Source organism: Tachypleus tridentatus, chromosome 6, assembly GCF_004210375.1.
Source record: "Tachypleus tridentatus isolate NWPU-2018 chromosome 6, ASM421037v1, whole genome shotgun sequence".
Classification (NCBI taxonomy): domain Eukaryota; kingdom Metazoa; phylum Arthropoda; class Merostomata; order Xiphosura; family Limulidae; genus Tachypleus; species Tachypleus tridentatus.
The window spans coordinates 5,561,695-5,705,873 of NC_134830.1; the positions used below are offsets into that span (position 1 = coordinate 5,561,695).

The following is a 144,179-nucleotide window of genomic DNA, read 5'->3' on the forward strand; positions in this document are numbered from 1 at the left end:
ATGTTATTTTGTATCAATTTTAGTTAGGATAGAGACGTTATTTGGTATCAGTTTAAATTAGGATACAGACGTTATTTGGTATCAGTTTAAGTTAGGATACAGATGTTATTTGGTAGCAGTTTAAGTTAGGATACAAACGTTATTTGGTGTCAGTTTAAGTTAGGATAGAGACGTTACTTGGTATCAGTTTAAGTTAGGATACAGACGTTATTTGATAGCAGTTTAAGTGAAGATACAGACGTTATTTGGTATCACTTTAAGTTAGGATACAGACGTTATTTGGTATCAGTTTAAGTTGGGATACAGACGTTATTTGGAATCAGTTTGAGTTAGGATACAGACGTTATTTGGTATCAGTTTAAGTTAGGATACAGATGTTATTTGGTATGAATTTACGTTAGGATACACTTTATTTAGACACTTACTTCGTGTACACTTCATAATGGTATTTATGATTTTATGTTCCTGTACCTAGACAAACTGAGAATTCGTTTATGAAATACGAAGAGAGATAAAACACTTAAATTACTTTGGTATATGTAAATATACTTAGTGTCTGTACTTTTTTTACAATAACAATGTCTATACGACAAGCAATGAATGTGCATCAACATCGTGAATGATCCATGATCAAATATAGCAAAATCGAGGCTAGAGACATCTGGTGAGATGTGGATTAACATTCCTTATTCTATTCTCAATGGCCATAGGTTGAGCCAATTACATTACTAAGAAACAGCTAAGGTTGATGTGTTCCAATTGTAGTGATAGAGACCATAGTCAAGCGATGGAGTAATGTAGAGACCATTTTGGAGTGATGGAATACCATTTCTAAAGAGAATATACATCACATTAGTTGATATCAAGGTCTCTAGAGACCATGGTGGAGTGATGGTACACCATTCCTAAAGGAATATACATCACATTAGTTGATATCAAGGTCTCTAGAGACCATGGTGGAGTGATGGTACACCATTCCTAAAGGGAATATACCGTACTTCATGGTATTGATACCCTTAAACTACTAATACCGTAGTTCATCGTATTGATACCCTTAAACTACTAAAACCGTACTTCATGGTATTGATACCCTTAACCTTCTAATACCGTACTTCATAGCATTGATACCCTTTAAATACTTACACCGTACTTCATGGTATTGATACCGTGAAACTAAGACTACCGTACTTTATGGTATTGATACCCTTAAACTACTAATACCGTCCTTCATGGTATTGATACCCTTAAACTACTAATACCGTACTTCATGGTATTGATACACTTAAACTACTAATGCCGAACTTCATGGTATTGATATTCTTAAACCACTAACACCGTACTTCATGGTATTGATATCCTCAAGCTACTAATACCCTACTTCATGGTATTGATACCCTTAAACTACTAATACCGTACTTCATGGTATTGATACCTTTAAACTACTAATACCGTGCTTCGTTGTATTGATACCCTAAATTACTAATACTGTTCTTCATGGTATTGATACCCTTAACCTACTAATACCGTACTTCATGGTATTAATACACTTAAACTACTAATACTGTACTTTATGGTATTGATACAATTAAACTACTAATACTGTACTTCATGGTATTGATACCCTTAAACTACTAATACCGTACTTCATGGTATTGATTCCGTTAAACTACTAACACCGAAGTTCATGGTATTGATACCCTTAAACTACTAACACCGTTTTTCATGGTATTGATACCCTTAAACTACTAATAGCGTACTTTATGGTATTGATACCCTTAAACTACTAATACCGTAGTTCATGGTATTGATACCCTTAAACTAGTAATACCGTAGTTAATGGTATTGATACCTTTAAACTACTAACACCGTTATTCATGGTATTGATACCTTTAAACTACTAACACCGTACTTAATGGTATTGATATCCTTAAACTACTAACACCGTACTTCATGGTATTGATACCCTTAAACTACTAATACCGTAGTTCATGTTATAGATACCCTTTAACTACTAACACCGTAGTTCATGGTATTGATACCCTTAAACTAGTAATACTGTACTTCATGGTATTGATACCCTTAAAGTACTAATACCGTACTTCATGGAATTGATACCCTTAAACTACTAATACAGTACTTCATGGTATTGATATTTTTAAACTACTAACACCGTTTTTGATGGTGTTGGTACCCTTAAACTACTAATACCGTACTTCATGGTGTTGATACCCTTAAACTACTAATACCGTACTTCATGGTGTTGATACCCTTAAACTACTAATACCGTACTTCATTGTATTGATACTACTAACACCGTTTTTCATGGTGTTGATACCCTTAAACTACTAATACCGTACTTTATGGTATTGATACTCTTAAACTACTAATACCGTACTTTATGGTATTGATACCCTTAAACTACTAATACCGTAGTTCATGATATTGATACCCTTAAACTAGTAACACTGTACTTCATGGTATTGATACCCTTAAAGTACTAATACCGTACTTCATGGAATTGATACCCTTAAACTACTAATACCGTACTTCATGGTATTGATATTTTTAAACTACTAACACCGTTTTTGATGGTGTTGGTACCCTTAAACTACTAATACCGTACTTCATGGTGTTGATACCCTTAAACTACTAATACCGTACTTCATGGTGTTGATACCCTTAAACTACTAATACCGTACTTCATTGTATTGATACTACTAACACCGTTTTTCATGGTGTTGATACCCTTAAACTACTAATACCGTACTTTATGGTATTGATACCCTTAAACTACTAATACCGTACTTTATGGTATTGATACCCTTAAACTACTAATACCGTAGTTCATGATATTGATACCCTTAAACTAGTAACACCGTACTTCATGGTATTGATACCCTTAAACCACTAATACCGTACTTCTTGGTATTGATTCCGTTAAACTACTAACACTGAAGTTCATGGTATTGATACTTTTAAACTACTAATACCGTAATTCATGGTATTGATACCCTGAACTAGTAATACTGTACTTCATGGTATTGATACCCATAAACTACTAACACCGTACTTTATGGTATTGATACCCTTAAAGTTCTAAAACCGTACTTCATGGTTTTGATACCCTTAAACTACTAATGCCGTGCTTCATGGTATTGATACCCTTAAACTACTGATACCGAACATCATGGTATTGATTCGATTAAACTACTACTATCGTACTTTATGGTATTGATACCCTTAAACTACTAACACCGTACTTCATGGTATTGATACCCATAAACTACTAACACCGAACTTAATGGTATTGATACTCTCAAACTACTAATACCCTACTTCATGGTATTGATACCCTTAAACTACTAATACCGTACTTCATGGTATTGATACCTTTAAACTACTAATACCGTGCTCCATGGTATTGATACCCTTAATCTACTAATACCGTAGTTCTTGGTATTGATACACTTAAAGTACTAATACCGTACTTCATGGTATTGATACAATTAAACTACTAATACCGTAGTTCATGGTATTGATACCCTTAAACTACTAAAACCGTACTTCATGGTATTGATACCCTTAACCTTCTAATACCGTACTTCATGGCATTGATACCCTTAAACTACTAACACCGTACTTTATGGTATTGATACCCTTAAACTACTAACACCGTTCTTCATGGTATTTATACCCTAAAATTACTTTTACCATATTTTATGGTATTTGTGCAACAAAATTGCACCACACAAACATGTCCTTGGTATCAGTTTAAGTTACGATACAAATGTTATTTGGTATCAGTTTAAGTCAGGATACAGATGTTATTTTGTATCAGTTTAAGTAAGGACACAAATGTTATTTTGTATCAGTTTAAGTTAGGATACAGAAGTTTTTTGGTATCAGTGTAAGTTAAGATTCATACGTTATTTGGTATCGGTTTAAGTTAGAAAACAGATGTTATTTGGTATCGGTTTAAGTTAGGACAGACGTTATTTGGTATCGGTTTAAGTTAGGAAACAGACGTTATCTGGTATCAGCTTAAGTTAGGATACAGACGTTATTTGGTATCAGGTTACGTTAGGATACAGACGTTATTTGGTATCAGTTTATGTTAGGATACAAACGTTATTTGGTATCAGTTTAAGTTAGGGTGTAGACGTTATTTGGTATCAGTTTAAGTTAGGATAGAGATGTTATTTTGTATCTATTTAAGTTAGGATAGAGACGCTATTTGGTATCAGTTTAAGTTAGGAAACAGACGTTATTTGATATCAGATTAAGTTAGGATACAGACGTTATTTAGTATCAGTTTACGTTAGGATACAGACGTTATTTGGTATCAGTTTATGTTAGGATACAAACGTTATTTGGTATCAGTTTAAGTTAGGGTGTAGACGTCATTTGGTATCAGTTTACGTTAGGATACAGATGTTATTTTGTATCAATTTTAGTTAGGATAGAGACGTTATTTGGTATCAGTTTAAGTTAGGATACAGACGTTATTTGGTATCAGTTTAAGTTAGGATACAGATGTTATTTGGTAGCAGTTTAAGTTAGGATACAAACGTTATTTGGTGTCAGTTTAAGTTAGAATAGAGACGTTATTTGGTATCAGTTTAGGTTAGGATACAGACGTTATTTGATAGCAGTTCATGTGAAGATACAGACGTTATTTGGTATCAGTTTAACTTGGGATACAGACGTTATTTGGAATCAGTTTGAGTTAGGATACAGACGTTATTTGGTATCAGTTTAAGTTAGGATACAGATGTTATTTGGTATGAATTTACGTTAGGATACACTTTATTTAGACACTTACTTCGTGTACACTTCATAATGGTATTTATGATTTTATGTTCCTGTACCTAGACAAACTGAGAATTCGTTTATGAAATACGAAGAGAGATAAAACACTTAAATTACTTTGGTATATGTAAATATACTTAGTGTCTGTATTTTTTTTACAATAACAATGTCTATACGACAAGCAATGAATGTGCATCAACATCGTGAATGATCCATGATCAAATATAGCAAAATCGAGGCTAGAGACATCTGGTGAGATGTGGATTAATATTCCTTATTCTATTCTCAATGGACATAGGTTGAGCCAATTACATTACTAAGAAACAGCTAAGGTTGATGTGTTCCAATTGTAGTGATAGAGACCATAGTCAAGCGATGGTGTAATGTAGAGACCATTTTGGAGTGATGGAATACCATTTCTAAAGAGAATATACATCACATTAGTTGATATCAAGGTCTCTAGAGACCATGGTGGAGTGATGGTACACCATTCCTAAAGGGAATATACATCACATTAGTTGATATCAAGGTCTCTAGAGACCATGGTGGAGTGATGGTACACCATTCCTAAAGGGAATATACCGTACTTCATGGTATTGATACCCTTAAACTACTAATACCGTAGTTCATCGTATTGATACCCTTAAACTACTAAAACCGTACTTCATAGCATTGATACCCTTTAAATACTTACACCGTATTTCATGGTATTGATACCGTGAAACTAAGACTACCGTACTTTATGGTATTGATACCCTTAAACTACTAATACCGTCCTTCATGGTATTGATACCCTTAAACTACTAATACCGTACTTCATGGTATTGATACACTTAAACTACTAATGCCGAACTTCATGGTATTGATATTCTTAAACCACTAACACCGTACTTCATGGTATTGATATCCTCAAGCTACTAATACCCTACTTCATGGTATTGATACCCTTAAACTACTAATACCGTAGTTCATGGTATTGATACCCTTAAACTAGTAATACCGTACTTCATGGTATTTATACCACTAAACTACTAATATCGTACTTCATGGAACTGATACCTTTAAACTACTAATACTCTACATCGTGGTATTGATACCATTAAACTAGTAATACCGTGCTTCATGGTATTGATACCCAATAAATTACTAACACCGTAGTTCATGGTATTGATACCCTTAAACTACTAACACCGTTTTACCATGGTATTGATACCCTTAAACTACTAACACCGTACTTCATGGTATTGATAACCTTAAACTACTAACACCGTACTTCATGGTATTTATAGCCTAAAATTACTTTTACCATATTTTATGGTATTTGTGCAACAAAATTGCACCACACAAACATGTCCTTGGTATCAGTTTAAGTTACGATACAAATGTTATTTGGTATCAGTTTAGGTCAGGATACAGATGTTATTTTGTATCAGTTTAAGTAAGGACACAAATGTTATTTTGTATCAGTTTAAGTTAGGATACAGAAGTTTTTTGGTATCAGTGTAAGTTAAGATACATACGTTATTTGGTATCGGTTTAAGTTAGGAAACAGACGTTATTTGGTATCGGTTTAAGTTAGGACACAGACGTTATTTGGTATCGGTTTAAGTTAGGACACAGACGTTATTTGGTATCGGATTAAGTTAGGAAACAGACGTTATTTGGTATCGGTTTAAGTTAGGAAACAGACGTTATTTGGTATCAGCTTAAGTTAGGATACAGACGTTATTTGGTATCAGTTTACGTTAGGATACAGACGTTATTTGGTATCAGTTTACGTTAGGATACAGACGTTATTTGGTATCAGTTTATGTTAGGATACAAACGTTATTTGGTATCAGTTTAAGTTAGGGTGTAGACGTTATTTGGTATCAGTTTAAGTTAGGATACAGATGTTATTTTGTATCTATTTAAGTTAGGATAGAGACGCTATTTGGTATCAGTTTAAGTTAGGAAACAGACGTTATTTGATATCAGATTAAGTTAGGATACAGACGTTATTTGGTGTCAGTTTACGTTAGGATACAGACGTTACTTGGTATCAGTTTATGTTAGGATACAAACGTTATTTGGTATCAGTTTAAGTTAGGGTGTAGACGTTATTTGGTATCAGTTTAAGTTAGGATACATATGTGATTTTGTATCTATTTAAGTTAGGATAGAGACGTTATTTGGTATCAGTTTAAGTTAGGAAACAGACGTTATTTGATATCAGATTAAGTTAGGATACAGACGTTATTTGGTGTCAGTTTACGTAAGGATACAGACGTTATTTGGTATCAGTTTATGTTAGGATACAAACGTTATTTGGTATCAGTTTAAGTTAGGGTGTAGACGTTATTTGGTATCAGTTTAAGTTAGGATACAGATGTTATTTTGTATCAATTTTAGTTAGGATAGAGACGTTATTTGGTATCAGTTTAAGTTAGGATACAGATGTTATTTGGTAGCAGTTTAAGTTAGGATACAAACGTTATTTGGTGTCAGTTTAATTTAGAATAGAGACGTTATTTGGTATCAGTTTAAGTTAGGATACAGACGTTATTTGGTATCAGTTTGAGTTGGGATACAGACGTTATTTGGAATCAGTTTGAGTTAGGATACAGACGTTATTTGGTATCAGTTTAAGTTAGGATACAGATGTTATTTGGTATCAATTTACGTTAGGATACACTTTATTTAGACACTTACTTCGTGTACACTTCATAATGGTATTTATGATTTTATGTTCCTGTACCTAGACAAACTGAGAATTCGTTTATGAAATACGAAGAGAGATAAAACACTTAAATTACTTTGGTAGATGTAAATATACTTAGTGTCTGTACTTTTTTTACAATAACAATGTCTATACGACAAGCAATGAATGTGCATCAACATCGTGAATGATCCATGATCAAATATAGCAAAATCGAGGCTAGAGACATCTGGTGAGATGTGGATTAAGATTCCTTAATTCATTCTCAATGGCCATAGGTTGAGCCAATTACATTACTAAGAAACAGCTAAGGTTGATGTGTTCCAATTGTAGTGATAGAGACCATAGTCAAGCGATGGAGTAATGTAGAGACCATTTTGGAGTGATGGAATACCATTTCTAAAGAGAATATACATCACATTATTTGATATCAAGGTCTCTAGAGACCATGGTGGAGTGATGGTACACCATTCCTAAAGGGAATATACATCACATTAGTTGATATCAAGGTCTGTAGAGGCCATAGTAATGTGATGGTACACCATTCCTAAAGGGAATATACATCACATTATTTGATATCATGGTCTCTAGAGACCATGGTAAAGTGTTGGTACACCATTCATAAAGGGTATATTCATCACATATGTTGTTATCAAGGTCTCTAGAGACCATGGTAAAGTGATGGTACACCATTCATAAAGGGAATATACATCACATTAGTTGATATCAAGGTCTCTAGAGACCATGGTGGAGTGATGGTACATCATTTCTAAAGAGAATATACATCACAATAGTTGATATCAAGGTCTCTAGAGACCATGGTGGAATGATGGTACACCATTCCTAAAGGGAATATACATCACATTAGTTGATATCAAGGTCTCTAGAGACCATCGTGAAGTGATGGTACACCATTCCTAAAGGGAATATACATCACATTAGTTGATATCAAGGTCTCTAGAGACCATGGTAAAGTGATGTTACACCATTCATCAAGGGAATATACATCACATTAGTTGATATCAAGATCTCTAGATACCATGGTGGAGTGATGGTACATCATTCCTAAAGGGAATATACATCATTTTAGTTGATATCAAGGTCTCTAGAGACCATGGTAAAGTGATGTTACACCATTCATCAAGGGAATATACATCACATTAGTTGATATCAAGGTCTCTAGAGACCATGGTGGAGTGATGGTACATCATTTCTAAAGAGAATATACATCACAATAGTTGATATCAAGGTCTCTAGAGACCATGGTGGAATGATGGTACACCATTCCTAAAGAGAATATACATCACATTAGTTGATATCAAGATCTCCACAGATAACAGACATCATAGAAAACAGTGCCGTATTCTATAAGGTGATGGTAAAGTGATGTAACAACATTCCAGAAAGAGAGAACAGACATTGCAGTTGACGAAACCACGTTGTATAAAAGCAGTTATAAAGTGGATAAACATCCACGTGTGGAAGTGATATCACATTCTTAGACCGACTGTGACTTTAAGCCAATGCAAAGCTGATACGTTAACGGAATGTGAAACCGCAACTGTGGTAAAACAGAAATTCTTAGAAAAAGCTCAGAGAATTGGTGTTCATCAGTGAAATGATATTCTGATTGAAACCGAAGCTATCAGAACATTGTAGGTCAGCCACTGGACCAGACCCCTCACGCTACCTAATGAACCAAATCACAATATTGATGGTCCAATAACACTATGTAACACAAATTTTGTTCCTGGATAGTGTGTTATTTCTTAATTGCTTATGTTGTAAAAGTACAGACAGTGGCCATTATTCCCTTCAAACTTTGCTTTTGTGACTTGGATAATAAAATTTAGATATTAACCTATTTTCTATATAAAAACGGGCAAATTTGCACATTTTTATTTACATCAGGTCTGAATAAAACAACATATGAATCAAGATTTACATGTATTTATACTAAAGTTATACAAAAATGTTTAGAAGTGAGTAGTTTTTCAAGATTTGCGACTGTAATGTAAATCACTATCACTTATTAGCCCCCAAATATAGTCTCCCATCATGTTTTTGTTATAGGCTCCCAGATCACGAAAGGAAAGTTTGAAGACAAAAATAGGTCTTTTCCATTTACTTTAGGCATAAGCAATTTGGAAATAACACTTTTTGCCCTAATACATACATGTTACAGTTAAATACATCTCTACCTAATACATACATGTCACAGTTAAATACATCTCTATCTAATACATACATGTTACAGTTAAATGCATCTCTACCTAATACATACATGTCACAGTTAAATAGATCTTTACCTAATACATACATGTTACAGTTAAATACATCTTTACTTAATACATACATGTCACAGTTAAATACATCTCTATCTAATACATACATGTTACAGTTAAATACATCTCTACCTAATACATACATGTTACAGTTAAATGCATCTCTACCTAATACATACATGTTACAGTTAAATGCATCTCTACCTAATACATACATGTTACAGTTAAATGCATCTCTACCTAATACATACATGTTACAGTTAAATACATCTCTACCTAATACATCCATGTTACAGTTAAATACGTATATTTTATTAATATTTTACAACTGTTATATGTTATGAAATAGACTAAAGGTAAGATTCTGTGTTCGAGAGCAGTAACAAATAGGCCACGAATTGGCCAATGAACAGAACGATAGTTCGAATCTCGTAATTTAAATAAACAAACGTTCTCATCAAGTGTAGACGTTTCCTCGGTTTTAGTGTCGGTTTTGATTTAAAATATTTAACAGATTTTCCGAAGTCTCATGACTGTGGTTGAAATAGCTAAGTTGTACTCATTACAGTAGTGTATGAATGCGCAGCTAAACCGCTTCACTAGTCAGGACTTCTTACTAAATATATCAAGGCTAACGGTTTTTGTGTGGTATTTTAGTGTGGCTACCGAAAGATTCACATTCTGTCAGGTATGCCGAGATGATTTATATTTAATAGTGAGCGCTTAAAGTTAATTATAGCAGAACTCAGAAGTGCCAAAACTCACAGGATGTGTATCACCGAATACACCCTTTACATCAGCTAAGTTATCAGACCTGTCACATCTAATGTCTCTCAGTGACAGAACGTAAACGTTTGTTTAGAGGACTTGAAACAATAAAGAAAACAGGTGGACTACATTCTTCCTAACATTCAGAGACAAATTATTTATTTTCTTTCTTCAATCGTCAACAGAAACAAATTCCCTCTGAGAATTATTAGTGAAACAGGGCGTGGCTTTTTTAGAGTCTCAAGTCATCTGTTAAAGTAATAATTAATGTGACAAAGTGCGTGATATTTAATACTAGAGGGAGCAGCACGCAAAAACTTTAAATGGCAGCTTTAGGAAAGATAACTTTAACTTAGGACAAAATTAACGCTACAGGAGTATTGGGGTAACGCCTTAATTAGCGATTTTTTATGGTTTCATTTCCAGAAGTACAAGTGGGAACTATACTGTGACGCGGAAGGATTCTTGCTAACAAATATTCATCAGATTTTAATGTTATAATATAATTTTCTCTTCAACATAGGAGACTAGGGTCCAGCTGTGTAGGAAGAAAGATCTGAAATAATTCAGGTCGTTGACCGCTACGTGAGGCTTGACAAGACATTCTGGTTACGTTATAATGGTTGTGTCAGATAGCTCTTTCTATATATCTCTTAGTAGGTCCGAAAAAGGACAATAAATAGATATTTTTCACATGGCTAGACCTGTTTTTAACCAACTAGTTACTCATGGCTATAACTCGAAACTGGTCTTCTATTGTGTAGCAAGCCACAAGACTATAATCTAAACAGACGACGTCTGTACAATCTCCTAGGTATAACTGTTGATACTTCATGAGTGAACCATGAAGCAAATCTACATGTGAATCAGTAAGTGTTTACTAAGCAGAGAGATGGGTTTTTATCAACGTATTCTTCACCATATAAAGTGAAGTTTAAATCATCTACTGTTTTTATTAAAGGTTTTCAAAATAAAGGATGTTATCACGTGAGGTGATGACGTCCATCTACATAAGAAACGTTTTCTATTTTCCTACAACTAAAGTAGACGAATACAGAATCAAGAAATAAAGGAAGGTTTATATTCTATCAAAATACTTATAAGTTCATTAAACTTCATTAGAAACTTGTTAAAAATATATCAGCACAGCAGACTAAACCAACCAACACAGCTTGTTACATTCATCTAGAAACTTGTCAAAAAATATATCAGCACAGCAGACTAAACCAACCAACACAGCTTGTTACATTCATCTAGAAACTTGTTTAAAAAATATATCAGCACAGTAGACTAAACCAACCAACATAGCTTGTTAGATTCATCTAGAAACTTGTTTAAAATATATCAGCACAGCAGACTAAACCAACCAACATAGCTTGTTAGATTCATCTAGAAACTTGTTTAAAAATATATCAGCACAGCAGACTAAACCAACCAACATAGCTTGTTAGATTCATCTAGAAACTTGTTTAAAAATATATCAGCACAATAGACTAAACCAACCAACATAGCTTGTTAGATTCATCTAGAAACTTGTTAAAAATATATCAGCACAGCAGACTAAACCAATCAACATAGCTTGTCAGATTCATCTAGAAACTTGTTTAAAAATATACTCTTCAAAAAAAGAAACGCAAAAGGCAAAATTTGAGACAAATTGTTAACAAGTTTATTCCGGGTAGTTCTGTATGACATGTGTGAAACTTTGCACATTCACTGCTGAGCATCCAAAGTCTGCAAAGGCGAAGTCCACGCTCACTAGGTGAAGTTTAACGTCACTCAACGTCAATAACGAGTATGTCCCCCGTGAGCATCAATAACTGCTTGGCATCTCCTGCCCATGGAAGCGATGAGATGACGAATCACATCCTGTGAAATGGCTGTCCACTCGGCCTGCAAAGCTGCTGCAAGCTGAGGTAGAGTCTGCGGTTGAGGTTGTCGCCGTCGCAGACGTCGGTCCAACTCGTCCCAAAGATGTTCGATGGGGTTTAAATCTGGTGATCTGGGGGGATAGGGATGAACGTTGATGTTGTGGTGTCTCAAGAAGACAGTGGTGAGTCGGGCTGTGTGAGGACGGATGTTGTCATGTTGAAAAACGTCGTTGACGTTCCACATGATGGGTTGCACATGGGGCCTAAGAATCTCGTCGACGTATCGTTGAGCCGTAAGATTCCCTCGAATGTACAAAAGATCTGTTCTGGCATTTTTGGCGATGGCAGCCCACATCATGACGCTGCCACCACCATATCTGTCAACATCCTGCACACAGTTCGCTGCAAAACGTTCACCTCGGCGACGGTAAACACGAGTCCTTCCATCCTGCCTACGAAGCATAAAACGTGATTCATCGCTGAACAAAACATGCCTCCATCGTCGATGAGGCCATACCCGATGTGCCCGAGTCCACTGCAGCCGTGCTTGAAGATGTTGCTGGGTGAGGATGACGCCTCTGACTGGACGTCGAGGTCGGATTCTTGCATCTCGTAGACGGTTGCGTACGGTCTGATCGGAAATCCTAGGCAGCCCTGGTATGGTTGAGGCAGTAGACGTCGCAGTGGTGGTTTTATCCCGAAGGTGACGTAACCAGATGTAGTGATCTTGTGCGGGCGTGGTCACACGAGGTCTGCCAGATCGTGGACGGTCACGAGTTAATCCATGTTGTTGGTGACGATTCCATAACCTTGTAATGGCGCTTGGGTGGACATTCACAGCTCTGGCAACATCTGATCGAGATTCGCCTGCTTCCAAGCGACCAATGGCGTTGTTGCGTTGTACTTCGGTCAGTCTTGGCGTAACTGTATTGCGTGTCGGTGGCTTGACACTGAGCTATGGAAACCGAGAACCCGTCACTTTTATAGGGATTTTGCACATGTTGCACTTGCAGAACATGCAGATTTCTCAAACAAATTTATTGGACACGCATGCGTTTTGGCGAAAAATCCGATGTTTTCGTCCATTTTCAAAGTGCACAACTTTTATTGTCATTTTGGTCTGACAATCAGTGCCTTAACACGTGTAACATCACATACTTTGAACTTGTAACGTTATAACATATATTTCTCTTTAAAATAAACAAAATATCCCTTTTGCGTTTCTTTTTTTGAAGAGTATATATATCAGCACAACAGACTAAACTAAGCTTATTAAATTGAAATTAAAATTTGTTAAACAGAAATAAATGAAAACTATAAATTGAACCAATCACCTAGGGTGTTACAAAACTAAAGAAACGTTCAAACTAAATTTGTTCAATTAACTTAGATTTAAGTTAAAGTAGTCTTATATTTTTCACATCACCTTTTACGCTTCACATTATGAATAACTGGTATTACACAGGACACGTTGTCTAAAAGTTAACTATTACACGGAACACGGAGTAAATATTACACTCTGTGCTATTGTTAAGAAACATATTACTTGAATGCTTTTAGTCTTTGAAGAAGACAGTATATTTTAAGTTATGAGTGAGATGTTTGTTGTCGGAGTAAATATTAGTTAATTTTTGCTTTAGTTACATACCGAGCAAGAGAATGTAAGAACATTTTTGATGTTGTAACAAACCAGACAGAACTGTTTTACACCAATTCCGGTTAAATGATCTTACACTTTGTATGCAGCTAAACGGAGTTCTGTAATTTGTGTTAATAATTTCTGCAATAAAATGGCTTAATAAGGGATAACAAAGTGAGAGACAATTCTGGAGTTCAATCCTATGACTCTGACTGAAACTGTAAAAAACTGAAGGTTCACTTCGAGTGTAGGAATATTAGGGTGCGATTAAACAGTATTGAAAGGTGTTCCATAAAGTTAAAAACATGAACAAGGAATGTAATTTGTTTTTCGTGAAGCCGAGTTAAGCCTCCTAAAGGTTAACTGTCCCTAATTAAATGTTTCTGGTTTAAAACTGATAAACTAAATGGAAGGATAGTATTCAGTAGAATCATCGCCAAATCTTGGGTAACTCTGATCTGAAATAACACTTTGATTTAATAATCTACATAATAACGGCTACTCTGATCTGAACTAACAGTATGATTTGATTATCTACATAATAACGGCTACTTATGTGAATTAATCGTGATATTTGTTTATATATAAAATTACGGGCTACTCTGATCTCAACTAATCGTGAGATTTGTTTATCTATAAAATAACGGCTACTTATTTGAAATAATCGTGAGGTTTGTTTATCTATATAATTACGGGCTACTCTGATCTGAACTAATAGTGTGATTTGATTATCTATATAATAACAGGTTACTCTCATCTGAACTAATCGTGAGATTTGATTATCTATATAATAACAGGTTACTCTGATCTGAACTAATAGTGTGATTTGATTATCTATATAATAACAGGTTACTCTGATCTGAACTAATAGTGTGATTTGATTATCTATATAATAACAGGTTACTCTGATCTGAACTAATCGTGAGATTTGATTATCTATATAATAACAGATTACTCTGATCTGAACTAATAGTATGATTTGATTATCTATATAATAACTGGCTACTCTGATATGAACTAATTCTGCTAGATGATTGTCTATATAATAACTGGCTACTCTGATCTGAACTAATTCTGCTAGGTGATTGTCTATATAATAACTGGCTACTCTGATCTGAACTAGTTCTGCGAGGTGATTGTCTATATAATAACTGGCTACTCTGATCTGAACTAGTTCTGCTAGGTGATTGTCTATATAATAACTGGCTACTCTGATCTGAACTAGTTCTGCTAGGTGATTGTCTATATAATAACTGGCTACTCTGATCTGAACTAATTCTGCTAGGTGATTGTCTATATAATAAGTGGCTACTCTGATCTGAACTAGTTCTGCGAGGTGATTGTCTATATAATAACTGGCTATTCTGATCTGAACTAGTTCTGCGAGGTGATTGTCTATGTAATAACCCACTCCAGGACCCCAGTGTGCGGAGCGTACTTTCTTTTCTTCAGTAACAGGACTTCAGTGTTGGTACATACAGCCATGGTCCAGCACGCTGACCTTTGTTCTACTCTCGGCCCATGTATTAGATAACTGACAGAAGAGGTGCTCTACAAGTGTGTGTGAGCAGTAATGATGGAAGAAGTGAAACGGTGACTCTATTTTTAGATATTTCACAAATTTATTGAGGACAACTGCCAGCTGGGAAACCCAATCCGGGCCTGAGGAAATATAGGAAAAGTATAATAGTTTGTTTCCAGAGGGAAAAATCTTCAACCCATGAACGACATTTCTAAACATCTAGACGGATCTTAGCTTCTGGGTCCGATGTCAAATAATAACTTATCAGAGACCTAATAACTTGATAAGTTTACCACAGATACTAAGAAGTGAGGTTACTGCCTTGATAGACACTGACTGTATTTGAGAAAACTTGTGCAGACAAATATTAATAGACTCTTTTATCAGACGTCACCACGGAGATAACTTCACATCAAAATAAATGACAGACGAGAAATCCGGAGACATCACATTAATAAAAACGTTATTATCTCATCAGGAGTTGGTTCCGTATCAGTAAGGTCACACAGTCACAGTTCTGATATGTGAATCTCGAGAGACTGAAATGGTTTTATAGAGGTTTTCCAAATTATCACATCCAAACGATATTTCACAACACCGCTCACAAGCTTCTGTCAACAGTTATTGTCTTAAATCTAAACTCATCCAGTAGGCCTAACTACCAATGTTTATTCTTGACAATTAAATGTTATTTATAATTAAATTAGTTACTACATTAATATAACTCAAAGTTAATAATTTCTTACATATGAACTAAAGAAGTTCGTGGACTTCTCTTTGTTTAAAGCCAATATTGATACTCTTAAATATGTTTGTTAGGGCTATTTTGTATTTATATTTCAAGTAATATTAGAATTATAGAAACTTAATAGTTTTAATAAGTATATTGATCTTGTGATATATATTTTAAAATACCCATGAGCATCACAGTTTCACATTGAACTGAAGTTTTGTTATTAATACGAAGTTGTGATGTTTGTGAACATAGTATTAAAAACAGAAATTTTATAAAGAAAGTACAATTACTACCCTTCAAATGTAGTATGGTATAGTGTAGTGTACTGTAGTATAGTATAACGTATGTGTTATTGTGTTGTGCACTGTAGTATAGTATAACGTATGTGTTATAGTGTAGTGTACTGCAGTATAGTATAACGTATATGTTATAGTGTAATATACTGTAGTATAGTATAACGTATGTGTTATAGAGTAGTGTACTGTAGTATAGTATAACGTACGTGTTATAGTGTAGTGTACTGTAGTATAGTATAACGTATGTGTTATAGTGTAGTGTACTGTAGTATAGTATAACGTACGTGTTATAGTGTAGTGTACTGTAGTATAGTATAACGTATGTGTTATAGTGTAGTGTACTGTAGTATAGTATAACGTATGTGTTATAGTGTAGTGTACTGTAGTATAAGTATAACGTATGTGTTATAGTGTAGTGTACTGTAGTATAATATAACGTATGTGTTATAGTGTAGTGTACTGCAGTATAGTATAACGTATGTGTTATAATGTAGTGTACTGCAGTATAGTATAACGTATATGTTATAGTGTAGTGTACTGTAGTATAGTATAACGTATGTGTTATAGTCTACTGTAGTATAGTATAACGTATGTGTTATAGTCTACTGTAGTATAGTATAACGTATATGTTATAGTGTAGTGTACTGTAGTATAGTATAACGTATGTGTTATAGAGTAGTGTACTGTAGTATAGTATAACGTACGTGTTATAGTGTAGTGTACTGTAGTATAGTATAACGTATGTGTTATAGTGTAATATACTGTAGTATAGTATAACGTATGTGTTATAGAGTAGTGTACTGTAGTATAGTATAACGTACGTGTTATAGTGTAGTGTACTGTAGTATAGTATAACGTACGTGTTATAGTGTAGTGTACTGTAGTATAGTATAACGTACGTGTTATAGTGTAGTGTACTGTAGTATAGTATAACGTACGTGTTACAGAGTAGTGTACTGTAGTATAGTATAACGTACGTGTTATAGTGTAGTGTACTGTAGTATAGTATAACGTACGTGTTATAGTGTAGTGTACTGTAGTATAGTATAACGTACGTGTTATAGTGTAGTGTACTGTAGTATAGTATAACGTACGTGTTATAGTGTAGTGTACTGTAGTATAGTATGACGTACGTGTTATAGTGTAGTGTACTGTAGTATAGTATAACGTATGTGTTATAGTGTAGTGTACTGTAGTATAGTATAACGTATGTGTTATAATGTAGTGTACTGTAGTATAGTATAACGTATGTGCTATAGTGTACTGTAGTATAGTATAACGTATGTGTTATATTGTAGTGTACTGTACTATAGTATAACATATGTGCTATAGTGTTGTGTACTGTAGTATAGTATAACGTATGTGTTGTAGTGTACTGTAGTATAGTATAACGCATGTGATATAGTGTAGTGTACTGTAGTATAGTATAACGTATGTGTTATAGTGTAGTGTACTGTAGTATAGTATAACGTATGTGTTATAGTGTAGTGTACTGTAGTATAGTATAACGTATGTGTTATAGTGTAGTGTACTGTAGTATAGTATAACGTATGTGTTATAGTGTAGTGTACTGTGTAGTATATAGTATAACGTATGTGTTATAGTGTAGTGTACTGTAGTATAGTATAACGTATGTGATATAGAGTAGTGTACTGTAGTATAGTATAACGTACGTGTTATAGTGTAGTCTACTGTAGTATAGTATAACGTATGTGTTATAGTCTACTGTAGTATAGTATAACGTACGTGCTATAGTGTAGTGTACTGTAGTATAGTATAACGTATATGTTATAGTGTAGTGTACTGTAGTATAGTATAACGTATGTGTTATAGAGTAGTGTACTGTAGTATAGTATAACGTACGTGTTATAGTGTAGTGTACTGTAGTATAGTATAACGTACGTGTTATAGTGTAGTGTACTGTAGTATAGTATAACGTACGTGTTACAGAGTAGTGTACTGTAGTATAGTATAACGTACGTGTTATAGTGTAGTGTACTGTAGTATAGTATAACGTACGTGTTAGTGTAGTGTACTGTAGTATAATTATAACGTACGTGTTATAGTGTGTAGTGTACTGTAGTATAGTATGACGTACGTGTTATAGTGTAGTGTACTGTAGTATAATTATAACGTATGTGTTATAGTGTAGTGTACTGTAGTATAATTATAACGTATGTGTGTTATAATGTAGTGTACCGTAGTATAATTATAACGTTATGTATTGCTATAGTGTACTGTAGTATAGGTATAACGTATGTGTTATATGTGTAGTGTACTGTACTATAGTATAACATATATGATGCTATAGTGTTGTGTACTGTAGTATAGGTATAACGTATTATGTGTTATAGTGTACTGTAGTATAAGTATAACGCATGTGATATAGTGTAGTGTACTGTAGTATAAGTATAATGTATGTGTTATAGTGCAGTGTACTGTGGTAGTATATTATAACGTATGTGGTATAGTGTAGTGTACTGTAGTATAGTATAACGTATGTGTTATAGTGTAGTGTACTGTAGTATAGTATAACGTATGTGTTATAGTGTAGTGTACTGTAGTATAGTATAACGTATGTGTTATAGTGTAGTGTACTGTAGTATAGTATAACGTATGTGTTATAGTGTAGTGTACTGTAGTATAGTATAACGTATGTGTTATAGTGTAGTGTACTGTAGTATAGTATAACGTATGTGATATAGAGTAGTGTACTGTAGTATAGTATAACGTACGTGTTATAGTGTAGTCTACTGTAGTATAGTATAACGTATGTGTTATAGTCTACTGTAGTATAGTATAACGTACGTGTTATAGTGTAGTGTACTGTAGTATAGTATAACGTATATGTTATAGTGTAGTGTACTGTAGTATAGTATAACGTATGTGTTATAGAGTAGTGTACTGTAGTAAAGTATAACGTACGTGTTATAGTGTAGTGTACTGTAGTATAGTATAACGTATGTGTTATAGTGTAGTGTACTGTAGTATAGTATAACGTACGTGTTATAGAGTAGTGTACTGTAGTATAGTATAACGTATATGTTATAGTGTAGTGTACTGTAGTATATTATAACGTATGTGATATAGTGTAGTGTACTGTAAATTGCGTATAATAACGTATGTGATATAGTGTAGTGTACTGTAGTACAGTTATAACGTATGTGTTATAGTGTAGTGTCCCTGTAGTATGGTATAACGTATGTGTTATAGTGAAGCTGTAATGTGTATATTATAACCGTATGTGTTATAGTGTAAGTGTACTGTAGTATAATTATAACGTATGTGTTATAGTGTAGTGTACTGTAGTATAGTATAACGTATGTGTTATAGTATACTGTAGTATAGTATAACGTATGTGTTATAGTGTACTGTAGTATAGTATAACGTATGTGTTATAGTGTAGTGTACTGTAGTATAGTATAACGTATGTGTTATTGTGTTGTGCACTGTAGTATAGTATAACGTATGTGCTGTAGTGTAGTGTACTGTAGTATAATATAACGTATGTGTTATAGTGTAGTGCAGTGTAGTATAGTATAACGTATGTGTTATAATGTAGTGTACCGTAGTATAGTATAACGTATGTGCTATAGTGTACTGTACTATAGTATAACGTATGTGCTATAGTGTTGTGTACTGTAGTATAGTATAACGTATGTGTTGTAGTGTACTGTAGTATAGTATAACGTATGTGCTATAGTGTAGTGTACTGTAGTATAGTATAACGTATGTGCTATAGTGTAGTGTACTGTAGTATAGTATAACGTATGTGCTATAGTGTAGTGTATGTTCAACAAGTATTGAAATCTGACACCCGGTTCAAATGGACTTTTTTCTGCACCTCCCTTTAACTGGCTCTAGTGCAGTGTGTGTATTATATTACAGTATAGGCACCCATGGGCAAAGCGACATGTCTGCAGATTTATAAAACTAGAAACACGGTTTAGATACTCGTGGTAGGCAAAGCACAGGTAACCCTTTCTGTTTAATAAGAAAGGACAACAATTTTAGTATAGTGTACGATGGCATATAGTATATAATATATTGTGAGGTATAAAGCAGTACAAATATGATTACAACAAAACATTAAACATTTGTAGAAATATACACAGTATTATTACTTCTACGTTAAAATACTGTTATTTTGAGCGTTCGGTCATACTAGAACTTTCGTTGGACAACAACGTACTGAATGATAAAATTGTATTTAACTGCTTTAAAATGTGTATGTAGCAACAATTGTAACAACGAGCGACAACTGATATTAAAGTTATTAACATAGTTTTATGATAAATTTAGAAGATAAATCGATTGCTTCAGCACAATAAGCATCAGGCAGATAAGGTGATAGTTATTATATAAAGAGATAAATACGTGAAATAAAATTTTATCTTCAACCAATCTTCAGACTTTATCATCTCAAAAATAATTCCATTTTATCAAAATGTGCTGATTACAGTTTTCTGGTAGGTGCTGTTATCTGTCAAAAGCTGTAACAACTGACGTTGGAAGTAACGTAACTAATTTCAACTTATGTCTGACTTTTGGCACACCTTCCTCAGTTTCATCTTTCTCTATTTTTCAATTCTCGTGACGTTTTGTTATTTCAGTATAACTTATTGATTCCCTGAAAGCTACATTTACTTTTACAAATATTGCATTGTTTTTATTTTTATCAGTTTAGGGGCTGGCATCGGTAATAGAAAAAACTGTGGTTTATTATTTTGCTTGTTTGTTTGAATTTTGCGCAAAGCTACATGAGAGCTATTTACGTTAGCCGTCCATAATTTAACATTGTAAGACTAGAGGGAAGGCAACTAGTTATCATCACCCACCGCCAACTCTTGGACTATTTCACCAACGAATAGAGGGATTGATCGTCACATTATAACATCTCCACTGCTGAAAACGCGGGTATGTTTGGTGTGACGGGGACTCGACCCCGGTACCCTCAAATTATTAGTAGAGCGCCATAACCCCCTGGCCATGCCGATGTCTTTATTATTTTGGATGGAAGTATCGATCAGAGCTCTTAAAGGATTCTAGTTTAGAGAAGGTACCTACTATTTATATATCATTACCATACTTTTATCTTAACCTTTTACCTGGTTAACATATCTCCATCATTACCCAAATCCACCAACCACTGTTGTTGTGTTTAACGTCAGGTTGATACATAGGTTTTGTGTTTGGTTTAACTTGTATTCATTCTACAGATCAAGATAATATGTCAAGTTTATATTTCTAGAGAGTTCTTGAAATTTGATATTGTATAACTTGCAAATAATTTTATCAACATTTTTGGAAACCCGACATCGGTTTTTATTTCATTTGAAAAAAAAAAGTGCTTTGAATTTCGCTAAAAGATACGCGAGGGCTATCTGTCATCGCCACCCACCGCCAATTCTTAGGATACTCTTTTAGACGATAGGGTGAGCATCGTTGGTGTTGGCGGGAATTGAACCCATGACTCTTAGATTACGAGTAGAGTGCCCTAACCACCTGGCCATGTTGAAACAATACTACCACCTCTAAAGTTTTATATTATTTACGTATTTCAAACTAAGATACTAAGAAAACCAGTTTCTTTAATCAAACTTTTAAAGTGCATATCACGCGATTTATTTCTAGCTTTTAACACGAGGTCAGTGAATGAAACCAGCATAAAATATTCAACCAGCAACAGTGTAGAGAAGAAATAAAAGTGACATTTATTTGCAGGAAACAAAGTAAGTGATAACTGGTTCTGGTTAGGATGTGAAACTCAAAAATACTTAAGTGATTTTTCTCTCTCTCTCAGAAATCAGAAAGGATTTGTTCCGAGACACTGCATTTGGATCAGTCTTAGGATCAGGCTTCACAATATTATTTCATCTTCTCCAAAATTGGAAGCACCATATTGAAAGTTGGACGCTTCCTTGGATCTTCGTTCATACAGATCTGGATCAGACGAGACATGTGTTGGGAAACTCCAGGGGGTATCGTTACCCGTAATCCTTCTAGAGAAATCTGGTGGAAGATATAAATATTTGATGTTTGAGTTATATAACAGTTTCATATATCTTGGTTATTTGAATAACAAACATAACAGAAACCGGAAAATTTATTGGTTCTTTCGTGGACAGAACTTAAGGAGCTGACCATGTTGTATTGGACGTGCTTACACATGAAAGGTACTTAAAATATGGTGGGAATGAAGACTGTTGTCTAAGCATAATATATTCAAAATTGTGATAAATATTTATTTAAAAGTATATTCACAGAACAACTGATTTATTCTAAATATGATTCGTCATTTAAACCATCAACACTTTGTGGAACGTAATAATTACAGAACTTAAGGAAAGAAAGCATCACCAGGTAATGGTGAAACCATGGACGTTAATAACTAAACTATTTATATGTTTGTTTTTTTAATTTCGCGCAAAGCTACACGATGGCTATCTACGTTAGCCGTCCATAATTTAGCAGTGTAAGACTAGAGGGAAGGCAGATAGTCATCACCACCCACCGCTAACTCTTGGGCTACTCTTTTACCAAGGAATAATGGGATTGATTATAGCATTATAACGCCCCTATGGCTGAAAGGGCGAGCATGTTAGGCGTGACGGGGATTCGAACCCGCGACTCTCGAATTACGAGTCGAACACCTTAACCACCTGGTCATACCGGTCCCAAACTATTTGTAAAACGTACAGTTGATTTTACCGTTTCACTTCTGTTATTGTACGTATTTTTCTTATTCGAGTACATATCTAATTAAAAACAAATCCCTCACTGTACACATATCACTCAGTTTTATCAGTAAATAAAGTTACCTTCATCTATTGGAATTATTAGTAAATAAAATTACAAATATATTAAAGATTTAATAACGTAATACATAGACTAGAAAATGTCCAAGGGGAGGCTAAAAGTTACCCAATTTTATTAAGAAACTATCTCATTTTAAAAGACATTGTGAATCTAAGAAATCCCTAAGGGCACTGCAAGGTTTAACCCAATGTAATGTAATTTAAAATATTTCCCGTGTATGAAAATTGTGTAATTAGGTGACCAGTTTTAGTTATTCAGTAAACATTTTAGGTGATCAAATATTACTCCGAAATTAAATGTTTCTACTTTTGAAAGAGAAAAAAAGTTACCAACTCTTCAATAGTTCTAACATTGATCCTTTTCTATTCTGCTTCAGATTTTCTTCTTATAACACAGTGTTCACTTTTGTATCTTAAATTAACTTTATATTTCAAATATGGTTCACATTTTTACTGCGTTTGTTTCTTATTTTGTACACAAAATAAAACAAAAACATATGTAACCAAGTTGAAGACAAACAGTACACAAATGGTCTCAAATCATCTCTCAAAGATGAAACTGTGGTTCGTAGAATTATCTACTTAAAAAGGCAAACAACTGGACTTGAAAGCAACATCTAACCTTTGTGCCAATCTCCATGGGTGGCTTATCAGAGAATGGAATCAATCTGGAAAACAGTTCCCACAGTAAAATCGCATAACTCCACATGTCAGCCAGTTTCACATTAATATCTTCCTGTCTTTTCTGCAGAGCTGTACATTATTGGTGGAAAATATTAAATTAAATTCAGCTATTATGACATCATAAAAATTGGGGTCCAATCTCTGTGCAGAACGAAAAGCTAATTGTGTTACTATTCGCTTAACACTAACTTGTTCTCAGAACAGTTGTTAATCTGTTAATGATGTTTTGTACACAAAGATACAGAATAATTCAAGAGTCAATAAGAAACTTAATTACAAATGTGTATAATAACACAAAGTAGATGCATAGACTAAACTTGAAACAACTTTAACCTCATATAATGTAAAAATTTAAAGCCACGGGAAAACGTTTTCCAGTTCAAGGCACATAAAAATGTAGTCACCACGGTTAAAAGAAACAAAATTATTGAAACTTAATAATAAAGGTGGATTTCTTCACGAACATTCATGCTCAAAACTGAAACAATGATATATTTAACAGTATTAGGGTTGGACAACTATCAGGAGTCAACATTTTAAACTTTCTGTAACAAAACAAATTTAGAATAAAGTGAATGTTAAAAATATAATTTCAATTAATTTTTATTTCTAAAGTTCTGACAAAGAAAAATATACGCATCATGAACAATGGTTCATAAAGGATTAGCGTTTTCAAAGAGCGGACCACAGTTCCTGATGAAAACAAAAGATTTAAGGCAAAGTTCAATTACCCATCTGGTTCTCTTGATAAGGTTCGTTTTTCCCATAGGATCTTCTGTACTTGTTCACATTCTTGTGAACAATTCCACATTGTTTTCCACACTGACTTTTCCACTGGCTTGTGATGACTTTTAAGGCCATTCCGTTTTATTCACTTTTGGTACGAACCCGTGTTTCTAATGCTCTTTGTGTGTTATCATTTAGAGTTTCGCTATCCTCTGGTCCTAATGCAACTAACGCTGTTTTTTTTTAAAGATATTTGTGTTCTGGTTGTTTAGTACTCATTACGAATTCATTATTTTTTGCGTATTGGTCACTAACAGAATGGTTGCTTTTATTTGTATAACAATTTACCTTAGCATTCTGTTTTGAATATTTTTATAGTTATAACCGCTTCACAACCACCAACATCTTCACCAAGGAGAGGACCTCAAGGATTACATTTAACAAATCACATGCATCTTCACCAAGGAGAGGACCTCAAGGATTACATTTAACAAATCACATGCATCTTCACCAAGGAGAGGACCTCAAGGATTACGTTTAACAAATCACATACTTCTTCACCAAGGAGCGGACCTCAAGGATTACGTTTAACAAATCACATACTTCTTCACCAAGAGGCCTCAAGGATTACATTGAACAAATCACCCACGTCTTCATCAAGGGGCCATGTGGATTACATTGAACAAATCACCAACGTCTTCATTAAGGGACCTTGTGGATTACATTGAACAAATCACCCACGTCTTCATCAAGGGACCCTGTGGATTACATTGAACAAATCAGCCACGTCTTCATCGAGGGACCTTGTGAATTACATTGAACAAATCACCCACGTCTTCATCAAGGGGCCATGTGGATTACATTGAACAAATCACCAACGTCTTCATTAAGGGACCTTGTGGATTACATTGAACAAATCACCCACGTCTTCATCAAGGGACCCTGTGGATTACATTGAACAAATCAGCCACGTCTTCATCAAGGGACCTTGTGAATTACATTGAACAAATCACCCACGTCTTCATCAAGGGGCCTTGTGGATTACATTGAACAAATCACCCACGTCTTCATCAAGGGACTTTGTGGATTACATTGAACAAATCACTCACGTCTTCATCAAGGGACCTTGTGGATTACATTGAACAAATCACCCACGTCTTCATCAAGGGGCCTTGTGGATTACATTGAACAAATCACCCACGTCTTCATCAAGGGGCCATGTGGATTACATTGAACAAATCACCAACGTCTTCATTAAGGGACCTTGTGGATTACATTGAACAAATCACCCACGTCTTCATCAAGGGACCCTGTGGATTACATTGAACAAATCACCCACGTCTTCATCAAGGGACCTTGTGAATTACATTGAACAAATCACCCACGTCTTCATCAAGGGGCCTTGTGGATTACATTGAACAAATCACCCACGTCTTCATCAAGGGACTTTGTGGATTACATTGAACAAATCACTCACGTCTTCATCAAGGGACCTTGTGGATTACATTGAACAAATCACCCACGTCTTCATCAAGGGGCCTTGTGGATTACATTGAACAAATCACCCACGTCTTCATCAAGGGGCCTTGTGGATTACATTGAACAAATCACCCACGTCTTCATCAAGGGGCCTTGTGGATTACATTGAACAAATCACCCACGTCTTCATCAAGGGGCCTTGTGGATTACATTGAACAAATCACCCACGTCTTCATCAAGGGGCCTTGTGGATTACATTGAACAAATCACCCACGTCTTCATCAAGGGATCTTGTGGATTACATTGAACAAATCACCCACGTCTTCATCAAGGGGCCATGTGGATTACATTGAACAAATCACCCACGTCTTCATCAAGGGACCTCAAGGATTACATTGAACAAATCACCCACGTCTTCATCATGGGACCTCAAGGATTACATTGAACAAATCACTCACGTCTTCATCAAGGGACCTCAAGGATTATTATGAATGTTGAGTTCTACCAGGTTTCCTCTTTTTGCTGTTTGTTCTAAGTTTGTGAAGATACACAGTATGACCTTATACAGAAACATTTTGTCTATACGATTGTTGCTAGCTAACCTACTGTTTACTCCGTTATAGAAAACCATAGTTAGTTCATCTCTATTCCATGGTTTGGTTTAAGAACTTTTGTGGTGTTCTTAACCATAATAGACCTACTTTTTATCACAGGTTAGGAGTTTGACTAAATCCAAGTTTACTAAAAATTTACCAGGTGAAATACGGGGTTATTGTTTTTGTTTCTGGTAAGTGCTCTGTATAATACATACTGTACAGACTAATTGCGCTCACACGTGTTATCTGTAGAACAGAGGGGAAAATATTTCTTTATAGTTTTGTCCTATTACTTTGGGGGCCATCCTTTAAGTTGTGTTTGTTTTACTCCCCGCTGGTCGCCCTTACTTTTTAAAGGATAGGCAACAGTACATCGATAACTTTTGGCTGACCAAATAGTGGGATTTGACCGTTTCCCTTATAACGCACCGACGTCCACAAAGTGTGAAGTGCGGTTTCTTTGCGGTAACGAGACGCGAAAGCTAAGCCTCACAGATCAACAGACTGTTTGTTTCTTTTGGAATTTCGCACAAAGCTACTCGAGAGCTATCTGTGCTAGCCGTCCCTAATTTAGTAGTGTAAGACTAGACGGAAGGCAGCTAGTCATCACCACTCACCGCCAACTCTTGGGTTACTCTTTTACCAACGAATAGTGAGATTGACCGTAATATTATAACGCCCCCACGGCTGGGAGGGCGAGCATGTTTGGCGCGACGGAAATGCAAACCCGCGACCCTCAGATTAGGAGTCGCACGCCTTAACACGCTTGGCCATGCCGGGCCCATCAACAGACTGCCTTATTAATCAATGTGCCATGCTTGATCAATAGACTGCCTTATTAATCAATGTGCCATGCTTGATCAATAGACTGCCTTATTAATCAATGAGCTATGCTTGATCAATAGACTGCCTTATTAATCAATGTGCCATGCTTGATCAATAGACTGCCTTATTAATCAATGTGCCATGCTTGATCAATAGACTGCCTTATTAATCAATGAGCTATGCTTGATCAATAGACTGCCTTATTAATCAATGTGCCATGCTTGATCAATAGACTGCCTTATTAATCAATGAGCTATGCTTGATCAATAGACTGCCTTATTAATCAATGTGCCATGCTTGATCAATAGACTGCCTTATTAATCAATGAGCTATGCTTGATCAATAGACTGCCTTATTAATCAATGTGCCATGCTTGATCAATAGACTGCCTTATTAATCAATGAGCCATGCTTGATCAATAGACTGCCTTATTAATCAATGAGCTATGCTTGATCAGTAGACTGCCTTATTAATCAATGTGCTATGCTTGATCAATAGACTGGCTTATTAATCAATGTGCCATGCTTGATCAATAGACTGCCTTATTAATCAATGAGCTATGCTTGATCCCGTCCTGTAAGCTTTGTTTGTTTTGCAAATTTGGCGCAAAGCTACACGAGGACTAAAGGTCATCACCACCCACCGCCAACTCTTGGGCTACTCCTTTACCAACGAATGGTGGGATTGACCATCACATTATAAATCCTCCACGGCTAAAAAGGTGCACATGTTTGGTGTGGCGGGGATGTGAACCAGCGACCCTTAGATTACGAGTCCAGTACCCTAATCACCTGGCCATGCCGAGGCCTCTTACTCTATGTACAGGATGAAATAAAAACAATATTCACTGTATCGCTTGCAATGAAAATCACAACTCTGTGTCAGGGCTAGAAAAACGGATCTTGTTTGTGGTATACCAACATTCGGAGCATACCGCCGTATATTCAATAAAAGATGGAAGCTATATATAGCTGTTGCTGCCAGCACAATAATTAGAAAGTCTGGAGAGACAGGAGGCGTTGTCAGAGATAAATATATTTGTTACCTTATACAGTGAAGCAACTGGAATTCTCCGATGATGTGGTAACCTAGCGATAGTGGTTTCTAAGGAGGAGTTGCTATGGCGACATCAGTCGAAAGTAATGACGATAATAGTGAACATTTATGATGATGACGCATGAAATACCATTTATACAATCTCATAAACACGAAATTTTCATTATATTACATAGTTCACTGTGTTCCGAACACCCAGAGGTCGCTTTGTAAACTCCAACCACCTATAAACTGTCAATACTTTAAATAATTATATCATACACCTTAACTATAATAAAAACATTAACATGCGTGATTATGTCGAACCAACCTTCTGGGGCCATCCACGCTGGTTGATATATTTTACCTCTTTCTTGAAAAGAAAACCTAGCATCGGCCATGTTTACACGCGCTGTTAGGTCTTCGTCAATCTGTTAAAAAACAACAACAAAAGTCAATTAAAATATTTTAATTATCAAAATAAAGTTCTTATCGAAACAGCGAGAAGAACTAGAAATTAAAAGTTAATTAAAAGTCAGATTTAAGTAGAATTTAAAGTGCACTTTATCTGCAATTAGGCTAAATGACCAGGTTAATAACCCCGAGATTCGTACGGGTATAAATGTTCCTAATTTTGAACTACTGACGAAAAAGTGAAGGCAAACGATCAGTAGCCCTCAACATCACAAGGGCCTTGTTCGTGTTATCCGGATTGAATAAAGAAAACTGATTGTAACTTTTATTACTTCGTTAGCTGAGAAATATCTTCAGACACATCACAGCTCGAGACTTGGGCCATCGATAATATTAGGCCACGCTCGGTCCATTGGTAAGAATGTACTAGGCTTAGGATACATTAACAACAAATTGTTTGAATTATAATAGAGTTTCGAAAAAAAACTTTTGTACGTTTAAGAAAAAATGATAAAGAACGGAACTTGTGTTATGGCCATTCAAACACAAGTTAAAAACAATGTCGTCGTTGTGGGCTAACAAAACGAAACACAGATGTCTTGGTTGATATACAACTGTGTTGTATCTTGTTCAACCTACATACATGTAATAAAATGTAAGTTACAACAAGCATAACGAATTCAATCGAAAACAGTTTCAACTGAGAGACGCGTTTCATGTTTGCACGTGTTTTCGAACAATGTATGCAAACTTCTGTCTTTACAACAATCACTGATATTACAGATACACACCTGATAAAACACCCAGCATAGAAGCCAGCAAAATGTATTTATTTCTTCTACACGAATTTTATTGTTGTGAAGTAATACAGCAAATGATTGAACTTCCTACACTTTGTATTTAGTCGCACCAAACATGCTTGCCCTTTCAGGCGTGAGAGCGTTATAATGTTACGGTCAATCTCCCTATTCGTTGGTAAGAGAGTAGCCCAGGAGTTGCCTGTGGGTGGTGACGACTAACTGCCTTCCCTCTAATCTTACACTAGTGAACTAGGGACGGCTAGCGCAGATAGCCCTCGTGTTGGTTTGCGCGAAATTCAAAACAAACAAACTCTTCTAATTTCCTCTTCACACATCAGCGGGAGGGGGTAGTGGACTAGAGCATGCGGGACTAGTCACCTGGGTACTCTAATAGAGGTTTGCCTAAAGAAAGAACCACAAAAAAGGGGACATTTTTAACCTAGAAATTGTTTTGAAAAGAAAATCTGAGGAAGCGAACATTTTTCTGCTGGAGTATTCCAATATTATTAATGTAAACAGGCGCTAGATTTGGTGACGTCAATTTTCTTACAATACTGGGAAAGTATTTCTTCCAAAACTTTGTTTGTTTTGAATTTCACATGAAGTCGTCCCTAATTTAGTTTGAATATGCTAGTCGTCCCTAATTTAGTAGTGATAGACTATAGGGAAGGCAGCTAGTCCACCCCACAATACGCCAACTAATGGGCTACTCTCTTACCAGTGAGTAGTGAAATTGACTGTTATATTTTAGCGTCCCCCGCGGCTGAAAGGACGAGCTTTTTCGCTGAAAGGGATTCGAGCCCACGAACAGAGCCCTCAAGATTTATATTGTGGTCTGACAACATGTTAGTTTATTTCTATTTCACGCTCGTACGTTATTAAAGATTTAAACAGTGGTACCCAAACAAAATGTTCTTTATTAATGCTAATATGATAAATTATTCTAACAATGTGTGATTTTTTTCTTCATAACTTGGGAAAATATTACTCTTGGGACATCAGTAGTTGATAGTTTAAGTTTAATAGAGTTAGTTTGCAGAATTATTATTAAAACCTATTAATTAGTATCATTTACACTATTTGATAAGACGTCAGGTTGGCTGGGGTACAACAGTTATGGTGTGAAACCGGATGAAGTTGGTTGAACGTAGTTTTCATTAGTGTTATTGGTGTCAGAGTGAAGGTAGGAGTTTAACACAATATTTTATTCTATCATAAATTAATATAACTAGCGAACCAACAATGTACTATTCTTGAATTAGATTGAACACAATTCAACATCAATATTTGGTTCTGATTTGTAAGCCACAAACAAAACACTTAAAATTACGTGTGGATTGATATGATTTTTATACTTGTTTCTGATTGAGACGTTTTGTTCAACATCAGAATACACGTAGGTTTACCAGGATACTCTTAACCCTCGTTAGGGTTAGGATTACACGAGAGAAACAACCTTCCCGAAATTTTAAATACATTTACAAAAATCAGAGAAAATTTTGAAGTACTCATTTACTGAACAAAAAAACAGAAACTGCACTGCAACCGTATGGTATTAGATGCTACATTTATAATTAGATGTAAATTTTTAAACATTGTTTAGACACAAACATACTGAAGAAATGTCTTGGAGTAAGAATGAACATATCAGATCCGAAACTTAGCGTTTGTGATATTATTCTGCCAAACATTGTTAAGTTACACGACACAATAGAACTTAAATAAAAAACAACAAATTTAAGCTTAGTTTTAAACAAGACATAATGTAGCTTAGTTTATGAACCTTGTTTACTCTTCGAAACTGTTGGTGTTAACCAGATGTTTGTATTTTGTATTTCGCACAAAGCTACTTGAGGGCTATCTGTGCTAGCCGTTCCTAATTTAGCAGTGTAAGACTAGAGGGTAAGGCAGCTAGTCATCATCACCCACCGCCAACTTTTGGGTTACTCTTTTACCAACGAATACTGAAATTGACCGTCACATCATAATGCCCCCACGGCTGAAAGGGCGAGCATGTTTGGCGCGACGGGGACGCGAACCCGCGACCCTCAGATTACGAGTCGCACGCCTTAACACGTTTGGCCATGCCGGGCCTAACCAGGTGTTACCACATTTTACACCGTGAAGTGATAGACGTGGGGTTTCTAGTTGTATATAATTGAAAAACGATCTCCAACTGTCCTACAACTAGCATGAAAGATAGTATAATCGACTAAAAATGAGACAGTTTCACAGGAAAAATAGATTGTTTCATTCCAGTAAGTACCGGAAGCTTTCTAAATCGTTAACTTAGAAACTGTCACAGTTTTCGATTCTATTACAAAACAAATCAACTTTGGCTTACCATAACATGTTTACTGTTCAGATAAAACCGTGGGATAAATGGTTCCAGTGTATGGAGAAACGCCATGCCTCGAGCCACGTCTGTAGCGAATTTCAGAGCTTGATCCGTATCGAAGACCTTTTCTAAAATAAAATTTAAAAAAAGTTAAATTATAACTAGTTGAAGCTAGTTTTAACTGGCTGCATCTAACTGAAAATAAGAAATTTATTTTTTAAAAACAAAAGCGGTTTTTGATTTTTGTTTGTTTTTAAATTTCGCCGTAAAGCTACACGAAGGCAATCTTCGCTAGTCGTCCATGATTTGGTGGTATAAGAATAGAAGAAAGGCAGCTAGTCATCACCACACACCGCCAACTATTAGGCTATTCTTTTACCAAAGAATAGAGAGATTAACCGTCACATTATAATGTTCTCACGGCAAAAGGATGAGCATGTTTGGTGTGACGGGGATTCGAACTCACGATCTTCAGATTACGAATTGTTAAAAATGTGACAAAGTCAGTTTCATTTCGAATAATGCGACATGCATCTATTTCCTTACGCCTAACATACTTCAGGCTGTAACGTTACACGCGAAGAAAGAAATTATTTCGCGAATTCTTAATATTCTCAATCTTCTGATTAAGTAGTTTAGTGGTTTTAAAAACGTAAGTAAAAGGTAAGTGTTATGTGTTAATTAAAACATTACATCTGTCGCAAATGACGCAGACGATATTCCCATAATATGAAGCCTCGTTAGGCCTAACAGGATACGACGATACTGTGGCGATCTAGACGTTATCTGTGACCAGTTGTCATGAAGAACGAGTGTTATAGCGTGAAACAGATTAAACAGGTAAGCTGTAATTATTAACTTATTTAAAGCTGTAATTATTAACTTATTTAAATAAATTAAAAATCAGTTTTGGGTGTACAAATTAACATTAATTAACGATATTATTCATTTTAACATCGGTAACGCAGACCTATTATGGTTTTTATTGTCCTTGCATGTTCTTCAGTAATTCTTTTAGGCTGAATCCGAAAACTATATCCAACGCCCCCTCCATCACGTAGGGGTTTTTCACAAAATTCGTACGTAATTTTATAAAGGTGAATCGTTTTTGTTGATACTGGGTCACATTTTGTTACGTTTAAAACGTTGACAACCATTGTGTACAGATTTCTCTGGACCAATTACAACGAGAGTTTTATCGATCGTTTTAGAACCCACGAGAAACACACCGCTAGTATGTAGAATGTTAACAGGTGGCATGACGTGTCATTTCTAAATAGCATTTGTTTGTGCGTACATTTTGTACATTTTTTCTTTTCAATATTAGTTATCGTTACTATGGTAACAAGAAGTTGGGGGAAGTGACCCAAACATATCCTGTTATGTTTGTGGTAAATTTGTTGTAAAGAAATAAAAGACAAAACATTACAACAAAAATGCCTATTACGCGTATTTTTAAATAAAACTTAGATACCAAGAGAGGTCATTGGTTCTGTACAAAGTTACGCCGTTTGTATCTAAAAGTTGAGACAAAGGACTAAGAGGTAAGAAGAAAGTATTTGTTTTTTTGAATTCCAAAGATCTCGCGTGAGTTTAGAAACCATGAAGATGACTGGTATATTTACTCATGTAACGTGTAAGGCTACAACACTCAAGAAGGAAATTTCTTATCTGAACCTTCAATCTGCTACAAGACCTGTTGCTCATGAACCTGACGTACCAGTACCTACTTCACCATAGACTTGATAAATCTATGTCAATAGAAATGATGACAGAGATTGTTGTCAAACTGAAACGTCTGGTGAACCACAATTTTTCACACAAGATGAACTTGATGATTTAGTGAGAGGTGTGGGCCTTCCAAATGATTCTTCAGACATTTTAGGGTCCATAATTCGGGCTAAGATTTTACTTTTTCCATGAACAACATATTACTGGTACAGAAATCGTGAGTTTATACCATACTTTTCACAAAAAAGTGTACTGGTTTATAACAATAACATTGCTAAATTAATACCAATGTTAGGAGCTGCAGTCTACGAACCAAGTGATTGTTCATTGAATCCTCCAGAGATGTATAAGATTTGTTCTGCTTCAAATATAGGAAAAAACAAAAAGTACGAACGTCTTGAACTTCTCAATAAGGTCATATGCAAGAAACACGATTGGCTACTTTGTTGTTATTGTTTGAGGTTTTGTAGCACAAAGAAACCAGGCTATCTGTGTCAAACAACCGATAAAAATAACAGAAGACGTTTTATAAAGCGTAAACTGAAATCAAATGAAAACAAACAGTGGCCAATGTCGGATAAAAACTTAAATATAATTAAAAATACCCTTAAATACAAACCATAGCAGAGCCCACAAAGTTACCCGATTTCTACCCATCCCTATAAATGGGGACAGAAAGATGGTTCGAAAGATGTTCGTCAAATATAATATGGTATTTCCAATTGAGAGTATCCGCCTTCTTCAGATGGTTCAAAGAAAGGTCACATTTAGGGATGATAATAAGCCATGGTAGAATGGTCTGACCTGTGGAGACAGCAACGTCATCCAAGGACAGAACCAATTCAGCCAGCTGAACCTGGATACAATGACTAGAAGGAACAATGGTAGACCATACACATGTAAAAACGACTCGTTTTTCTCAACCCAAACGAGCCGTTTTTACATATATATTTCTCTGCAAGTGGGTTTTCTCGACATCACTGATTAATGGTAGACCATCTATTCTCAAAAAGCATGGACCACTGAGGAAGGAAGACACAACCTCAGGAGGAGTGCTGTGGTAAGGGTAAAAGTTTTGACAGTTGCAGACAGTGGAGGCTTCATGAGACTCGGTGTACAAACTCTGGACTGGAGAAAGTCCTTGTGCAGAGCCAAAGACAAGAAACCCATAGGCCACTTTAGATCGAATGAGGGTACGATAGATCTTTAGCATAGAACATTGATCCACTCCAAGAGGTGGAAGAAAGGACATGGAGGATGCTCAGTGCCCTTGCACATTTGACGCACAGCTGCTTGATGTGTGTAATGGAAGTCAGCTTACAGTCAAATATAAGTCTCAAGAACTTGGCCACGGGGACTACAGGAAGCACTACGTCACCGAAAAGGAGCTCGGAATCGGGGTGAATACCCCGTTGCTGACAAAAGTGAAAGCAAACGGTTTCAAAAAGAGAAAGGAGGTAAAAATCATTTGCTGTGGTTCGCTTTAGTAAGCGACTGAGGGCAGTCCGTAGCTACTACTCAATAAACATCATGCTCAAAGCTTACACGAGGTGTGGAAGTCGTCAACATAGTGTCAATTTGCAACTTTGGGGAGTTGTCTAGTAGTGGCATTAATCTTTATAATGAAAAGTGTGACATTCAACTCACAACTCTCAGGCACTTCGATTTCACCTGGGAAAGTGTCGATCCCACAAGAACTTGGAATCGTCAGTCCAAGAACAAGTTTGTTACAAATCAGCAAACGGTCATGCAACCCATACAAGTGAAGGTCTTGCAGGATGTTGTGCTTCCACGTAGAATCATAAGCTTGCCATGCAACCCATACAAGTGAAGGTCTTACAGGATGTTGTGTTTCCACGTAGAATCATAAGCTTGCCATGCAACCCATACAAGTGAAGGTCTTACAGGATGTTGTGTTTCCACGTAGAATCATAAGCTTGTCATGCAACCCATACAAGTGAAAGTATTGCAGGATGTTGTGTTTCCACGTAGAATCATAAGCTTGCCATGTAACCCATACAGGTGAAGGTCTTGCAGGATTTTGTGTTTCCACGTAGAATCATAAGCTTGTCATGCAACCCATACAAGTGAAGGTCTTGCAGGATGTTATGTTTCCACGTAGAATCATAAGCTTGCCATGCAACCCATACAAGTGAAGGTCTTGCAGGATGTTGTGTTTCCACGTAGAATCATAAGCTTTCTCAAGGTAAAAAAAAACAGAAACAATATGTTGTTGCTTGATAAAGGCTTCCAGGATTTGAAAAAGGGAGGACAATAGCCCGTGGCCAAGCATTAGGAAAATATATTCTCTTGCTGGATCTGGTTAAAAACAATCAGAAGAATGGTATGAAGCAGGAGAGAGATGGTACAACATCTCGTAGTGTACATCATCAGGCCCTACTGAGGTACTGCCAGACTTATGAAGAGCAAGCTTGAATTCTACAAGTCATAGAGACGATTAGTTTGATAGGAAAGGTGATCGCAACACCAGAGTCTCCATGGTTAAGAAGGTGGGAGATGAAATAGAAGTGTTAGATGTAGGAGAAAAGCTTTCACTGAGAACACTGGTGACGTTCTGGGCATCAGCAACTTCCTGGCCATCAGAGAACACGACTGAAAGGGGCATGGAAGTGTACTGCCCACTGACCTCCCGAATCTTGTCCCATATGACTTTGGAACAAGTGGTAGAAGAGATGCTAGTTGTGAACTTAATCCAAGATTATTTCCGACTTTAACGCCTCACCTGCCGAGCATATGCACGGGACCGTTGAAAACCAATGTGGCTTAAAAGTGTGAAATATTTAAAAAACGTATTCCAGACCCATTTTTAAGCCTTCCGTGCCTTTTCGCAGGCAAGATTCCATCACGGACGAGGATACCATGAAAAATGTGTCGAGGTTTTAGGAATACATCGAGCAGCTGCATAGACAATATAGTCAGTCACTGCTGTCATGCAGTCGTCTATCGATGGTTTATAGACAATGGAAAGATCAAGTTCCATGAAAGAGGGACAGATGGCCCGGCACAGCTTCTATTGAGGCACACGGGTCGGGTGACAACGGCCATGGCCAGTCTCTCTAAAAATGATCACTGCCCCATGGGTCATTGTCAACCCTTCAAGAAAAGTAAGAGGATAGTGAAGGGGAGCAGATGGAGAGATCAAAAGTCAGACTGCGTGCATAAAAACATGTATAAGAACCAGTATTGAAGAGAGAGCGGTTGTGATCCGAGATCATACGATCTGGAGAACGATCCTCCCCATCAATATCTGCACCATCTTAGAGGGAATTACGTCCATTAAAATCCCCTAGGATTAAAATGGGAGATGGTAACTGTTTAATGAGGGCACCAAGATCTGACTCATCATAAGTAGAGAGAACAAACAATGATGGTACGACCCAAGGAAACATGGATGGCTATAGCCTCCAAGGGTGTATCGAGTGGCAGAGTGGTCGAGTACATGCAAGTCGATCAGCAGTGCCAACTCATCATGCACCAGTAATCATACAATCTGTCATTTCTGTAAAAGAAAACTGGCAAACGACGACTGCATGAGTTGGTTTCAGAAATATTTCTTGTAAAGAGATACACACTGGATGATAAAAATCAATAAAATATTTAATGCCATCTATATTCAACTAAAAACCCCACTGTGTCAAAGTGGCTATTTTTATTTATATGGAGGATAATTGTAAGGAACGTCCTTCTGTTTCTGACCACGTTTTTTTATGAATTAGACGGAGGTCTATCGACCTCTATGGATCCTGTCCTGGGTCGAGTTGACAGGTCTCTATCTGTGAACGAAGATTCCAGAGACAGAATTACGTCTTGGGGTTGGAGAAGAAGATGGACCCCAGGAAACGCCCAAATCCAGAGCCAAAGGAAATGGATGTGAGCAGCCACCAGAAGGAGTGGTAGGAACAGAGATGGGAGCATACGTAGAGTCATCAACTCCATTAGTCATGGAGAGCAAAAAATTCTTCAAATGGTTTGGAAAAGACTATTTTGGAGGCAAAAAGAGATCAATCTGCACTCCCACTGTTGCAGTAGAATGGAATGTATCAACACGCATCTAAGATGGAGTGGAGGACAATAACTTCCGTGCCTCTGAGTAGGAGATATTGTTCACAGTCTTCAAACGTTGCATCTATTTCTCCTCCTGCCCTCCAGTGGCACAGCAGCATGTCTGCATACTCGCACCATTAAAAACCGGGTTTCGATTCCTGTGGTGGGCTGAGCACAGATAGTCCATTGTGTAGTTCTGTACTTAATCTTCAAACAAACATAACTTCCTGCCTTATCAGGACAAGAACTAGAGTAAGAAAGGTGTGGACCACTACAGTTAACACAGTGTGGTTCCAGTTCAGACTAGTAAGCATCGTGGTCCACAACGACCTTCTTCGAGTGATCGAACAGCTGACACTAGAAGCATTTCGTTTGACATCAGTTTATTCTTTAGTTTGTTTGTATTTTTGTTAACAAACATAATAAAAAATGTTCATCGTAGAAAAAAAATAATTTGTTCTAAGTAACATGTTCTAAGTAAAAAATATTTACGTGATAGAAAAGACAACTAAATATTATTTTCGAAATCTGCGTACCTAAATTATGTAAACATATTTTATTAAAACCAAAATATCTTTTACGAAGTTTAAAATTCTTAGGCCTGTGTAGTTCATGATTTTATTTAATAATAAAATTATGAGTAAAGCATAACATAACTGTATTGTTTTCTATAAATGTTAAACTGTAGCTATGTCACGCCCTCTATTAGATTTCCAACAAAGTAAATTAAATTATCGTATAAAGTATATCATGCACAGATTTTCTTAACAGACGTTTATAAATAAAACGATTTTTAATGTCTGTAATAAATGAAAATATTCTTATATTACGTTGGAAATTATTTTTTTACAGAAATATAATAGGCAAGAGGAAATTCGAATGAAAGCACGTGTGCGGGACAGATTCGTAAGCTGAAGGATCAATTGTCACTGTAGTTTATAAACAACTCACAAATGAAACCCCCAGTGGCACAGCGGGATATTTACTAGACATAAACCGGATTTAGATACCTGTGGTAAACAGACCACAAATACCCTTCATGTAGCTTTGTGCAATATAAACAAATATAAAGGAAAACAAAGATTTTAACTCAATATTTAAGATATTGAACTAAATCCGTGCGCGTAATCTAATTCTTGTAAGTCTGTGAAGATTGAATTACAAAGAAAGCTGATACCAGTTTGTTCGTGTAAAACTGTATACAGAGATCCATACGGCATGTACTGGCTCACAACAATCAAATTCTTCGGGCTGGAACAGCAGCCGACAACAGGTAGTATATTTGGGTGAGAAAATATTCTCAAGCGAGGGTACTCTTCCTTGAAGTCTCGAAGAACACGTGCCGTGATCTCGTGCACTCGTAGAATTTTAGCCACAATGTCGTTGCTTTGCCAAGTTCCTCTCCACGTCTGTAAACACGCCGGTTATTTTATTAGAATATACAAAGACAGCTTAGAAGAAACAAACAAGAAACTCAAGAGAAATATATGACAAGGCAATATAAAAGGTGGAATACACCACGTGCCACGTGCACACAGCATGTTCTCCACATTAAATTATACACTAATGAATGAGTGAAAACTAGTTCTTCTCATGTACATTTGTCTATACTTTAAGGTAAATTTTCAACAAATTGAAAAGCACTTATTTTGTATAGGTTTTTCTTACCTCCCCAGACAAAGTGCTCGCAAGCTTTACTTTAAGATTCAGTTCATTGGCTCCAATACCAGAATGTCGAGACAACGTAGCGTCACCTAAACACAGAAACGTTTATTTTACTCTTGAACCCAAGAATCTTATTTTACTCTCGTCTCTACACTTGTAGGAGAAGCACACTTCCACGGCCAGTGAGTTAAGGCATTCTATTCGTAATCTGAGGGTCGCGGGTTCCACTCCCTGTCACACTTAACATGCTCGCCCTTTCCGCCGTGGGGGCGTTATAATGTTACGGTCAATCCAACTCTTCGTTGCTAAAAGAGTAGCCCAAGAGTTGGCGGTGGGTGGTGATTTCTAGCTGGTTTCCCTCTAGTCTTACACTGTTAAATTAGGGATGGCTAGCGCAGATAGCCCTCGAGTAACTTTACTAAAAATTTAAAAACAAACAAACACACTTCCATCGTTACGTTGAATTAAAATTGTATCCTCGTAAACAACAAAGAAAGCTTTAAGACTTTCTTTAAAAAGTATAATTAGAACTTGAACTCAGGCACTTATTACTAACTGTCTGGTGGATAGCAGGACAAAAACAAAACTATAGAACTTTGTCGTTACAAACACTGTATGGTTAGTTCTTGAAGATGTTTAGTTGTTAGAAACCTATACGTTTTATAACCACACATAATATCTAGAAATATTAAGCTTGAAATTCTGATAATCAGTTTGTTTTTAAACTTCTCTCAAAGCTACACCAGGACTGACCATCCCTAATTTGGTAATAAAAGATGAGAGGGAAGGTACTCAGTCATTACCACACACCGCCAACTCTTGGGCTACTCTGTTATCAACGAATAGTGGGATTGACTGTGACATTATAATTCTTCTTGGCTGAAAATGGGAGCATGTTTCGAACTCCTAACCCTAAGCCTACGAGTCGAACGGCCCAACCTGATTAAAAGAATTGATTATATCTTTGTAGGGTCCCATAGCTCCTATCACAAAGTTAACATTTGTTGGTTTATAATACATTATGCCTTTACCGTAATATTGTGAAGTACACATCTTCTACCCATATGTTAGGAAAACTGAAGATGAACATTTTTGTCTGTAGCTCCATCTGTTGGAAACTGTAGCGATTTTGTAGGATATTAAATAAAACAGTGAACTTTCGTGAATATTTCTAAAACTGACAGACAAGTCGATGCACTTTTAAAAGCAATTACTAGTGATTTATTGAAGGGATACAAAAAAAACGGTTACACAACATGAGCTTTCTGTCTTGCCAAGTCAAATCTCCCAAACAGGTATTCAAAATACCCATAATTCCAAACTGTCACTCCGCCTCAGTGGCTTATAGTACGATACACGTGAGTGATAAATACACAATAGTGTCTTCACCTGATGTATAATTTATTTAACCATATGTTCAAGTAGATTAAAAGTTATTAGAAAAAAAAAAAGTCATTTGCAACTCATATGGCGACACCTACTGGCCGAGCTTTTATTACTCCAACGGAAAATATCAACAAATATGGAAGTAAAAAAAATAATACACGTTCTAAAACATAATACTTTTCTATAGCATAAAAATTTATTTTATTTGAGTTTGAAATCAATGGCCATCCATAATAATCCATCTACATGCGGGTTAAATGAGGACCGAAAAAACAAAACTTGAGTTTTAGTGTCTTTTAAAATGTTTTCTTTTGATTGTTTAACAGTATTAAAACACTTCAACAAAGTAATAAACTTTTCTCCAAGACAGACTAAAACTATTGGTATATAACTAAAGAACTAGTTAATTAATTAATTAATTTAGCGTACCCAAATTTTGTTTCTAATTAATTAACCGAATTAATTGTTTTAAATTTAATTATTAACGTTTTTGTCGTTGTGAATTCCCTCCTATACACGTACAAACATCACCCAGTACAGTCTGTTGTTGAGCTTACTTACTGATTAAGAAAATATGTTTTTACACTGTTTCAGTGTTAATTTACATAAACACTTTTTTTACTGTTAAAAACTTGATTCATATTGATCGAACCAGTGGTCGAACCGTCGGACATGTTTTAAAAGTTAATTTTACTTACTCTAAATTTAAGCTGTAGCTTGTGCGTACATAAAGGTGGTACATCTGAGTTTTGTTTTTTGTTTGTTTGTTTTCTTTAATTTCGCGCAATTGATTGATTGATTTAGTGTTTTATGACACAAAGCAGCTAGGCTATCTGCGCCAAACGTCCAGTAAAAAGGTAAAAATAAATTAAATGGAGTAAAATACATAAAAGGAAATGAAGGTAAAACAAAACAGCATTGAAAAACAGAAAAAGCATAAAATCAATGTTGATACCTAGTTTACAATGTTAAGAGAGAAAGCAGAGTAAGAGAAGTTGTAAAGGACTTTCTCTAGCATAATGGTAATGATCATAACCCACCAGGAAGACTAACAGGTAAGTTCAAGAACTACCGTCAGTCACCTGAAGTTGGCCTTTCAGTCCTGGTTCCGGGATATGTGTCATAGCAACCAGTATCAAAATGTAAAATAATAGAAGTTTTAAAAGACATATAGCAAAATTGTAATAATGAGTAGTTAAATGTCCAGTAAAAAGGTAAAAGTAAAGTAAATGTAGTAAAATTTGTAAGAGTAAACGAAGGTAAAAACAAAACAGCAATTAAAAACAGAAAATGGCGTAAAACCAATGTTGACATCCAGTCTATAAAGTTGTAAAGGACTTCCTGTAACAGAATGTAATGATCATAACCAGCCAGAAAGACTAACAGGCAAGTACCAGAACCACCGTCACTCACCTAAAGTTGGTCTTTCAGTCCTGGTTCCGGGTTATGTGTCATTATGGCCAGTATTAAAAGGTAAAGTAGTAAAAGTATAAAAGACATGCAGCAAAATTGGAATAACAACTCGCCAGGACGACTAACAGATAGTTCAAACAGCAGCGTTAGTCACCTGAAGTTGGCCTTTCCAATCCTGGTGTCGAGTTATTTAATGTTCTGGCCATTTTTCAATGTCAACCAATGTCAATGTGCAACCACCGAACCGCAGCAAACCATAGCAGAGCCAAATGAATTACCTGATTTGGAACCATCTGTATAAATGTGAACGGAATGATTGTTTGAAAGATGCTCATTAAATAAAGATGGTACTTCCAATCTGGAGTATCTGCCTTTTTCAGATGACTGAAAGAAAAGTCAAATTTTGGGGCTGTAATAAGCCATGGTGGGATGGGCTGACCTTTGGAATCTGCAATGCTATCCAAGGACATACCCAAGTCATCCAATTGCGCCTGGATGCGAATGCCAAATGGAGCAATGGCAGATCATCTGTTCTAAAAAACTACTGCCAACTGAGGAAGGAAAACACATTTCCAGGTGGGATGCTTTGGAAAGGAACGAAGTTTCCAAGAATATAGTAAAGATAATTGCAAACGACGAAGGTGCAGAGAAGGTTCATGAGATTCAATGTATAAGCTTTGAACTGGAGAGGTGCGGAAAGCCCCAGTGCAGAGTCGAAGTCCTTGGTGATGAATGGGGTCCAGCATCTTTAAGGCCGAGGGTCTGGCAGAGCTATAGACCATTGATCCATAGTCGAGTTTTGATTGAATAAGAGCACGATATACCTTTAACATAGAACATCGATCTGCTCCCCAACTGGTAGTAGAGAGGACACGGAGGATGTTCAGTGCTCTTGTGCATTTGACCCGTAGCTGCTTTAAGTGTGGTATAAAGGTCAGCTTACGATCAAAGATAAGCCTCAAGAACTTGGTCTCAGGGACCACTGGCAGCGAAACTTCACCGATATGAAGTTCAGGATCAGGGTGAATACCCCGTTGAAGGCAAAAGTGCATGCAAACGGGTTTAGAGAGAGAGAAATTAAAGCCGTTCGCCGTAGTCCACTTCAGTACACGATTAAGGGCAGTTTGTAGTTGCCGCTCAATATATCTCATGTTCGACGACTGACATGTGATGTGAAAGTCGTCAACATACAGCCCATTCGCAACAGTGAGAAGGACAGCCTATTCGCAACAGTGAGAGGGAGTTGTTCAGTGATGGCATTTATCTTTATACTGAAAAGTGTGACACTCAAAACACAGCCCTGAGGGACTCCAAGTTCCTGTATAAAAGAACGGGAAAGTATCGAACCCACACGAACTTGGAATCTCCTGTTCATTAAAATTTTTTTAATAAACATGGGTAAATGGCCACGTAACCCATATGTATGGAGGTCTCGCAAAACGCCATACCTCCATGTTGTGTCATAAGCCTTCTCTATGTCAAAGAATATTGATACACAGAATTGTAGTGCCCACTGACCTTTCGAATCCTGTCCCATATGCTCCTGAAACTGGTGGTAGAAGATATGCTAGTTGTGAACTTAATCCAAGATTCCTTCTGGCTTTGACGTCTTACCCACCTAGCATGTGCACGGGCCCGTTGGAAAGCGACGCGGTTTGAAAGTGTTGGATATCTACGAAAAGTATCCCAGGTCCGTTTTAGAGCCTTCCGTGCTAAGTGGCAAGCAGGGTTCCACCACGGACGGGGATATCGTGGAAAACGTGTCAAAATTTTAGGAATACACTGAGCAACTGCTTGTATAATACAACCAGTTACCGCTGCCACACAGTCGTCTATTGATGGCTGATTAACGATGACAGGATCAAGTTCTGCGAGAGCAGTGAAAATGGACCAGTCTGCCTGATCCAGCTTCCACCGGGGCACGCAGGTAGGGTGGCATTGACCACGGCCAGTCTCTCTCAAAAGGATAGGAAAATTATCACTTCCTAGTGGATTATTGTCAACCCTCCATGAAAAATGGGAGAATAATGAAGGGGAGCAGACCGAGAGATCAATAATGGTAAAGGATTGACTAGGTGCGTGAAAATAAGTGGAAGAACCAGTATTGAAAAGAGAAAGATTGTGATCAGAGAGCATACGCTCTACAAAGCGACCCCTCCCACCAATATCAGCACTTCCCCAAAGGGGATGATGTCCATTAAAGTCCCCCAGGAGTAGAAAGGGAAAAACAGCAACTGTTCAACAAGAGCATCAAGGTCTGATTGATCATATGTCTCTCCAGGGGACAGGAAGAGAGAGCAAACAGTGATTGTATGACCCAAGGAAACACGGATGGCTACGGCCTCCAAGGGTGTGTTGAGTGACAAAGACAGGGTGGGTACATGCTAATCAACCAACAGTGCCACCCTTCCATGTACTAGTCCATCACACAGCCTGTCATTTCTGTACAGAGAATACTGCCGAATGGTGACTGTATCAGCAGGTTTTAGAAATGTTTCTTGTAAGGAAAGACATACAGGATGGTAGGAAGTAATCAGTGTTTTGATATCATCCAGATTAGAACGTAAACCTCGACAGTTCCATTGTATCAAGGTGGCCATTTTTTAATGACGGGTAGGCGAAGTGGCTGGAGAACTCTTCTGTTTATGACCACTTCTATTTTCCTTACTGTCCTTAGTCGGTGGAGGTCTATCAACCTCCATGGATCTTGCCCTGGGTCGATTGGGCAGGTCTTTGTTGTTGGAAGGGGATTCCAGTGACTGAGGACGTGAACGAATGATTGTTTTGCCTCTTGGGGTGGGAGAAAAAGATGTATCTTAAAAAATGCCTGTATTTGAAACTGAAGGATGTAGATCTTGAGGTTTGTTGGAATGTATGGGAGGAACAGAGATGGGTGTGGAAGTCGATTCATCAACCTTTTTAACCACGGAGGTCAAAAGGCTTTTCATTTGTTTTGAAAACGATTCTCTTGGAGGCACAGAGAGATCTGTCTGCACTCCCACTGTAGTTGTGGAATGATGTGCAGCAGCATATGTCCGAGATGGAGTTGTGGACAGCAATTTCCGAGCCTCAGGATAAGTAATGTTATGTATTGTTTTCAAACGCTGCACCTCTTTTTCCTCCAACCATTTTGGGCAAGAATGAAAGTAGGAGGGGTGAGAACCATTGCAGTTGACGCAATGTGGGTCCATGTCACATTCATAAACATCGTGGTCCTTGCCACCGTAACGAGCAAATTAGACAGGCAGCACACAGCCTGTGTTACCCATAACACACGTGCTATAGCACAATAGCGTCATGGAGAAAGAAAGAATTCTGGGACGTTTTAGTTTTGATTTATACTTTAAAAGACAACTTGAAGAACGCCAATGAAGAACATAGTTTTAAACCGAACTTACAAATTAACGTATCTACTAACGTAAAACAAACAAAGTAGACAATTCGTATTAAACCTTTAACTTATTACATTTGTTTTAATTAACGCACGTCGTTTTGCTGATAAAAATAACTTGGTTAACAAACAGACTGGCTGAACGGCTGTAAATAACCATTACTAATAATACTTAACTGTACGTTTATTCTAAAATAAAATTATAATACTTACGACTTCTGGTTTTTGTTCCAAGCCAAGACTGGTCCTTGAAACCTATTTTCCTGAAAGTCTTGGCCCATCTGTTCTGCCAGCTCTGGAATAAGATTTAAAATTTTTAACTCTAGAAAAATAAAGCTTTGCCTTTTAAGGACAAGTCGTTAGTATGCAGTACAGTTTGTATTAGATACAGGTCGATCTGTTTTTATAACAGTAATACTAAATGTTTCTTATAGCGATAAACGTTTTTCAAACAGAATTAAAAGTATTAGTAGAAAGTGTGGAACATATATGAAGGTATTAATAATAAATCTATTTCAAACTGTACCTTACCCCAAAACTTATGTTTATTTATTTCAAAATAATATTTACCGGTGAGAAATATTTATATACAGTTCTCCATCACAGGGGTTTACAGATAGCAGCGTATGATCCAATAGAAACATTTATATACAGTTTTCCATCACAGGGGTTTCCAAACAGCAGCGTATGATCCAATAGAAACATTTATACACAGTTTTCCATCACAGGGGTTTACAGATAGCAGCGTATGATCCAATAAAACATTTATACCAGTTTTCCATCACAGGGGTTTCCAAACAGCAGCGTATGATCCAATAGAAACATTTATATACAGTTTTCCATCACAGGGGTTTACAGACAGCAGCGTATGATCCAATAGAAACATTTATATACAGTTCTCCATCACAGGGGTTTACAGACAGCAGCGTATGATCCAATAGAAACATTTATATACAGTTTTCCATCACAGGGGTTAACAGGGAGCAGCGTATGATCCAATAGAAACATTTATACACAGTTTTCCATCACAGGGGTTTACAGATAGCAGCGTATGATCCAATAGAAACATTTATACACAGTTTTCCATCACAGGGTTTACAGATAGCAGCGTATGATCCAATAGAAACATTTATACACAGTTTTCCATCACAGGGGTTTACAGATAGCAGCGTATGATCCATTAGAAACATTTATACACAGTTCTCCATCACAGGGGTTTACAGATAGCAGCGTATGATCCAATAGAAACATTTATACACAGTTTTCCATCACAGGGGTTTACAGATAGCAGCGTATGATCCAATAGAAACATTTATATACAGTTTTCCATCACAGGGGTTTACAGATAGCAGCGTATGATCCAATAGAAACATTTATATACAGTTTTCCATCACAGGGTTTACAGATAGCAGCGTATGATCCAATAGAAACATTTATACACAGTTTTCCATCACAGGGGTTTACAGATAGCAGCGTATGATCCAATAGAAACATTTATACACAGTTTTCCATCACAGGGGTTTACAGATAGCAGCGTATGATCCAATAGAAACATTTATACACAGTTTTCCATCACAGGGGTTTACAGACAGCAGCGTATGATCCAATAGAAACATTTATACACAGTTTTCCATCACAGGGGTTTACAGATAGCAGCGTATGATCCAATAGAAACATTTATACACAGTTTTCCATCACAGAGGTTTACAGACAGCAGCGTATGATCCAATAGAAACATTTATACACAGTTTTCCATCACAGGGGTTTACAGATAGCAGCGTATGATCCAATAGAAACATTTATACACAGTTTTCCATCACAGGGGTTTACAGACAGCAGCGTATGATCCAATAGAAACATTTATACATAGTTCTCCATCACAGGGGTTAACAGGGAGCAGCGTATGATCCAATAGAAACATTTATACACAGTTTTCCATCACAGGGGTTTACAGATAGCAGCGTATGATCCAATAGAAACATTTATACACAGTTTTCCATCACAGGGGTTTACAGACAGCAGCGTATGATCCAATAGAAACATTTATACACAGTTCTCCATCACAGGGGTTAACAGGGAGCAGCGTATGATCCAATAGAAACATTTATACACAGTTTTCCATCACAGGGGTTTACAGATAGCAGCGTATGATCCAATAGAAACATTTATACACAGTTTTCCATCACAGGGGTTTACAGATAGCAGCGTATGATCCAATAGAAACATTTATACACAGTTCTCCATCACAGGGGTTTACAGATAGCAGCGTATGATCCAATAGAAACATTTATACACAGTTTTCCATCACAGGGGTTTACAGATAGCAGCGTATGATCCAATAGAAACATTTATATACAGTTTTCCATCACAGGGGTTTACAGATAGCAGCGTATGATCCAATAGAAACATTTATATACAGTTTTCCATCACAGGGGTTTACAGATAACAGCGTATGATCCAATATAAACATTGATACAGAGTTTTCCATCACAGGGGTTTACAGATAGCAGCGTATGATCCAATAGAAACATTTATATACAGTTTTCCATCACAGGGGTTAACATGGAGCAGCGTATGATCCAATAGAAACATTTATACACAGTTTTCCATCACAGGGGTTTACAGATAGCAGCGTATGATCCAATAGAAACATTTATACACAGTTTTCCATCACAGGGGTTTACAGATAGCAGCGTATGATCCAATAGAAACATTTATATACAGTTTTCCATCACAGGGGTTTACAGACAGCAGCGTATGATCCAATAGAAACATTTATACACAGTTCTCCATCACAGGGGTTTACAGATAGCAGCGTATGATCCAATAGAAACATTTATACACAGTTTTTCCATCACAGGGTTTACAGATAGCAGCGTATGATCCAATAGAAACATTTATATACAGTTTTCCATCACAGGGGTTTACAGACAGCAGCGTATGATCCAATAGAAACATTTATACACAGTTCTCCATCACAGGGGTTTACAGATAGCAGCGTATGATCCAATAGAAACATTTATACACAGTTTTCCATCACAGGGGTTTACAGATAGCAGCGTATGATCCAATAGAAACATTTATACACAGTTTTCCATCACAGGGGTTTACAGATAGCAGCGTATGATCCAATAGAAACATTTATACACAGTTTTCCATCACAGGGGTTTACAGATAGCAGCGTATGATCCAATAGAAACATTTATATACAGTTTTCCATCACAGGGGTTAACAGGGAGCAGCGTATGATCCAATAGAAACATTTATACACAGTTTTCCATCACAGGGGTTTACAGATAGCAGCGTATGATCCAATAGAAACATTTATACACAGTTCTCCATCACAGGGGTTTACAGGAGCAGCGTATGATCCAATAGAAACATTTATACACAGTTTTCCATCACAGGGGTTTACAGATAGCAGCGTATGATCCAATAGAAACATTTATACACAGTTTTCCATCACAAGGGTTTACAGATAGCAGCGTATGATCCAATAGAAACATTTATACACAGTTTTCCATCACAGGGGTTTACAGACAGCAGCGTATGATCCAATAGAAACATTTATACACAGTTTTCCATCACAAGGTTTACAGATAGCAGCGTATGATCCAATAGAAACATTTATACACAGTTTTCCATCACAGGGGTTTACAGATAGCAGCGTATGATCCAATAGAAACATTTATACACAGTTTTCCATCACAGGGGTTAACAGGGAGCAGCGTATGATCCAATAGAAACATTTATACACAGTTCTCCATCACAGGGGTTTACAGATAGCAGCGTATGATCCAATAGAAACATTTATACACAGTTTTCCATCACAGGGGTTTACAGATAGCAGCGTATGATCCAATAGAAACATTTATACACAGTTTTCCATCACAGGGGTTTACAGATAGCAGCGTATGATCCAATAGAAACATTTATACACAGTTTTCCATCACAGGGGTTTACAGATAGCAGCGTATGATCCAATAGAAACATTTATACACAGTTTTCCATCACAGGGGTTTACAGATAGCAGCGTATGATCCAATAGAAACATTTATACACAGTTTTCCATCACAGGGGTTTACAGATAGCAGCGTATGATCCAATAGAAACATTTATACACAGTTTTCCATCACAGGGGTTTACAGACAGCAGCGTATGATCCAATAGAAACATTTATACACAGTTTTCCATCACAGGGGTTTACAGACAGCAGCGTATGATCCAATAGAAACATTTATACACAGTTTTCCATCACAGGGGTTTACAGATAGCAGCGTATGATCCAATAGAAACATTTATACACAGTTTTCCATCACAGGGGTTTACAGATAGCAGCGTATGATCCAATAGAAACATTTATACACAGTTTTCCATCACAGGGGTTTACAGACAGCAGCGTATGATCCAATAGAAACATTTATACATAGTTCTCCATCACAGGGGTTAACAGGGAGCAGCGTATGATCCAATAGAAACATTTATACATAGTTCTCCATCACAGGGGTTAACAGGGAGCAGCGTATGATCCAATAGAAACATTTATACACAGTTCTCCATCACAGGGGTTAACAGGGAGCAGCGTATGATCCAATAGAAACATTTATACACAGTTTTCCATCACAGGGGTTTACAGATAGCAGCGTATGATCCAATAGAAACATTTATACACAGTTTTCCATCACAGGGGTTTACAGATAGCAGCGTATGATCCAATAGAAACATTTATACACAGTTTTCCATCACAGGGTTTACAGATAGCAGCGTATGATCCAATAGAAACATTTATACACAGTTTTCCATCACAGGGGTTTACAGATAGCAGCGTATGATCCAATAGAAACATTTATACACAGTTTTCCATCACAGGGGTTTACAGATAGCAGCGTATGATCCAATAGAAACATTTATACACAGTTTTCCATCACAGGGGTTTACAGATAGCAGCGTATGATCCAATAGAAACATTTATACACAGTTTTCCATCACAGGGGTTTACAGATAGCAGCGTATGATCCATTAGAAACATTTATACACAGTTTTCAATCACAGGGGTTTACAGGTTATGACAATAGAAACATTTAGCAGTTTTCCATCACGGGTTTGATAGCAGCGTATGATCCAATAGAAACATTTATACACAGTTTTCCATCACAGGGGTTAACAGATAGCAGCGTATGATCCAATAGAAACATTTATACACAGTTTTCCATCACAGGGGTTTACAGATAGCAGCGTATGATCCAATAGAAACATTTATACACAGTTCTCCATCACAGGGGTTTACAGAGCAGCAGCGTATGATCCAATAGAAACATTTATATACAGTTTTCCATCACAGGGGTTTACAGACAGCAGGTATGATCCAATAGAAACATTTATACACAGTTTTCCATCAGCGGAGCAGCGTATGATCCAATAGAAACATTTATACACAGTTTTCCATCACAGGGGTTTACAGATAGCAGCGTATGATCCAATAGAAACATTTATACACAGTTTTCCATCACAGGGGTTTACAGATAGCAGCGTATGATCCAATAGAAACATTTATACACAGTTTTCCATCACAGGGGTTTACAGATAGCAGCGTATGATCCAATAGAAACATTTATACACAGTTTTCCATCACAGGGGTTTACAGATAGCAGCGTATGATCCAATAGAAACATTTATACACAGTTTTCCATCACAGGGGTTTACAGATAGCAGCGTATGATCCAATAGAAACATTTATACACAGTTTTCCATCACAGGGGTTTACAGATAGCAGCGTATGATCCAATAGAAACATTTATACACAGTTTTCCATCACAGGGGTTTACAGATAGCAGCGTATGATCCAATAGAAACATTTATACACAGTTTTCCATCACAGCGGGTTTACAGATAGCAGCGTATGATCCAATAGAAACATTTATACACAGTTTTCCATCACAGGGGTTTACAGCAGCGTATGCAGCGTATGATCCAGGGGTTTATAGAAACATTTATAGAAACATTTATACACAGTTTTCCATCACAGGGGTTTACAGATAGCAGCGTATGATCCAATAGAAACATTTATACACAGTTTTCCATCACAGGGGTTTACAGATAGCAGCGTATGATCCAATAGAAACATTTATACACAGTTTTCCATCACAGGGGTTTACAGATAGCAGCGTATGATCCAATAGAAACATTTATACACAGTTTTCCATCACAGGGGTTTACAGATAGCAGCGTATGATCCAATAGAAACATTTATACACAGTTTTCCATCACAGGGGTTTACAGATAGCAGCGTATGATCCAATAGAAACATTTATACACAGTTTTCCATCACAGGGGTTTACAGATAGCAGCGTATGATCCAATAGAAACATTTATACACAGTTTTCCATCACAGGGGTTTACAGATAGCAGCGTATGATCCAATAGAAACATTTATACACAGTTTTCCATCACAGGGGTTTACAGATAGCAGCGTATGATCCAATAGAAACATTTATACACAGTTTTCCATCACAGGGGTTTACAGATAGCAGCGTATGATCCAATAGAAACATTTATACACAGTTTTCCATCACAGGGGTTTACAGATAGCAGCGTATGATCCAATAGAAACATTTATACACAGTTTTCCATCACAGGGGTTTACAGATAGCAGCGTATGATCCAATAGAAACATTTATACACAGTTTTCCATCACAGGGGTTTACAGATAGCAGCGTATGATCCAATAGAAACATTTATACACAGTTTTCCATCACAGGGGTTTACAGATAGCAGCGTATGATCCAATAGAAACATTTATACACAGTTTTCCATCACAGGGGTTTACAGATAGCAGCGTATGATCCAATAGAAACATTTATACACAGTTTCCATCCAGGGTTTACAGCAGCGTATGATCCAATAGAAACATTTATTACAGTTTTCCATCACAGGGTTTACAGACAGCAGCGTATGATCCAATAGAAACATTTATACACAGTTTTCCATCACAGGGGTTTACAGATAGCAGCGTATGATCCAATAGAAACATTTATACACAGTTTTCCATCACAGGGGTTTACAGGGATAGCAGCGTATGATCCAATAGAAACATTTATACACAGTTTTCCATCACAGGGGTTTACAGATAGCAGCGTATGATCCAATAGAAACATTTATACACAGTTTTCCATCACAGGGGTTTACAGATAGCAGCGTATGATCCAATAGAAACATTTATACACAGTTTTCCATCACAGGGGTTTACAGATAGCAGCGTATGATCCAATAGAAACATTTATACACAGTTTTCCATCACAGGGGTTTACAGATAGCAGCGTATGATCCAATAGAAACATTTATACACAGTTTTCCATCACAGGGGTTTACAGATAGCAGCGTATGATCCAATAGAAACATTTATACACAGTTTTCCATCACAGGGGTTTACAGATAGCAGCGTATGATCCAATAGAAACATTTATACACAGTTTTCCATCACAGGGGTTTACAGATAGCAGCGTATGATCCAATAGAAACATTTATACACAGTTTTCCATCACAGGGGTTTACAGATAGCAGCGTATGATCCAATAGAAACATTTATACACAGTTTTCCATCACAGGGGTTTACAGATAGCAGCGTATGATCCAATAGAAACATTTATACACAGTTTTCCATCACAGCAGGGTTTACAGATAGCAGCGTATGATCCAATAGAAACATTTATACACAGTTTTCCATCACAGGGGTTTACAGATAGCAGCGTATGATCCAATAGAAACATTTATACACAGTTTTCCATCACAGGGGTTTACAGATAGCAGCGTATGATCCAATAGAAACATTTATACACAGTTTTCCATCACAGGGGTTTACAGATAGCAGCGTATGATCCAATAGAAACATTTATACACAGTTTTCCATCACAGGGGTTTACAGATAGCAGCGTATGATCCAATAGAAACATTTATACACAGTTTTCCATCACAGGGGTTTACAGATAGCAGCGTATGATCCAATAGAAACATTTATACACAGTTTTCCATCACAGGGGTTTACAGATAGCAGCGTATGATCCAATAGAAACATTTATACACAGTTTTCCATCACAGGGGTTTACAGATAGCAGCGTATGATCCAATAGAAACATTTATATACAGTTTTCCATCACAGGGGTTTACAGATAGCAGCGTATGATCCAATAGAAACATTTATACACAGTTTTCCATCACAGGGGTTTACAGATAGCAGCGTATGATCCAATAGAAACATTTATACACAGTTTTCCATCACAGGGGTTTACAGATAGCAGCGTATGATCCAATAGAAACATTTATACACAGTTTTCCATCACAGGGGTTTACAGATAGCAGCGTATGATCCAATAGAAACATTTATACACAGTTTTCCATCACAGGGGTTTACAGATAGCAGCGTATGATCCAATAGAAACATTTCCATCACAGGGGTTTACAGCAGCGTATGATCCAATAGAAACATTTATACACAGTTTTCCATCACAGGGGTTTACAGATAGCAGCGTATGATCCAATAGAAACATTTATACACAGTTTTCCATCACAGGGGTTTTAGCAGCGTATGATCCAATAGAAACATTTATACACAGTTTTCCATCACAGGGGTTTACAGCAGCGTATGATCCAATAGAAACATTTATACACAGTTTTCCATCACAGGGGTTTACAGATAGCAGCGTATGATCCAATAGAAACATTTATACACAGTTTTCCATCACAGGGTTTACAGATAGCAGCGTATGATCCAATAGAAACATTTATACACAGTTTTCCATCACAGGGTTTACAGATAGCAGCGTATGATCCAATAGAAACATTTATACACAGTTTTCCATCACAGGGGTTTACAGATAGCAGCGTATGATCCAATAGAAACATTTATACACAGTTTTCCATCACAGGGGTTTACAGATAGCAGCGTATGATCCAATAGAAACATTTATACACAGTTTTCCATCACAGGGTTTACAGATAGCAGCGTATGATCCAATAGAAACATTTATACACAGTTTTCCATCACAGGGGTTTACAGATAGCAGCGTATGATCCAATAGAAACATTTATACACAGTTTTCCATCACAGGGGTTTACAGATAGCAGCGTATGATCCAATAGAAACATTTATACACAGTTTTCCATCACAGGGGTTTACAGATAGCAGCGTATGATCCAATAGAAACATTTATACACAGTTTTCCATCACAGGGGTTTACAGATAGCAGCGTATGATCCAATAGAAACATTTATACACAGTTTTCCATCACAGGGGTTTACAGATAGCAGCGTATGATCCAATAGAAACATTTATACACAGTTTTCCATCACAGGGGTTTACAGATAGCAGCGTATGATCCAATAGAAACATTTATACACAGTTTTCCATCACAGGGGTTTACAGATAGCAGCGTATGATCCAATAGAAACATTTATACACAGTTTTCCATCACAGGGGTTTACAGATAGCAGCGTATGATCCAATAGAAACATTTATACACAGTTTTCCATCACAGGGGTTTACAGATAGCAGCGTATGATCCAATAGAAACATTTATACACAGTTTTCCATCACAGAAACATTTATACACAGGGTTTACAGATAGCAGCGTATGATCCAATAGAAACATTTATACACAGTTTTCCATCACAGGGGTTTACAGATAGCAGCGTATGATCCAATAGAAACATTTATACACAGTTTTCCATCACAGGGGTTTACAGATAGCAGCGTATGATCCAATAGAAACATTTATACACAGTTTTCCATCACAGGGGTTTACAGATAGCAGCGTATGATCCAATAGAAACAAACATTTATACACAGATAGCAGCGTTGATCCATCACAGTTTTCCATCACAGGGGTTTACAGATAGCAGCGTATGATCCAATAGAAACATTTATACACAGTTTTCCATCACAGGGGTTTACAGATAGCAGCGTATGATCCAATAGAAACATTTATACACAGTTTTCCATCACAGGGGTTTACAGATAGCAGCGTATGATCCAATAGAAACATTTATACACAGTTTTCCATCACAGGGGTTTACAGATAGCAGCGTATGATCCAATAGAAACATTTATACACAGTTTTCCATCACAGGGGTTTACAGATAGCAGCGTATGATCCAATAGAAACATTTATACACAGTTTTCCATCACAGGGGTTTACAGATAGCAGCGTATGATCCAATAGAAACATTTATACACAGTTTTCCATCACAGGGGTTTACAGATAGCAGCGTATGATCCAATAGAAACATTTATACACAGTTTTCCATCACAGGGGTTTACAGATAGCAGCGTATGATCCAATAGAAACATTTATACACAGTTTTCCATCACAGGGGTTTACAGATAGCAGCGTATGATCCAATAGAAACATTTATACACAGTTTTCCATCACAGGGGTTTACAGATAGCAGCGTATGATCCAATAGAAACATTTATACACAGTTTTCCATCACAGGGGTTTACAGATAGCAGCGTATGATCCAATAGAAACATTTATACACAGTTTTCCATCACAGGGTTTACAGATAGCAGCGTATGATCCAATAGAAACATTTATACACAGTTTTCCATCACAGGGGTTTACAGATAGCAGCGTATGATCCAATAGAAACATTTAGAAACATTTATGATACACAGTTTTCCATCACAGGGGTTTACAGATAGCAGCAGCGTATGATCCAATAGAAACATTTATACACAGTTTTCCATCACAGGGGTTTACAGATAGCAGCGTATGATCCAATAGAAACATTTATACACAGTTTTCCATCACAGGGGTTTACAGATAGCAGCGTATGATCCAATAGAAACATTTATACACAGTTTTCCATCACAGGGGTTTACAGATAGCAGCGTATGATCCAATAGAAACATTTATACACAGTTTTCCATCACAGGGGTTTACAGATAGCAGCGTATGATCCAATAGAAACATTTATACACAGTTTTCCATCACAGGGGTTTACAGATAGCAGCGTATGATCCAATAGAAACATTTATACACAGTTTTCCATCACAGGGGTTTACAGATAGCAGCGTATGATCCAATAGAAACATTTATACACAGTTTTCCATCACATGGGGTTTACAGATAGCAGCGTATGATCCAATAGAAACATTTATACACAGTTTTCCATCACAGGGGTTTACAGATAGCAGCGTATGATCCAATAGAAACATTTATACACAGTTTTCCATCACAGGGGTTTACAGATAGCAGCGTATGATCCAATAGAAACATTTATACACAGTTTTCCATCACAGGGGTTTACAGATAGCAGCGTATGATCCAATAGAAACATTTATACACAGTTTTCCATCCATCACAGCGTATGATCCAATAGAAACATTTTACAGTTTCCATCACAGGGGTTTACAGATAGCAGCGTATGATCCAATAGAAACATTTATACACAGTTTTCCATCACAGGGGTTTACAGATAGCAGCGTATGATCCAATAGAAACATTTATACACAGTTTTCCATCACAGGGGTTTACAGATAGCAGCGTATGATCCAATAGAAACATTTATACACAGTTTTCCATCACAGGGGTTTACAGATAGCAGCGTATGATCCAATAGAAACATTTATACACAGTTTTCCATCACAGGGGTTTACAGATAGCAGCGTATGATCCAATAGAAACATTTATACACAGTTTTCCATCACAGGGGTTTACAGATAGCAGCGTATGATCCAATAGAAACATTTATACACAGTTTTCCATCACAGGGTTTACAGATAGCAGCGTATGATCCAATAGAAACATTTATACACAGTTTTCCATCACAGGGGTTTACAGATAGCAGCGTATGATCCAATAGAAACATTTATACACAGTTTTCCATCACAGGGGTTAGCAGCGTATGATCCAATAGAAACATTTATACACAGTTTTCCATCACAGGGGTTTACAGATAGCAGCGTATGATCCAATAGAAACATTTATACACAGTTTTCCATCACAGGGGTTTACAGATAGCAGCGTATGATCCAATAGAAACATTTATACACAGTTTTCCATCACAGGGGTTTACAGATAGCAGCGTATGATCCAATAGAAACATTTATACACAGTTTTCCATCACAGGGGTTTACAGATAGCAGCGTATGATCCAATAGAAACATTTATACACAGTTTTCCATCACAGGGTTTACAGATAGCAGCGTATGATCCAATAGAAACATTTATACACAGTTTTCCATCACAGGGGTTTACAGAAACATTTATACACAGTTTTCCATCACATAGCAGCGTATGATCCAATAGAAACATTTATACACAGTTTTCCATCACAGGGGTTTACAGATAGCAGCGTATGATCCAATAGAAACATTTATACACAGTTTTCCATCACAGGGGTTTACAGATAGCAGCGTATGATCCAATAGAAACATTTATACACAGTTTTCCATCACAGGGGTTTACAGATAGCAGCGTATGATCCAATAGAAACATTTATACACAGTTTTCCATCACAGGGGTTTACAGATAGCAGCGTATGATCCAATAGAAACATTTATACACAGTTTTCCATCACAGGGGTTTACAGATAGCAGCGTATGATCCAATAGAAACATTTATACACAGTTTTCCATCACAGGGGTTTACAGATAGCAGCGTATGATCCAATAGAAACATTTATACACAGTTTTCCATCACAGGGGTTTACAGATAGCAGCGTATGATCCAATAGAAACATTTATACACAGTTTTCCATCACAGGGGTTTACAGATAGCAGCGTATGATCCAATAGAAACATTTATACACAGTTTTCCATCACAGGGGTTTACAGATAGCAGCGTATGATCCAATAGAAACATTTATACACAGTTTTCCATCACAGGGGTTTACAGATAGCAGCGTATGATCCAATAGAAACATTTATACACAGTTTTCCATCACAGGGGTTTACAGATAGCAGCGTATGATCCAATAGAAACATTTATACACAGTTTTCCATCACAGGGGTTTACAGATAGCAGCGTATGATCCAATAGAAACATTTATACACAGTTTTCCATCACAGGGGTTTACAGATAGCAGCGTATGATCCAATAGAAACATTTATACACAGTTTTCCATCACAGGGGTTTACAGATAGCAGCGTATGATCCAATAGAAACATTTATACACAGTTTTCCATCACAGGGGTTTACAGATAGCAGCGTATGATCCAATAGAAACATTTATACACAGTTTTCCATCACAGGGGTTTACAGATAGCAGCGTATGATCCAATAGAAACATTTATACACAGTTTTCCATCACAGGGGTTTACAGATAGCAGCGTATGATCCAATAGAAACATTTATACACAGTTTTCCATCACAGGGGTTTACAGATAGCAGCGTATGATCCAATAGAAACATTTATACAGCGTCCATCACAGGGGATACCAATAGAAACATTTATACACAGTTTTCCATCACAGGGGTTTACAGATAGCAGCGTATGATCCAATAGAAACATTTATACACAGTTTTCCATCACAGCGGGTTTACAGATAGCAGCGTATGATCCAATAGAAACATTTATACACAGTTTTCCATCACAGGGGTTTACAGATAGCAGCGTATGATCCAATAGAAACATTTATACACAGTTTTCCATCACAGGGGTTTACAGATAGCAGCGTATGATCCAATAGAAACATTTATACACAGTTTTCCATCACAGGGGTTTACAGATAGCAGCGTATGATCCAATAGAAACATTTATACACAGTTTTCCATCACAGGGGTTTACAGATAGCAGCGTATGATCCAATAGAAACATTTATACACAGTTTTCCATCACAGGGGTTTACAGATAGCAGCGTATGATCCAATAGAAACATTTATACACAGTTTTCCATCACAGGGGTTTACAGATAGCAGCGTATGATCCAATAGAAACATTTATACACAGTTTTCCATCACAGGGTTTACAGATAGCAGCGTATGATCCAATAGAAACATTTATACACAGTTTTCCATCACAGGGGTTTACAGATAGCAGCGTATGATCCAATAGAAACATTTATACACAGTTTTCCATCACAGGGGTTTACAGATAGCAGCGTATGATCCAATAGAAACATTTATACACAGTTTTCCATCACAGGGGTTTACAGATAGCAGCGTATGATCCAATAGAAACATTTATACACAGTTTTCCATCACAGGGGTTTACAGATAGCAGCGTATGATCCAATAGAAACATTTCACATAGCAGCGTATGATCCAATAGAAACATTTTACACAGTTTTTCCATCACAGGGGTTTACAGATAGCAGCGTATGATCCAATAGAAACATTTATACACAGTTTTCCATCACAGGGGTTTACAGATAGCAGCGTATGATCCAATAGAAACATTTATACACAGTTTTCCATCACAGGGGTTTACAGATAGCAGCGTATGATCCAATAGAAACATTTATACACAGTTTTCCATCACAGGGGTTTACAGATAGCAGCGTATGATCCAATAGAAACATTTATACACAGTTTTCCATCACAGGGGTTTACAGATAGCAGCGTATGATCCAATAGAAACATTTATACACAGTTTTCCATCACAGGGGTTTACAGATAGCAGCGTATGATCCAATAGAAACATTTATACACAGTTTTCCATCACAGGGGTTTACAGATAGCAGCGTATGATCCAATAGAAACATTTATACACAGTTTTCCATCACAGCAGGGTTACACACAGATAGCAGCGTATGATCCAATAGAAACATTTATACAGCGTTTACAGATAGCAGCGTATGATCCAATAGAAACATTTATACACAGTTTTCCATCACAGGGGTTTACAGATAGCAGCGTATGATCCAATAGAAACATTTATACACAGTTTTCCATCACAGGGGTTTACAGATAGCAGCGTATGATCCAATAGAAACATTTATACACAGTTTTCCATCACAGGGGTTTACAGATAGCAGCGTATGATCCAATAGAAACATTTATACGTATGATCCAATAGAAACATTTATCCATCCATCACAGGGGTTTACAGATAGCAGCGTATGATCCAATAGAAACATTTATACACAGTTTTCCATCACAGGGGTTTACAGATAGCAGCGTATGATCCAATAGAAACATTTATACACAGTTTTCCATCACAGGGGTTTACAGATAGCAGCGTATGATCCAATAGAAACATTTATACACAGTTTTCCATCACAGGGGTTTACAGATAGCAGCGTATGATCCAATAGAAACATTTATACACAGTTTTCCATCACAGGGGTTTACAGATAGCAGCGTATGATCCAATAGAAACATTTATACACAGTTTTCCATCACAGGGGTTTACAGATAGCAGCGTATGATCCAATAGAAACATTTATACACAGTTTTCCATCACAGGGGTTTACAGATAGCAGCGTATGATCCAATAGAAACATTTATACACAGTTTTCCATCACAGGGGTTTACAGATAGCAGCGTATGATCCAATAGAAACATTTATACACAGTTTTCCATCACAGGGTAGCAGCGTATGATCAATAGAAACATTTATCAGTTTTCCATCACAGGGGTTTACAGATAGCAGCGTATGATCCAATAGAAACATTTATACACAGTTTTCCATCACAGGGGTTTACAGATAGCAGCGTATGATCCAATAGAAACATTTATACACAGTTTTCCATCACAGGGGTTTACAGATAGCAGCGTATGATCCAATAGAAACATTTATACACAGTTTTCCATCACAGGGGTTTACAGATAGCAGCGTATGATCCAATAGAAACATTTATACACAGTTTTCCATCACAGGGGTTTACAGATAGCAGCGTATGATCCAATAGAAACATTTATACACAGTTTTCCATCACAGGGGTTTACAGACAGCAGCGTATGATCCAATAGAAACATTTATACACAGTTTTCCATCACAGGGTTTACAGATAGCAGCGTATGATCCAATAGAAACATTTATACACAGTTTTCCATCACAGGGGTTTACAGATAGCAGCGTATGATCCAATAGAAACATTTATACACAGTTTTCCATCACAGGGGTTTACAGATAGCAGCGTATGATCCAATAGAAACATTTATACACAGTTTTCCATCACAGCGGGTTTACAGCAGCGTATGATCCAATAGAAACATTTATACACAGTTTTCCATCACAGGGGTTTACAGATAGCAGCGTATGATCCAATAGAAACATTTATACACAGTTTTCCATCACAGGGGTTTACAGATAGCAGCGTATGATCCAATAGAAACATTTATACACAGTTTTCCATCACAGGGTTTACAGATAGCAGCGTATGATCCAATAGAAACATTTATACACAGTTTTCCATCACAGGGGTTTACAGATAGCAGCGTATGATCCAATAGAAACATTTATACACAGTTTTCCATCACAGGGGTTTACAGATAGCAGCGTATGATCCAATAGAAACATTTATACACAGTTTTCCATCACAGGGGTTTACAGATAGCAGCGTATGATCCAATAGAAACATTTATACACAGTTTTCCATCACAGGGGTTTACAGATAGCAGCGTATGATCCAATAGAAACATTTATACACAGTTTTCCATCACAGGGGTTTACAGATAGCAGCGTATGATCCAATAGAAACATTTATACACAGTTTTCCATCACAGGGGTTTACAGATAGCAGCGTATGATCCAATAGAAACATTTATACACAGTTTTCCATCACAGGGGTTTACAGATAGCAGCGTATGATCCAATAGAAACATTTATACACAGTTTTCCATCACAGGGGTTTACAGATAGCAGCGTATGATCCAATAGAAACATTTATACACAGTTTTCCATCACACAGGGTTTACAGATAGCAGCGTATGATCCAATAGAAACATTTATACACAGTTTTCCATCACAGGGGTTTACAGATAGCAGCGTATGATCCAATAGAAACATTTATACACAGTTTTCCATCACAGGGGTTTACAGATAGCAGCGTATGATCCAATAGAAACATTTATACACAGTTTTCCATCACAGGGGTTTACAGATAGCAGCGTATGATCCAATAGAAACATTTATACACAGTTTTCCATCACAGGGGTTTACAGATAGCAGCGTATGATCCAATAGAAACATTTATACACAGTTTTCCATCACAGGGGTTTACAGCAGCGTATGATCCAATAGAAACATTTATACACAGTTTTCCATCACAGGGGTTTACAGATAGCAGCGTATGATCCAATAGAAACATTTATACACAGTTTTCCATCACAGGGGTTTACAGATAGCAGCGTATGATCCAATAGAAACATTTATACACAGTTTTCCATCACAGGGGTTTACAGATAGCAGCGTATGATCCAATAGAAACATTTATACACAGTTTTCCATCACAGGGGTTTACAGATAGCAGCGTATGATCCAATAGAAACATTTATACACAGTTTTCCATCACAGGGGTTTACAGATAGCAGCGTATGATCCAATAGAAACATTTATACACAGTTTTCCATCACAGGGTTTACAGATAGCAGCGTATGATCCAATAGAAACATTTATACACAGTTTTCCATCACAGGGGTTTACAGATAGCAGCGTATGATCCAATAGAAACATTTATACACAGTTTTCCATCACAGGGGTTTACAGAGCAGCAGCGTATGATCCAATAGAAACATTTATACACAGTTTTCCATCACAGGGGTTTACAGATAGCAGCGTATGATCCAATAGAAACATTTATACACAGTTTTCCATCACAGGGGTTTACAGATAGCAGCGTATGATCCAATAGAAACATTTATACACAGTTTTCCATCACAGGGTTTACAGATAGCAGCGTATGATCCAATAGAAACATTTATACACAGTTTTCCATCACAGGGGTTTACAGATAGCAGCGTATGATCCAATAGAAACATTTATACACAGTTTTCCATCACAGGGGTTTACAGATAGCAGCGTATGATCCAATAGAAACATTTATACACAGTTTTCCATCACAGGGGTTTACAGATAGCAGCGTATGATCCAATAGAAACATTTATACACAGTTTTCCATCACAGGGGTTTACAGATAGCAGCGTATGATCCAATAGAAACATTTATACACAGTTTTCCATCACAGGGTTTACAGATAGCAGCGTATGATCCAATAGAAACATTTATACACAGTTTTCCATCACAGGGGTTTACAGATAGCAGCGTATGATCCAATAGAAACATTTATACACAGTTTTCCATCACAGGGGTTTACAGATAGCAGCGTATGATCCAATAGAAACATTTATAAACAGTTTTCCATCACAGGGGTTTACAGATAGCAGCGTATGATCCAATAGAAACATTTATACACAGTTTTCCATCACAGGGGTTTACAGATAGCAGCGTATGATCCAATAGAAACATTTATACACAGTTTTCCATCACAGGGGTTTACAGATAGCAGCGTATGATCCAATAGAAACATTTATACACAGTTTTCCATCACAGGGGTTTACAGATAGCAGCGTATGATCCAATAGAAACATTTATACACAGTTTTCCATCACAGGGTTTACAGATAGCAGCGTATGATCCAATAGAAACATTTATACACAGTTTTCCATCACAGGGGTTTACAGATAGCAGCGTATGATCCAATAGAAACATTTATACACAGTTTTCCATCACAGGGTTTACAGATAGCAGCGTATGATCCAATAGAAACATTTATACACAGTTTTCCATCACAGGGGTTTACAGATAGCAGCGTATGATCCAATAGAAACATTTATACACAGTTTTCCATCACAGGGGTTTACAGATAGCAGCGTATGATCCAATAGAAACATTTATACACAGTTTTCCATCACAGGGGTTTACAGATAGCAGCGTATGATCCAATAGAAACATTTATACACAGTTTTCCATCACAGGGGTTTACAGATAGCAGCGTATGATCCAATAGAAACATTTATACACAGTTTTCCATCACAGGGGTTTACAGATAGCAGCGTATGATCCAATAGAAACATTTATACACAGTTTTCCATCACAGGGGTTTACAGATAGCAGCGTATGATCCAATAGAAACATTTATCACAGGGGTTTACAGTTATGATCCATCACACAGTTTTCCATCACAGGGGTTTACAGATAGCAGCGTATGATCCAATAGAAACATTTATACACAGTTTTCCATCACAGGGGTTTACAGATAGCAGCGTATGATCCAATAGAAACATTTATACACAGTTTTCCATCACAGGGGTTTACAGATAGCAGCGTATGATCCAATAGAAACATTTATACACAGTTTTCCATCACAGGGGTTTACAAGCAGCGTATGATCCAATAGAAACATTTATACACAGTTTTCCATCACAGGGGTTTACAGATAGCAGCGTATGATCCAATAGAAACATTTATACACAGTTTTCCATCACAGGGGTTTACAGATAGCAGCGTATGATCCAATAGAAACATTTATACACAGTTTTCCATCACAGGGGTTTACAGATAGCAGCGTATGATCCAATAGAAACATTTATACACAGTTTTCCATCACAGGGGTTTACAGATAGCAGCGTATGATCCAATAGAAACATTTATACACAGTTTTCCATCACAGGGGTTTACAGATAGCAGCGTATGATCCAATAGAAACATTTATACACAGTTTTCCATCACAGGGGTTTACAGATAGCAGCGTATGATCCAATAGAAACATTTATACACAGTTTTCCATCACAGGGGTTTACAGATAGCAGCGTATGATCCAATAGAAACATTTATACACAGTTTTCCATCACAGGGGTTTACAGATAGCAGCGTATGATCCAATAGTTTTCCATCACAGGGGAAACATTTATACACAGTTTTCCATCACAGGGGTTTACAGATAGCAGCGTATGATCCAATAGAAACATTTATACACAGTTTTCCATCACAGGGGTTTACAGATAGCAGCGTATGATCCAATAGAAACATTTATACACAGTTTTCCATCACAGGGGTTTACAGATAGCAGCGTATGATCCAATAGAAACATTTATACACAGTTTTCCATCACAGGGGTTTACAGATAGCAGCGTATGATCCAATAGAAACATTTATACACAGTTTTCCATCACAGGGGTTTACAGATAGCAGCGTATGATCCAATAGAAACATTTATACACAGTTTTCCATCACAGGGGTTTACAGATAGCAGCGTATGATCCAATAGAAACATTTATACACAGTTTTCCATCACAGGGGTTTACAGATAGCAGCGTATGATCCAATAGAAACATTTATACACAGTTTTCCATCACAGGGGTTTACAGATAGCAGCGTATGATCCAATAGAAACATTTATACACAGTTTTCCATCACAGGGGTTTACAGATAGCAGCGTATGATCCAATAGAAACATTTATACACAGTTTTCCATCACAGGGGTTTACAGATAGCAGCGTATGATCCAATAGAAACATTTATACACAGTTTTCCATCACAGGGGTTTACAGATAGCAGCGTATGATCCAATAGAAACATTTATACACAGTTTTCCATCACAGGGGTTTACAGATAGCAGCGTATGATCCAATAGAAACATTTATACACAGTTTTCCATCACAGGGGTTTACAGATAGCAGCGTATGATCCAATAGAAACATTTATACACAGTTTTCCATCACAGGGGTTTACAGATAGCAGCGTATGATCCAATAGAAACATTTATACACAGTTTTCCATCACAGGGTTTACAGATAGCAGCGTATGATCCAATAGAAACATTTATACACAGTTTTCCATCACAGGGGTTTACAGATAGCAGCGTATGATCCAATAGAAACATTTATACACAGTTTTCCATCACAGGGGTTTACAGATAGCAGCGTATGATCCAATAGAAACATTTATACACAGTTTTCCATCACAGGGGTTTACAGATAGCAGCGTATGATCCAATAGAAACATTTATACACAGTTTTCCATCACAGGGGTTTACAGATAGCAGCGTATGATCCAATAGAAACATTTATACACAGTTTTCCATCACAGGGGTTTACAGATAGCAGCGTATGATCCAATAGAAACATTTATACACAGTTTTCCATCACAGGGGTTTACAGATAGCAGCGGGTTTACAGAGGGTTTACAGATAGCAGCGTATGATCCAATAGAAACATTTATACACAGTTTTCCATCACAGGGGTTTACAGATAGCAGCGTATGATCCAATAGAAACATTTATACACAGTTTTCCATCACAGGGGTTTACAGATAGCAGCGTATGATCCAATAGAAACATTTATACACAGTTTTCCATCACAGGGGTTTACAGATAGCAGCGTATGATCCAATAGAAACATTTATACACAGTTTTCCATCACAGGGGTTTACAGATAGCAGCGTATGATCCAATAGAAACATTTATACACAGTTTTCCATCACAGGGGTTTACAGATAGCAGCGTATGATCCAATAGAAACATTTATACACAGTTTTCCATCACAGGGGTTTACAGATAGCAGCGTATGATCCAATAGAAACATTTATACACAGTTTTCCATCACAGCAGGGTTTACAGATAGCAGCGTATGATCCAATAGAAACATTTATACACAGTTTTCCATCACAGGGGTTTACAGATAGCAGCGTATGATCCAATAGAAACATTTATACACAGTTTTCCATCACAGGGGTTTACAGATAGCAGCGTATGATCCAATAGAAACATTTATACACAGTTTTCCATCACAGGGGTTTACAGATAGCAGCGTATGATCCAATAGAAACATTTATACACAGTTTTCCATCACAGGGGTTTACAGATAGCAGCGTATGATCCAATAGAAACATTTATACACAGTTTTCCATCACAGGGGTTTACAGATAGCAGCGTATGATCCAATAGAAACATTTATACACAGTTTTCCATCACAGGGGTTTACAGATAGCAGCGTATGATCCAATAGAAACATTTATACACAGTTTTCCATCACAGGGGTTTACAGATAGCAGCGTATGATCCAATAGAAACATTTATACACAGTTTTCCATCACAGGGGTTTACAGATAGCAGCGTATGATCCAATAGAAACATTTATACACAGTTTTCCATCACAGGGGTTTACAGATAGCAGCGTATGATCCAATAGAAACATTTATACACAGTTTTCCATCACAGGGGTTTACAGATAGCAGCGTATGATCCAATAGAAACATTTATACACAGTTTTCCATCACAGGGTTTACAGATAGCAGCGTATGATCCAATAGAAACATTTATACACAGTTTTCCATCACAGGGGTTTACAGATAGCAGCGTATGATCCAATAGAAACATTTATACACAGTTTTCCATCACAGGGTTTACAGATAGCAGCGTATGATCCAATAGAAACATTTATACACAGTTTTCCATCACAGGGGTTTACAGATAGCAGCGTATGATCCAATAGAAACATTTATACACAGTTTTCCATCACAGGGGTTACAGCAGCGTATGATCCAATAGAAACATTTATACACAGTTTTCCATCACAGGGGTTTACAGATAGCAGCGTATGATCCAATAGAAACATTTATACACAGTTTTCCATCACAGGGGTTTACAGATAGCAGCGTATGATCCAATAGAAACATTTATACACAGTTTTCCATCACAGGGGTTTACAGATAGCAGCGTATGATCCAATAGAAACATTTATACACAGTTTTCCATCACAGGGGTTTACAGATAGCAGCGTATGATCCAATAGAAACATTTATACACAGTTTTCCATCACAGGGGTTTACAGATAGCAGCGTATGATCCAATAGAAACATTTTTACAGTTTTCCATCACAGGGGTTTACAGATAGCAGCGTATGATCCAATAGAAACATTTATACACAGTTTTCCATCACAGGGGTTTACAGATAGCAGCGTATGATCCAATAGAAACATTTATACACAGTTTTCCATCACAGGGGTTTACAGATAGCAGCGTATGATCCAATAGAAACATTTATACACAGTTTTCCATCACAGGGGTTTACAGATAGCAGCGTATGATCCAATAGAAACATTTATACACAGTTTTCCATCACAGGGGTTTACAGATAGCAGCGTATGATCCAATAGAAACATTTATACACAGTTTTCCATCACAGGGGTTTACAGATAGCAGCGTATGATCCAATAGAAACATTTATACACAGTTTTCCATCACAGGGGTTTACAGATAGCAGCGTATGATCCAATAGAAACATTTATACACAGTTTTCCATCACAGGGGTTTACAGATAGCAGCGTATGATCCAATAGAAACATTTATACACAGTTTTCCATCACAGGGTTTACAGATAGCAGCGTATGATCCAATAGAAACATTTATACACAGTTTTCCATCACAGGGGTTTACAGATAGCAGCGTATGATCCAATAGAAACATTTATACACAGTTTTCCATCACAGGGGTTTACAGATAGCAGCGTATGATCCAATAGAAACATTTATACACAGTTTTCCATCACAGGGGTTTACAGATAGCAGCGTATGATCCAATAGAAACATTTATACACAGTTTTCCATCACAGGGGTTTACAGATAGCAGCGTATGATCCAATAGAAACATTTATACACAGTTTTCCATCACAGGGGTTTACAGATAGCAGCGTATGATCCAATAGAAACATTTATACACAGTTCCATCCATCACAGCGTATGGAAACATTTTACAGTTTTCCATCACAGGGGTTTACAGACAGCAGCGTATGATCCAATAGAAACATTTATACACAGTTTTCCATCACAGGGGTTTACAGATAGCAGCGTATGATCCAATAGAAACATTTATACACAGTTTTCCATCACAGGGGTTTACAGATAGCAGCGTATGATCCAATAGAAACATTTATACACAGTTTTCCATCACAGGGTTTACAGATAGCAGCGTATGATCCAATAGAAACATTTATACACAGTTTTCCATCACAGGGGTTTACAGATAGCAGCGTATGATCCAATAGAAACATTTATACACAGTTTTCCATCACAGGGGTTTACAGATAGCAGCGTATGATCCAATAGAAACATTTATACACAGTTTTCCATCACAGGGGTTTACAGATAGCAGCGTATGATCCAATAGAAACATTTATACACAGTTTTCCATCACAGGGGTTTACAGATAGCAGCGTATGATCCAATAGAAACATTTATACACAGTTTTCCATCACAGATCCAATAGGGTTTACAGAGGGGTTTAGCAGCGTATGATCCAATAGAAACATTTATACACAGTTTTCCATCACAGGGGTTTACAGATAGCAGCGTATGATCCAATAGAAACATTTATACACAGTTTTCCATCACAGGGGTTTACAGATAGCAGCGTATGATCCAATAGAAACATTTATACACAGTTTTCCATCACAGGGGTTTACAGATAGCAGCGTATGATCCAATAGAAACATTTATACACAGTTTTCCATCACAGGGGTTTACAGATAGCAGCGTATGATCCAATAGAAACATTTATACACAGTTTTCCATCACAGGGTTTACAGATAGCAGCGTATGATCCAATAGAAACATTTATAGCGTATGACAGTTTTCCATCACAGGGTTTACAGATAGCAGCGTATGATCCAATAGAAACATTTATACACAGTTTTCCATCACAGGGTTTACAGATAGCAGCGTATGATCCAATAGAAACATTTATACACAGTTTTCCATCACAGGGGTTTACAGATAGCAGCGTATGATCCAATAGAAACATTTATACACAGTTTTCCATCACAGGGGTTTACAGATAGCAGCGTATGATCCAATAGAAACATTTATACACAGTTTTCCATCACAGGGGTTTACAGATAGCAGCGTATGATCCAATAGAAACATTTATACACAGTTTTCCATCACAGGGGTTTACAGATAGCAGCGTATGATCCAATAGAAACATTTATACACAGTTTTCCATCACAGGGGTTTACAGATAGCAGCATGCAATAGAAACATTTATGATCACAGCATAGAAACATTTATACACAGTTTTCCATCACAGGGGTTTACAGATAGCAGCGTATGATCCAATAGAAACATTTATACACAGTTTTCCATCACAGGGGTTTACAGACAGCAGCGTATGATCCAATAGAAACATTTATACACAGTTTTCCATCACAGGGGTTTACAGACAGCAGCGTATGATCCAATAGAAACATTTATACACACAGGGGTTTACAGATAGCAGCGTATGATCCAATAGAAACATTTATACACAGTTTTCCATCACAGGGGTTTACAGATAGCAGCGTATGATCCAATAGAAACATTTATACACAGTTTTCCATCACAGGGTTTACAGATAGCAGCGTATGATCCAATAGAAACATTTATACACAGTTTTCCATCACAGGGGTTTACAGACAGCAGCGTATGATCCAATAGAAACATTTATACACAGTTTTCCATCACAGGGGTTTACAGATAGCAGCGTATGATCCAATAGAAACATTTATACACAGTTTTCCATCACAGTGGTTTACAGATAGCAGCGTATGATCCAATAGAAACATTTATACACAGTTTTCCATCACAGGGTTTACAGATAGCAGCGTATGATCCAATAGAAACATTTATACACAGTTTTCCATCACAGGGGTTTACAGATAGCAGCGTATGATCCAATAGAAACATTTATACACAGTTTTCCATCACAGGGGTTTACAGATAGCAGCGTATGATCCAATAGAAACATTTATACACAGTTTTCCATCACAGGGTTTACAGACAGCAGCGTATGATCCAATAGAAACATTTATACACAGTTTTCCATCACAGGGGTTAACAGGGAGCAGCGTATGATCCAATAGAAACATTTATACACAGTTTTCCATCACAGGGGTTTACAGACAGCAGCGTATGATCCAATAGAAACATTTATACACAGTTTTCCATCACAGGGGTTTACAGACAGCAGCGTATGATCCAATAGAAACATTTATACACAGTTTTCCATCACAGGGGTTAACAGGATAGCAGCGTATGATCCAATAGAAACATTTATACACAGTTTTCCATCACAGGGGTTTACAGATAGCAGCGTATGATCCAATAGAAACATTTATACACAGTTTTCCATCACAGGGGTTTACAGATAGCAGCGTATGATCCAATAGAAACATTTATACACAGTTTTCCATCACAGGGGTTTACAGATAGCAGCGTATGATCCAATAGAAACATTTATACACAGTTTTCCATCACAGGGGTTTACAGATAGCAGCGTATGATCCAATAGAAACATTTATACACAGTTTTCCATCACAGGGTTTACAGATAGCAGCGTATGATCCAATAGAAACATTTATACACAGTTTTCCATCACAGGGGTTTACAGACAGCAGCGTATGATCCAATAGAAACATTTATACACAGTTTTCCATCACAGGGGTTTACAGACAGCAGCGTATGATCCAATAGAAACATTTATACACAGTTCTCCATCACAGGGGTTTACAGACAGCAGCGTATGATCCAATAGAAACATTTATACACAGTTCTCCATCACAGGGGTTTACAGACAGCAGCGTATGATCCAATAGAAACATTTATACACAGTTTTCCATCACAGGGGTTTACAGATAGCAGCGTATGATCCAATAGAAACATTTATACACAGTTCTCCATCACAGGGGTTTACAGATAGCAGCGTATGATCCAATAGAAACATTTATACACAGTTTTCCATCACAGTGGTTTACAGATAGCAGCGTATGATCCAATAGAAACATTTATATACAGTTTTCCATCACAGGGGTTTACAGATAGCAGCGTATGATCCAATAGAAACATTTATACACAGTTTTCCATCACAGGGGTTTACAGATAGCAGCGTATGATCCAATAGAAACATTTATATACAGTTTTCCATCACAGGGGTTTACAGACAGCAGCGTATGATCCAATAGAAACATTTATACACAGTTTTCCATCACAGGGGTTTACAGATAGCAGCGTATGATCCAATAGAAACATTTATACACAGTTTTCCATCACAGGGGTTTACAGACAGCAGCGTATGATCCAATAGAAACATTTATACACAGTTTTCCATCACAGGGGTTTACAGATAGCACATGATCCAATAGAAACATTTATACACAGCAGCGTATGATCCAATAGAAACATTTATACACAGTTTTCCATCACAGGGGTTTACAGACAGCAGCGTATGATCCAATAGAAACATTTATACACAGTTTTCCATCACAGGGGTTTACAGATAGCAGCGTATGATCCAATAGAAACATTTATATACAGTTTTCCATCACAGGGGTTTACAGATAGCAGCGTATGATCCAATAGAAACATTTATATACAGTTTTCCATCACAGGGGTTTACAGATAGCAGCGTATGACCCAATAGAAACATTTATTTACATTTTTCCATCACAGGGGTTAACAGACAGCAGCGTATGATCCAATAGAAACATTTATACACAGTTTTCCATCACAGGGGTTTACAGACAGCAGCGTATGATCCAATAGAAACATTTATACACAGTTTTCCATCACAGGGGTTAACAGGGAGCAGCGTATGATCCAATAGAAACATTTATACACAGTTTTCCATCACAGGGGTTTACAGACAGCAGCGTATGATCCAATAGAAACATTTATACACAGTTTTCCATCACAGGGGTTAACAGGGAGCAGCGTATGATCCAATAGAAACATTTATACACAGTTCTCCATCACAGGGGTTTACAGATAGCAGCGTATGATCCAATAGAAACATTTATACACAGTTTTCCATCACAGGGTTTACAGATAGCAGCGTATGATCCAATAGAAACATTTATACACAGTTTTCCATCACAGGGGTTTACAGATAGCAGCGTATGATCCAATAGAAACATTTATACACAGTTTTCCATCACAGGGGTTTACAGATAGCAGCGTATGATCCAATAGAAACATTTATACACAGTTTTCCATCACAGAGGTTTACAGATAGCAGCGTATGATCCAATAGAAACATTTATACACAGTTTTCCATCACAGGGGTTAACAGATAGCAGCGTATGATCCAATAGAAACATTTATATACAGTTTTCCATCACAGGGGTTTACAGACAGCAGCGTATGATCCAATAGAAACATTTATACACAGTTTTCCATCACAGGGGTTTACAGACAGCAGCGTATGATCCAATAGAAACATTTATACCTAGTTCTCCATCACAGGGTTTAAGAGGGAGCAGTGTATGATCCAATAGAAACATTTATACACAGTTCTCCATCACAGAGGTTTACAGACAGCAGCGTATGATCCAATAGAAACATTTATATACAGTTTTCCATCACAGGGGTTTACAGATAGCAGCGTATGATCCAATAGAAACATTTATACACAGTTTTCCATCACAGGGGTTTACAGACAGCAGCGTATGATCCAATAGAAACATTTATATACAGTTTTCCATCACAGAGGTTTACAGACAGCAGCGTATGATCCAATAGAAACATTTATACACAGTTTTCCATCACAGGGGTTTACAGATAGCAGCGTATGATCCAATAGAAACATTTATATACAGTTTTCCATCACAGGGGTTTACAGATAGCAGCGTATGATCCAATAGAAACATTTATATACAGTTTTCCATCACAGGGGTTTACAGATAGCAGCGTATGATCCAATAGAAACATTTATACACAGTTTTCCATCACAGGGGTTTACAGATAGCAGCGTATGATCCAATAGAAACATTTATATACAGTTTTCCATCACAGAGGTTTACAGACAGCAGCGTATGATCCAATAGAAACATTTATATACAGTTTTCCATCACAGGGGTTTACAGATAGCAGCGTATGATCCAATAGAAACATTTATACACAGTTTTCCATCACAGGGGTTTACAGACAGCAGCGTATGATCCAATAGAAACATTTATATACAGTTTTCCATCACAGGGGTTTACAGACAGCAGCGTATGATCCAATAGAAACATTTATACACAGTTTTCCATCACAGGGGTTTACAGATAGCAGCGTATGATCCAATAGAAACATTTATACACAGTTTTCCATCACAGGGGTTTACAGACAGCAGCGTATGATCCAATAGAAACATTTATACACAGTTCTCCATCACAGGGGTTAACAGGGAGCAGCGTATGATCCAATAGAAACATTTATACACAGTTTTCCATCACAGGGGTTTACAGATAGCAGCGTATGATCCAATAGAAACATTTATACACAGTTTTCCATCACAGAGGTTTACAGATAGCAGCGTATGATCCAATAGAAACATTTATACACAGTTTTCCATCACAGGGGTTTACAGATAGCAGCGTATGATCCAATAGAAACATTTATACACAGTTTTCCATCACAGGGGTTTACAGATAGCAGCGTATGATCCAATAGAAACATTTATACACAGTTTTCCATCACAGGGGTTTACAGATAGCAGCGTATGATCCAATAGAAACATTTATACACAGTTTTCCATCACAGGGGTTTACAGATAGCAGCGTATGATCCAATAGAAACATTTATACACAGTTTTCCATCACAGGGTTTACAGATAGCAGCGTATGATCCAATAGAAACATTTATACACAGTTTTCCATCACAGGGGTTTACAGACAGCAGCGTATGATCCAATAGAAACATTTATATACAGTTTTCCATCACAGGGGTTTACAGACAGCAGCGTATGATCCAATAGAAACATTTATACACAGTTTTCCATCACAGGGGTTTACAGACAGCAGCGTATGATCCAATAGAAACATTTATACACAGTTTTCCATCACAGGGGTTTACAGATAGCAGCGTATGATCCAATAGAAACATTTATACACAGTTTTCCATCACAGGGGTTTACAGACAGCAGCGTATGATCCAATAGAAACATTTATATACAGTTTTCCATCACAGGGTTTACAGATAGCAGCGTATGATCCAATAGAAACATTTATACATAGTTCTCCATCACAGGGGTTTACAGATAGCAGCGTATGATCCAATAGAAACATTTATACACAGTTTTCCATCACAGGGGTTTACAGATAGCAGCGTATGATCCAATAGAAACATTTATACACAGTTTTCCATCACAGGGGTTTACAGATAGCAGCGTATGATCCAATAGAAACATTTATACACAGTTTTCCATCACAGGGGTTTACAGATAGCAGCGTATGATCCAATAGAAACATTTATACACAGTTTTCCATCACAGGGGTTTACAGATAGCAGCGTATGATCCAATAGAAACATTTATACATAGTTTTCCATCACAGAGGTTTACAGATAGCAACGTATGATTCAATAGAATCATTTATACACAGTTTTCCATCACAGAGGTTTACAGATAGCAGCGTATGATCCAATAGAAACATTTATACACAGTTTTCCATCACAGGGGTTTACAGATAGCAGCGTATGATCCAATAGAAACATTTATACACAGTTTTCCATCACAGAGGTTTACAGATAGCAGCGTATGATCCAATAGAAACATTTATACACAGTTTTCCATCACAGGGTTTACAGATAGTAGCGTATGATCCAATAGAAACATTTATACACAGTTTTCCATCACAGAGGCTTACAGACAGCAGCGTATGATCCAATAGAAACATTTATATACAGTTTTCCATCACAGAGGTTTACAGACAGCAGCGTATGATCCAAAAGAAACATTTATACATAGTTCTCCATCACAGGGGTTACCTGACCACAGAGGTGACAGTTGTACATTAGATACAATACGTCTGTACACCAGACTTACCTGACCACAGAGGTGACAGTTGTACATTAGATACAATACTTCTGTACACCAGACTTACCTGAACACAGAGGTGACAGTTGTACATTACATACAATACTTCTGTACACCAGACTTACCTGACCACAGAGGTGACAGTTGTACATTACATACAATACTTCTGTACACCAGACTTACCTGACCACAGAGGTGACAGTTGTACATTACATACAATACTTCTGTACACCAGACTTACCTGACCACAGAGGTGACAGTTGTACATTACATACAATACTTCTGTACACCAGACTTACCTGAACACAGAGGTGACAGTTGTACATTACATACAATACTTCTGTACACCAGACTTACCTGAACACAGAGGTGACAGTTGTACATTACATACAATACCTATGTACCACTGTTTACAATACTTCTGTACACCAGACTTACCTGAACACAGAGGTGACAGTTGTACATTACATACAATACTTATGTACCACTGTTTACAATACTTCTGTACAGTAGACTTACCTGAATAGGTGACTTACATTACATACAAATACAGACCTGACAGTTGTACAGTTGTACATTACAATACTTCTGTACACCAGACTTACCTGAACAGAGATGTGACAGTTGTACATTACATACAATACTTACTATGCAGTTTTTCAGCGAACTGTCCTTTACACTTGTCAAGGGGAACTTCGCCGTATTTGTTACAGACAGACACGAGGGCTCCGTTTTTAATTAGATCCTGGGAAGAGAGAGCTAACGTACATTAAAAATTCCGGACAACATAAACGTTCCAGAAATGAAAATTTTGAAGAACGGTAGAGAATAATCCAGTTAGGAAGATAATAAGAAATAACGGTCATGTAATAGTTAAACCTAACCAGAACGGTAACCATACAGTCATATCTACATATTATGATTTTAGGGTTTACAGAAGACTAATTAAACATTAACTTTTAATTTAACTTCACCTTCCTGTCCCAAGTGGCTTGGTGGTAAGTCCTAGGGCTTAAAACGCTAAAATTCAGGATTTGATCCTCGCGTTGGAAGAAAAACTAATAACCCATAGGGTGTACCTATTTGCTTACAAAATACATAGAACTTAGCTGGTGAGAAACATCCCGTTGCTAATAATAAACCAACAAAGAAGCAAAAGTTTCTTTTATTTGTGCTACGTGGCAATGAAACTTGTTATTAAAAGTATATTTTCAGTACATAATATTTTTATTAGTAAATTTATCTTAGTTATAGTACTGGCAGAGTAAAAACAAAACCAAAACCTAGCTGTGGTTTAATGAAAATTAATTAACATTAAAAATACTTAATGATAATTGGATATTACTTACTCAGTGACCTCTGGTGAAGCTCTAAACACAGCTAGCTATTGGTTTTATGTTGTGATAAAATAAAAGCAGACAACCAGTTTACGTCGCTCATCAGCTTGGACAAAATTAAAACTATTAATTTTGTATATTATCGATGGTTCCTGCCATAGCAATATATCAATCTAATGATTAACATGGACCAAGAAGTGATGGATTTACCTGTGCAATGTCTACGTAGCCCCAGAAGCAAGCATAATGAAGAGCCGTGTTTCCATGTTCATTCACAGCATTGATATCAGCTTTACTTCGAAGAAGCTAAGGTTTAAAAAGAAAATTAAAAAGTTATTATTCATTCTACTTGGAACACAGAACTTATAACTACGTGTTCAAGAAGAAAACAAACAAACCCATTGAATATACCATACATGTGCTATTGAAACGAGTTTATGTTTCGTTCAGCGTTATTTGATATATAGTTTGTTATTTTAACTCGAAAACAAGCAGAAACAAAAATAAATTAAACAAAAACGCTGCATCAACTGAAAAGGTCCCAGGATACAATCTAAAATGTGGGATTATAAAATGTATCCTAGGTTTCAGAGGTAACTGAGGAATTAGGGGACGCATAGCGGTGGGGATACACCATCTACCAGTCTTAACTTCCATTTGCCAATTTCACATTAAAAAAGTAAATAGCAAGAGATATAGAATTAGAATTAAAAAATTGTGAGATCTTTTCAGTTGACGCAGCTTTTTATTTATTTAATTTGTTTTTATTTCGACTTGTTTTGAGTTGAAATAATACATTTTATAATTAGTCAGAGGTTTGGATTTGCTGTTTTTAATGCAGTTCTTCCTTATGATTTTACTATTTAACTTCATTAAAATGTAATTATTTTCACTAATATATATATATTTATGAAATTAAATAATTTCATACAAATAAAGCCAAATAAATAAACAAAATCATCAGGAACAACTTCGTTAAAAACAGCAAATCCCAGCCTCTGATTAATTATATTATAACTATAAATTTTTAAGCCATAAAAAAAATGCGCTACATGTTTGTAAAAAAATCTTAGAGTACAAGTTACAACGTGGGATTACAAAATGTATCCTAGGTTTTGGAGGTAACTGCGGAAGTAGGACCCGCATTGCGATGGGGGATACACCGTCTATCAGTCTTAACCTCCAGTTTGCTAGTCTCGCATACCCATATATTATAAACATTATAACTTCGTAGTTATTCAGATATTGTAAAATTTGCACTAAATTACAATATTTTATTAATGATGCTGAAATACGGAAACAAAAATTAATAGTTAATGGATTTAATAAAGAAATTTTAGATAACATTATTAAATTATTCTGCAATAAATACAAAGAAAGTAAAATAAGATAAATTTTACTGAAATAACAAACTATTTTTAGTTACAAGTAAGAATTTGGCACTACTTTATGCGGATGTACACATTGTATCTAGGAAGGTCGAAACATTGTTCTCTCCTTATCAATAAAACAGCCGTTCTGAAATATATTTTTATTTCAAGTGAGTTTCTCGTCATCAAAAAGGCTGTACACCTTGAGCCTCATATAAAAAAACGATATTCACAATAAACTACCACTTTACTGATGTCGTGTTAATTAGTACCTTTACCATATTGGGGGCAGGAATGCTAACTTCAAGATACAAGTTTTATCTTACTTACCCTCAAATGGTAGCACCTTATTTTTATCTTTTTACATTTATCTTATTCTTATTTTAACTTGGGAGAGCAGTCGCGTTGTCTCAACGGTCTGCAAGCAGGGAAGGGTGATATGATGTTGTGCGTTGTGGGCTTGAGTACCTACACCTCTCGCTCTCCTAATTTCTACTCTTCTTATGTGAGAGTAGCGAATTGGAGGTTAAGATTGATGGACGGTGTATCTCCATCGCAATGTGGGTCCTACTTCCGCAGTTACCTCCAAAACCTAGGATATACTTTATAATCCCACGTTGTAACTTGTACCCTGGGATCTTTTTAGAAATATGCAGCGTATTTTATTTAATTTTAATGTGTTTTGTTTATGACTTAAAATGTATGGTTTTTATTCGACTGTGTTTTTGTTCATTCACAGGGGACGAAACATTTAAATTTCAACGAGAACCGCCAATAGAAAGCGCTTTATTTGATATGTTAACAGTGACCATTCGATTCAAAAATTAAACGGTGACTGACGTTCCTTGATAATTATACATATTCGTTAATCACAGGAGCGGATTGTTACCAACCAAAACTTAAAAGGCAAGTGACTCCAGCTCTCCGCTGGTTTCACCGCTTAAGCTTTGTTTTTTGAGACAGAAAACGTAAAATAAACAAACACAAATGTGGACGTATTCTATCAAGCTGTTGTAGATGATATAAATTCTTTAGCATACCAACATTATGTATAGGTATCAAGCTGTTGTAGATGATATACATTCTTTAGCATACCAACATTATGTATCGGTATCAAGCTGTTGTAGATGATATAAATTCTTTAGCATACCAACATTATGTATAGGTATCAAGCTGTTGTAGATGATATAAATTCTTTAGCATACCAACATTATGTATAGGTATCAAGCTGTTGTAGATATAAATTCTTCAGCATACCTACATTATGTACAGGTATCAAGCTGCTGTAGATGATATAAATTCTTTAGCGTACCAACATTATGTATAGGTATCAAGCTGTTGTAGATGATATAAATTCTTTAGCATACCAACATTATGTATAGGTATCAAGCTGTTGTAGATGATATAAATTCTTTAACATACCTACATTATGTATAGGTATCAAGCTGTTGCAGATGATATAAATTCTTTAGCATACCAACATTATATATAGGTATCAAGCTGTTGCAGATGATATAAATTCTTCAGCATACCAACATTATGTATCGGTATCAAGCTGTTGTAGATGATATAAATTCTTAAGCATACCAACATTATGTATAGGTATCAAGCTGTTGTAGATGATATAAATTCTTTAACATACCTACATTATGTATAGGTATCAAGCTGTTGCAGATGATAAATTCTTTAGCATACCAACATTATGTATAGGTATCAAGCTGTTGTAGATGATATAAATTCTTTAGCATACCAACATTATGTATAGGTATCAAGCTGTTGTAGATGATATAAATTCTTTAGCATACCAACATTATGTATAGGTATCAAGCTGTTGTAGATGATATAAATTCTTTAGCATACCAACATTATGTATAGGTATCAAGCTGTTGTAGATGATATAAATTCTTTAGCATACCAACATTATGTATAGGTATCAAGCTGTTGTAGATGATATAAATTCTTTAGCATACCAACATTATGTATCGGTATAAAGCTGTTGTAGATGATATAAATTCTTTAACATACCAACATTATGTATAGGTATCAAGCTGTTGCAGATGATATAAATTCTTCAGCATACCAACATTATGTATCGGTATCAAGCTGTTGTAGATGATATAAATTCTTAAGCATACCAACATTATGTACAGGTATCAAACTGTTGTAGATGATATAAATTCTTTAGCATACCAACATTATGTATAGGTATCAAGCTGTTGTAGATGATATAAATTCTTTAACATACCAACATTATGTATAGGTATCAAGCTGTTGTAGATGATATAAATTCTTTAACATACCAACATTATGTATAGGTATCAAGCTGTTGTAGATGATATAAATTCTTTAGCATACCAACATTATGTATAGGTATCAAGCTGTTGTAGATGATATAAATTCTTCAGCATACCAACATTATGTATAGGTATCAAGCTGTTGTAGATGATATAAATTCTTTAGCATACCAACATTATGTATAGGTATCAAGCTGTTGTAGATGATATAAATTCTTTAGCATACCAACATTATGTATAGGTATCAAGCTGTTGTAGATGATATAAATTCTTTAGCATACCAACATTATGTATAGGTATCAAGCTGTTGTAGATGATATAAATTCTTTAGCATACCAACATTATGTATAGGTATCAAGCTGTTGTAGATGATATAAATTCTTTAGCATACCAACATTATGTATAGGTATCAAGCTGTTGTAGATGATATAAATTCTTTAGCATACCAACATTATGTATAGGTATCAAGCTGTTGTAGATGATATAAATTCTTTAGCATACCAACATTATGTATAGGTATCAAGCTGTTGTAGATGATATAAATTCTTTAGCATACCAACATTATGTATAGGTATCAAGCTGTTGTAGATGATATAAATTCTTTAGCATACCAACATTATGTATAGGTATCAAGCTGTTGTAGATGATATAAATTCTTTAGCATACCAACATTATGTATAGGTATCAAGCTGTTGTAGATGATATAAATTCTTTAGCATACCAACATTATGTATAGGTATCAAGCTGTTGTAGATGATATAAATTCTTTAGCATACCAACATTATGTATAGGTATCAAGCTGTTGTAGATGATATAAATTCTTTAGCATACCAACATTATGTATAGGTATCAAGCTGTTGTAGATGATATAAATTCTTTAGCATACCAACATTATGTATAGGTATCAAGCTGTTGTAGATGATATAAATTCTTTAGCATACCAACATTATGTATAGGTATCAAGCTGTTGTAGATGATATAAATTCTTTAGCATACCAACATTATGTATAGGTATCAAGCTGTTGTAGATGATATAAATTCTTTAGCATACCAACATTATGTATAGGTATCAAGCTGTTGTAGATGATATAAATTCTTTAGCATACCAACATTATGTATAGGTATCAAGCTGTTGTAGATGATATAAATTCTTTAGCATACCAACATTATGTATAGGTATCAAGCTGTTGTAGATGATATAAATTCTTTAGCATACCAACATTATGTATAGGTATCAAGCTGTTGTAGATGATATAAATTCTTTAGCATACCAACATTATGTATAGGTATCAAGCTGTTGTAGATGATATAAATTCTTTAGCATACCAACATTATGTATAGGTATCAAGCTGTTGTAGATGATATAAATTCTTTAGCATACCAACATTATGTATAGGTATCAAGCTGTTGTAGATGATATAAATTCTTTAGCATACCAACATTATGTATAGGTATCAAGCTGTTGTAGATGATATAAATTCTTTAGCATACCAACATTATGTATAGGTATCAAGCTGTTGTAGATGATATAAATTCTTTAGCATACCAACATTATGTATAGGTATCAAGCTGTTGTAGATGATATAAATTCTTTAGCATACCAACATTATGTATCAAGCTGTTGTAGATGATATAAATTCTTTAGCATACCAACATTATGTATCAAGCTGTTGTAGATGATATAAATTCTTTAGCATACCAACATTATGTATAGGTATCAAGCTGTTGTAGATGATATAAATTCAAGCTGTTGTAGATGATATAAATTCTTTAGCATTTATGCATACTGTTGTAGATGATTATGTGTATAGGTATCAAGCTGTTGTAGATGATATAAATTCTTTAGCATACCAACATTATGTATAGGTATCAAGCTGTTGTAGATGATATAAATTCTTTAGCATACCAACATTATGTATAGGTATCAAGCTGTTGTAGATGATATAAATTCTTTAGCATACCAACATTATGTATAGGTATCAAGCTGTTGTAGATATAGGAGCTGTTGCAGATATATAAATTCTTTAGCATACCAACATTATGTATAGGTATCAAGCTGTTGCAGATGATATAAATTCTTTCAAGCTGTTGTAGAGCATACCAACATTATGTATAGGTATCAAGCTGTTGTAGATGATATAAATTCTTTAGCATACCAACATTATGTATAGGTATCAAGCTGTTGTAGATGATATAAATTCTTTAGCATACCAACATTATGTATAGGTATCAAGCTGTTGTAGATGATATAAATTCTTTAGCATACCAACATTATGTATAGGTATCAAGCTGTTGTAGATGATATAAATTCTTTAGCATACCAACATTATGTATAGGTATCAAGCTGTTGTAGATGATATAAATTCTTTAGCATACCAACATTATGTATAGGTATCAAGCTGTTGTAGATGATATAAATTCTTTAGCATACCAACATTATGTATAGGTATCAAGCTGTTGTAGATGATATAAATTCTTTAGCATACCAACATTATGTATAGGTATCAAGCTGTTGTAGATGATATAAATTCTTTAGCATACCAACATTATGTATAGGTATCAAGCTGTTGTAGATGATATAAATTCTTTAGCATACCAACATTATGTATAGGTGTCAAGCTGTTGCAGATGATATAAATTCTTTAGCATACCAACATTATGTATAGGTATCAAGCTGTTGTAGATGATATAAATTCTTTAGCATACCTACATTATGTACAGGTATCAAGCTGTTGTAGATGATATAAATTCTTTAGCATACCAACATTATGTATCGGTATCAAGCTGTTGTAGATGATATAAATTCTTTAGCATACCAACATTATGTATAAGTATCAAGCTGTTGCAGATGATATAAATTCTTTAGCATACCAACATTATGTATAGGTATCAAGCTGTTGTAGATGAAATGGATTTTTAAAGGAAAATGTGAAACAAGTACATCTTTTTGTTGTTTAATCAAAATAAGCTCCTTTAGACTCAATACACTTCTGCCCATGACTTGTAAGTTTATATAAATACCATCTTTAAAGAACTGGATACCAGTGATGCAACGAAGACACTTTCAAATGATTTTTGGTTTGTAAACATTTTTTTCCCTTTAAAAAGTGATAATCTGTAGGGGGAAGGTTTGGTGAGTATGGTGGATAAGGTAAAGTTTTACACTGAAGAATGTTTAGTTTTTGAACAGTAAGGTGTGAGACACGAAGTCATCAAACAGTATGGGTCCACTGAGATTCACTGTTTGTGCATAATTTCAGGTTCACAACAGTATTTCTCTACTCTGATTGATTCTCCTGAGTTTTAAAACAGATCACACCTGCTGATGACCAACAACACTGACCAGAAGTTTCTTAAGGTAAAGAGCTGGTTTTGGTGCTTTTTCATAGTCAAGCCACTGTCCGAATCATAGGTGACTGCTGTAAAAAATCCATTTGTTAATACTGGTAACATTTGTGTCTCCACAACAGGCAGTTACCATCTATTCTGCAAAGTTTCATCATGCCAGAAAACTGTTGAATAATGACCACTAAGTTGGTCAGCGAGTTCTTTCATGGTTTGGTGAGTATCTGATTCAACCAAGCCCTTCAATTCTTCCTCAATAATGGCTGTCTGAAAACAGTCCTAAAGCTCATTTTCAAGGACTGTGTCACCACAGTAAAATATTCTAAATGAGTGCTGGGCACTCATTAGCTGTGCCATCATCAAATGTATGATTGATATTATGAGCTGTTGTTATCAGATTGTGACCAAGCTTGAACTCGTACAAAACATTACACAAGTATTAATTTTATCCACGGTGAAAAAATGAATATAAATAAGATTTAGTTTTTGAAATAATAAAAATAAAGTAAGCTTGAAGTGAACCAGACAGTATACTACATTATTAAAGTAAGCTTGAAGTGAACCAGACAGTATACTACATTATTAAAGTAAGCTTGAAGTGAACCAGACAGTATACTACATTATTAAAGTAAGCTTGAAGTGAACCAGACAGTATACTATATTATTGTGACAAATTTATAGTAATTCTGCTGTTTTGGCCACTAAAAACTGAGTTTCAAATTCATATATGAAAGTTATACATTTCATATGCCTGATACAACACCCTAAAGTAAACCCCCAGCACCTCACCTGATACAACACCCCTAAATTAAAACCCCCAGCACCTCACCATGTGTACAATATCCCTATGACCGTGAGCAGCTGCGAGGTGTAAGGCAGTGTCGTCTCCCATGTTGGTGGCATTGATCCGCACCCCACGAGCTATCAGCATCTCCACTATGCTAACTTTACCGTGTTTGGATGCCCAGTGTAGTGGACTGAACCCATGGTCATCACTAGAACAATATATATAAAATAATAATGGATCATAAGCAAACAAACCAACACACTTCTATGTTTAACGATGGCACACACACACACACACATACTTCTATGTTTAACAATGCTACACGTTGAATTTTCGTTGCTTACGAGCTAAATAACTACACGGTATAACCTGGTGATTAAAGAGGGTCGCGGGTTCGAATCCCATTGTTGAACATGCTCACTCTCAGCCTTTGAGACATTATAATGTGACGGTTGACGGTCAATCCTGCTTATTCTTTGGTAAATAGTAATCCAACAAGTGGTGATGGGTGTTTTAGGTTAACTGCCTTCCCTCTCATCTGTCATTTTTAAAAATTAAGAACGACTAGCGCAGATAGCCCTCTTCGAGCTTTACGTGAAACACCAGAAATTAAGTATTTGGTAACAGTAATTATTATGTATGTAAATCCAGAAATGTGTGTTATATTCTGCACAAAACTAAATAGAAGTGAAATGAACAGAACAGGTTAGCCTTTACTGTTACAGAAATAATGTGAATCAGTTGAATGTCTGTCGGTGTTTGGGTAAGAAAAGTTCATACCCTGGAAGGTCAGGTTCTCTGTGCCCTCTTCCTCCTCCCTGTACTTATGTTCTTTACGGATTGATATTTATAATTGTAGAACTGAATATTATTTTGATCCTTTTCAGGGCAATGTCCATGTATTGTGGTTCATATATAGTGATTATTTTATTCTGTCAGCAGAATGTCAAGTTTGTTGGTGGCATTCTTTAATACATATATATATATATATTATTACTATTATTATTATTTTATATATATTTTTATTTATTTTTATATTTAAAATATAAATTAACTGGGGAGAGATATTTAGGACTAGCTTCATCATGTATAAGGTACCTGTCTAGTTCGCATAGTAATTCGTTTTTAATCCAATTCTTATTAAAGTACATTATTGTACTATGTAGGAGTCTATCTCGTATGGTTGGTATGTTCAAGTATTTATGAATGAACTGAGATGATATCGTTCTTGGAACTCTGTATGCAGTTGTGAGGAGTGTGTTTTGGATTGTTTGTAGTTTAAATTATTTTATTGCTTACAGTTATCCATGCTGGAGCTGCATAATCTATTACAGGTCTAATACATGTTTTATAGATTTTTAGTATGTTATCTGTAGATGCTCCATTGTTTTTACCAGTTAAACTCCTAGCATAGTTAGTTCTTCGTCAGACTTTATTTTTAATTTCGTTCACATGATTGATCCAAGTTAGTTTTGAATCATAGGTCAGACCTAAAAATTTTGCCGATGGGGCAATCTGGAGTAGTGTGCCATTCATATATAATTCTGGCTGTTGTTTTTTGTGTTTTGTTAATTTCGTAAAAACTACGAGTTGTGTTTTTGCTGTGTTTATTTTTATTCTATATTTTTGACAGTATTCACTTATTCTACTTAGTTGCAGTTGTATGTTAGTGGCTGCTATCGTGGGTGTTGCGGCACTTTTCCAGACTGCCACATCATCTGCGAACTGTGAAGAGAATCCATGATTTGGATCCTTCAGTGGCATATTGTTTACATACATGATGAAGAGTATAGGGCTAACCACCCCTCCCTGAGGGACACCAGCTTCAGGAGTAAAGTATTCAGAAAATGTTCCTTTAACATTCACTCTACATTTTCTGTTTTCCAAAAAGTTAGATAACCAGCGAATAATTCCTCGCGGTAGTTCCATTTCATTCATTCGGAACCTTAGACCATCGTGCCAAACAGTGTCGAATGCTTTCTCGATATCAAGGAAGCAAGCGACTGTACATTCTTTTTTATTGAAGCTATCTATTATGGTTTCGGTTAATCTAATTAGGTAGTCTGTCGTTTGTCTAAATTTCCTGAATCCATTTTGTTCTTTTGGTAATTTTGATGTTATTTCCAAGAATGTGGAGAGTCTATTACTGATTATTCTTTCAAGAATTTTGCCTACACAGCTGGTCAGGCTGATTGGTTGGTAGCTATTAGGTTTATTTGCTGGCTTTCCTTCCTTATGGAACATTAATATATTTGCAAACTTCCAAGAAACTGAGATGCATTCTGAGGATAGAGATAGGTTAGAAAGTGAATTTAGGTGGTCAAACAATTTCGGAGTGCCCTTTTTTAGAAGGATAGCTTGTATTTCATCTTCACCTGGTGCTTTGTTTTTGTGTTTTTTATTGCTTCGAGTAGTCCTTGAAGGATATTTCATTTGTTAGTAACGTGCTTGTATAATCTGTGTCTGAACTTGTATTTGTATCAGTTATGTTTATTGGAAAAATTGGTTCAAATTGATGTTTATTGTTTAATATGTGATTAGTGACTTTAGTGTAGAAATATGTATTCATATCTGGATCAGTGCGAGTTTTAAATGTATTTTAAAGTTGATCTTTGAAAGCTTCGGCTATTTCTTTATTTGTGTGTGCTGTAGTATTATTATGTTCAAGTGGAGGATATTTCTTTATTTGTGTGTGCTATAGTATTATTATGTTCAAGTGGAGGATATTTCATTATTTGTGTGTGCTATAGTGTTATTATGTTCAAGTGGAGGATATTTCTTTATTTGTGTTTTCATTTGTAAGTCTTTTAAGATGTGACCAGAATTTTTTCGGGTCAGTTTTATCATTTAGTTTTGAGCAGTAGTTGTCCCATTTATCTTGTTTTTGTTGTTTTATTTGTGTTTTGATGTGATTTCTAATGTGAATCAGTTATAGTTTTAACACTAATAATTTAAATACAAACCGCATACTTTACTGTACCATTGAAATCACGTGCTCTGAGGCTGTAAGCGTTACATGAGATGGGGGGTGATACGATCAAGTCTGAATAAGAAGCCCAGGAAGGAAGTTGGTATACGTCACGGATGGGTTTACGTCACGGATGGGTTTAGGAGAAAATACGTCAAGAAACATAGTTTTGTGGTCACTTCATCTTTACTGTTTGCACTACTAATACTAAACTCAAGTGTAAACAACACACGTACAACCCACGCATTATGCTTTCATTTATCCCATTGTTCGATTTCACTAACATATTCTGGAGTTTACTTTACGATGTACTAAAACCCTACACACGTACAACATTGTTTGTTTGTATATACTAGTGTACAACAAATTTCATTATTTATTATGGCTGCTTTATCGTATTGTTCCGAGGTACTATTCCCGCTGTGGATAGAACAACGTGTAGTTTTGTGCTAAACAAACAGTTTTACGATCGCACTTTTGCGATTTTTACTGCGTTTGTTTAGATTCAAATCAGGTTAATGTAATCCAAAATGTTTACGGATGTACCAGGTTTTTAATTTTAAACCTCATGTAAATTGACAAGTTTTATTTCTGAACGGTGAAGTATTATCAAACGTGAATGCGTGAAAAATAAATAAATGATCAACAGGTTTTGGCGGTAATAAGATTGACTCTGTTGTCGTCATAAAATGAACCACCATTTCCACCTCCATGTATAACCACCTTCTGGAAATATTTATTGGATTTTTTTTTTTTTTTATTTAGTTTGAAGAGAGGGTATGGGAGGTGCATCGATCTAACAAACTAACAAACTTAAATATTAAACAAAAAAATGTCATCTCAGGACCCTAAATCAGAATCGATGTACAAACGATCAAATTTCAAAACCTAACATTTCTGAATTTTCGTGCAAAGATATACAAGGCTAAGCTGTGTGTGTGTGTGTGTGTGTGTGTGTGTGTGCGCGCGCGCGTTTTCTTACAGTAAAGCCACATGGAGCTATCTGTTAAGCCCACCGAGGGTAATTGAACCTCGATTATAGCGTTGAACTAGCGGGGAGCAAGGCTTAGCTGAATATAGCCGTACTTAATTTTGAAATGATAGGCTAGAAGGAACCATCTAGTCAACAGCACCCTCCGCCAACTGCTGGGCAACTGTCATCTGACCAAATAGTGGCTGTTATAAACATGAAGTGCCGAGTTATTTTATTATTATTGTGTGTGTGTGTGTGTGTGTGTGTGTGTGTGTGTGTGTGTGTGTGTCTTGTCCAGGCGCACTGATCACTTGGTCATCTTCACCCCACAATTCAAGCGATTCAATATAGGAATATCCGTGATACGTTAGGATCTCTCTCGCCTTTTGTTTTTTTCTTTTTTCACCCTGAATTTCTTATATTCGGAGTTCAGGATATTTCATGATCTATCGTAGCTGAATATTGTAGAATGTCTCAACTAAGTAATGCAACAGTTGATACAAAGTTATTTGTTTTAATTCAACACGTTTAATGTAACTGTTATATTAGGTGTCGTTAAAACGGGGTTAATAAAACTCGAGTAAGGACCGCTATTCAACAGCACCCACGTGCAAACTTTTACGCTACGTTAATGAAACTGTTGGAATTAAGTAATTCTTATTAACACACAAAAGGCGTAAGGACCAAAGCACGTTTTTTTTTTAATTTTAACACACAAAAGGCGTAAGGACCAAAGCATGTTTTTTCACTTTTAACACACAAAAGGTGTAAGGACCAAAGCATGTTTTTTCACTTTTAACACACAAAAGGTGTAAGGACCAAAGCATGTTTTTTCACTTTTAACACACAAAAGGTGTAAGGACCAAAGCATGTTTTTTTTCATTTTAACACACAAAAGGCGTAAGGACCAAAGCATGTTTTTTCATTTTAACACACAAAGGCGTAAGGACCAAAGCACGTTTTTTTCATTTTTAACACACAAAAGGCGTAAGGACCAAAGCATGTTTTTTTCATTTTTAACACACAAAAGGCGTAAGGACCAAAGCATGTTTTTTTCATTTTTAACACACAAAAGGCGTAAGGACCAAAGCATGTTTTTTTCATTTTTAACACACAAAAGGCGTAAGGACCAAAGCACGTTTTTTTTTCATTTTAACACAATAAAAGGCGTAAGGACCAAAGCATGTTTTTTCATTTTAACACAAAAGGCGTAAGGACCAAAGCATGTTTTTTTACATTTTAACACACAAAAGGCGTAAGGACCAAAGCACGTTTTTTAATTTTAACACACAAAAGGCGTAAGGACCAAAGCACGTTTTTTAATTTTTAACACACAAAAGGCTTAAGGACCAAAGCACGTTTTTTAATTTTAAGGGGTTCGTTTCCCGTTGGTGGACACAGCAGATAGCTCGACGTGGCTTTGCTGTAAGAAACACACACACACACACACTCTCACATACACACTCTTACAAATTAAATCGCAACTCGTTTGAAAATAGAAACAAAACATACTTACTGTAACGTTGTGATGGTAGGATATCAGTGTATTTATGTTAGTAGAACAAAACTTATTAACATTTAATTATAAGTAAATAATAAATAAGAGCATAAAATATAAAAATAAAGTTATTATTAATTTATAACGAGGCTCATGGTGAGTAAATTGTGGGTCGCATAACTATTACAGTATGTAAATTATAATCAGAAGAGACAAATTTATCAACAAACACGTTTTAAAAGTCATTTCGCAAATATTAACACTATTAAATAATACGTTAAGAAAAAATAAACCTAAAAAATTTAAAATTTACGCTGTTCAGTATTTAAACAAATTACAAGTTACAGTGGTGCGAGGGACACTACAAAATGCACGTTCAGTAGAGGAGGTGTCCTAAAAAAATACAATAAAACATAAGAATTTAGACAAAAAACGTATTGCTATGTCACTTATCATTCGTGAAATTTAAACATTTTGAAAACAATGTAATTTAAGATACCAAACCATGCTTACCCCTGGTTCATGTCGTGTTCAGGGTCGTCCAACCAAACACGAACCTGAAAACCATTACCTTCTTTACACCACTGGAAGATATCATCCATAATTTTTACTGCTAAGTATTAACTAATGGTTTTATAACTCTGGTGATTACGTCGTGCCCGAACTGTTGCAAAGTTTCGAATAGTTGTTTCTGTAGTTGGTTAAATAGGTCTTTTTTTTATTCCTCACGTGTGCCTTATTTTTATTAAACAGTTATGTATCAAGTCGAGCCACTATCTCGTAAACGTTAGGTTCACACAACAGATTTGATAGCGAGTTCTACACACTATGCCATTACTTACCCCGTAAATAATAATTCTTAGTGCTACAACTTTTCCCTAATAACCTCTGATTCCGGGAAATTAGAACACGTGTATGTTCTTTTCCTGTTCATTTCCTCCATTTATCAGTATAAACGGAAAACGTTGTCACTAGAGGGCGAACTGTTTTTGTGCCTTAGATCAAAAATTGTAATGTTTTTATTTCGAAATAAATAATATTCAGAACCTTCCTTCCAAGTAGCTAGTTTTCGTTTAGTCCTAAAATACACTAGAGTTATAATCCCATAAGTTTACTGCTTCGCCACTAGAGGACAGCACGTTGATAAATAACAATTTTAGTTAATCAACTGATAAATAAAATATATAAAAATAAAACAATTTTTTCCAACTATTATCATTGCATGACAAAGTGGTTATTGATAAACGCCAACAGCAACAGTGAAAATAAATATAGGCGATAGCAGGAGAATTTGTCGAAATCCTTTGAGTGAGAGGGGTGCTCAATTTGTGGGGGGTAGTTTGGTTTTGTTTGTTTTGAATTTCGCACCAAGCTACACGAGGGCTATCTACGCTAGCCGTCCCTAATTTAGCAGTGTAAGACCAGAGGGAAGGCAGCTAGACATCACCAGCCATTACCAACTCTTGGGCTACTCTTTTACCAACGAATAGTGGGATTGACTGTCACATTATAACGTCTCCACGGCTGAAAGGGCAAGCATGTATGGTGTGTTGTTACTTTTGAAGTTGTTGTTGTGGTTAAACTACTTGTTCGTTTGATATGAAATGGCTGATTGTATAGGTAAAAATTAAAACGCCATATTTTTGACAAACACCAATATTATTGATCAAAATATCTTCATTTGCTGCAATGGTTTTCTCCCAACGGGATACTAATGAAAATATCCCGTCTCTATAGAACTCCATTGTTTTAGAGACAATAAACTCTTCAACGGTTTCGAAAGTAGTCTCATGATTTCTAAATGTTTTGTTCCGGAAAAACAGCTTCAAGTGCCGGGAAAGGTGATAATTAGTTGTAGATGGTCAGATGACGGATGCTCCAAAATTTCATATTTCAATTCTCTCATTTTAAAATGGTCATTTGTAAGGTTTGAGGCCTGGCCCAAATCTTGTAGCAGATTCGTTCCTTACCTGTTCACCAATGATAGCTGTTTGGTGGTTAATTTTAGATGCATTTTATTAATTTATTGACAGTAAGATCATGCTGTATTTGCTTCACCTGGTTGCAGAAAGAAGTAATGGATACTTTCCTCTGCATATCACCATACTGTCACCATAATATTTTTTTTTGCGTGCAAAGGCGGTTTCAGAGCATGTCTCGGAGATTTATCTGCGTCTAACCATTGTCCTGATCTCTTCCGGTTGTCACACAAGACCCACTTCTCGTCGCAGGTGACGATTCACTTCAAGAATGACTTCCTCTTGTGTCTGACTAGTTTCTGCCCTTTCGCGAATTAGTCCAGTACCAATTTGTCCAATTTTTAACCTTTCCGATTGTAGCCACGAGACAAGAAACAGCAATACTGGAAACTTCTAAGTTTGCTGCGAATTGTCGTTTATGGATTAGCTTCCACAACAACTCTTAATCTTTCTTCATTGGTTACAGATTGAGACCTTCCTCGGATTTATTCTCGAGGTCCATATCATCGGAACGAAATTCAACACTCTCGTCAATACTGAACACTTGTCAATACTCTCGTCAATACTGAACACTCTTGTCAATACTGAACACTTGTCAATACTGAACACTCTCGTCAATACTGAACACTCTTGTCAATACTGAACACTCTCATCAATACTGAACACTCTTGTCAATACTGAATAGCATGCAGTCAAATTATTGTATCCAACTTTTCCTTATTGAACTCACTCTTCAGCTTAGCGGAAGTTGACCGTTTCTTATGAAACGACCTAAAATAATATAGATGCGTTGCTAATGAAGTCGATCTGTGTTGTATTCTCGCGAGTTTTATGAAAACAGTTTTAATAAGCTATCTACAGAATTAGACGTATTTAAGAAAATATGGGGCTTTACACCCCCTCTCATAATCCTTAATGAGTAATGATTCTTATAATACAATAGCCTTTACAATATGTCCAATTAACACTGGTTTATAAGTAAAAATATCATAACCTGTGGTGCCTTGTACGCAAAAATAGATTAAGTGACACAGTTTTATCCTGATTTAATGGTGTAAGTATGTGAGTCGTATGTTTTAAACGTTTGTGTTATAAGATAAAATTACTGGTGTCTTTATTCGATTTATAAGGTATTGTTGGGACAAATTAAATCAGTGCGTATTGTTAGTCACTAGATTTAAACAAAACGTGTGTAAATTTTATAAATATAAAGAAAGAACGGCTAAATTTGAGACACCGATATGCTCTTCAATATAAGAACAATTCTTATGGATCAAGCAACAGTTGAAATACTACACTCTTAAAGTATATGACTGATTTACAAACAGTGGACAACTCTTTGCTTTATGTAAATGCCAGTGGTTATCACCAAGTAATCTTTAGGTGGTAAATAAGTTAAAGTTATCTGCTTTCCAAAACACTTTATATGATGGACACATAAAATAAAAGAAACATTATTCTGAAGTGCATTAAAATACAAAGACAACAATGGTTGTTTCCAAGTGTAAAATAATGTATGTGTTATTATTACCAAATGGGTATACTATATGAAACAAAACTTGGCGTTTAACAAATTACAAATTCTACTAAGTACATTCCTAATAGTCCACCAGTGGCTCAGCGGTATGTCTGAGTATTTACGACACTAAACTCCGGCTTTCGATACCGTGGTGGGCAGAGCACAGATAGCCCATTGTGTAGCTTTGTGCTTAACTCCACAACAACATTTCAAATATCGTTTGTTTGCTTAATAATTATAGAAAAATAAGTCAACAAATAATATCCAGTTGTAATTTCTATTATGCTACGCATATTCATGAGGCGTTTTAGTTTTTTCGATACTGTTTTATGACAGACAAGATTTAGAAATTAACGTGTTTTTCGTGAGTGAATATGATCGTATTCTTAATTTTAAAATAATTTTATTAAAAAAGAAAATGTATATAAATCAGCTCATATTCGAACTCGAGTCAACTGGAGATACTAAATCTTTCTGAAAGTAATAAACTGGCAATAACTCTACATACGCTACTTGGTTATTACATGTACTGCTTAAATTATTTAAAAAAAACGCACTATTTTCATGAGACTGAGTTTTTAAGTAACCTTTAAATATAAACGTATGGGTCACGGGGTACAACTTCTATACTAGATCCCTGAAACGCCTACTTGAAGGTTTAACGGAATTTTAAGAATTTTGTCACCCTTTGAAACTGTTTGGTATTTCTTCTGATGATGTTAAACAAATGAAGTTGACTATGATGTATTGATTAAAAGTGAGATGTTTAAATAAAACTGTGACAAACAAAATAAAAATAATTTACAAACAAGTATGTTTAAATAATATAAAATATTAAGAGTGTAATAAATACAAAAATATTTTATTACCATGAGAGGGCGAGCCACATATTCACACACACACATCGTCAGTGAGATACACATCAAATTTCAATGACATTGTAAGTTCGTGAGGTGGGTAAATTGTGGACTGTGTCATGATATTAATTTGATTTGCGAAATTAAAACATTATCCGAATTTAAACGAGACTGCAATAACATATTTTCTACATAAATTAGATATTGTTATAAATAACTGTATTTGTTGTTGTTTTATTTTACCACAGTTTAAAACTCGATAAGATATTGTACTCGTATAATTTTAAAAAAATTATCGGTTTTAGGATTTACTCAGTCACACCTAAAAAGGCTAAAACTTCCGTATTTTAAAAATATTTCTTCATTTTCAAAGTTTTCGCAAATTAGGCACAAAACTGTACATTTGTTAATAGTACTGCATTGTTTTTGCGTATTTGCATCCAGTTCTATGCCTTGAGACTTCCAGTGGCATAGCGGCATGTCTTTGGATATACAATTTACAACACTAGAATTTAGATACTGAGTTTCTATTCTCGTGATTGGCAGATCACAGATAGCACTTTGTGTGGCTTTACACTTAACAACAAACGAACAAAATAAATATATTCCTTAGACCGTTTTGTATTGCCAATTACCTGGATATTAATTTAGTTTTGGACAAAGATAAAGTAGATTTAGAAGGGTTTAGATTTAATTACTGTCTGAGATATCAAGAAATTTAAAAGTGCTATTTTTTTACATTCAGTTTGAAAAGGCATTTGGGGTCCTCTTAAATTTTTTGAAAGAATGTGTTAATATATAATTATTAAAGTCAAAGTTATTTTATGTCTCCTGTATATGTAACATTCAAGATCATATGATACAGACTATAGAGTACAATTAAAATTAATCATCATAAGAGTTGATGACTAATTAATTCTTCACCATCCTGTACTTAAAATAATTCATGTGAAACATAAAATTAATTTTGTAACCTTCTTTGGATAAAAATATTCTTAAATTTCAAGATCCTGAGGTATTTTTATAGAAGGAAAACATAATTACTGAATTTTATACTTATGGTAATCCAATTTAGAAATACAACTTTGAAAATTTATACACTATTTGCTATAAATAGTGAGCTTGAGACAAAGGACCTTATTAATTACATTGTTCTAATAGAAAAGTGCTCATTTAACATATATCTTTGCTATAATCAATCAGCTTGAGACAAGGGATCTTATTAATTACGTTGTTCTAATAGAAAAGTGCTCATTTTAACATATATCTTTGCTATAAACAATCAGCTTGAGACAAGAGATCTTATTAATTACGTTGTTCTAATAGAAAAGTGCTCATTTTAACATATATCTTTGCTATAAATAATGAGCTTGAGACAAGGGATCTTATTAATTACGTTGTTCTAATAGAAAAGTGCTCATTTTAACACATATCTTTGCTATAAATAATGAGCTTGAGACAAGAGATCTTATTAATTACGTTGTTCTGATAGAAAAGTGCTCATTTTAACATATATCTTTGCTATAAATAATGAGCTTGAGACAAGGGACCTTATTAATTGCATTGTTCTAATAGAAAAATGCTCATTTTAACATATATCAACAGTTTTTTGTTCTAAGTTAACAATAAGCCAATTTTCTGCCTATTTTATGATATATTTACCTATTCCTTAAGCTTCAAACATTAATCTCTTGCTAACTTGCTCAAAATGTAAAATATCTAGATGTGTTTTTAAAGAACTGAAACCTGCTTCAATACACTTTCATGGTTCTGATTCAAAACTCAAACAAGGCTTGTGCAAGAAGATACTGAATGGTCCTGATTCAAAACTCATTAAACCAGTCTTGTGCAAGAAGATACTGAATGGTCCTGATTCAAAACTCATTAAACCAGTCTTGTGCAAGAAGATACTGAATGGTCCTGATTCAAAACTAATTAAACCAATCTTGTGCAAGAAGATACTGAATGGTCCTGATTCAAAACTCATTAAATCAGTCTTGTGCAAGAAGATACTGAATGGTCCTGATTCAAAACTCATTAAACCAGTCTTGTGCAAGAAGATACTGATAATGTTTTTAGAAAGGTGTTGTGTATCCATCCAAGTCCTGGTGTTACATATCTATTTTGAATTCTGGTAACTCTGTTTTTAGAAAGACGTTATGTATCAATCTGGGGTACTGATGTTGTGTATACATCTGTAGTCCTGGTAACCTAGTGTTTATAGAAAAGTATTACATATCCATTCTGAGTCCTGGTAACTTGGAGTTTTTAGAAAGCTGTTGCATATCCATCTCAGGTCCTGGTGTTACATATCTATTCTGAATCCTGGTAACTCTGTTTTTAGAAAGACGTTATGTATCAATCTGGGGTACTGATGTTGTGTATACATCTGTAGTCCTGGTAACCTGGTGTTTTTAGAAAAGTATTACATATCTATTCTGAGTCCTGGTAACTTGGAGTTTTAGAAAGGTGTTGCATATCCATCTTGAGTCCTGGTGTTATATGTCCATCATGTGTTCTGGTGTTACATATACTTCCTGAGTCCTGATAACTCAGTAGAATATCAGCTTTAGAACACAAGTGTAAACTGAGGATCTTGGGTTCTACTCTAGTCCCAGTCTGAGTAAATTTAGTGTTTAGCTATAAGGTGGCTAGCCTATGATAAAGACTATTTGGGTTGAGTAGATGGTAAATTGAACTATCTGGTGCATGATTGATTTAGCAGTTTGTTCAGTATGATTCTCCAGTAACTTGGAAAGTGTTACGAGTTGACGTCTTGAGGCTATAAACTTGTGTAGTCAACAATTATAATAATGGGGTCTACTGGCAGAACTGATGATGCAACATACAATAACGAAACTCTTGCTTACGTGTATGATACTGGAAAAACTTTTTTATTACACAATGTACAACTCCCAAACTTGTGAAATATTTATCCTGTGTAGATTTGCAACAGAGGTCTTGGTTTCTTTTATTTCTGTTTCCTATCAATGGAGAACTTTATTTTTCTCTATTAGAATGTAGAGAAACAACTGAACAGATGAATTTGCTGTGAGTGGTGGAGCAAAATGAAGGTAAAGAAGTGATGCACAGATTTAATGTTTACGGAGTGTTTAGCAAGTTTTTGTCTTTGGACAAGTGAAAAAAAGAAGAATAAAACAACGATTACTATACAAGACTGCATATCACTTGCAGCCACCATGCACTGTCATCTCTACCAATTGCTGGCACTCCAACAGGGCAAAGTGTCATGGGTATTGTCTAGTGGTTATAAGTAACCAGATAGTTTTGTGTTGAGATTTCACTTTTTGAGCCTTGTAGCGTAATTAGTATGAGGACTACCTATTTTTAATACGAGTAATATGGATGTGTTTCCAGTATATTTTTTAACTTTGGGTAAAATTGATGTTTTATATGTCTAAAACTACTCACTTTGAGATCAATGTTTTCATGTTGTGAAAAGTCACCCCTTTTATTGTAAAATGTTTATAGTGATGAGTTTGTAACAGCATTGTTACATTGTTTTTCAGTTATTTTTTCTTGCATTTCATAATTAAAAGAGATTATTGCTTTACAATTTTTTATACTATGGTATGACAGTAGCTTTTTATTAAGTGCATATTATAAATAATTGGAATATAGTTATTAAAAGTTCTTACACAAATTTTCATTGTCAAAAGTATATAAATGTGTGAATATATTGTTGCGAAATCTCCAAGGAAGTTACGCATTTTGGTGGAAAGAAAAATTCAAACACTGTGAACAGAAACTTATATTTGAATGAAGTTCTATTGTGTGGAATAAATTTGTGCTCTTAATATAAACAGACTTTAAAAATAAATTTTATTAGTAGTTGAAAATTACAACCATTTTAGTCTTCTATTTCTACTGTAGGTAGTAATTCATTTCAAAAGTTCTGGTGGATTTAATAATATTAAATTTATTATAAATAGTGTTAGTAACTTGAGTTGTTTTGGTATTATTTATACTTTCAGGAACTAATGAAATTGTAACAGCAGTATGCTCGCTTCTGTAAAGTTTATATTAAAAATTCAACAGAGAAGTCGGTGGAAAGCTACAGTACTTCAGTGTTCACTGAACCAACCCAATAAATGTTCCAGTTTACACACGTACCCTCACCCAGCTGGCCTGGTGCTGCAAGAACGAAAGGCTACTTTGAGATCAAATTTTCTGAATACTAGTCGATGCTTCTCTATCCCACTGGTAAAGAAGGTTTCTGAGAAGTTCTATGTTGGTTCCACACAAGGTGATGAACGTGTCCAAGCTTTGTACAAAGGGTTAATGGAAGGTAAAAGAGGGGCTCTTGCCGAAAGCATTACCCTAGTCGAATCTAGACACCCTTACAGAAAAGCCCAAGCCCAGGAACTTCTCACTTTAGTTTTGAAAGAATCTAGGAGGAAGTACAAAGAAGAAGGGTCAAATACCTTAAGTTTTCGATTAGGTAAAAGAAAAATACTGTAACTTGTGCTAATGGTGGCTGTTTTGAAGGCTGGTTCTAAAGTTAAACAGATTCATTTATAAAGTTATTTAGGAATATACCTATTTAATTTACATATTTTCACATTATTTATGTAGTTTTGTGTATTGTTAAGATTAAACATTGATTTTGTAAATAGATCAAAAAGATCACCATGATAAGGTGATGGGTGCTAGTTGTGTATCTGGATAAGTGGTAACTTGTTTGTGATGGGTGCTGGTTGTGTATCTGGATCAGTGGTAACTTGTTTGTGATGGGTGCTAGTCATGTGTATCTGGATCAGTGGTAACTTGTTTGTGATAGGTGATAGTTGTGTATCTGGATCAGTGGTAACTTGTTTGTGATGGGTGCTGGTTGTGTATCTGGATCAGTGGTAACTTGTTTGTGATGGGTGCTAGTCATGTGTATCTGGATCAGTGGTAACTTGTTTGTGATAGGTGATAGTTGTGTATCTGGATCAGTGGTAACTTGTTTGTGATGGGTATGCTACTTGTTTGTGATGGGTTAGTGTGTGTATCTGGATAAGTGGTAACTTGTTTGTGATGGGTGCTAGTTGTGTATCTGGATCAGTGGTAACTTGTTTGTGATGGGTGCTAGTTGTGTATCTGGATCAGTGGTAACTTGTTTGTGATGGGTGCTAGTTGTGTATCTGGATTAGTGGTAACTTGTTTGTGATGGGTGCTGGTTGTGTATCTGGATCAGTAGTAACTTGTTTGTGGTGGGTGCTAGTTGTGTATCTGGATCAGTGGTAACTTGTTTGTGATGGGTGCTAGTTGTGTATCTGGATCAGTGGTAACTTGTTTGTGATGGGTGCTAGTTGTGTATCTGGATCAGTGGTAACTTGTTTGTGGTGGGTGCTAGTTGTGTATCTGGATCAGTGGTAACTTGTTTGTGGTGGGTGCTGGTTGTGTATCTGGATCAGTGGTAACTTGTTTGTGGTGGGTGCTGGTTGTGTATCTGGATCAGTGGTAACTTGTTTGTGGTGGGTGCTGGTTGTGTATCTGGATCAGTAGTAACTTGTTTTTGGTGGGTGCTAGTTGTGTATCTGGATCAGTGGTAACTTGTTTGTGATGGGTGATAGTTGTGTATCTGGATCAGTGGTAACTTGTTTGTGATGGGTGCTGGTTGTGTATCTGGATCAGTGGTAACTTGTTTGTGATGGGTGCTGGTTGTGTATCTGGATCAGTGGTAACTTGTTTGTAACAGGTGCACATGTGTTCATCCAAGTATTAACCTGTTTATGATGGGTGATGGTCACACACATCTGTACCAGTGTTGGTGAATTCAGAGGTACATGTATGCTGTGTAAAAATGTGTTCTTTTCTGGAGGTTTTGAGAAATGCTAACATAATGTCTGAAACAGTCCTTTCATTCATTCTCAGAAATTAATAAACATTGCAAGGGGATCATTTGAGTTTAGAACTCTGTGATTTTCAGTGGTGCTCATATCCTGTTTTATCATTATATTTTATATTTATTATTATTATTAGTGCACAATGTTTTTCTTGTCACGTATTTTCCCAGTTTCAGTTTCACATAATATTTTAATTATTTAGTTAGCTAAACATTTATTGGTTAGTCGTTTTGTTTTTTTTAATTTTGCTTTTATGAAAACATCAGATGAGAAAGGGATTTTAAATTCTTTTTCAAAATTTTATAATAATATATGTGTTCAATAACACTATGTAACAAAATTTGCATACTGCTTATGTTTTTATAAAACATCGTATAAAAGCATAGGATTATGGGAAATTATTGCTTTTCAAATTTAGAGGTCAGAAGAATATTAGTTCTCTGCCAAAAAACAAAGGGGGGGAGAAAAGATTTAACAGAATGAATAAATTCTTTGCACCGTGATTCTGGTCAAGTATACCAGAAAAAATATTACATTAATATATTGTTCTGGTTTTATGTAACAATAAACGTTTTTGTTATTGAGAGGAAGGGGAAAACGTGTAATTTTAATTAAAAGATTTGTGGACATTGCATGAATAGAGCGTGAGTTTTTATAGTGTGTAACAAGTGTGTGATGTCAATGAAGTCAGTTCAGAAAACAGAATTTATTTTATTTTCAAATATTTCATAAAATTTTAGTTCATTGAGCTTATTACTCATATTCATCTGCTTGAAAATAAATTAATTTATTTTAATAAAAGTTGAGTAAATTAAAAATTACTTATTTGTGAACCCACACTGTAAAATTTGAGCAGGATATAAGCTGTCAACTAATATCAGGTTTCTCAATCGCAGTATCTCTGACTCTTGTAAGAATTTGTATGCTTGCTTAACAAGCCTGTTCGTATGGTTAAGCCTAACAAGTATGTTCTTATGGCTAAAATTTTATCTGTATATGTGTTTTGAATTTTTTTTTATGGTTTTAGCAACAAACATATTGTGATACTTATTACCCTGTTTTCAGTTGCTTAAATTACTCACTCTTGAGTGTTATAATGGAGCATGTGCAGTTTTAAAGTTAAGTATAAAATGTACAATACATCAATGACTTATATTTTGTATTTAGGACTGACCTGAAATTCCTAAGCCAGCTAAAGTTGGGAGATATTGTTAGTTTTAAGACCAAGTGTATCGTAAGCAGCAAAGGTGCCCAACTAATAATACGTTATAAATAGATATGTGAGATTAGTTGATTTTAGAATGCTTTTGGTGTATAGATCACAAGTTATGTTTCAGTAATACTGCTGAAAAGTTTTATGTCCACATGTCACATTTTATTGTTGGAGGAGAAATGGAGTAGTTCTGAATTTGTTTATCTGGAAAATGTATTTAAATTATGGCAAATTATGTTTTTAAAATAATTCTCATTGTATTAATAAAGCCTACACCATATGGATATTGTATGTTTTTATAGAGGTATATTTGAATCAACCTTTATTGAAAAGAGAAACCTTAATGTTTCCTCTGTTGCCAGGATTGTCAGGTCCACCTGGTGCTGGAAAATCTACATTTATTGAAGCTTTAGGAAAGCACTTGACTTCTGAAGGCCATAAAGTAGCCGTACTAGCTGTTGACCCATCTTCTTCCACAACTGGAGGTATCTCAGTTCCTTTTAAACTCAGTTCTAAACACCAGATACATTCCCACCCATCTATCTAGATATCTTTATTATTATATGCTATTTAAGTCTAACACTGTACAAATGTTCTCAGCTGTGTTTATTATAAATCATTATTTGATCTGAGTTAAAAACATGGGAACTTTCTAATGATAATTATATAATGATCATTATAATTAAATATGTAAAACATGGAACATTCAAAGTGCTGCAGTTTGTTTCTCTTTTGCTTACTTTTATTGAATTCCAATGAATGTGAATTGTTTTAACCCTGTAGAATAAAGATTTGTATATTTTACCCACGTTTGTAGTGTAAATAAAATGTTGAATAAATCACAAATTATCACATGAAAGTTGTATAATATTAAGAAATATGGTACATTAAGGCTTAAAAGGTAACTGCTTGATTGTTGTGTAAACTGTTATTAATTCATGAGACTGTACATAGTAAAAACCATGTTCTAATGACAGAAGTACTGATGTGCTCGTTAAACTGCAGTACACCAGATATAAGGTGCTTTACATTGCACCTCTGTATAGCAGAAGGCAAGAATATATTGTATAAGCAGTGTTTTGTATGGATGTAGATACATTGTTGAAAGAGCAAGACATTTGTCTTGAGAAGAAAGAGAAAGGTCAGATTCGCTTCTCCCTGGTGACTCAGTGTTAAGCCTAAAGGTTTATTATATTCAAAACTGTGTTTTCACACCTGCATTAGGTGTAGCACAGATAGCCTAGTATTTAACTGATTAACAATGAAAATAAACAAAATGATCTCAGCATGTTGGACAAGAGGAGCAAAAAACTGTACTTGTTTCCTCAGATATGCTGCATTTGTAAACTCAAAACAAAGGGGGGAAAAAAAGGAAAGTAGGCTCAGCATTTTATGTTCATCACAGTTAAATCACAGTTTAAACAAGTCAGTAGGCTTAGCATTTCCTATTTGTCCTGCTTGAAAACCACAGTTTAAATTGGTAAGTAGGCTAAGCATCTACTGTTGTTCTGCTTGAAGATCACAGTTTAAATAAGTAAGTAAGCTTAGATTCTACTGTTGTTCTGCTTGAAAGTCATAGTTTTGGAAGCACTAAGTTAGGGTACTGTAAGTTCAGTGTATCTTGAGGTGGAGTCAGGTAGGAGCTGCAGGAACTGAGTAGCTGTAGTTTTGGAAGTCGCATTACTGTTAAGTAAACTATATTTTCTGTGTAAAATCACATGTATTTTACCTGGATGGAAGGACATTGTCAGTCTTTATATAGGTATTGTTCTACAGAAAGGATTTTTTATATATAATGCCATAGGACTAATTAGGTTTTACTTCTAAAAGTAGATTACACCTTTTAAAAATTAATATTAAAATGTAGTTATTATGAGATAAAGTTGTAAATTTATATACTCTAATCTAATTAGTCAATTAATGTTGTTCCAAACCTGAAAACACCAGAACAGTTTCACCTTGCCAAGAAAGCCTTCATTATGTGGCCTGTTCTTTGTGACATTCAGAAATTTTGTTTTTTCTAGGGTTAAAATGCAGGAAGGTGAATTGTTGTGAATGTTCAATAAATATATTTTTCTGGAGTTGTATAATATCATGAAATATGGTACATTAAGGCTAAAAAGGAATAAACTCAAGCAAAATTATGTATTTAAAGTGTCTTGTTTTTGAAGGAAGCTGAGATTAAAGTTTGTTTAGTAAAGCCCTTCAGAATGTAAAGGTGTTTGTGCAAAACTTGTTGATGTTTTTTTGTGAAAGGTTCACTCATGGGTGACAAAACCAGGATGCCAGAACTATCAAGAGACAAAAATGCATACATACGACCTTCCCCTAGTGGGGGCCATCTTGGAGGTGTTACGAGAAGCACGAATGAAGCTATAGTCATTTGTGAAGCAGCAGGTTTTGATGTCATACTTGTAGAAACTGTAGGTGTGTTTTAGTTAAGTTACTTACTTTTATAACCTTAAGGTTGTACACACACACATTAAAAATTAGTCTTAAAGAGCTACATGTCTTGTTCTATTATGACTTACTACACAAGTTTATTAAAATCACTTTACTACATACACATCTGTTTTGCCCATAATTAAAATTTCTCTGTCTAATTATTGCTCATTTCCCCTGGTATTATTATGAAACTTACTGTGTGTGACACAACACTTTTGTTATTGTGATCTTGATTTGAAAAACAAAAAGAAACGGCAAATTCACACATATTAGTATTGAAATGAAGAACTTGGGTGTGAGAAATAGAATCTGGAAATGACGCTTCAAAACACTTATATCAACTCATTAAAAGAATTAATGTTTCCAAAAGTGTATTCTTTGAACAATTTACATTCAAATTAGCTAACACAGTACAATGCTTATAACTGTGTGATGTTTTGGTGTTGGAGAATATTAGTTGTATGTGTTGTCTCAGTTAGCATTCAACTTACAGATTTCATTATTCATGTAGGCGTTGGCCAATCAGAGTACAATGTAGCTGATATGGTGGACATGTTTGTACTGCTTATACCCCCTGCTGGGGGTGACGAACTTCAAGGAATCAAGAAGGGAATCGTTGAACTAGCTGATATAGTTGTTGTAAATAAAGCTGATGGCTCCCTGCTTCCCGATGCTAGACGAATTCAATCAGAATACACAAGTGCTCTGAAGTTTGTTCGCCGTCGGTCAAAAGTTTGGAGAACTAAGGTATGTATGTGTAATATTTTAGCTTGTACAAATTTTCCTTATTTCTTATGTAGACTTCTTGATCGTAATGTGTTTTGTATGAGTCTATGAATACTTCCTACAAATACCTGTTTCTCTACAATTTATACCTCAAAGACTAAATTTAGATATTCAAGTCAATTTAAAGGTATGGTTTAGAATATAGACACATTTGTTTATTATTTTCTGGAAGTTATTACACAGTGAATAGTTATTATTTAGTGTCTGTTTAAACATTTTGTTTGGAAGAAAGATACATGTATTATTATACAAACAGTAAGGTTTCCAGTTCCTGTGTAAATACATGTGGTTAATTAACATCTGTTTTTCATTAAATTGAAAGCATTCTTAGAACCATTACTGACAAAATAAAACATCATGAGTACCATTATTAACAATAGAAAACATACTTAGTTTAGTACCACCACTAACAATAGAAAGTATCATTAGTTTAGTACCACCACTAACAATAGAAAGTATCATTAGTTTAGTACCATCAGTAACAATAGAAAATATCATTAGTTTCGTATCACCACTAGCAATAGAAAGTATCATTAGTTTAGTATCATCAGTAACAATAGAAAGTATCATTAGTTTGTCACCACTGACAATAGAAAGTATCATTAGTTTAGTACCATCAGTAACAATAGAAAGTATCATTAGTTTATCACCACTGACAATAGAAAGTATCATTAGTTTAGTACCATCAGTAACAATAGAAAGTATCATTACTTTAATACCACCACTAGCAATAGAAAGTATCATTAGTTTAGTACCATCAGTAACAATAGAAAGTATCATTAGTTTAGTATCATCAGTAACAATAGAAAGTATCATCAGTTTAGTACCACCACTTACAATAGAAAGTATCATTAGTTTATCACCACTGACAATAGAAAGTATCATTAGTTTAGTACCATCAGTAACAATAGAAAGTGTCATTACTTTAATACCACCACTAGCAATAGAAAGTATCATTAGTTTAGTACCATCAGTAACAATAGAAAGTATCATTACTTTAATACCACCACTAGCAATAGAAAGTATCATTAGTTTAGTACCATCAGTAACAATAGAAAGTATCATTAGTTTATCACCACTGACAATAGAAAGTATCATTAGTATAGTACCATCAGTAACAATAGAAAGTATCATTAGTTTAGTATCACCACTAACAATAGAAAGTATCATTAGTTTAGTACCACTACTAGCAATAGCAGCCATGGACATTTATGGGACGTTTTGATGTTTTATAGCTGCTTTATGGACAAGTTGCTTATGTGTTATGTTTGTTATACTTATCGTTGACTTTCACAAGTTACAGTAGATATAACTTCTTACCTGTTAGTATATGAAAAAGGCTTTCACATTTGCTGAAATAAGGCTTCTTATGTAGATAATATATACTTTTTAAGGAATCAGCCTAAACATTACTTGTGCAGGAAAGGGGTAATATCTCAGTACTGTAACAGGTTTATACTGTTAAAGTCCAGTAGGTATCTTCTTTACACCAACTAGTGTCTTAAGTAGTCGGTTAAAGTCCAGTACGTACCTTTTTTACACCAACTAGTGTGTGAAATAGTCGGTTAAAGTCCAGTAGGTATCTTCTTTACACCAACTAGTGTCTTAAGTAGTCGGTTAAAGTCCAGTACGTACCTTCTTTACACCAACTAGTGTGTGAAATAGTCGGTTAAAGTCTAGTAGGTAACTTCTTTACACCAACTAGTGTCTGAAGTAGTCAGTTAAAGTTCAGTAAGTACCTTCTTTACACCAACTAGTGTCTGAAGTAGTCGTTTAAAGTCTAGTAAGTAACTTCTTTACACCAACTAGTGTCTGAAGTAGTCAGTTAAAGTCCAGTAAGTACCTTCTTTACACCAACTACTGTCTGAAGTAGTCGTTTAAAGTCTAGTAAGTAACTTCTTTACACAAACTAGTGTCTGAAGTAGTCGTTTAAAGTCTAGTAAGTACCTTCTTTACACCAACTACTGTCTGAAGTAGTCAGTTAAAGTCCAGTAAGTAACTTCTTTACACCAACTAGTGTCTGAAGTAGTTGGTTAAAGTCGAGTGAGTACCTTCTTTACACCAACTACTGTCTGAAGTAGTCAGTTAAAGTCCAGTAAATACCTTCTTTACTCCAACTAGTGTCTGAAGTAGTCATTTAAAGTCTAGTAAGTAACTTCTTTACACCAACTAGTGTCTGAAGTAGTCGGTTAAAGTCCAGTAAGTACCTTCTTTACACCAACTAGTGTCTGAAGTAGTAGGTTAAAGTCTAGTAAGTAACTTCTTTACACCAACTACTGTCTGAAGTAGTCAGTTAAAGTCCAGTAAGTACCTTCTTTACACCAACTAGTGTCTCAAGTAGTCAGTTAAAGTCCAGTAAGTACCTTCTTTACTCCAACTAGTGTCTGAAGTAGTCAGTTAAAGTCTGGTAAGTACCTTCTTTACACCAACTACTGTCTGAAGTAGTTGGTTGAAGTCTAGTAAGTAACTTCTTTCCACCAACTACTGTCTGAAGTAGTCAGTTAAAGTCCAGTAAGTACCTTCTTTACACCAACTAGTGTCTGAAGTAGTCAGTTAAAGTCCAGTAAGTACCTTCTTTACTCGAACTAGTTTCTGAAGTAGTCGGTTAAAGTCCAGTAAGTACCTTCTTTACTCGAACTAGTGTCTGAAGTAGTCGGTTAAAGTCCAGTAAGTACCTTCTTTACACCAACTACTGTCTGAAGTAGTCGGTTAAAGTCTAGTAAGTAATTTCTTTACACCAACTACTGTCTGAAGTAGTCGTTTAAAATCTAGTAAGTACCTTCATTACACCAACTAGTTTCTGAAGTAGTCAGTTAAAGTTCTGTAAGTACCTTCTTTACACCAACTAGTGTCTGAAGTAGTCAGTTAAGGTCTAGTAAGTACCTTCTTTACAGAAACTAGTGTCTGAAGTAGTCGTTTAAAGTCTAGTAAGTAACTTCTTTACACCAACTAATGTCTGAAGTAGTCGGTTAAAGTCCAGTAAGTACCTTCTTTACACCAACTAGTGTCTGAAGTAGTCGTTTAAAGTCTAGTAGGTAACTTCTTTACACCAACTACTGTCTGAAGTAGTCAGTTAAGGTCCAGTAAGTACCTTCTTTACACCAACTACTGTCTGAAGTAGTCAGTTAAGGTCTAGTAAGTACCTTCTTTACACCAACTAGTGTCTGAAGTAGTCGTTTAAAGTCTAGTAAGTAACTTCTTTACACCAACTAGTGTCTGAAGTAGTCAGTTAAAGTCCAGTAAGTACCTTCTTTACACCAACTACTGTCTGAAGTAGTCGTTTAAAGTCTGGTAAGTAACTTCTTTACACCAACTACTGTCTGAAGTAGTCGTTTAAAGTCTAGTAAGTACCTTCTTTACACCAACTAGTGTGTGAAGTAGTCGGTTAAAGTTCAGTAAGTACCTTCTTTACACCAACTGCTGTCTGAAGTAATCAGTTAAAGTCTGGTAAGTACCTTCTTTACACCAACTAGTGTGTGAAGTAGTGTTTAAAGTCTAGTAAGTACCTACTTTACACCAACTAGTGTGTGAAGTATTCAGTTAAAGTTCAGTTAGTACCTTCTTTACACCTACTAGTGTCTGAAGTAGTCGGTTAAAGTCTAGTAAGTACCTTCTTTACACCAACTAGTGTGTGAAGTAGTCGGTTAAAGTTCAGTAAGTACCTTCTTTACACCAACTGCTGTCTGAAGTAATCAGTTAAAGTCTGGTAAGTACCTTCTTTACACCAACTAGTGTGTGAAGTAGTGTTTAAAGTCTAGTAAGTACCTACTTTACACCAACTAGTGTGTGAAGTATTCAGTTAAAGTTCAGTAAGTACCTTCTTTACACCAACTACTGTCTGAAGTAGTCGTTTAAAGTCTAGTAAGTACCTTCTTTACACCAACTAGTTTGTGAAGTAGTCAGTTAAAGTCTAGTAAGTACCTTCTTTACACCAACTAGTGTCTGAAGTAGTCGGTTAAAGTCTAGTAAGTAATTTCTTTACACCAACTACTGTCTGAAGTAGTCGTTTAAAATCTAGTAAGTACCTTCATTACACCAACTAGTTTCTGAAGTAGTCAGTTAAAGTTCTGTAAGTACCTTCTTTACACCAACTAGTGTCTGAAGTAGTCAGTTAAGGTCTAGTAAGTACCTTCTTTACAGAAACTAGTGTCTGAAGTAGTCGTTTAAAGTCTAGTAAGTAACTTCTTTACACCAACTAATGTCTGAAGTAGTCGGTTAAAGTCCAGTAAGTACCTTCTTTACACCAACTACTGTCTGAAGTAGTCGTTTAAAGTCCAGTAAGTACCTTCTTTACACCAACTAGTGTCTGAAGTAGTCAGTTAAAGTTCAGTAAGTACCTTCTTTACACCAACTAGTGTCTGAAGTAGTCGGTTAAAGTCGAGTAAGTATCTTCTTTACACCATCTTGTGTCTGAAGTAGTCGTGTTTATTCTAGGTAACTCGAGTGTCCTCTTTAAAGAATGAAGGAATCGTGGAACTCTGGAAGGATATGATGCAGTTTCGTGAGGACACAATGGAAGAAGGGGAACTAGAAGTGAAGAGGAGGAAACAGTATAAGATCTGGATGTGGAGCCACATTGAGCAACATTTGCTTTATACTTTCAAACATCATCCGAAAGTTGATCCAGTTATAGCAGAAATGGAACAGAAAGTTAGTGATGGAATTATAACTCCTGGGCTCGCTGCTGACTACATGATTAGCAAATTTCTAGAATAGTTCTTATGTGGGCAATGGAAGAACTGTATATTTGATGTATATGTGTACAGTGTATAATCAGTACTACACGAGTATCTCAAAGTGTGGTTGTGTAATATTCTGAGAAGTTGTAGGTTAATGAACGTTAAAGATTTTAAAAGTTTTGTAAAGTGTAAGTTTAGAGAATCACACAAGTCTCAAGAAATGCTAGTACAAGTAAAAATAATCTTTACATGTAACTGAATCATACATTTCTGTTACTTACATCAGACATACTCATTATTGTTACAGTGTCTGCCTGCCAAATCTGGATTCTGGCATTAGGGTTAAGTAACTGGGTTAATTACTGGGTGGGCTTGTAGCAATGTTTGGGAACTTGGGGTATTTCTGGGTAGATTTGTTGCAATGTTTTGGTTCTAGAGGTAGATTGACAAGTAGCCAGAATAATCACTGGATGACTTTGTATTAATGTTTGCTTGTTAGGCTTACCAGAAGTCAGAATAATTACTGTGCGTATCTGTAGTAATGTTTGGGTGTTTGTGTTATCAGAAGCTAGACTAATTTCTGGTAGATGTGTAGTAATGTTTGGGTGCTAGGCTTATCAGAAGCCAGAATAATTACTGTGTGGATCTGTAGTAAGGTTTGGGTGCTAGGCTTACCAGAAGCCAGAATAATTACTGTGTGGATCTGTAGTAAGGTTTGGGTGCTAGGCTTACCAGAAGCCAGAATAATTACTGTGTGGATATGTAGTAAGGTTTGGGTGCTAGGCTTACCAGAAGCCAGAATAATTACTGTGTGGATATGTAGTAAGGTTTGGGTGCTAGTGTTATCAGAAGCTAGAATAATTTCTGATAGATGTGTAATAATTTCTGGTGATTGGTTTTGATAATGTTCAGATGTGCTAAGGTTAGGGGAGATCTCAAAATGAATCCAGATCTTGATAGAGCGTGTTGGTAACTGTGTCAGGGGTTTCATGTAAATGAGAATTGGAAAATAAGAACTCAGTGTTAAAGATTACAGAAAGTTCCATCATTAATGTTGGTAGATCTGTCAAAAATCGTAAATACAAACATTCGTTTTATATTAACGGTGAATTGTGAAAAGTTTTAAAGCTCTGGATGTCTTGTGGGTGTGTTTTTTTCTTTTGTGTTTTACACAGGTGGTATTTATTAACTCAGATCCCTTTAGTAATTACAGTGCTGGTGGGGTGTTTTTTGTATTTCTTAACTGAAGTAGCTATCTTTACGATTTGATCTTCTGGTAGATGTTTGGTCATGTAAACACTTGTTATGTGTTGTACAACTTTACTGTCATAGTTGTTTTTATTGACAGAACTCATTCTTGATGTATTTATCAGCTTTAGCTTAAAGGTTTCTTAATGAAACCGTTTAGCTACAGGTTTACAAAAGGGAATCTTTATTATGGTTGTAGTTGTTAAGATAACCTGAGAATAAGATACTCATATGATTATTTATTTTTGAGAAAAATTTAATTTCTTGGAAGAGAATTAGGAGAGTTTAGGACATGGAACGGCAAACAATAAACTGCTGACTGAGAGTTTCTTAGACCATCTTACTGATTCTTGGACAGACGTTTGATGATAATTAATGATTAATAAAAACATTATCTTCGTAATTACATTTAGCCAGTAATTTGTTACATTGTTTTTTATGAATATGAATGACAAGTTCTTTGATGAAAGTTTCAAGTGTATTGGATGTCTGAAGAGTCTTGTTTTGTAGGCATTTCATCGAATATTATAGAATGACATGCTGTTCTTGTAATCCAAAAAAGTTTGGATTACCAGCAAGATTAACTGGATCTTCTCATGTTTTGGTAGCACCATAATCAACTGTGCATCTGAAATTAAGAACACCTGCAAATAACCCATGGTTCCAGACATTTTGGACACCCTGTATTGTTGATGTACTTCATGAAAGTGTATGAACAGTGGTCAGTATCATCCCAGTAATGTTAAAGGTCATGAAAAAGTTTTGCATTGTTGTTCAAGTTTCAGCCTGAATGAACACACATTGTTTCATTTCATGTGCTGTGGTTTTGTGTAACTGTTTTTATTTATTATAAAATTTAATGTTTTAAAAATATATAATATTTCAAATAATAATAAATGTAGTTTAAAAAGTTTTATAACACTAGTTAAGTTGAGGAATAGTGCAGTCCTGACACAGAATTTGATGTATGTGAAATTACTTCAGAGTTTCATATATGTAAATCAAAAGTTTTTAGTATATAATATAAACACTCATTGTGTTAACTGTGGCTTCTTGTGTTTTATGATATAAACACTCATTGTGTTAACTGTGGTTTTCTTGTGTTTGTTTGTAGCTGTGGTTTCGTTTTGCTATCTAACTGAGTGTACTCAGATCTAAAGTGATTCAATCTGTTTTTTCATTTCAAACTCTGTATGAGCAGTATGGTTGATTCCACTACAGTAAACATACACAGTTTTAATAAAATATGTCGAAAACTATTAGAAAACCAAATATATTCAGGTAACTGTTAAAATTTAATTTTTAGGAGCATTGTCACATCCATCTTTAGCTTGTCTGACAAGAGTTGATATCACTACAGACTGTAGTTCTATTGGCTGACAATAAGTGATGTCACTACAGGTTGTAGTTCTATTGGCTGACAAGAGCTGATGTCACTACAGACTGTAGTTCTCTTGGCTGACAAGAGCTGATGTCACTACAGACTGTAGTTCTATTGGCTGATAAAAGCTGATGTGACTACAGACTGTAGTTCTATTGGCTGATAAAAGCTGATGTGACTACAGACTGTAGTTCTGTTAGTTGACAAGAACTGATGTTACTACAGACTGTAGTTCTGTTAGTTGACAAGAACTGATGTAACTACAGACTGTAGTTCTGTTAGTTGACAAGAACTGATGTAACTACAGACTGTAGTTCTCTAGGCTGACAAGAGCTGATATTACTACAGACTAGTTCTCTTGGCTGACAATAGCTGATGTCACTACAGGTTGCAGTTATGCTGGCTGACAAGAGCTGATGTCACTACAGGTTGCAGTTATGCTGGCTGACAAGAGCTGATGTCAATACAGGTTGTAGTTATGTTGGCTGACGATAGCTGATGTCAATACAGGTTGTAGTTATGTTGGCTGACAATAGCTGATGTCAATACAGGTTGTAGTTATGTTGGCTGACAATAGCTGATGTCACAACAAACTATAATTGAAAGCTCATATCCTACATACTGATGGTTTAACCAGTTAAATCATTAGACAAAGTATTAAATAAACAGACGTAAGACTATTTCAGACAAATGTTAATGAATGCTGTGTCTTCTCTCTAATCAGTTGTAATTTTTATTTTGTATTACTTCTTTCAGATTAGTTTAATATTCATATAATAGTATATTTGGTTTTCTTATGGTGTCACCATGCAAACTGTTGTTGAAATACTTACATTGTGGTCTCAAAGTTTTATAACCTTATAGCTGCAGAGCTTAGATTTGCCCATCAAATAATTGTTTTTGCTGTTCCAAAGTACAAAATCTTTACGTTTCTGTAACCGGGAAGTTTCTTCAGCCTAAAAAGTATAATAATAATTACAAAAGTGGTATAAACTTATAATATAGTTGTTTTTAAATTTACTGTTGGTTTTATTATTGTGCCTCTTGCACAGCATACAACATTGTGTAATTAGTTGTAGTGTTTCTACACCAGGTGCTTGAATTTCTTTGTTTATTTTATAAATAAATATATGAATTATGCGTGCACCAATGCTGTGATATAACCTGAACAGACATCATGATAATGTAGCTATGCCTGTTTTTTATTCATGATTTAAGGTTGTTTTTTTGTGAAAACCATAAATTGTTTATGGTAAACATATTTTAACTAGAGTCTTTGAATAAAACTGTTATTTGTAACATATATTTGGTCTTCTTGTAAAGTTACAGATTATATCTTAAGTGATAACAAGAAAACTTTTACTTGTGTTATGACAGCAACACCTTAATGTTCTTGGTAATTTCTCAGTACTATTATACAGGTTTTGTACATGTATCTAACACCTGTGTGATCTAATCATGTTGAACATTCATTGTTGTTGATTTTCTAGAATGATTACATGGACATGATGCAAAGAAAGATCATAAAATAGTTGTGTTTGGTGTTGAGTCATCAGGATTTTTGGTATTCATTGAAATTTGTATGTAAGTTAATAATAAATCATTGGAACCTGTGTGTAAGTTAATAATAAATCATTGGAACCTGTGTGTAAGTTAATAATAAATCATTGGAACCTGTGTGTAAGTTATTAATAAATCATTGGAACCTGTGTGTAAGTTAATAATAAATTATTGGAACCTGTGTGTAAGTTATTAATTGTTAGTACTAATTTCATGTAGTGCTTTCTCAACTGAACTCCAGATGTGTGATTGAAATGTGCTTGGCTTGAAGTTTAAAACTTCATTTTTATATTAAGTATGTTAGATATTTCTTTTGGTTAGTTAATGATTGTTACATATTTTCTCTGATTGTTCTCAGTTGTAATTTTACTTCATTTGGAATGAATTATTAGTGTGTTCTTATCTATGTAAATTAAAACATAGTGGATGAAATTACTAACCCAATTTAGATCAGGCCTGCTTGTGTAATCAGAGGTTTGATTGACTCCATAAATATTACTTTTTCACAAGATTCATAGTTAAATCCTTGTGGACCGTGTAAGTGGACCTTTCTTTTTTTTTCAGTTTCTAAGAATTTTTCTGTCTTATCTTTTAAAGGTTCATATTAAAAACCTGCTTAAAAGTTTCTGTACTTTAATGTCACATATGCACGAACAATTTCAAACTAATTCATGAAAACTACATATTAAATTCTCTTGGAAATAAGCTGTCTCGTTTTATCAGAAATGTTAGAATCCTGTTTATATGAATTAAGTCTACCAGTGGGTCAGTAGTATCTTTACAGACTTACAATGCTAAACATCTGAGGTTTGATTCCCTGCAATGGATAGAGTGCAAATAACTCCTTCTGTAACACTGTGCCAAAACCAAATTTGTTTTATACCATAAAATTCCACAAAACATTTTATCTTGAAAGTATTGTGTATGGGGAACGTGCGTCTTACTAATCTGAATATTTTATGGGAAAATTTTGTCTTTATTTCAACCATTCATGAATTTTTTTTTTTATGTTTAGATAATCAGAGATTTCCATCATGTTTCTCAAAGTCTGTTTCTGATATATATTTGATTTAGCTTATATAACACTATGTAACACAAATTTTGTTTCTGGATAGTGTGTTATTTCTTAATTACTTATGTTGTAAAAGTACAAAAAATGGCCATTATTCCCTTCAAACTTTACTTTTGTGACCTGGATAATGAAATTTAGATATTAATCTATTTTCTATGTAAAAACAGGCAAATTTGCACATTTTAATTTACATAAGGTCTGAATAAAACAACATATGAATCAAGATTTACATGTATTTATACTAAAGTTATACAAAAATGAACAAAAATATTTAGAAGTGAGTAATTTTTCCAGTTTTAAACTGTAATGTAAATCACTTTCAAGTATCAGCCCCCAAATATAGTCTCCCATCATGTTTTCATTACATGCTCCTTGGTAGCAGCATTCAAAATCCAGTATATTTTGGTGGAAGCACTCTCCTTGCTCCTCTGAGTATGCTCTCATGTTCTCCTTGAATTTATCAAGATGAGCATCAAGGATATGGACTTTCAGAGACATCCTGCAGCCCATTTTGCCGTAGTTCTTCACCAAAGCCTCAACTAATTCCATATAATGTTTGGCCTTGTGATTGCCCAAGAGTCCCGAACCACTACAACAAAGCTGCCCTAAGCTGTTTTTTTCTTCCTACTAAGCTTCTTGGAGAATTCTGTGCACTCCAGGATCTTCTTTATTTATGGTCCAACGAAGGCACCAGCTTTGACCTTTGCCTTAGTCAGCTTAGGGAAGAAGCCTTGAAGGTACTTGAAGGCTGTAGACTCCTTATCAAGAGCTGTGACAAATTGTTTCATAAGACCCAATTTTATGTGCAATGGTGGGAACAACACCATCTGGGGGTCCACTAGTGACTCACACTTGACATGGTGCTCTCCCCACAGAGAACTTGGTCCGTTGTGGCCAGTGCTTTCTGTTGTAGTGAGCTGAGGTGTCCTTACTATCTCGAAGGCAAAGATAACAGGGAAACTTGGTAAAGCCTTCTTGGAGACCTATTAGGAATGCCACCATTTTGAAGTCTCTGATAACCTCCCAGCCATACACATCATACTTCAAGGTTTCTATCAAGGTCTTGACACTGTTGTATTCCTCTTTGAGGTGCATCAAATGAGCCAGGGGAAGAGACAGATACTTATTCCCATTATGGAGCAGCACAGCTTTGAGGCTTCTAGATGACCTATCAATGAAGAGATGCCACTCGTTTGGGTTACAGGCAATTCCAGTTGCCTTGCAGAGACCACATACATTATGACAGAAGCAGAGCCCATCTTGATGACTGAAGCTTGAAAAATGTTGGTGACATTTCCTCTGACTTGTGACTTGCACACTTTCACCTCACAAATCCCACTCCTTGAGTCTGGATGTCAAAACCTCGACATTCGACTTTGTTAGACCGAGATCTCTGATCAAGTCATTGATGTCTTTTGGGTTGGAGTAGACGAGGTTTCTCTCACCAGCTGCACCTCTGTAATCTGGATCTTCAACGTTGTTAGACCAAGATCTCTGATCAAGTTATTGATGTCTCTTTGGTTGTGGTAGTTTCTCTCACCATCTGTAATCTGGATCTACCTCCTCTTCTACAACATTCTATAAAGTTCTTGAAAATTCTTATAAGTTTAAGAAAATTCTCCATCAGCTGCTCAGCACTGAATCTACCTGAAATATTCTGGAAAATGGGTAAATGTGAAAATTTTATTACCCAGGTCACAAAAGCAAAGTTTGAAGAGAAAAATAGGTCTTTTCCATTTACTTTAGGCCTAAGCAATTGCAAAATAACACTTTCTGCCCAGGAACAAGAAAAAGTATAAATTTTGTTACACAGTGTGATTTTCTCTTCAGTGAAACAGTCTTTACATCTGTTGAAGAAATAAGTAGATCTATACAGAGCTGGTATTATATTTTCGGTTGTGTAGACCTGTTTATTGTTGGATTATGTAACATGATTGTACAGATCCACTCAGAGCTTGAATTATAATGTTTCATCTTGTACATCTATACAGAGCTGGGATTATAATGTTTGATTTTATGGGTGCTGTATATGGTTTTGACTCAGAATGTATTAGAATTTCAAATTGTATACTAAATCTTTATATTACTGTAATATGGAGGATAAACTTCTTATTTCCAAAGTTTTACAATTGCTGTTATTTTAGTAATTTAATTGTAAAAGATTCTATGGTTCTGTAGTTTCTGAAGTGCAACCATCAATCTATAGTTACATGCGTAATGTTTACTGTTATAGTAAATTATCACCAATTTAATTAATATTTTATAACCATGTGACATTGAATTTAGTTTCTTCTATGCCAAAACCTAATGGTGGAACAATTGTAAAAAGCAGCTTTGAATATACAAAGTCAAAACATTTTTTTAATAGATGCTTAAGGTTTATATAATCCATAAAGGGAAAAAAATGTTTGTAAACACCTGTTTATGGTACATCTAAAGTGAAGAGAACATTTATAAATACGTTTTAATAATACATATATAAAAATGTCCATAAATTACTTTGACTGCATATCACTTTTTGTGTGCTTTATATCTTAGAAACATTTATTTCTTTACCTAAAAATGTTGATGAATTGGAATATTGGACAGTTTGTAGCAGCTTCTAATATTGGTCTGGTGTGGACTGGTGGAATAGTAGATAATTTATTGCAGCTTCTAGTATTTGTCTGGTAAAAAATGGTGTAATAGTAGACAGTTTATACCAACTTCTTATATTAGTTTGGTGAGGAATGGTGGAATAGTAGACAGTTATAGCAACTTCTTATATTGGTCTGGTGTGGACTGGTTGAATAGTAGATAGTTTATAGCAGCTTCTAGTATTTGTCTGGTAAAAAATGGTGGAATAGTAGACAGTTTATACCAACTTCTTATATTGTTCTGGTTTTATTGTTGTTTTTATGTTTTTCAATTCCCCTTTTTAAGATGATTTTTCAAATTTACAGAAGGCTTAGGTTTGTGATTGTTATTCAAGCTGTTGTATGGTGTGAGATATCACTTCCACTCGACAGAATAATGCATAGTTTGTTTTAAAAATTGTATCTGATTATTGTAACAGTGAAAATTTGAACAGCCACATTTCTATATTTGACTCTCGAGGAATTTAGAAGCTAAAAATTTCATAATTTTTATGACTTTTAATGGTTAAGCTTATGATGTTATTTTATAATATAATATGGTTATAATATTAAGTTTGTAGATCTCCAATTTAGAAAAGAAAAAGGTTTGATATAAACATTTAGACAAGTTTTGAAAATCTTAATTCTAGTTTGTAGCAATTGAATGAGCATGAATCTACATGACTGGCTGTAATAGTGACCTGTCCAAAAATATACATTATAAAACATTTAATTTGCATATACAAAACTGACCAGTCATGTAATGAGTCACATGATAAGCTTTTAAGTGTAGTTATATCATGGATAGTCTGCAAGATAATAACTACAGGCAGGAATCATTCGAGCTTTCAAAGGGACCACAACATTGTGTGCTGGTGTAGCAGAGCATTATCTACTGTTCTTTGTCATCAGTGAAAGTCAAAATGTGCAAGTAGGCAGCCAGTCATAGTATAAGATGATTGGACTGGTTTCCAGTGGACTCATCCATTCTGTGATTAATGATCATTTCCTTCCCTCCTCTCTGGTGGGTCAGTGATAAGTTTAAGAAGGACAAACAAAACTAAAAGCCTGAGTTTGATCCCCAACAGAGGAGAGAGTACAGTTAGGTTTTATATTCTTGCATGACAGAAACATCCTCTCCATCTGTTTGATAGGAAAAACATTACAATTAGTTTTGAAAGTGTTAACACGAGTGGGAACTTAACAATGTGAGTTTTTTATCATAGGTTAAGAGTCTTTTTGTCTTTAACAAGGGTAAATGTCATCCAGACTAAACGTTGTTACTGATATCTGTTGTGTTGTTATTGTCCAAAACTATTTCCAAATGCATTACTCCAATCTCGGTCAACTTCCTCAGTCAGTATAATCATTGAAATGTTTTATTTAATGATCCTTTTAGAGATGAAAGTCACTCACACCGTGGTAATTGTGTATCATTTTTGTTAAGACAAGTAAAAGATGACTGAATTGTTAAACGTCATATAAATTTAGAATGTGAAAGCAGTTTTATATGTGTTGCAGTAATAACAATGTAAGTATTTGTGGAAAATCCACAGGACAAAGATGTGATTTAGTTCTATATATTTTAGAGGGATGATGGTCCCTCACAAACTAGTTTTCAGGTACAGGAGCTAGCTTCTCTGTATATCCTTTTGGAAGAGATAACACTCATCCTGTGGATTCGAATTTCTGTTCTTTTTTATAATGTGAACATGTGCAACAAATGGATTTTTATTTAGTTTCATATTTGTCCACATAACCTTTGTTCGTGTATTTTTGTTAATTGTGAAGCTGTAACTTCACTTCAAATAAGGTTTTCCACAGTCTCTGAGACATTCATGATCCATCTAAAGATGTGATATCACTTCAAATAAGGTTTACCACAGTCTCTGAGACATTTATGATCCATGTAAAGACGTGACATTACTTCATCCTCCAAGTGGCACAGTGATATGTCTGTAAACATACAATGCTAGAAACCAGGTTTCAATACCTGTGGTGGATGTAATACACATGTAGCCCATGTTGTTGCTTTGTGTTTAACTTCAAACAAACTAACATCACTTCAAATGAGATTTTCACAGTCTCTGGGACATCCATGATCCTTTTAAGGCTATAATATTCCTTCATATAAGGTTCTTACAGTCTCTCATACATTCATGATCAAAAGCTGTGAAATTATTTCAACTAAAATTCCCACAGAATCTGGGACATTTATGATTCACTTGAGCCTGTGACATCACTTCAAGTGAGATTCTCGCAATTTCTAAGACATTCATGATTCATTGAAGGCTATGACGTCATATCAAATTAGCTTCTAACACTATCAAACATTCATGATTCATCACATAAAGCTGTGGTATTGCCAAGTTCAAACACTATCAGACATGCATGATTCATCACCTAAAGCTGTGGTATCACTAAATTCTAACACTCTATCAGACATTCATGATTCATCACCTAAAGCTGAGGTATCACTAAATTCTAACACTCTATTAGACATGCATGATTCATCACCTAAACCTGTGGTATCACCAAGTTCTAACACTCTATCAGACATTCATGATTCATCACCTAAAGCTGAGGTATCACTAAATTCTAACACTCTATTAGACATGCATGATTCATCACCTAAACCTGTGGTATCACCAAGTTCTAACACTATCAGACATTCATGATTCATCACCTAAAGCTGTGGTATCACCAAGTTCTAACACTCTATCAGACATTCATGATTCATCCCCTAAACCTGTGGTATCACCAAGTTCTAACACACTATCAGACATTCATGATTCATTGAAGGCTATGACGTCATATCAAATTAGCTTCTAACACTATCAGATATTCATGATTCATCACCTAAAGCTGTGGTATCACCAAGTTCTAACACTCTATCAGACATTCATGATTCATCACCTAAAGCTGTGGTATCACCAAGTTCTAACACTCTATCAGACATTCATGATTCATCACCTAAAGCTGTGGTATCACTAAATTCTAACACTCTATTAGACATGCATGAATCATCACCTAAACCTGTGGTATCACCAAGTTCTAACACTATCAGACATTCATGATTCATCACCTAAACCTGTGGTATCACCAAGTTCTAACACTCTATTAGACATTCATGTATTATTTAACCAACAAAATCATTACCTGTTCTCTACAATTCTTGTATTTTGCATTCATATAATTAGCAAGCTTTCTCTGAAACTCATTAACATATACTGTCTGGACATTATACTGAATACACCACTTGTGTTTGTATTGTTACATGGGAGGTACATAATACTGAATACAACACTTGTGTTTGTATTGTTACATGGGAGGTATAAAATACTGAATACAACACTTGTGTTTGTATTGTTACATGGGAGGTATAAAATACTGAATATACCACTTGTGTTTGTATTGTTACATAGGAAGTATAAAATACTGAATACACCACTTGTGTTTGTATTGTTACATGGGAGGTATAAAATACTGAATACACCACTTGTGTTTGTATTGTTACATGGGAGGTATAAAATACTGAATACACCACTTGTGTTTGTATTGTTACATGGGAGGAACATCATACTGTATACACTACTTGTGTTTGTATTGTTACATGGGAAGTATAAAATACTGAATACACCACTTGTGTTTGTATTGTTACATGGGAGGAACATTATACTGTATACACCACTTGTGTTTGTATTGTTACATGGGAGGAACATTATACTGTATACACCACTTGTGTTTGTATTGTTACATGGGAGGAACATTATACTGTATACACCACTTGTGTTTGTATTGTTACATGGGAGGTATAAAATACTGAATACACCACTTGTGTTTGTATTGTTACATGGGAGGAACATTATACTGTATACACCACTTGTGTTTGTATTGTTACATGGGAGGAACATTACACTGTATACACCACTTGTGTTTGTATTGTTACATGGGAGGAACATTACACTGTATACACCACTTGTGTTTGTATTGTTACATAGGAAGTATAAAATACTGAATACACGACTTGTGTTTGTATTGTTACATAGGAAGTATATAATACTGAATAAAGACTTGTGGTTGTATTGTTACATGGGAAGTATATAATACTGAATACAAGACTTGTGGTTGTATTGTTACATGGGAAGTATATAATACTGAATACAGGACTTGTGTTTGTATTGTTACATGTGAAGTATATAATACTGAATACACGACTTGTGTTTGTATTGTTACATGTGAAGTATATAATACTGAATACACGACTTGTGTTTGTATTGTTACATGTGAAGTATATAATACTGAATACACGACTTGTGTTTGTATTGTTACATGTGAAGTATATAATACTGAATACACGACTTGTGTTTGTATTGTTACATAGGAAGTATATAATACTGAATACACGACTTGTGTTTGTATTGTTACATGTGAAGTATATAATACTGAATACACGACTTGTGTTTGTATTGTTACATGTGAAGTATATAATACTGAATACACGACTTGTGTTTGTATTGTTACATGTGAAGTATATAATACTGAATACACGACTTGTGTTTGTATTGTTACATGTGAAGTATATAATACTGAATACACGACTTGTGTTTGTATTGTTACATGTGAAGTATATAATACTGAATACACGACTTGTGTTTGTATTGTTACATGTGAAGTATATAATACTGAATACACGACTTGTGTTTGTATTGTTACATAGGAAGTATATAATACTGAATACACGACTTGTGTTTGTATTGTTACATGTGAAGTATATAATACTGAATACAGGACTTGTGTTTGTATTGTTACATGTGAAGTATATAATACTGAATACACGACTTGTGTTTGTATTGTTACATGTGAAGTATATAATACTGAATACACGACTTGTGTTTGTATTGTTACATAGGAAGTATATAATACTGAATACACGACTTGTGTTTGTATTGTTACATAGGAAGTATATAATACTGAATACACGACTTGTGTTTGTATTGTTACATGTGAAGTATATGATACTGAATACACGACTTGTGTTTGTATTGTTACATGTGAAGTATATAATACTGAATACACGACTTGTGTTTGTATTGTTACATGTGAAGTATATAATACTGAATACACCACTTGTGTTTGTATTGTTACTGAATACAAGACTTGTGTCACTATTGTTAGGTGGGAAGTACATTATACTGTATACATTAGTTTTCAACTATAGTCTATATATCTTTGAATACTTAACTGCTGAAAATGTTTTGAGATCTGATATTTCACGTTTCGCAGATATATTTCGCTTCTGTTTTCATCGGGATTTGGATATTGACCTGGAGGTTAAGGTATAAGTTTGACCTCTTTTTTTACCTTATATGTTTATGTTTTACTGAGTAGAGTTCGTGAGACGTTATAATTGAAATCTTTATCTGTTGGAGAGAAACAATATTATTAATGTTGTATTTCTCACTTTGATAGATGTAGGTATATGCAAATGTATGAACACATATACTTGAGCAATAAACAAGTATTGATCAAGGATTTCGTGTTGATTAAAACAAGAAACTTACTCAAGAGCTAAGCTGGTTTAAAGTGAGAGATTATTTTATGGTCTTAAAATGTTTCTTTTGGGCGCCCTCTGTTGGTCAGAATGATACTCTTTGTCATTAAATTTTACCATGACACAGCACATCAGCGATGTTTCCAAAAAAGGCTTAACACAAGTGCAACCAATCAATATTAAATCTATAATTTGGCCTGTGTGGTTAAGATGTTTTTAAAACTTTAGTTGTATATTCTTTATTGACTCATAAGTAAGCCTAATATATATAATACATTATATTCTACTGTAGTTTTTAGTATGCAAAACTTCTACTTGTTTTTATTCCAATTTTTCTGCGAACTGTAGGCGTTTATCCTGTAGTCCTGGTAACAGTTTTACTTCTTTCAAGATGCATCATACACCATGCTCTAACTTTCTACTATTTCTATAGCAACGAGTTAACGTCACATGATTTGTCAGCGGGTTGCTGTAATCACTAGTTTCAGTATAGTGCTCGTTTACGATGACGAAACCCACTTGAAGTAAAAACATGTTCTCAAGACTACAGACGTAGGTATTAGAACTTTTAAGTAAAATAAAATACAGAAAAACGTTTCTACACGAGTAATGTAGGTTTATATATTAATTTATTGATTATAGAGCGTGTAAAACTAAAATTCGGGATTCGATCCCAGTGGTGGACACTGCGCAGATAGCCCATTTTACAGCTTAGCTCTTACAAAAAACAAATACACGAACCATCTAGAAACAGGGCCCCATCGTGCCCTGTTTAGTTTATCGTGCTGGTTATCCGATGGCTAGACGATATATTACTATACGCGCTTTGTAATTTCAGTTGGGAGTGTGTTATAAGAGTAACACCCAACACCGTTTTAGGCAGTGGATTCTAACACCTGGTTTCCTTTCTTCGGGTCTACAGTTCACAACCACGTATAGTTATGACTAAACTGTAAATATCACTGATCTAAATATTTTGCCTTATATGTGCACAAGACGTCGTTCAGGTGTACATACATACAGACAGACAGACAGACATACAACCAACCCTAAGGGCTTGCAATAACTCTGTGGAGGTCAAATGTCAATCGTTGTTATGATTTGTCGCCTTCACAATCACTTTAAGCCTAAATATGAATCAGTAAAGTTGATAACGATCCAACAACCAGTAACTTGAATCAGGTGATCCTTTACAATGTTAAACATGACAGTTGTCTCATAACTGGACATGACTTGTTTTACTTAATATTTATTTGTCACTGCTTTTCGTGGCCTGGCATGACCAGGTGGTTAAGGCACTCGACTTTAATCGGAGGGTCGCGGGTTTGAATCCCCGTCCCACCGAACTTGCCCTCTCTTTCAGCAGTGGGGGTGTTATAACGTGACAGTCTATCCCACTATTCGTTGGTAAAAGAGTAGCTTAAGAGTTGGCGGTGGGTGGTGATGACTAGCTGCCTTCCCTCTAGTCTTACACTGCTAAAATCGGGACGCTAGTGCAGATAGCCCTCGTGTAGTTTTGCGCGAAATTCAAAACAAACAAACGCTGCTTTATATATATAAATATATATATTACTACATGTGCCTTTAATGGCTGAGTTTAACTAAATCTAACCAAGCATATAAAGTGTGTCCAGAAAAAAGTAGATATGCATTCTATTTCGTTTCATGAAATCATAAAACGTTTGATACATGGCGTACATAAAATAACCGTATCATCTCAGTTTTTTTAAATGCTTCATAAATTATCGTATAAAGAGCGTCGTTTAAGCATTTCTAGCGGAGTCAGCTTTTCTGATAACGGTATGAAATAGATTGTTCACAATTTATGCATGTGGAACCGACCGCCAACTGCCTTCGTATCTTATAAAAAAATAGAGAGAAAGTAAGGCGAGTCATCCAACACGTTGGTCATAAGGATTAGAAGACTTCCATTGTCACAATGATCTCTCTGTATAAATTTTAGTTATTTCTGTGTTGGACCAGAAGGGGCTGCATCACGTCATCCTTCATTTCACATACCTTCGTGGATCTTGGCAACAATGACAAAAGAGCTTACCACCAGATCGCACGTGCTATCGTGCAATGATTCACGGTAAAAAATGTCCTTAGCAAAAAAAAAAAAAATTACCTCAGGAAAGAAAATAATTTCAGTCACGTTTCTCTGGAGTAACATTGGAAGAACATTGCGACGGTATTTCAAAAGGCACAGACTCAATAGACGACAATGATTTATGTGTGAAGGCCACCAGGAACGAATGAGTACAGAGAAGTATTTTATTGGTCTTGTGCTAACATTATACAATCGCCTCCATCCCTCCAATGACAAGGAGGAATGTCTGGTGGCTTCTTCTGCTAGAAACCAGGTTTCGATACCGTGAGAAGAGCACTTAATAACAACAATGTCTATTTATATTCTTACTTTGTATTCAACTCTGATGGTTTGTTTTCTTTTATGTTCAAGATGCTTTTCGTCTTTTTTAGCCCTGTTTCTAGTCATTTTTTCTTCCTTTTCATTTGTACGGCATGGCCAGTTGGGTTAAGGCGTTCGACTCGTAATCTGAGGATCGCGGGTTCGAATCCCTATTGCATCCAAACATGCTCGCCCTTTAAGCCGTGGGGGCGTTATAATGTGACGGTCAATCTCACTATTCGTTGGTAAAAGAGTAGCCCAAGAGTTGGATGTTTAAAACCAAACAAAAAATCCTTTTTTTTTCAAAATTTTTGTTAAGTGTCTTATGGAGAGGAGGTTAATTGATTTGTTTTATTGTTTTGTTTAAGGATCTACTGGTTAATAATCTGATCGACTTGTTAAGTAAAGGGTTACATGGTGTTAACTTTGTCCTTTATTCTGATTAACTTTGGTGTTATTATATGGTGTTAACTTTGTCCTTTATTCTGATTAAGTTATCTTCAACAAGAATCTGGTCGACTTGTTAAGTAAAGGATTACGTGGTGTTAACTTTGTCCTTTATTCGGATTAAGTTATCTTCAACAAGAATCTGGTCGACTTGTTAAGTAAAGAGTTACGTGGTGTTAACTTTGTCCTTTATTCTGATTAAGTTATCTTCAACAAGAATCTGGTCGACTTGTTAAGTAAAGGGTTACATGGTGTTAACTTTGTCCTTTATTCTGATTGACTTTGGTGTTATTATATGGTGTTAACTTTGTCCTTTATTCTGATTAAGTTATCTTCAACAAGAATCTGGTCGACTTGTTAAGTAAAGGGTTACATGGTGTTAACTTTGTCCTTTATTCTGATTAAGTTATCTTCAACAAGAATCTGGTCGACTTGTTAAGTAAAGAGTTATATGGTGTTAACTTTGTCCTTTATTCTGATTAAGTTATCTTCAATAAGAATCTGGTCGACTTGTTAAGTAAAGAGTTACGTGGTGTTAACTTTGTCCTTTATTCTGATTAAGTTATCTTCAACAAGAATCTGGTCGACTTGTTAAGTAAAGGGTTACTTGGTGTTAACTTTGTCCTTTATTCTGATTGACTTTGGTGTTATTATATGGTGTTAACTTTGTCCTTTATTCTGATTAAGTTATCTTCAACAAGAATCTGGTCGACTTGTTAAGTAAAGGATTACGTGGTGTTAACTTTGTCCTTTATTCTGATTAAGTTATCTTCAACAAGAATCTGGTCGACTTGTTAAGTAAAGGGTTACATGGTGTTAACTTTGTCCTTTATTCTGATTAAGTTATCTTCAACAAGAATCTGGTCGACTTGTTAAGTAAAGAGTTATATGGTGTTAACTTTGTCCTTTATTCTGATTAAGTTATCTTCAATAAGAATCTGGTCGACTTGTTAAGTAAAGGGTTACGTGGTGTTAACTTTGTCCTTTATTCTGATTAAGTTATCTTCAACAAGAATCTGGTCGACTTGTTAAGTAAAGGGTTACGTGGTGTTAACTTTGTCCTTTATTCTGATTAAGTTATCTTCAATAAGAATCTGGTCGACTTGTTAAGTAAAGAGTTACGTGGTGTTAACTTTGTCCTTTAATCTGATTAAGTTATCTTCAACAAGAATCTGGTCGACTTGTTAAGTAAAGGGTTACATGGTGTTAACTTTGTCCTTTATTCTGATTGACTTTGGTGTTATTATATGGTGTTAACTTTGTCCTTTATTCTGATTAAGTTATCTTCAACAAGAATCTGGTCGACTTGTTAAGTAAAGGGTTACGTGGTGTTAACTTTGTCCTTTATTCTGATTAAGTTATCTTCAACAAGAATCTGGTCGACTTGTTAAGTAAAGGGTTACGTGGTGTTAACTTTGTCCTTTATTCTGATTAAGTTATCTTCAACAAGAATCTGGTCGACTTGTTAAGTAAAGAGTTACGTGGTGTTAACTTTGTCCTTTATTCTGATTAAGTTATCTTCAACAAGAATCTGGTCGACTTGTTAAGTAAAGGGTTACGTGGTGTTAACTTTGTCCTTTATTCTGATTAAGTTATCTTCAACAAGAATCTGGTCGACTTGTTAAGTAAAGGGTTACGTGGTGTTAACTTTGTCCTTTATTCTGATTAAGTTATCTTCAACAAGAATCTGGTCGACTTGTTAAGTAAAGAGTTACGTGGTGTTAACTTTGTCCTTTATTCTGATTAAGTTATCTTCAACAAGAATCTGGTCGACTTGTTAAGTAAAGGGTTACGTGGTGTTCTTTATTCTGATTAAGTTATTTTGAAGAAGATGTGTTAATTTTGTCTTTTATTCTGATTAAGTTATCTTGAACACTTGCTAGACGTGCCCAGACGTCTGTCGTTTGGGTTCACACGAACTATAAATTGAATTTCTTGAGAAAGTGTTCATGGTGGACAAACGTTTAAACTCACTTAAAAAGTTATACTTTCGTCATTTCTTTCTTTCGGTTTCAAGCTATTTTTGCCGAAACATTATTGTGAAACATCAGTTTTATTCTTTAAACGTGTATATTGTTCGAAGGCAGAAAAAGTTTAAAGCAGAAAAAAGTTTGAAGGTGGTGTCTGTCCCTAGTCTCAATTACTGACTTACTGTATAAAGATAGAAAATCATGAGGCTGAAAAGAAACACTTCTCGTGTTTTCACGTCTTACTGCGTTATCTCATCTACATTGAAAGAGAAAGAAACAAACGATTCCCAGTTTTCCCACACAACACCAAAAGAGGCATCTTGATATACATGGTAAAATACCTATTGCTGATAATAAAAACAATGTTAAACGTCTGAGAGAGGAAGCTTTCAGTGTACTCGTGTATAGTTAGCTGATCTGTATCGGTCGATGTTCTCTGTGTTTAATCCAAACTGTTAGATACACACGACTGTTTCAGTTGAAATTTAATTAATGCGAACTAATTAGGTAGTTGGTATAGCTCGAATGTCATTTTTAGTTATTTTTAGAAGCTATAATCTAAGATACGTTTGTTTACTAAGTGTTTATAAATCATACATTCTGTGGTTCTGTTGTGATGAATTAGCAATATTGAGATTGTTGCGTCATCTTGAACTTTTCGAGTTTGTCGTTGATTTAATTAAGTATTATCTTATCAAAATTTCTTGTATTGTGTGGAATGTTCTAGTCTCTCTGGATAAAAATACTCGTAAAAAATCATTATTTATAACTCTAGACAGCGTGACGTCAGTTTAGCGATAAAGAGTGAATAGTGGCGCAATTATCAAATACTATATTGTAATAACATAAATCAATTGTGTTCTAACTAAAAAGAACCAGAACTTTGACGAAACCTAGAGACAATTATTTAAAGCTCTGGATACAATTATAGTAAAGAGCAATACACAAACATTTGTGCGTACCTTTGATTTGTTTTTAATACATTATTTTGAAACAAACAGACCGTGTTATTGTTTGTTTATAGTTGAAAGTTATCGTCATGAAGTCACAGACACCTACTTTAAAAAATCCAGCCTTACAAAACTTGACACACAATATCATTATTTATTGGTAGCGATTTTTCATATTCTTTGGCTCTTCGCTTGAGCAGGGGTCACCGTCTTCAAATATGTAGCCTTCTTCCAATCATCTTTATTCATTGCCAGGTCTTCTGCGGTTCATCTCTCATTCAACGTTTTTTTTAAACCCATTATTCAAACCCTCTATTAGCCTTCCCTGTCTTCTCTTGTCGGTTACTGGTACCTCTAATACTTTTATATACGATCCATATATTACCCCTCTCCCCTGACTTATAAAATAATAAGATGCCTTAACTCCATAAACCAATCTCAGCTTTATGAAACCAGGCTAAACTAACTTCATAAGGAAGCATTCTTTAAGCGTAGGGTTTGTTTATAACTTACTTTATACAAGACTGCTGAATGTTTGCTATTCCAACATATTTGTGAAGTAGTTTCAAGTCTGAAATAACTTTGTAATTGTTTAAGTGTATTTACTTTGGCCTTCGTACCATTGTATAAAACTCTACAAAATTATAAATCAAATTATCATACAATGTATTTGGAACAGCGAAGGATTTAATGTAATTATTGGGTCAAGAGACCTAAACACGTTGACTTTACATGTTTGGGACAGCTAAAGAAACAGACCTGTCACCAGAGACACAGAGATTCAAAATCCAATTAAAGAATAATTCTGTGGATTTCTGTAATATTGTATGTTGAACACTTAATTATAATTAAAAGATGAGATAAAAACCAAACACGTGATGTAACTTGTCATTTCAATCACCGACACACCAAACATGCTCGCCCTTTAAGTCGTGGGGGCGTAATAATGTGACGGTCAATTCCACTATTCGTTGGTAAAAGAGTAGCCCAAGAGTTGGCGGTGGGTGGTGATGACTAGTTGCCTTCCCTCTAGTCTTATGTTGCTAAATTAGGGACGGCTAGCACAGGTAGCCCTCGAGTAGCTTTGTGCGAAATTCAAAACAAACCAAATCAAACTTGTCAGTTAATATTTCGATAACATAAACATTTAAATCATATATACAAATGATATTCGATAGCCCTCATCAACAATACATTCTATTTAACAGGGTCAATTTCACTTGTCTTTTCTCTATCCATAAAGTTCACAAATCAATCTTTATAGTTTCTTATTTTAGTTCCAGAACAAGTTGAAATACTGCAGTTTAAACGATATTATTAGTTATTTGATAATTTAAATGTATTATATGAAATTCGTGGATTTTATTAACAAAATTTAGGACCAGCGTATAACTTGGACGTTATTTACAAACTATGTTATTTGACGTCAAATCAACGACTTTATAAACCTCTACTCTTGGTGGTAATTATTGACGTCATTAATTTAATCACATTTTGTGTGAAATCTACTCGTTTAAAGGTATCTGAAAATATTACAATAAACATTGTTTCAAGTATGTATTTTGAGAAATGTTTATGAGTAACTTTGAGACGAAATATTGAAAAATGCCTTTTGCATACAAAATATGTTTATGATAAGGTGGTATTATCAGACAACTATTTTTAATGTAGTATTAGCAGGTAACTATTTCTAGTGTAGTATTAACAGGTAACTATTTCTAGGGTAGTATTAACAGGTAACTATTTCTAGGGTAGTATTAACAGGTAACTATTTCTAGGGTAGTATTACCAGATAACTATTTCTAGTGTAGTATTAACAGGTAACTATTTCTAGTGTAGTATTAACAGGCAACTATTTATAATGTAGTATTAGCAGGTAACTATTTCTAGTGTAGTATTAACAGGTAACTATTTCTAGTGTAGTATTAACAGGTAACTATTTCTAGGGTAGTATTAACAGGTAACTATTTCTAGGGTAGTATTACCAGATAACTATTTCTAGTGTAGTATTAACAGTCAACTATTTCTAGTGTAGTATTAACAGGCAACTATTTATAATGTAGTATTAGCAGGTAACTATTTCTAGTGTAGTATTAACAGTCAACTATTTCTAGTGTAGTATTAACAGGTAACTTTTTCTAGTGTAGTAATTTCAGGTAACTATTTCTAGTGTAGTATTATCAGATAACTATTTCTAGTGTAGTATCACAACGTAACTATTTCTAGTATAGTATTTTCAGGTAACTATTTCTAGTGTAGTATTATGAAGTAATTATTTCAAGTGTAGTATTAACAGGCAACTATTTCTAGTATAGTGTCACAAGGTAACAATGTCTAGTATAGTATTTTCAGGTAACTATTTCTAGTGTAGTATTAACAGGCAACTATTTCTAGTGTAGTATCCTCAGGTAACTATTTCTAGTGTAGCATTATCAGGTAACTATTTCTAGTGTAGTATCACAACGTAACTATTTATAGTATAGTATTTTCAGGTAACTATTTCTAGTGTAGTATTATGAAGTAATTATTTCAAGTGTAGTATTAACAGGCAACTATTTCTAGTATAGTGTCACAAGGTAACAATGTCTAGTATAGTATTTTCAGGTAACTATTTCTAGTGTAGTATTAACAGGCAACTATTTCTAGTGTAGTATCCTCAGGTAACTATTTCTAGTGTAGCATTATCAGGTAACTATTTCTAGTGTAGTATTAACAGGCAACTATTTATAGTGTAGTATCATCAGGTAACTATTTCTAGTATAGTATTTTCAGGTAAGTATTTCTTGAGTAGTATTAACAGGTAACTATTTCTAGGGTAGTATTAACAGGTAGCTATTTCTAGTGTAGTATTAACAGTCAACTATTTCTAGTGTAGTAATAACAGGCAACTATTTATAATGTAGTATTAGCAGGTAACTATTTCTAGTGTAGTATTAACAGGTAGCTATTTCTAGTGTAGTATTAACAGTAAACTATTTCTAGTGTAGTATTAACAGGCAACTATTTATAATATAGTAATAGCAGGTAACTATTTCTAGTGTAGTATTAACAGGCAACTATTTCTAGTGTAGTATTAACAGTCAACTATTTCTAGTGTAGTATTAACAGGTAACTATTTCTAGTGTAGTATCACAAGATAACTATTTCTAGTATAGTATTTTCAGGTAACTATTGTTAGTGTAGTATTAACAGGCTACTGTTTTAGTGTAGTATTATCAAGTACCTATTTCTAGTGTAGTATTTTCAGGTAACTATTTCTAGTGTAGTATTAACAGGCAACTATTTCTAGTGTAGTATCCTCAGGTAACTATTTCTAGTGTAGCATTATCAGGTAACTATTTCTAGTGTAGTATTAACAGGCAACTATTTATAGTGTAGTATCATCAGGTAACTATTTCTAGTATAGTATTTTCAGGTAAGTATTTCTTGAGTAGTATTAACAGGTAACTATTTCTAGGGTAGTATTAACAGGTAGCTATTTCTAGTGTAGTATTAACAGTCAACTATTTCTAGTGTAGTAATAACAGGCAACTATTTATAATGTAGTATTAGCAGGTAACTATTTCTAGTGTAGTATTAACAGGTAGCTATTTCTAGTGTAGTATTAACAGTAAACTATTTCTAGTGTAGTATTAACAGGCAACTATTTATAATATAGTAATAGCAGGTAACTATTTCTAGTGTAGTATTAACAGGCAACTATTTCTAGTGTAGTATTAACAGTCAACTATTTCTAGTGTAGTATTAACAGGTAACTTTTTCTAGTGTAGTATCACAAGATAACTATTTCTAGTATAGTATTTTCAGGTAACTATTGTTAGTGTAGTATTAACAGGCTACTGTTTTAGTGTAGTATTATCAAGTACCTATTTCTAGTGTAGTATTAACAGGCAACTATTTCTAGTGTAGTATTACCAGGTAACTATTTCTAGTGTAGTAGTTTCAGGTAACTATTTCTAGTGTTGTATTAACAGGCTACTGTTTTAGTGTAGTATTATCAAGTACCTATTTCTAGTGTAGTAGTAACAGGTAACTATTTCTAGCGTAGTATTAACAGGCAACTATTTCTAGTGTTGTATTAACAAGTGGCTATTTCTAGTGTAGCATTATCAGGTAACTATTTCTAGTGTAGTATTAACAGTCAACTATTTCTAGTGTAGTATTAACAGGTAGCTATTTCTAGTGTAGTATTAACAGTCAACTATTTCTAGTGTAGTATTCACAGGCAACTATTTATAATGTAGTATTAGCAGGTAACTATTTCTAGTGTAGTATTAACAGTCAACTATTTCTAGTGTAGTATTAACAGGTAACTTTTCTAGTGTAGTAGTTTCAGGTAACTATTTCTAGTGTAGTATTTTCAGGTAACTATTTCTAGTGTAGTATTATGAAGTAATTATTTCAAGTGTAGTATTAACAGGCAACTATTTCTAGTATAGTGTCACAAGGTAACAATGTCTAGTATAGTATTTTCAGGTAACTATTTCTAGTGTAGTATCCTCAGGTAACTATTTCTAGTGTAGCATTATCAGGTAACTATTTCTAGTGTAGTATTAACAGGCAACTATTTATAGTGTAGTATCATCAGGTAACTATTTCTAGTATAGTATTTTCAGGTAAGTATTTCTTGAGTAGTATTAACAAATAACTATTTCTAGGGTAGTATTAACAGGTAGCTATTTCTAGTGTAGTATTAACAGTCAACTATTTCTAGTGTAGTAATAACAGGCAACTATTTCTAGTGTAGTATTAACAGTCAACTATTTCTAGTGTAGTATTAACAGGTAACTTTTTCTAGTGTAGTATCACAAGATAACTATTTCTAGTATAGTATTTTCAGGTAACAATTGTTAGTGTAGTATTAACAGGCTACTGTTGTAGTGTAGTATTATCAAGTACCTATTTCTAGTGTAGTATCAACAGGCAACTATTTCTAGTGTAGTATTACCAGGTAACTATTTCTAGTGTAGTAGTTTCAGGTAACTATTTCTAGTGTTGTATTAACAGGCTACTGTTTTAGTGTAGTATTATCAAGTACCTATTTCTAGTGCAGTATTAACAGGTAACTATTTCTAGCGTAGTATTAACAGGCAACTATTTCTAGTGTTGTATTAACAAGTGGCTATTTCTAGTGTAGCATTATCAGGTAACTATTTCTAGTATAGTATTACCAGATAACTGTTTCTAGTGTAGTATTACCAGATAACTATTTCTAGTGTAGTATTAACAGGTAACTATTTCTAGTGTAGTATTACCAGATAACTATTTCTAGTGTAGTATTATAGGTGACTATTTTTAGTGTAGTATTATCAGGTAACTATTTCTAGTATAGTGTTAACAGGTAACTATTTCTTGTGTAGTATTAACAGGTAACTATTTTTAGTGTAGTATTAACAGGTAACTATTTTTAGTGTAGTATTAACAGACAACTATTTCTAGTGTAGTATTATCAGATAACTATTTCTAGTGTAGTATCACAAGGTAACTATTTCTAGTGTAGTATTATCAGGTAACTATTTCTAGTATAGTATTAACAGGTAACTATTTCTTGTGTAGTATTAACAAGTAACTATTTCTTGTGTAGTATTAACAGGTAACTATTTTTAGTGTAGTATTAACAGACAACTATATCTAGTGTAGTATTACCAGATAACTATTTCTAGTGTAGTATTATAGGTGACTATTTTTAGTGTAGTATTATCAGGTAACTATTTCTAGTATAGTATTAACAGGTAACTATTTCTTGTGTAGTATTAACGGGTAACTATTTTTGGTGTAGTATTAACAGGTAACTATTTTTTGGTGTAGTATTAACAGACAACTATTTCTAGTGTAGTATTATCAGATAACTATTTCTAGTGTAGTATCACAAGGTAACTATTTCTAGTGTAGTATTATCAGGTAACTATTTCTAGTGTAGTATTAACAGGTAACTATTTCTTGTGTAGTATTAACAGGTAACTATTTTTAGTGTAGTATTAACAGGTAACTATTTTTAGTGTAGTATTAACAGACAACTATTTCTAGTGTAGTATTATCAGATAACTATTTCTAGTGTAGTATCACAAGGTAACTATTTCTAGTGTAGTATTATCAGGTAACTATTTCTAGTGTAGTATTAACAGGTAACTATTTCTTGTGTAGTATTAACAGGTAACTATTTTTAGTGTAGTATTAACAGGTAACTATTTTTAGTGTAGTATTAACAGACAACTATTTCTAGTGTAGTATTATCAGATAACTATTTCTAGTGTAGTATTATCAAGTAACTATTTCTAGTGTAGTGTTATCAGGTAATTATTTCTAGTGCAGTATTTTCAGGGAAATATTTTTTGTGTAGTATTTTCAGGTAAGTATTTCTAGTGTAGTTTTATGAAAGTGTGAGTGAAGCAGGATCTTTAGAATAACAGGAGATTCGGCAAGATGATTACCAGAAAGCAGTTTTGAACTATCTTACTTTTAATGAGTTTGTGCAACAAAGACATTAGACACAAGTGTACAAATACAATTAATTAATCGTTATTCGAAATATAAACAACGGTGTGTGTACTGACAGTCACCTTTATGGTGGAGCCACAGCTGTTCCAGATCCTGATAGGTTGTTGAAAATGACCAAGATGATCTAGCCTTAGAGCATATAATTAAAGCCACAATTTCACAATCCCAGAACGACTGATGCTACTGATGTGACTGGTCATTAACAAATAAAGGTGTTTTGATCTCTAAGTATCACTTGATATACCAGTGGAGAAAATCGCTGTCTACTTTCATACACTAAGTACAACTTTAGAGCTTTGCTTTACACAGGAAGACAAGATTTTACCTCCAGTGATTGACACTATCTAAAAGTAGGTTTTGTTTGTTTTAACATCTCGCAAAGCTACGTGAAGGCTATCTGTGCTAGCCGTTCCTAATTTTGCAGTGTTAGACCTGAGTGAAGGCAGCTAGTCATCACCACCAACCGCCAACTCTTGGGCTATTCTTTTCCAACGAATAGTGGAATTGACCGTAACATTATAACGTCTCCACGGCTGGAAGGGCGAGCATGTTTGATGTGATGGGGATTCGAACCCGTGATCCACAGATTGCTAGTCGAGCGCCCTAACCACCTGGCTATGGCAGGCCACCTGAAAGTAGCTATAGCAAAAGAATCGCATATGTACCTGAATATAGGAAACATTTTATGTTAAAACAAATAAGTAAAAACATTTGGCATATTCACAATACATTAATTGTATGCCGAGACAGTGATGATAAGAAAGTTAACTGGAATTAGTTTCACTGACGAATACAATTCCTTCATTAGAGGACAAAATGGAAATAACACAGTTACACTCACAGTTTCTTCACAGAGTGCATCTTGCTATCGTTTTTCATATAAGGTTTCGGGTTTCCATCCCTCTGTTTAAAGAACTCTCGAAATTTGTTCTTATTACTATACCCAGAACAGTACCACAAAGAACGTCCCAGTGGTTAGGGTACTTGGCTCGAAATCCTAGGTCCTGGATTCCATTTTCCATTACTTAACATAATCGTCCTTTCAGCTGTGAGAGCGTTATGATGTGACGATCAATTTTACTGTTTATAATGGTTTCGTTGAGTTAACAAAACACATGATCATTGTTCCTGTTGATATTTTTTTATTCCAGTTTGTGTTAACAAACCAGGTCATTACCTATGTCGCTATTGCTGCTAGTATCTGGTGAATGTACTTTTCTAAATGTTTTATATCATACAAGAACGCCCTTCTTGTAGTGTACCCTATATTGATCAGGGTATATTGATATTGCCTGCTAAGTGAATAACCTGTATTCCTAATGAAGCAATAAACATCATTGGGAACGTGCCAAAATATTTCATGCCATGTAATCCTGTACGTTTTGAAATGGGAAACTATCCTGGTATTAAGTGAAGGTCAATAAAAACAAAATTGAAAAATTTGCCCCAGATCTGAGTTCAGTCTGTGGTACTATCAATGTTCAGTCTGTGGTACAATCTACACTTTACTGTTGCTAGCAATCTTAACAATAGAGTGGAATTTAAAAAAACAACAACTCAAGTTGAACTTGTATTCTTTGGGTTAACCTGAAGATGACCTAAGAAGGTCAAAACGTTGTTCTCTACTTTATTGTAATTAAAGTTTTAATACCCATACCAGCCATACTGAGAATAATTTTTACTTCAAGTGGCGGTTTTCGTCATCACAAATCACTTAAGGTAAACTGTTTTCTCTCGTTACAAGCTACCTCGTAAACAAAGACGCTTTTGTGAGCCGATCTGTAGCGAAGTTTGAAAAATAAATTATATTCCTTCTGTTTACAGATGTGACGTCTGAGACATTTACTGTTTGATGGGCAAATTATTAATCCACTTTAAGCTCTCCTTTTTGTGCACCTTAATGTCCATGATGTTAATTTTGTATATAATTAATTATTTAGGCAAATAAACAGTATTTTACTCGAAGTGGATGATTGTGCTGTGTCTCGGCGGTGGTTCGTTACAGAAGAAAGGGAAAAACTGATTAACTACATATGTATATTGTCCTTCTGGTTCGAACCTCTCAGTGGTTTGTCTGCGGACTTACGATGCTAATAACTGGGTTTAGATACCCGCGATGAGAAAAGTAAAAATACCCGGATGTGTCGCTTTTCGTTTAAGAACCATTAGCCAATCATTCTGATTCGCCAATTTTTTTTCTGAATCTTGAGTGGAATTAATTTTATTTAAAATAATGATAAATTATTGGTGTTAAAATAACTAAATAACACTGTATTATTAGACCTTACACTTAATTCTAATTTGTAAAACTAACGAACAAACTCCAACTTAGTTCGCACCATAACAGTTGCTGAAGCCACTTGAAGTTAACCTGAAGATGACCTAAGAAGGTCGAAACGTTCTTCCTTATTTTATTTTAATTAAAGTTTTAACACCCATACCAGCCGTCCTGAGATACATTAGGCACTGGTCATGTAGTTGATGGGTTGTATAACTTATCAACTAGCATTGTATTTGCCATATTTCGGGGAATTCCATGAGCTATGACATTCAGCGAAATAATTATTAATATAGCAGATATAGTCTTTAACGTAAGTTTTCTCCATTAAAACTTGGGTAAGACAGCCATAATTTCTGATAGCACACTAATGTTTCATGGGTTAATATGTTAAATTCAAGTTGTATTCCAGTTATATGAGTAGCAGATTATAGTAGAGTCGTGCATGATACATAAGAGTGTGGAAATGCTCCTGGTGGCTTAGCGGTATGTCTAAGGGCTTATAACACTAAGCATCAGGTTTGATATCCTCAGTAAGCACAGCACAGATGGACCATTGTGTTGGTTTTAGCTTACTAAAAACAAAAACAAACGAAGATGTTTGCAAATCTTTTTACAACTTCATGAAAGAAACATTCTGTTTATATCTACGATACAGTCAGTTGTTGATGTTTAACGGTTATTGCTAAATCATTTTTTATTGTCCAAAAACATCTGTTGTCCATCTAGAACTGGAAACAGCATGTTGACACATTGGGACGTGAAACAACATGGAAGAAAGGTCACTTTGGAATGAAACATCACGAAAAAGGTGGTCACTTGGTGTGAAACAACACGAAAAGGTCACTTGGAATCAAGCAACATGTAATAGGTCACTTGGTGTGAAACCACATGGAAAAGGTCACTTGATGTGAAACAACACAAAAAGGTCACTTGAAATCAAGCAACATGCAAAAAGCCGCTTGTTTCATGTTAATCAACATGGAAGATGTCAGTTGGTGATAACACATGGTAATAGTCACTTAGTGTGAGAAACACACGTCAAAAATCACTTAATAAAATGACGACACGTAATTAACGTAAATCGACAGTAACGATGTACCTGAAGTGTATGTTTACGACTGAAACTAGAGTTATGTTAAAACAACGTCCATGATCTCACGTGAAATAAACACAATGTATGATAAGAATCTTATACTCACGTGAAAATAAACAGTATTTGTGATAAGAACCGTATATTCACATGAAATAAACAATATTTGTAATAAGAACCGTATATTCACATGAAATAAACAATATTTGTGATAACACTCAAATATTATTGAATTATGCATGTTTGTTTGTTAGTCAAGTGGGGATATAACATAGACTTTTCGAACATTAATAAATATGGCTAAACGGTAAGTTTACGGACTTTCACCGATAAAATCCAGGGATTGATTCTCCGCAGTGGACTTAACAGGTAGTCCTATGTGTAGCTCTTCGCTATGAAATCCACAACTTGTGTTGTAGAGGCTGTGAGGTTGTGTTTATTTTGGATCAAACACCGGCGTTGTTGTGTAATGAAAACAACATATGTTGATTATTAAGCGTCACTAAGGCCGTGCTACAGTAAGCCTTTATTCGTAACATCTTTGAACTTGAAACTTCGTTGTGAGTAAAGACTTGAAATTCTATACGTGTAAGTATATACACTTACGTAGCCTTCACGGAGCGGTTAAAATGTGGAACAAAAGGTTCAGTGGTTTATATGAATATAAAGCCTGTCGGAAACATTTAGTCAGTGGAGGGCTCTTAGAGACACTGTGATTAAATATAGGTTTTTTTCTCAGCTTGCTTTAATCTTACATGAATGAAAGGTCGTATAAAGATGTTATACATTACAATATTTATACTACCTAGTTTGTAAAAAGCAGAAAAAAAACAACAAAACTCTGCGTTAATACTTTGAGTTGGGGTTTCTCTTAAACATATGAACATAAAATATATCACAAAGTTTGTAAGGTTTTCCTAAAGTCTTCTTTGTCACGCTAATCAAATTCAAACATTCCGTTTGAAGTACCCGGATGAGCTCATTCGATTTTTTTTCCTTCTCTTTTGAAAATTTATTTTGAAAGAACTGAAAAAAACCCAACAAATACAATTTCCATTATAAAACGAATAAAATGATAAATACAAAACAATATATTGAAATAAAGGAGAAGTGGCCATAAAAGCTACTTGAGTTCAGTAATAGAACGGCTGTAACCCTAGCGGTTATAAGATGTAACATTTTTAGGCCTAACGAACAGGTTTATCAGTTTTATCTTAGAGGAAAAGTTTAGCCGTGTTTATCTACACTAGGTGTTTAAACACATTCAAATAATTGTACACTTTGTCGATTATTGTCATAATTTTGTTCGATATAGCGCAAAGACACAAAATTGATTATGTGTGTCCAGCCCAATGAGCGTTGTAAATACTAAATACGCTGACCCGCTGTAGGATACATTATATGTCATAAATCGTCAGATCATTAAAATCATATAACGTCAAAAAATGGATGATTTTATTTCTTTTCCCATTCTTGATATCAGACAAAATTTTACAAACCACGCGATTCATTTCTATGACGTCACACTATATTCTTTCCATGACGTCACTCTGGACGAAACACTTTAATGATGTGATTCTGGCACTCTGGACTATACAATTTAATAATGTGATTCTGACACTCTGGACTATACAAGTTAATAATGTGATTCTGGCACTCTGGACTATATACTTTAATAACGTGATTCTGGTACTCTGGAATATACAATTTAATAATGTGATTCTGGCACTCTGGAATATACAAGTTAATAACGTGATTCTGGTACTCTGGAATATACAATTTAATAATGTGATTCTGGTACTTTGGAATATACAATTTAATAATGTGATTCTGGCACTCTGGACTATACAATTTAATAATGTGATTCTGGCACTCTGGACTATACAATTTAATAATGTGATTCTGGCACTCTGGACTATATACTTTAATAACGTGATTCTGGTACTCTGGAATATACAATTTAATAATGTGATTCTGGCACTCTGGAATATACAAGTTAATAACGTGATTCTGGTACTCTGGAATATACAATTTAATAATGTGATTCTGGTACTTTGGAATATACAATTTAATAATGTGATTCTGGCACTCTGGACTATACAATTTAATAATGTGATTCTGGCACTCTGGACTATACAATTTAATAATGTGATTCTGGCACTCTGGACTATACAACTTAATAATGTGATTCTGGCACTCTGGACTATACAATTTAATAATGTGATTCTGGCACTAGGATGGAACGCAACAATTATTAAAAATTACAAATAACTGTAGTTTAGCTTCGTGTTTCAGACTTTGACACGTGACATAGTTGAATCTGCTATATTATGTAATGAATGTATTATTAATAATAATAATACATAATACCCCATTACGTATTTAAAATACACTTGAAACTGTCATTAAAAATGGTTCGATTTTATTTCTATATCTCTATAAATAAGTCCTATATGATAATACGTGCTAAGATGTTATGCTGGCCTAATATACACTGCTGGCCAAAATCTTAAGGCCAATGAACTAAAGAAAAATATGCATTTTGCGTTGTTAGAGTCAACCACTTTTTTGAGTAGAGCTTCGAAAGATGAAAATAAGAAAAGGGAAAATAAAAATAAAAAACGTTTTTAGCATTCAATAGGGAAAATGTGAACACTATGAAATTAGCCTAAATACAAGCTGGTCAAAAGTTTAAGACCATACCAAAAAGAAGTCCTAAACAGGGTAGGAAATGCCCAACAATAGGTCTCAATAGTGAGTTGCACGGCCGTCATTGCGAATAACTTCAAATATTCGCTTTGGCACGGTCGATATAAGCATTTGCAGAAAGCTGGCTGGAATGTTATTCCAAGTGGTGAAGATGGCTTCACGAAGATCATGCACTGTTTGGAACTGACGTACATTTCTATAGACTTCCCTCGCCATCCATCCCCACACATTTTCAATGGGGTTCAGTTCGGGCGAACACGCCGGATGGTGAGAAAAGAATGACGCTATTCACCATGAAAAAGTCCTTTGTCCTGGGGGCATTGTGGATTGCAGTGTTGTTCTGCTGAAAGATCCAGTTATTTTCACACAAGCGAGGGCCTTCAGTCAATATGGATGCTCTTTCCAACATGCCAATGTAGCTAGCTGCTGTTTGACGCCCCTGTATAACCTGAAGCTCCATTGTTTCATGGAAGAAGAAAGCGCCCCAGATCATGATGGAACCTCCTCCACTGTGTCGTGTGGAAAATGTCTCCGGTGGGATATCCTTATCGTGCCAATAATGTTGGAAGCCATCTGGACCATCCAGGTTAAATTTTTTCTCATCAGAGAACAAAACCTTCTTCCACTTTTCTACATCCCATGTTTGGTACTTCTCAGCAAAGTTTAACCGAGCTGTTTCGTGGTGTGGAAGTAAGCGTGACCTTTGAAGACGTTTACGGTTTTTAAAGCCTTTCTCTCGTTGGTGCCGTCTTATTATTCTTGAGCTGCATTCTGCATCCGTAAGGGCCTTAATCTGGTTCGACGATCGGCTGGTGTCTTGCCGGACAACCTGTCGAATCCTTCTGCTCAACGCCGGCGAAATTTTCTTGGGCCGACCACTTGAAATTCCCGTTCCGTATCCCTCAGGGTCTTTTAAGAAATTTCCAACAGCAGTTTTACATTCTGTAAATATAAAGAATCTTAAAGTGATATGTTCTGTGTGTGTGTTTCTTATAGGAAAGGCTATCTGCTGAGTCCACCAAGGAGAATAAAACACCTGATTTTAGCGTTGTTAATCCGTAGACTTATTGTATTGTTCCTACAATATTATTAGATATCTTATAAAACCCAATCTTTATAGTTCTTTCCAACATACGAAATGACTTGTTAAACTACTGTATTTTTAAACTACTGTACTTGATTTTATTGGGAGGTAATAAAACCGGGATTCTACTCTACAATTACTTACTTCCAGAAAAAAAAAATTGTAAATGTTCACTTACGTTAAATTACTTTACAAATTAAAGATCTCAAAGGAAGCAGTTCAATTATCGCGTTTGTCAATATGCTACGTGTCGGTTTGTTTATCCTTTAGAATCAAAAATGACTTTTAGGTAAGAAGTTTGCAAAGAAATCCAAAAATTCAAACTAAATATAGATAAATCTAAGCCTAAGATAGCACAAACTATTATACAAGTTTTTCTTTTATTTCAGTTACTAACTTGAAAATAAAACGTTGAGTTCTATAGATTTTCACATTTGTGCTTCAGTTTCGTTTAAACATGAAACGAAAAACAAAACAAAAACAAAGCTCCTCCCATTCTGGTGGATACTTAACCCTAAAGTGGGTCCAAATACAACTAATATCTTCACTTATCCAACGTAAACCCTACCAGTTTTCAAACAGACCCTTCTAACCTATTTATGTATCAACTTACTTCTCAGTGCGTGACATTTTAAACACAGGATTGGTAAAA

General features: G+C 35.3%; 2 protein-coding genes across 5 annotated transcripts; one reads left to right on the top strand and one right to left on the bottom strand.

The window, feature by feature from the left end:
• Positions 1 to 22,315: 22,315 nt before the first annotated feature.
• On the bottom strand, positions 22,316 to 92,273 carry LOC143251881 (integrin-linked protein kinase homolog pat-4-like). Its single transcript, XM_076503202.1, is given in 12 exon segments — positions 22,316 to 22,636; positions 24,065 to 24,195; positions 29,119 to 29,218; positions 32,346 to 32,467; positions 39,313 to 39,544; positions 39,804 to 39,889; positions 46,204 to 46,244; positions 46,246 to 46,285; positions 77,405 to 77,501; positions 78,304 to 78,399; positions 85,932 to 86,097; positions 91,842 to 92,273. Coding segments are annotated over 12 exon segments (1,344 nt in total). The 5' UTR covers positions 91,931 to 92,273; the 3' UTR covers positions 22,316 to 22,492.
• Positions 92,274 to 95,708: 3,435 nt separating this feature from the next.
• On the top strand, positions 95,709 to 114,586 carry LOC143251882 (methylmalonic aciduria type A protein, mitochondrial-like). 4 transcript variants are annotated; one of them, XR_013028689.1, is made up of 8 exons: positions 95,709 to 95,779; positions 99,679 to 100,145; positions 103,111 to 103,233; positions 105,005 to 105,175; positions 105,705 to 105,940; positions 110,414 to 110,629; positions 112,515 to 112,627; positions 113,675 to 113,796. XR_013028689.1 is itself a non-coding variant. In XM_076503205.1 (7 exons), the coding sequence occupies exons 2-7, from the start codon at positions 99,704 to 99,706 to the stop codon at positions 112,536 to 112,538; spliced, it is 1,212 nt and encodes a 403-aa protein (XP_076359320.1). In that variant the 5' UTR covers positions 95,711 to 95,766; positions 99,679 to 99,703; the 3' UTR covers positions 112,539 to 114,586. The 4 variants fall into 4 exon arrangements, 3 of the variants coding, with proteins under 3 accessions (XP_076359318.1, XP_076359320.1, XP_076359319.1); XM_076503205.1 differs by having other exon boundaries at positions 95,711 to 95,766; positions 112,515 to 114,586; XM_076503203.1 differs by lacking the exons at positions 112,515 to 112,627; positions 113,675 to 113,796 and having other exon boundaries at positions 110,414 to 112,386.
• Positions 114,587 to 144,179: the final 29,593 nt, after the last annotated feature.

Coding starts and splice junctions, on each gene's coding strand:
- LOC143251882 (XM_076503203.1), top strand. CDS start 99,704: ATGCTCGCTTCTGTAAAGTTTATATTAAAAATTCAACAGAGAAGTCGG. Junction 100,146..103,110: donor TACCTTAAGTTTTCGATTAG/GTAAAAGAAAAA, acceptor CTCTGTTGCCAG/GATTGTCAGGTCCACCTGGT. Junction 105,941..110,413: donor CAAAAGTTTGGAGAACTAAG/GTATGTATGTGT, acceptor TGTTTATTCTAG/GTAACTCGAGTGTCCTCTTT.